The sequence below is a fragment of the Trachurus trachurus genome (assembly GCF_905171665.1).
Source record: "Trachurus trachurus genome assembly, chromosome: 10".
NCBI classification, from domain to species: Eukaryota; Metazoa; Chordata; class Actinopteri; order Carangiformes; family Carangidae; genus Trachurus; species Trachurus trachurus.
In genome coordinates, this window is record NC_139894.1 from 11,967,606 (window position 1) to 12,090,560 (window position 122,955).

Here is a 122,955-nt window from a genome sequence, read left to right on the forward strand (position 1 = left end):
AGCAAGGTTAAAATGAATGTAGAAAGTGAGTGTAATTATAAACATGGATAAATTATGGTTACATAAGGGAGCTGAAGTGTGCAGTCTCCTCTTTCTATTTTCTGTCTACATTTATGTTTGAGGCCAGCACCTTTTTAAACTGGATGTGCGCGACCTTCCTACTAAATTACGGTTTATAACATGAATACATACTTGTCTCTACTTTGGTTCCTTGACCGAACAGGATTTTTCCGCATGTGACCACAGCACAATAGTAAGTCCCGTCATCAGAGGGGTCCTCCATAGTTTTGGATAAACTGTAGTCACAGCTCTGTTCTTCTTGTTTATCACTCCTGTTGCTGTGAGTGTAAATGATTCCTGGATGAAATCCTCCTGATCCGGCTCTGAACCAGTGCACCCTGTGTTCACCTGGACACTGGACTCTGGTTTCTTTGTGCGTGGAGAGAAGTGAACACTGGAGATTCACTGACTCTTCCCTCTTGACTGATGCTTTCTCTGGACTTTGTTTTACGGAGAAAGATGTCATTTGATCTTTGGGATCTGTGTGATTCACAAAAGGACATGAGAAAAAAAGATCTGCAATTGTTTGGATATTGATTAATCAATTATCATACTTTACCATTCACAGCCAAAATTGTGCCATTAATGAATTTCATTAAGTATGCCCCTCCTGATTGACACAAGTACGTTGCTTCATCTTCTTTGCTCACGTTTCTTATGATAAGAGAATAACGATCGCCCACTTTTGTGACATTGAATCTTGAGCTGTTAAATTGTCCTTCTAGATTCATTGTATCGTACGTTCCTGAGACAACTGTTTCAATCATGTATCCAAAATTCAGCTTGTACCAGTAAAACAACCCGATGTCTTTCCCAATGATTGTACATATCAGAGTCACATTATCACCAGGTTCAGCCACAGTCAAAGAGATCTGTTGAGAAAACTCTGTTTGAACCAGAGCTGAAGGGAAGAGACAAATAAAAACTAATTACAACATGACACAATAAAAAAAACGCTTAAAATTACAAACATTATCTAACATTAAATACAACCTAACGTGTCACACAATAATTCACATAAGAAGTGCACTCACACAGTCCTGATAGCAGAATCAAAGCAGCCAGTCCTCCAATCATTGTGTTTGACTGCCCCTTGCACAACTGGTGTCATCTCACTCAAATGACAAATTTAGTCACAAGGTGATAATGGTTGACAAAGTGGAAATCATAGTCATTGGCTGAACCACGGCAAATACACTTCCTGTGATATTTTGCATACTTGCTGTCACACACAAGTATAAATAAATACAATTGAAGCAGTATTTTTTTTAACTGGGCATTCTGTTTTCTTTATGAAGCCTTGTTTGTGATGACCAAAGTGAAGACTTGAATGGTAAACCTTGTATAGTTTAACTGGATCAAGCACAGAGGTGATAACTGGGCAATGGACACATGGCTGGAGTTGTAGCTTCTTTCATTCCTGTGTTATCAAAGTATAATAATAATGACAAATCAGGCATTAGTCATAGCCTTAAGTGAAGGTATACATGTAAATTTAAATGTAGTTTCACATTAAAGTAGTGTGGGCTGTTCTGTGTGGTAAGGTTTTGTTTTGAGTCAGTTTAAACAGGCATGATAAAGCTTTGACAACAATGTTAGGTGTAATCTTGAGGTACTTTACACTATAACTCCACTCCAATATTGTTTTCACCTGTAGTTACTTGTTACTTTTCTTATAAAGATTTGATAACTGGATGAATTTCCATGCATGATTGCATTAATTCTAATTCAGCACTCAACAGAGTACTTTTCAGTGTGTTATTGTTACTGTATTTTTTCTTCAACTGATTATCATCCATTGTTATACTAAATTCCTCAAGACACTGCAATAAATTAGAAAGTGCAGTGGGTTTTTTCTCACTGGTCCTCCTGCAGTTTGTGTCACAGGAACCATCAACAGTGAAAAAGACATTAAGGGTTCGTGTTCGTGGAAACTTCGAGCAGGACGGCAAGCGTGAACAGCTGCCACCTGCAGCAACATAAACCTTTGATCTCTGACATGAAGAGAAATGGAGATGCCTAATTCATTTGATTCATGAACAACATGTAACGTGTTTTTTTTTTCTCTGAAGTGACTTTCAGGCTCAAGCACTTATAATAAAAGTCTGTGTGCCAAGAAAGCCACAACTTTTTAGCAACTCCCTGAAAGGTGAGAAGTGATTATGAAATAGAAAAAAGAACAGTCCACCGCAAAACTGCACAGATTGCATGAAGTGTTGCAGACCTAAGCTTTTATGTCTCTATGTGGATCACAGCTTGGTAATGCTGATGAAAACGTTGTGCTATACATTTCATAACACATAACGGCCTGAGATAGAGTATTTAAGTTCAATCAGATAAAGTCTGGAGAAGAGCAACTGCTTTCATGTCCCAAATACGGAGTTAGTGGACTGTCGGTCAGTCCACCGCTAACAACTGAGATGGTGCTTTTTGTCTACATACCAGCTATGTCAATATGAGCATGTTAGCGTGTTATTATCTATTTAATTTTTATTTAACCTGGAGGTCCCATTGAGATCAGAAAACAGCAGCAGACAAGAAAGCTCTTCAGAGGGTCATCAACACAGCCCAAAAGACCCTCTCTGGAAAGCATCTCCAACTCCCGCTGCCTCAGCAGGACCAGATCCATCCTCAAGGACTCCGCCCACCCAGCTCTTCACCTGTTCAACCAGCTGCCCTCGGGAAGGCGCTACAGGTCAATTAAATCCCGCACCACCAGACTGACAGACAGTTTCTTTCCCTGGGCAATACGCACCCCTTACAACCAATAACCTGGAAAAACCTTGGCTGCCACCCCCCATGTGTGATACCCCACCCTGCACACCCTCTACTCCCTCGGTCCACCCTCTAAGCTTTTATTTATATTGTGTGGTACATGTGTCCTAATTTTATTCTTTTATATGTAATTTATTTTTATAGAAGTGTTTCTTTTATTGCAATGACTGGAGTAGCACCTTGAATTCTGTCATGTTGATGCACTGTGTCAATATGATGACAATAAAGCTTCTAATCTTAATCTAATCTTGGCCAAGGTAGCAGGGTTGTCATTGGCATTTAGTTAAAAATGCCATTGTTTTACAGAGCTGCTGGAAAGACTGTAGACTCATACTCTTGTTTTAGTTGGCAGTCTAGAATAAAAAAAACTTCCACTTCCATTCAGGGTGTACTAAAAGCATGTATTGAAGAACAAATGTAAAATTCTGTACCAGAGTCAGCTGCCCTTTCTCTTTTTGTATGTATGTGAGGTTTTGAGCTGACACCGATTGCCTGTGCAGTGACATGGCCATGAACTGCCTAGCTTGCCTAATTTCACCACATGCGCTTGCTAACCAGGTCAACGTGCACAAGCATCAACTGTTCGACCATTTAGTACGTGACATCTGTGGCATTCACACCACTCAGCTATTAAACGTATGTGCTGAGGAAATATGAAAGACAGAAATACAAGTCTGACAAATTTGATGTCAATCCTTTATTCAAAAAAAAAAAAAAGAGTTTGGTTTCAACTGAACCATCGCTGATTTGGAAAAATCTGTAACAGAAACAGAAACCAAAACTATCAGTGTGACTTTTAAAAAAGCCTAATTTCAACGATTGTGTTATTTAAGATGAGCTGATTTCCTGTTTTCCACCTTTTTAAGCCGTCATCTTGTTTTCGGCATCCTCGGTTATGGTTACTAAAACCACTACTATACCAGGAAGTGTGTTACCCGCAAAAACAAAAAGAAATGCTAAAAGCTGTTGAATTCTTAAATATGTGTCCTTGTTCGACTCAATCACTCAATGAAACATAGGACAACAAATAAAATGAAATAGAGAGTAAGAAATGAATGCATAGGTCTATGAAGCTCCTTCCTCCTTGAAAGCAGTAGTAGCCAACAATGTGCTTTGATGATAAAAGTTTGCTGTACACAAGTCAACCGGTGTACCTTTACCACTTCAGAGCAAACACGTCATCTTCTCATCTCAGAAACTAGGAGAGCAGCCACAGTCTGCACCTACGTGTTACATAAATAGAGCTCTGCCAAACTATCAGATTTTAGTCTGTCTTCTCTCTGAAACTACAATCAACAGCCAACACCGATTTATATGGAGACAAAGAAAGATCAAAGTGTGTTTATCCTTCAGTTTCAAATTGCACTGCAATGATTGTGTTATATACACTTAGATAAATGTAAAATAAATGAGGAAGAATCTTAAATACGTTGCCACTTGAGTGAAATGTGTCAGTCGGCCTGAGTGGGCGTGGAGCAGTGGTCTGCACTTCACTGTGTGTACTAGCAACAAAGCGTCACTGGGTATGAACATGACATTTGTTACAGTGCTACAAAGAGCAACTGTTTATTGACAAACAAAAGACCCATGGACTTTGTTTCTGTCCATTAAGGCTAACAATAGACAAATGTGCAACTGCTGACATTAAAATTGTTTGTTTGAGTCAGCAAAGGTTTTTTCCTTTTTATTCAGTTTCACTGCTCTGTGGTATGTGCAAGTCCATGCATGTGAAGCAACCAGCGAAACCACACGCAGTAGCTGAGCTGTGATACGCAGGCTGTGGCTGGCTATTTTCTCAGCCTCCGACAGACCACCATGCATGTTTACTCAAAACGTACAAGACTCTGGGCATCAACAGGAAATGGAGCTAGTTACAAGAAACCCCTGTGAGCTAAATTTAGCGAAACCACTTAGTTTTGAATGCTGCCTTCCTGGATGAGCACCTGTTTATCGCAAATCAATATAGCCTACAACAATACCTATTCCTTACCTGCTTTCAGACACAGTCATTGTAGCTGCCTCCCACTGCTTCTAATCATTGTGCTAAACTAAGATAACTAACGGCAATAGAGAGATTATTTGATATTGTCCTGTTTAATTTATTTCTTTAACTTCCTAAGATCATCACTGATACTTTAATTCAATGCAAGAGCAGTAATGTAATTACATACTGCATGTTGCATTCAAACTTTATTTAAAACGATTAAAACTAAAAACACCATAATATTAGTTTTAACATACACATATAACCTGCAGTTTGCAAGTGTGATGTCTGCGGACAGAAAGATGAAAGTGGTGCATGACTATCAACCCCGGTGTCGTAAAAACAGGCATGTTAGCGGAAATCAGTCCCTCACACCTTTTTACAGAGACGTACGTGAGACCGGTGACTTGAGAAACTCTCCCACTGTCTCAACCTGTGAAGGTCAGAACCACTCCCCTGACGCCGCTGTGCAAACACTGTAAATAACTGCTCATACATGTTGCATCATAGTGCAGCTGTGTGTGTGTGTGTGTGTGTGTGTGTGTGTGTGTGTGTGTGTGTGTGTGTGTGTGTGTGTGTGTGTGTGTGTGTGTGTGTGTGTGTGTGTGTGTGTGTGTGTGTGTGTGTGTGTGTGTGTGTGTGTGTGTGTGTGTGTGTGTGTGTGTGTGTGTGTGTGTGTGTGTGTGTACTGTCGGCAGGTGAAAGCATTGGCCAAACAATCTCATATAGATTACGTTATTGTAACATAAGTAAAGACAGGGTGCTCTCTCTATTTTCACACATCCATCTCTGAGACAGGAAGTCATACAGTGAGTGGTTGTGATGCTGTAGAGCGTGTGAGCCAAACTCAAACCATTATCTTTGTATGTGTCATAAAGTTTAGTCCACCAGTTCCTCTGAGGGTCAGTGGTGTCAGTGGATTCTCACAGTCCTCGTACCAGATCCCCCCCCAACAACCAAATGTGAGACAAAGACTGTTTTTATGTGCAACAATGTGGGACAATCATTACCAATGCGAGGAGTCAACAATGATGATATTTTCTAAAATAAAAACAAAGACGGTAGGTTTCGATTATACTGCTGGGGCTTTTCATCCTGCAAATGCAAGACTGCATCACAAAGTAGGGCAGTTCACTCACAGGGATTTTGAGAGTGCAGAGAAAGCAGAGTGACCGAGAAGACAAACAAAAAACTCTCTGTGACTATCCTCTGGTATTTCGATGTAGCTGTAGCACCTATTTTAGTTCGTCGTGGCCTCCATCAATTTGTCAGGTTTCCAAAAACAGCAAGGAAGCACAGATGAAGAGAGTGACAGGCTAACCTGCATTTCACCTGCATGCCCTGACTGACTGATTTAGAGTGATATTTTACAACAACAACAAAAACGTCAGTCTTGCAGTGCAGTGTCTTGAAAACTAGAGCAGGTTTTAAAAATGCAAACAAACTTAGAGCTAATCAAAATGCAGGACATTGTCTCAATGTGTGATGTGGGGACAAGGGATGAAATTGCTGTGCAGTCCTGCACAAAGTGGGACACCTGGTCACAACTGGTGTTTGATACTTTTTACAGCTACTCTCTGAGTTTTAGTGACAAAATAACCATGATACTACAATTGCAATTGTTACAGTGATTGGTTAGCTCAGTGAGGCCAAATAGGCGTGATTGAGCAACACTTATTTTGGAGGTGTTGCACTGAGAGCAGCAGGTTTGTAGATCTGTATGTGCAAGGCCCTCATGACATACACGCATGATTGGCTTCGTATATCCTTTTAGCTAAACTGTAATGTCCGAGTGCAGGATTAGCTGATCCACTTTAACACCAGATCACCATGAGTATACCTGTAGAGCTTTTGTGTGAAAGAAAATTACATTAGATTACAACATCATAAAAAGACATGTTTCTATGTCTTTTATGTGTATGCTGTGGAGTGCTTTGATTGTTTAATGCTTTGTTGTCTTGGAGAGGCAGAAGACAAATTTCCACTACGGTGGACAATAAAGTCTTTCTATTCTATTCTATTCTATTCTAAAAGAATAATGATTCACAATTAAATAGTAAACACAGTTTCTCTACAGAGAGGAGGGTGTGAGTGAATGAGCAGCAGGTTGTTTCAGAACAGGTAATCACGAGTGCTCAGTATATTACCGTCAAAGAAGTTCCCATGATGTTCAGTCACGTGCATGTTTACTCATCTTCATTGCTTTTTGCAGAGACAATAACAAGCAGTATTGTGTAATTTTTCTAAATATCCAGCTATGATTAATGCTCAATCAGTGCTCACTCAGCAGAGAGGGCTGTTGCTCATGGGTGTGCACCTCTGTTTGACTTCCATCAAAGCAGGATTGGTTAATATTAACTACACTTATCAGCTCATAAAGCTGAACTGCCCAGCGTTGTCACTGTCGCGATACATTTCTCACCACCACACCTTACTTGTGTGTGTCTACAATGAGCCAGTTAGCACCTGTCAGCATTCCCTGTTTGATAAGTGTCTACATCCCCTCTGTGAAATAGCTTATTACATATTTTAATCATGGCGAAGCTCTGGTTCTTGGTCTACCTGTGGAGTGTTTGCTACTTTAAAGTTTCAGCTTTTAACCTAGACACTGGGAATGTGCTGCGGAGGAGTGGGGATCCAGGAAGCTTGTTTGGTTTTTCTGTTGCCTTTCACCGGCAGCTGAGTCCAACCAGAAAGACACTGTGAGTAGAAATGAGCTATACTCGATTTAAATGTAAGTAAATTCAGTAGGATTCTGTATCTGTCTCACTGTTTGAGGTATTTGCCTTCAGATTACTGGTTGGAGCTCCACGATCGAAACACCTCAACCAGGTGAATGTTACAGGTGTCGTTTACCGGTGTGATCTGACCACAACATCCGAGCGCTGTCAGCCCATTGAGTTTGATAATGAAGGTTTGTTTGCTTATTCTAACTGAAATCACATGCGTTATCTTGGTATGTTTAAAGCCATACATTCATATCATGAGTAAATTACATACTCCACTACTGAAACTTCAAGGTACTTTATTTGTTTTCAGTCATTTAATGCTCTTGTACCATTTTACTCAACTACAATTCAGAGGAAAATATCACCCTTTAGGCTATTTTATTTTGATATTTATCTGTTTCTTGTCAAATTAAGACTTTACCTATAACACAATTTGTGGTAAAATTGTCATCATAGATTAAATCACCGGCTCCCATACTTTTGGTTTTATTTTCTCTTCTAGTTTATAATGTCTGAGCCACAGAGGTTCAAACAATTAATCCACATTTCATGCTGCATAATTTAGTCATTTTTATTTTTTCGTCGCATTCATCACCCTTCAGATTTATTTTGTGACACATCGACTGGGACCCTCTGGATCAAACTTTAGGCTATATAAAGTAGGCTACTTAAAACTGGTTGACATGCTGCTTATAGACTAATGTATCAGTATTAACTATGTTATAACCTACATATATAATGACACCAAGCAAAAGGTGCATTTTACAGCTGTACTTTGATACTTTAAAGACGTTTGTCCAAATATGTGCATTTTTCTCAAGTAGTTGTTTGAAAGCAGGTTTATTTTAATTATTGTAATTTTACTATAATTACATATTGGAGACACACAGTGAACTCAGCTTGTTTATTTCACTAGCGTTCCTCGACAGTAAAGGCGTAGACGGCCAGTGGATGGGAATCAGTGTGACGAGCCAAGGCCCTGGTCAAAATGTGATGGTAAGTGAAACACTCCACATTGAAAGGACAAATGCAGATTAGAATGAAATGATTGACAGATTTTGTGATTTTTTTTTGTGTTTCATCCCCTTCCCCTGAAGACTTGCGCTCATCGGTACAAGCGGTGGAGCCCGCGTCCGAGCAGCAGTGACCCTCAACTGGTGCTGACGGGTCAGTGCTACCTCCTAGGAGATGACCTGAAGGTGGGGAATGAACAAAGGTCGTGGAGAAGGGTAGTTTGTGATTCTGACCACCTCGGCAGACGTCACAATGACCACGAGTGGTTTGGATACTGCCAACAAGGCCACGGAGCGTCTTTTGCAAAGGACAACAGATCCCTGGTGTTCGGAGCACCTGGGGCTTACCAGTGGAAAGGTAGAAATAACACTTACAGCGATATAGATCGGGTGTTTTCTGCAGAACTTTTTTAAATTTCACCATCTTGTATTTCATTTTGCGATGTGCTTACAGGGATTGTGCGACTGGAGGACTTGGACAACCAGGACATCGACAACTTGGATGAAGACCCACGTGAAACTGGGGACATCGACCTGTTCAACCCAAAGCTCATTCCTCTCAAGGACAACAGCTACCTGGGTCAGTTTCTAGTCTAGTCAGAGTTGATTATGGTATTTAAAGTTGCACTTTTCTTCATAAATCTAATGATTAATGAATCATTGTAAAGTTGATGAGCTTTATTGTGATTTCAGCCAAATTCAGAAGAAGAACATAAAACTAACTTAATTTCTTTGCTGTCCAGGTTTCTCCACTGACTCTGGCATGGCCCTGGTCAGGAAGGGTGAGCTGACGATCGTATCAGGAGCGCCTCGAGGGAACTACAGCGGCCAGGTGGCGTTTCTGAAGAAGGATCCTGTGGCAAAGAGAAGTTTGTCTGTGGAGGTTGTACTCTCCGGTCCAGGCCTGGCCTCCTCCTTCGGCTACGACGTGGCAGTGGTAGATTTAAATGGTGATGGGTAGGTTTTACATAAGAACTGTCTACATAAGTTCAGGTAGCCTATTTTATGGCACTCTGTAGACTGTCAAAGAAAATCTTGTTTCTTGAATAATATCTTCATATTTGACATCATGGCCTTTAATTAGCACCAATATGACCATCGTAGGATTTTTTTTGGGAGATCCTTTGTAAATAGTAAAGGTAAATGGACCTGCACTTATTAGCTTAAATGGACTTGCACTTTTCTAGTCCCTCAAAGCACTTTGCACTGTTTTTGTCGCATCCACCCTTTCGTAAACACATTCATACACCTCTGTTTGCAGACAGGCTTTTTGGGGGCTAATCAATCACACACATTCATACATCCGGTGATACATCGGAGGGCAAGTGTGGGTTCAGTGTCTTGCCCAGGGACACTCTGACAAGGTTATATATATATTGAAAATATATACTATATAACACTGACATCTTTAGGTTAGTGAAATTTAGCTCAGATCCAGATGATAATCCAGATGTGTCAGTGAAAATGTTCAGCTTCGGTGGAAGTATGTGCTCAACTAAGTGCCATTCCGGTTTCTATACACAGTAACACAATCTACAAGACAAAACCTTTAGTAAATAGTTTAATAGCTCATTACTCAAGTGCTGTGCCAAAACAAACATAGCTCCCTGTTTCTGTCATGTTACTGCAGGTGGGAGGACCTTGCTGTAGGAGCACCACAGTTCTTTGACCAAAATGGTACGGTTGGAGGAGCCGTCTACGTCTACATCAACAACAAGGGAAAAAACTGGAAGGATGTTGTCCCAACGCAGCTTCTTGGACACAGAGACTCGATGTTCGGCCTTGCAGTGGAAAATATAGGAGATATCAATCAAGACGGCTATGGAGGTTGTGTCATTTTAATGTTAAATATATGAGGGGCTTATTCGAAAGTAATGTAAATTCTTTGTGTCTGGTAATTACACAACAACAAAATCATAAGTGTTGCCAAGTAGGAAAACTTGACTGTTTATAATTTGATTGATAAGAGAAAGAAAGCTCTTAGCAATGATGCAAGTTCATACCACACAAATGCTACATATTCTACATTTGTAATGCAGTTATATGTGACAGTTGAGGTTCTTGTCTCTTTGCCTCCAATTGATCATGCGCCCTGGCTACTTGGCCAAGGGGATGTCCTATGGGTGACTGGCAAGCGTGCATGACTATTACCCAGGAGGTGTGGGTTCAATCCCCACCTGGGCCCTCTTCACCTTGCCACATATAGTTAAATCCAAACTTCTGCATCCAAAAGAGACTCAACTGCAAACAAACTTTTAGCATTTTGGGACCAGTGATTAAGTGCTAAACTGCAATTTTTGTTGTCATCACACTAAATGTTGTTCTTTGCTGACAGACATTGCTGTGGGGGCGCCATACGATGGTGATGGCCGGGTATATATCTACTGTGGCTCATCAAATGGTATCCACCAAAAGCCAGCACAGGTGAGGTTTGTCGGGTTCGTCTGTCACAATTTAAATTTTGTTTAAAATATGTGAAAGAACAGATCTGATATTCTGTCTTCTTTATAGGTACTAACATCTGGATCTGACAAAATGAAACTGTTTGGATATTCTCTGTCCGGCAACTTGGATGTGGACGATAATCAGTATCCTGATTTGGCTGTGGGATCCCTCTCCGATTCAGTTTTTGTTTACAGGTAATTTCACAAAATGAAATGCTCTCATATTAAGTGTTCAAGTTAAACATTGCCCAGAAGAGACTCACAGATGTTTATTGTTTATTTGCTTTGTTTTATCATTTTGCTCACCGTTTACATGTTTTGGTTTGTTTTTCATGTCTTTTCCTAGGCGTTTTTTCACAATTTGTACTTGCTTATTGAGTTTTGAAATAATATACAGCTTTTTTAATTAAATCTTAAGTCTAAGTTTCATGGTGCTTTATCAGACCTAGAAGATGATTAAATGTTTTTTTTTTTCAAGTTTCATTGAGTTTCAGTTCCTTTGTTGCTTTTTACAACTGTTTTACTATCTCAGATCCCAAACCAAGTCATTTATGAAGCCCTGTCCTTCCTTTGTTGCCTCTCTTGCAGAGCAAGGCCAGTGGTCAGTGTCAGCATCTCTCTGGTGACACCGAAAGAAATAGACATCACAAAGGAAGAGTGTGATAAAAGCACATGGTAGGGTCAACTCTAACACTATGACATTGTGTAATTGCAGGCTTTTTGGCTTCTGACCCTGACGTCCATTTGCACACATTTCTGTCAAGTGTTTTTGCAGCTCAGGCATGTTTCACCTATACAGCACATCGAGCATCATTCAACCCCAAACTGAGTAAGTTTCCTAATTGTCAGTTCACGTCTCTTTTTGCTATACTGTAGGCCTAGTCTACGTTTTTTTGCATTTTGAAGCTTTCTGTATATGCATATGATATATGGTATGCTTTAGATCCTTGGAGAGTTATATTGGCAGTAACAGTAGTAGCAACTGCTGCACAAGTTAGTAGCAGCAGTAGGAATGGTGTTTGGGAACGTAACTTGTTTATAACAGCAGTTGTGGTAATAATCAGTCTTTCATGTTTCCTCTGTAGTGCTCAACTACACCTTTGAGGCTGACGCTGACAAGAGGAAAGCCGGGCTTCCTCCCAGAATCGACTTTCGTGGTTTGACTCATGGGAAACTGGAGCTGTCAGGACAAGGAAGGAAAATCTGCACTGACGCTGAGCTCCGACTTCTGGTACTGTCTCAATAATAATGAGTAAAAGTAATGAATCCTGGTGCTGCGTATGTTGTGTCACTGTTATTGGGACACCCGAGAAAAAAGTGTCCATTAAGTGAACCCATTAAACATCAAGCAGCACATATTAAACCAAAATAAATCTCTTCTGTTCCAGCGTGATATCATAGATAAGCTGTCCAGAATCCCAATCTCTGTCTCAATGTCTCTGTCGGGTGCGACAAGTGGGGCAGGTCCTGTCCTCAACCTCTACCAAAACGACACCAGTGTCTCAGAGGTACACCAATGTGTGTGTGTCCATTTGTTAGTGTTTGTCAATTTAACTCTTTTAGAAATATGTCTGTTTGTGTTGGAGACCAGACCAAGCTATGTTTGTTTTTTTTAAGTTATAATCCACATAGTCTAAATAGATAATTCCTGCTCTGTTGTGTTTCACAGATCATCCTAATAAACAAGGGCTGTGGCAGTGACAACATTTGCCAAAGTAATCTAGAGTTACAGCACAAGTTCTGCTCCAGAAAAACACAAAGTGATGTTTGCACATCACTGGCCAGGTAAGGCAAACAAGGTAAACCAACAGTAACCAGACAAACAGAGCAACATAAATGACAGTTACCTCAGCATCCGCTCTCATCCTGGGTTTTGTCTCTAGAGAAGATGGTGTAGCAGTCATCACTCCCTCTACGGAAGACGTCGCCTTAGAGATCACGGTGACCAACAGAAACGGAGACGATGCTCACCAGAGTCACATAATCATCACGCTCCCTGAAACTCTTCATTACTCCTCTATGGTCCACAACACAGCAGCAGTGAGTATATAAAAATGACAAATGTGTAACAAGGGCTGTCTATCAAAAAATTAGATGACTGTCTATAATAATCACAATTAATCACAATTTTTTGTTTATTAAAAATGTACCTTAAAATATATTTTCAAGTATTTGATAATTGGAAAATATGTCTTTTTTTTTTAGTATGATACATTCACCAAAACAATGATAAATACTGACAGATTCCCTGAAAGACCAAAATAACTTCGACAGATCTAGTGAAAACTTTTTTATTTTGTGTGGTTGCTGTCAGCCTACATGAGTTTTCTTTTTTTTTTCTTTGTCCATTAAAGAATAAATTCATTATTTAATATATATATATATTCAAAATAATAATAATTGGGGATGACCAAGCTATTACAAAATAAAAACTACAATGAGGGGGAATGGTGGTTTACGTACAGGGGGTGTATGGAGTGCATCAGGTAATGTATCAAAAATACAGGACTTTTTTTTTTTGACACAATTCCCTAAACATTTTCTCTATTTTTTTCCAGTACAGTTAAATTATTTTGTTAATTCTTTGTTTATATTTCTTTCTTTATTTGTATATTGATACATGTGCATGCACCATATGTTTATTTGTATCCACAGGAAACACAATTGACTTGTACAAGCAATAAAAATGGAACATTTATAGACTGTGAACTGGGAAATCCCTTAAAAAGAGATGCTGAAGTGAGTATCAGACATCACTTTACCTCATGTTTATATCATCACCTGAACACTCTGTTATGAGACTTTTTCGTTCCCTTTAGGTTACGTTTTATGTGATGCTCACAACGTCCAGAATCTCGCTGAGTACAAAAAACGTCAATGTGACCATGCAACTTCAAACGTGAGTGGAGTGTGGAGATTGGTGGATAAAACTGGCACAAGTTATTGCTGACTGCACATGATTATGAATAATCACAATTTGTTATTTGATTTATGTAGGACAAGTGTGCAGACCATACAACCAGTTGAGGCATTAGCCAGAGTGGTTTTTGAGCTGGAGATGCAAATATATGGGTAGGTACTGACTGTAAGTAATGCTTCTGATCGATAGATGAGAATGTCAAATATAGTACAGTATATAATAAATTGTTTGTTGGGTTGCTTCTTAGACAAGCCAAACCTTCCCAAGTGTCACTTGGTGAAACCTTGATTGGTGAAAGTGCCATAAAATCAGTGGATGAAATCGGAACGCCGGTTCAATATGAATTCAGGGTGAGAGGCACCACGACAGCTAAAAAAAAACAACTAAAATTTCTTTTCCACACAAGACAATTGATGAAAACTAATCAATTAATATTTTTTAAGATTATGAGTCTGGGCAGATCATTGAAATCTTTCGCCAACGCCTCACTGAACATCTACTGGCCAAAGGAGAATTCAGTGGGAAAATGGCTCCTGTACCTGACTCAGATCACCAGTGAAGGTGAACAGTCGGTCTCCTGCTCGCCTGTACATGAAATCAATCCACTTAAACACATGAAGGTAATAAAACACGTCTGCACCTTTAGTTTTATTGTTGTAATTAGACATAACGCCCTGTAACATGATAATGTTTTATGTGAAGGGTTGGCATGGCTCCTCGAGGAAAAGGCGTGAAGCTGAATATGAACCCCTTTCCACTGACGGATTTCTGTCATTTCTCCCATCGAGACGAAAATACAAAACATTGGTAAGGTTTTAATCAATCAGAGACCCACAGGTGACAAAAGCTGAAGTGAATATGTTAGAAGTTGAATGTGACCCTCTGCCTGTTGCTCTCTCCTCCTCAGACCTGTTCAGATGGACTGAAGTGCGTGGAGATACGCTGCCCTCTGCTGGGCTTGGACAGTACTGCTAGGGTGGTTCTGCACACACGACTGTGGAACACCACTTTTACTGAGGTTACACAATTTGGATTTATGTGTGTGTGTGTGTGTTTTGTTGTTGGCTGCAACCTGTTCATCATTATTACTCAGAGCTACAAAACATGAGACCACTCACTCATTTATTTTGTTTCTCCCGTTTAGGATTACAGCTCTTTAAATTATCTTAACATTGTTGTGGATGCTGCCCTCAGTTTAGACAACTCTCCAGAGAATATTGGACTTAAACCAGAGAGGCCTGTGACCAAGGTAAAGCATGAGCATTGCAGACTTTTTATCTATTTATTTTACATTTTTCCTCCCAATTGGGTTCAGACAATGCATGAAATTAAATGACTTCACATTTAACCAAAAGAAGATGTTGTTAAAGGGATAGTTCACCCTAGAATGATATTTCGCTCATTATCTACTCACCCTCATGTTGACTAAGGGCTGGAAGAATTATCAGAGTCCACCGTCCCTTCTCTGAGTTACAGGGGGTCTCGGCGTAGCAGTGCATTTCAATGCAACGGTTGCAAAGGGACACCAGAGCTCTTCGTAAAAAAACACACACAAAAAAACATCCAAATACCTCCATGATGCTCGTATGTAATGTCCGTCTTGTGCTGAAGCCCCAAATTGCGTAATTGTCCCGAAAAAATTAAATAAGTCCACATTCCAAGCATGTTTGTAGCATTAGCTCCTAGTGTTTGTTGTCCGGTCTTCCGCTGCCAGCGCGCATGCGCAAGGTTCGCACTGATACTGACCGACTGAGACTCGAGTCGGTCTCAGTATCAGTGCGAACCTTGCGCAACCGTTGCATTGAAATGCACTGCTACGCCAAGACCCCCTGTAACTCAGAGAAGGGACGGTGGATTCTGATAATTCTTCCAGCCCTTAGTCAACATGAGGGTGAGTAGATATTGAGCGAAATATCATTCTAGGGTGAACTATCCCTTTAATGTGCTTTAAAATATCCGCAGGTAAGACTGACAGTGTTTTTTGAGAAAAAGACCAAAACCCTCAACAAAGTGGCCTGGTGGATCATCCTCTTAACAGTCATAGCTTTGCTCCTGATATTGGCAGTCTTCGGCTACTTCATGTGGAAGGTAACAAATTCACTTATCTGACACAGCTCTGTTTCTTTCTTTTTTTTTGTTTTTAAGTACCGTATTTTTTTGGGCATCTTTTACCTTTATTTGACAGTATAGTTGAGAGAAACAGGAAGGGCTGCCTGATGCGGGATTCCAACCAGGGCCGACTGCAGTGAGGACTGTAGCCTCTGCATATGGAGGGCCTGCTCAACCCACTGCTCCACTCTGCGCCCCCGTAGCTCTGTTTCTTTGTTGACTGTGCAAAAGTAACTGGTAAAATAGTTCTGCTATATTCCACATATGCAAAGATTTAATAGAGCCTGATAATGCTACATAGCCAGCATTGACATTAAGAGCTCAGTCTGTCTAAATGTTATGAAATCAGCATCAAACGTCTGAGCCAAACGTTCAGTGGCAAAGAAAACTTGCAAATACCCCCTTTAATTATTGTCGTTTTTTGTTTTTGTTTTTATGTAACAATGGGTTTTCTTCAAAGAGATAATTTGTAGATGTGATTTTTATCTGAGACTTTTCATTATGAATTTCTTTACATGCCACAGCATGAACTGATCATCCTTTATTTTCTATCCTTGCCAGCATGAATATCTCAACTGTCTCCCACACAAGAAGCTTTCAGATGATAAAGATCCAGAAAGTTCTGCTCTAAAAGGCTAAAAGAAGAAACCAAGGGCGCCCTGATACTTCAGTGGTTTGACACAGCTGAGATCACAAGATGTGGAGGGTCTGATTCTGGCTACTATTAAAACTGCTACATTATGGTGATAATTGATGATATGTAGACGCATACTTAATACAGAACTGTTTGTTAGGTTTGTTTGTTTTTTACTATTGTGCATTTTAACTCATTGCAAAGGTAATACTTGAAATATGGATCCTTTTTTTACTGATAGCTTTTGGAAGAACGACAAAATAAAGAGCTGAAAAAGAAACAAGAGACATGTTCTTTCAATTTTTTTAATGAAGCAGAAAATATCACTCGTTTGATTCCAAAAAAAAATTGTTACGACAACATGAAAAAAAGTCGTGTTATACTTTCACAATGAAAGAATGAATGTGCGAGTAGTGGCTAATGGATGAGAGGTAAAAACAAAAAAATGATTTTCCTGAAATTCAATGGAAATATTGCAGCCACCACATCCTCATCTGACTGCTGATCATCGAAAGCACATACAATTACAATACTGTTGCCTTTGAAATACAGTGAAACACTTTTTTTTTCATTTGTTGTTGTGCAACATAATACTGTGTTTGTGGTGAAGTCTTGAACGTGGTCCCTACTGTCTTGAAAGAGTTTCATTCCAAAATAAGACATTAACTTTTGATTGCTGGTCAGTAATATTTCATTGATTATTTACAAAGGAGTGCCTTTTTTGATCATGGTATCCTCATAATGAGTAATAAAATACTCCTTTTTCTGACAGAAATGGACATGATTCAGAATGAAACCCTTCTCTTGCTATGTTTTGTATTTGTACAGGTGCAATAGCCCATTTGACTGTAAGTGAACGTCTGTTACAACCAACTGGATTCCTCAGTTTCCTCATTCAAAGGAAAAGTGTCCTTTTACAGCATCAATACATTCTTCTTTCTCCATCTGCTTTTCATTTGGGATCCTATCAATTGTATTTCAATTTTAAAAAATGTTTTACATTTTACGAAAAAGGCTTAATTTAAAAAATATTGGAATCCTCCAATATTGGAACTGCAGCCAACTCGCTTAGCTAAGAGTGAAGACTCAAAACAGGGAGGAAGCTGCTCATCTATCCACAGGTAAGATCATTAACTAACACATTCTACCTTATTTTAGATATTTAGAAATGTCTTTGTTTGAAATGCACAAAAAAAGTGTAAAAACTGATTTTCAAGTTTTTGCACAGATTAAAAAAAACTAAAAAGTTAATTTAGTTTGTTAATTTAAAAAAGGTGCTGGTAGGAATTTCCCCCCATTTTGAGCCTTTATACTAAGCTAACCAGTTGTTGGCAGTGGCTTCGTTTTTAGCATACATCATACTTTTCGCCAATTTGCCAAAATGTCAAATTATTACTTCATCCTCGTTTTCCTTGCTGTACATGGATGACCGACTCCCCATAACCTTATTTTATCATCCCTATGAAAAATCTTTGATTTTATCTTTGTTAAAACACATTCAGCATAAGAAAATTAGGAACCACTGTCCACTCTCACTTCTTGACGGCATTTGTCTCCGAGTCCACATTCAGTCTAATTTCGCGTCACATCAAGAGCTCACTCACTGCGTCATCTGTTGTTGCTTTTAGGAAAAATAAGTAGAAAATCACACTATGAAACATCCCAACATCTCAGCATAATCTCAGAATCATCAATTGTAACCAGGACACATAACAAACAATACAACCACCATACAAACAGACACACGCACACATTCATACATGTTGCTCCTAAACAATCTCTGGTTAGGACCAAAACAAAAAAAAGGATAAATTTCACATAATTTAAGTCGTAACTGATCAAATAAAAGATGACTTTTTGTTGTTTTTTTCCTTTACCAGAAAAGGTTAGGTACAAACAATTCTTTTAAAAGAAAAAACAAAACTCATAATAAGAAAAATGAAATATAATATTACAAATAAATTAAAAACATCAATATATTACATTAATTAACCTCTTGTCATCACAAGCAACCCAAATTAAAGTGAGCTTTTAGGTACATTCAAAATAAGCCCCATTTGGTTTCAAGAGTCATCCTGACTTTTTAAGTTCCCAAATCCCCAAATTATGGAGGTTCAATCAAAAAAAAAAAATTTAATCAAATCTGACTACTTCCATGAGATGGAAAAAACCCTAAATGAACCACACCCAGACTGAAATCAAATCAATTACATTAATCGGCTTAATTTCATGAGAATGGCAGCACATTAACGCACTCAGATCGTATCAGCTGCTCACTGAAACAACACAGTAATTAACTGGCACAGCTAATCTCCATCTCACAGAGCACCAAACCATGAGACCATCGGCTCCCTCGCCCAAACACGTGGCTGGTTCATTTTCTGCTGCAATTACTTCTCTCTTTCTCAAAGATGCTCCAGCATCAAGAATCCAATACAAAAAAGGGCAGTAGCTATTAATTAAGTTGTGTTGGTCGTCATCAATGCCTGATAATACCTCCTTTGAGGCTTGTGCAGTAGGAAAAATATTCACTTACTTTATTTTGTGCTGTAAACAGGTTCCTGATTATTGCTAAATTAGCCTGTTTTTTTTTGTTTTTTTTCTGCTGGTGTAACCAAATGGAATGATATTTCTTCTTTTCTTCATAATGTGCTTAAGACTTGAGCAAGACAGAAACCCTCCACCTCCAGACTGTAATAACCAGCTATCTCCACATGGGGGCAACAGTAACCATGAAAGGCAAAGACAACAAAGACACCAGGGAGAAGCTGAGCCCGGTGGAGGCTGATCGATCCCGTCCGTGGCCGTTGTTTCTGTTCCACTTGGACCCGTTTCTGTCTCGGGCTCGTGGTGGCTTTGCGGGGTTGGAGACGGGGTTACGGGGGGGTTTGTAGGGGGGAGAGTAAGGCCCATAGCCCGGCCAATCATCATTGTACCTCTCACCGTGATCTCCACCCCCTGAGCCACTGCCTTCCTCACCTGGAACAAGGGAGAAGGGGTTTGATTGATTGATTTATTCGGATCCCCATTAGCTATGGCAATGCCAAGGCTATACAACATATTTACAATGTATCAATGCAATTTATGTCCCATACAATACAATCCATGTTCAAATACAACATAAAACACAAAAAATATACACAGACAATACAAGATAGCTCCCTAGGTCAGTAGTGGTACATAGTTACAAATCATAATGTCAATACATGTCTACATATATTATATATATTGGTCACACAATTAGAACTCAAGTTTCAATAACCCCACTGATGTTACATCCAGTGCCATCGAAACTCAGTCTCAAAATCAGATTTGACAGAATTAAAGCAGATTTGACAGTATCCCATTTTGGTTGAGACTGACTTATGAAAATGCTACGATTACATCCAACTATAGGATTTAAATTCTACTGACATTGCTCCAAATCCTAATAATCGAAATCATGTACTAATAAATGATCATATACTATCCACAGATACAGCTATATTGACCATCAGGAACACTCACTGTCCATGAAGTCCATGTCTTGTCCGCTCTGAGCGTGTCTCAGCTTGTTGGTCACCACCCTCAGCTCCATGATCAGCTGTCTGGTCCGAACATCGGGCCGGGCGATGTCCACCTCGACCTCGGGGTTGTTGATCTGGCTGACCAGCCCGTCGCCCGTCACGTCCGGCAGGTACCTGAGCGAGGGACACAAACAGGTATTCATGTATGAAAACAACACACAAAGCTGGCTGAGCAGTGGTCTGGATTAAAAACCAAATTAATGAGTATCCACAAGTGCACATAGTATGTTTGTGCAGTAACCATCTTCACTGCAATAATTGGCCGTGTTGTTCATGAGGGGGAACGACTCACCATCTGCCATTCAACTGCAGTGATGTGAACATCCTTGACAAATTTATGTGTTTTTGTGAATCAACACAGAGTTCTTGAATTGCAGGTGCATGTTCGTGTCAAACTGCTGATTTGTCCAACAATTTCTTTGTGACCAATTTCTTACAAAGTAATAATTACTCACTGCTGCACAATAAACTGAGGCAGGGATCATGGTGCACATTTGCTCCTGCTAAACAGAGGCATGTTAACACTGTCACAGTATCTACTGTAGTATCTATTATCATGCACTGGATGTTTATGCATACACACAAAAACAGAAATGTGATTATATCTGAGCAACCACTACTATGAGAGTTGAATTTCAGTAATTGTAACCTGGTTGGTACCTGATAAACTGCACCGGATTTTCTGAAAACAATATGAAGGGAATGAAAAAACTATATCTTTACTACTAATTTATACAATCATATGTACTCTAAACCCTTAATAATAGTAGTAAAACCCTTAATAGCAGCGGCTCCAGCTCTACCAGTCTGGCTGCAGTCCCAGTTTGTGACTGAAGCTGCCGAGGTGGGTGTACTTCTACATAAAACCGCTGCCTAATGCAGCCTGAACATCTTAGACACAAAGTCATCCATTATGCAGACTTGTTTTTCCTACCTGTGAACCTGTTTCAAAACACACACACACACACACACACACACACACAAGCACACACTCTCTCTCTCTCTAAATCAGCCTGGATACACGCTGTTCAACTGCATCCGTGGACATAAAAGTAAGCAGACCCACACAGTGAGCATGTGGGTGACTGGTGGTGGCAAAATTAAAACAAACTCACTTCCATCTGTTGCATCCTGCCACCTCTGTACCATCACTCACTCACTCACTCCTCCGCCTCTGTCGGACCCCTCCCTCCCTCCCTACCTCCCTCCCTCGCTCCACTCCTCCCCTCTGATCTTGCTCACCTCCCCCGGGTCTGCCCATTCCAGCAGCGGTCCTCATTAGTGACGTCGGCAGCCATCTTCTCATCGTTGCAGATGGTGTGTGGGAGGGACACCCAGAAGCCCCGCATGGGCCGCAGTCGCTCCTTCAGCTCGGTAACCTGCGCGGAGGAGGCGGAAAGAAAACTGCTTATGAGTCAGACCTGGTTTTAAAAGTCTCCTTGTTTGGTATGGCTGGCCGAGGGAAGCATATGGAAGCCGCAGTGCTGACGTTGGACAAAGTCAGAAAACTTGACCTGACACTGCCTCTGGGTCAGCTCTTAAACCAAATGTCTTTTATGTTGTATAAATTGATGTACAGTAAATAACTGCTGCCCCTGCCCTCTCTCCTCTGCACTTGGTTTTATTTATATTCTCGTGCTTCTGTCTTGCCCAGATCACTGTGTGGTCACATCGATGCTGTCTGGGCTCTCTCTATTATTAGCTGCTTGTATCAGGCTTATTTTACTCTCGGTGCACTGACTGAATACTAATGCAGGCACAATACAAATACATCTCGTATTATTATTTACAGGTTCGACATTAATATAGTTAATCACACTCAACCCAGAAATTTGACCTGAACAAAATCAAAACATTTCTACTCTCTAGAAAATTTGAACTTCAACGGCCCTTTTTTCTTTTCTTGTAAAGTTGCTGAAGACAAATTCACAGATAATCGTGTGTGCAGGAACAAACCACCAGATAATTATCACCTGACTACAGATGTAGTACAGTAGTACTACAGATCTTGCCCACGCTTTAATTTTGTGGTTCTGCTCTAATCTGCCTTGTTTCCAGACACATCAGCTGTGATAAACTTGCTGTAGCTCATTTACATCAGAAAGTATCCTGACACAAGCACTGTGTTGCAGAGTTAATTATAAACGGATAAAAACGACCTTGCACATCAATCAATTCTCAATAACCCACTCAATCTTTTATTTTATATAACTTATTTGTCTCATTTACAAAAGTACTCAGACGTCTGCTGTGAACTGTAATTGCTGCTGAGGGAGCCTTTAGAAAAGAAAAAGTCTGAATACTTTCTGAACCCACTGTAGCTGCTGAAGAGCCAGATATTTCCCTTCGGAGTTAAATTGGAGAGGAGGAAAAGTGCATATTGAACTTAACTTTGCCACAGGGCCAGAAAGCTTTGGATCAATGCTAACATTGGTCTGTATTAAATGGATGTACAAATAGACACATACAAAGTCAACACAACAACTTTAAAAAGCAATTATATTCCAGTGTTGTGTTGGTTTTCTGTCTTTTTTAGGGTAGTTACTCAATCTTGCTAAGTCTGTGCATGCGTCTTCCTCACCAGACGATCCAGGTTGGTTCCTGCAGCAGTGGTGGGTTTCTCCTCGGGGCTGTAGGTGCGGAAAGGCCTCCTGTTTCCTCCCGACTCTTTCGGAGAGCGTTTAGACCGACCTGGAGTAGGCCTGGGATTCCCACAGCCCTGGAACACCTGAGGTAAACAAAAGAGCAAAAGCAACACCAGTGTGAACAGCGGTGTTAACACAAGCATTTTTACAATCCTGTGTATCCTGACTTTAATAATGAATTCTTCCCTGTTATGTAACAATATAATGAAATATCCAGCTTCAGATGATCCTGACATCTTCTCAGAGCGAGTCGGCAAAGAAGTTGTTGCTCAAGGGGCCTGACTTTAATTTAACGTTACTATGATGGTGGTAAATGAAAGCTGGGAGAGGAGCTTTATGAGTCAGTGTCTACCCTAAGAAATAAACTGATGTGAACTGAAACTAGCAACATATATAAAAGGATTCTCTACAGGCTTCAAGAATCACGCTCCGTTAATAAAAAAACAGCAAACACAGAACACACACTGAGCTGTAAAAGAGAGAGATCCCGTTTATTACAGCACAACCGCCACAAAACCAGAGCTTCTCTGTTTCCATTGAGATGTTGTATGTGTGTCTCTCTGGTGGATTAGCTCCTGGGATGGCTGCCATGTTTTAATCATATCGTCAGGCTGTCGTGCTCTTCGTGTATAATTCCTGACTTTTTTTTGGTTTTTTACACTGCGTGTTATCTCATTAAGAAGATTAAAATCAGAATTATAAATAATCAATATAGCTTTGATTTGCAAGAGTGGTATTTTGAAAATGCTGGATGATGATTTTCAGGCAGGCACAAAAGGTTCAGTAAATAAAGACTTTCTATTGAAGGACAGCCAAATTGAAAATTCAAGGAAAGCAATTTTTCCCTTCTGCTTGTGCCCTGGTTCTTACCTTAGTGGAAATGGTGACACTGTTTTCCTGCATGTGCATGATGGCCTCTGACACTTTCACAGAGATGGAGTCGGCTGCAAGCTCCATATTGAATGGGCCCTCCAACTTCTCTGAAACCTGGTACAGCGCATCTGAAAGAGGCGCGAGGAGGAGACAGAAATAGAGACGGCAGGGTGATGAACTCTGCTACGACCACATTCATCCAACTCCTCACTGTCAGGGTTATACAAGCGAAAGAAAACTCTGTTGGTGGCGCTCTGTAGAACCTGATAAACATCGAGACAATGGTTCCCTGTGTCTGGAATCACTCACTGGTTCACCAGCTGAAGAGATTTGATTAACATCTGTTTATGGGGCGTTCAGGGAGATCAGGAAGCAAGCCAACATTTTATGCAGAGAGAGGGAGAAAGGGATGGTGGTTGGAGAAAGGAGTGCATGAGGGTAAAATGGGTTGGAGTGCAGGAGACATGGATGGAGCGATGAAAGGTGTGCGGAAGAAGTGCACATGAAAAGAAAGAAAATGCAGGGAATGTGTGGGTTTGATGAAAGGGGAAAGGAAACACAGGAAGACAGATCAAGTGAGAAGGAGCGGAGAAGCATGAATGATTAATGGAGGAGGAATTCATTAGGGGAAAAGGAAGTGGAAAGTAAATGAGTGACAGAGGGGCAATAAAAGGATTCTACTTTTAGGTATGCTCAATTTAATAATGATAATAATTCAGAGTGCAGTTAAATGTCATTTAGGTCATAACATATTTTCTCTTAAGGATCTAAAAATCAATGAAAGCAAAAGCACTGGAGCACTTTGAAGAACATAATATACCTGATACCAAAAGAAATGTCATCCACCTGACTCTAAATCTAAATTAAAAACATACTATTGTATATTCATGCTACTCTCACCCACCAATGAAATTGTTCCATTCGGTGTCCAGGTCGGCCTGATTGGCTAAGCAGCCCTTCATCACGTTAAGGCACAGGGAGTGGCAGGGCCGCAGGGAGGGCATGCCCCGACACAGCGGGCAGTACCACTGACGCATCAGGCCACGCACACACTCCGAGTCTGCAGTCAGCTGAAACACAAAGCAGTGGGCGTTACAGCACAGGGAATAAATAACAGAGCACAACATTATACATATAAATATTACCGTACTGCAGAAGGGAACTTCATTTAGAAGTAAACTGCTGTTTGACAACCTTGGTTGAAAATTTTATAAATTGTGCAGCTTTCTCTTTTTTTTGCTTTCAAGGTTCAATTTGAGATTTTAGGCACCAAAAATTACCCTTAACCTCTTTTATAAGTGCTCTCTAATTAAAAATGAACATTATTACACGCTATTGCAGCAGCAGAAAAACAGAATTTATACATTTCATTTACACAGAAATGTCATTCTGGATTGAACCTATTAATATGAGTACAATGTAGCTCTGATGAAGTGCAGAAAAAAACATACACACTGAATAGAACCAGTTACCTTTGTTGCTTTGTTAACAATATCCCGACCAGTAGCCAAACCTTGCGACAGTGCTCTGGCAGCAATGAAAGCCCTGGACACCTGAATGTGAAACCACAGAGAACAGAGTAAAGATCAACGTCAATGGAAGTCCAGCTCTACTGGAAGGTATATACTGAGGTAATGTGTTTTTTTGATGGTGTCTACATCAACACTGTTGTTATCTCATCAGATGAATACGAACTTGTACGCGCAGTTTGCGGGGCACATCTCCGAACGGCTGCAGCTGTTCAGCGTGTTTGCTGACACACTCCAGGTAGTCCTCGCTGAACTGATACTGGGGGTTGACCAGAGAGAAGACCCGCTCCACCAGTCTGGACCAGAAGTCTGACAGAACCTCCGCCAGACTTACGCTGCCCCCTGTGGACAAAAGAGCGACTGTGAGCAACAATAACTATAAAATCTTATTAGGGGGGCATTTCAGCAGAGTGGGTGTACAGGACTTTTCATCTAAACCACATATGCATATACAAAAACACCAAGTTAAAGCTGAAACTAAAAAGTCAGTCCTTATCTAGTCACTGCTTTGTCAGTTTATGCTATTTTGATTAAAAACGACACAATATTACAATGATAACAATAATAAGTCTTTATAGTTGCATTATTTTTTTTTCCTCTTGTAAATGTGGTTTGTTGTTTGTCCGTCTGTACATTTAACAACTGGTAGACAGATCCTGAATATGCGATTCTCCAATCTGTAGTCTACTATACAGCCTCAAATTAGCCGTCCATGCTGTTTGGCAGACAAAGACAGGTTGACTAAGCAGCAACAGCCTGCACATAAGACTTGCCAGCGAGCGGCTGTCATTGCCAAAACAGAGCGATCCGGAGCAGAAATAGAAACAGTCTGGCGTCCGTGGGATTCCAGCTCTCCCTCTTTTTTTCTTTTTTTTTTTGGTTTCTCCAGTTTGGCATTTCAGCATTTCAGTTCTCTTATACTGACAATGCAACAAGGAATCATCACAGCTGTATCTGTGACTGCACTATCAGATCTTTAAAAATGTGTGTCTACATTTATTCATTCAGATTCATGTAGTGCAGCAGTAAAAAAAAAAAAAAAAAAAAAAAAAAGAAGAAGTTGGTTGATGCAATATAGAGGATGTTTATTCCATCATAATAATTCAGAGTGTGTTTGGTGAGAGTTGAGGTAAACATATTTGTCCATTATTTAACTTAAATGTCCTTGTTTCGTTGTTTTCACATTTTGCCTTTATTTGACATTTCAGAGTGAAGATGGATGGAAAATACGGCGAGAGAGCAGAAGAGAGAAGTGAATTGAGGACATGTATAAAAAAAAAAGAAAAAAAGAAAAGAAAAAACATTTAAATAAAAGAGGGACCACTTCTGGTAATGTGGACACTAGAAATTGCACAGTATAGACCACAAAACAACCAGGATGCCCCTAATTTTATGACTTATGCAGCAAATCCAACCCAAAACCCAAACCTAATAATTTAAGGCTCTTCTGGCCCCAAGGTGGATTAGGCCAGTGAACTAACCAGAATAATATCTGCGCAGCTCCACAAACAGCTCCTGGAAGACATGTGCGTTCTGGGTGAAGAGACGACCGTAGGTCTTTGTGAACATCTGGTTCATGGACTTCTCTGACAGGTCTATGAGCTCTCTGAAGAATTCTGTAGAGAAAAGAGACAGAAAAGGCAGATTTCAAATGAGTCTTTCACCCACCTTCTCATCTTATCTCAGCCAGGTTTCTATGTAAGCACTCAGTCACCCTCTATCCCCCTCCCCTCTCAGATTAACAGCTCACAGGGACAGTTACATCAGATTGCACACTCCGGTAAATGAGTATAACAACATGTACTTTATTTAAATCCATCTTATAGGCTCATATGCAGTCTCCCACTCCTTCGGCGCTTTTAAATGATTCATCACATGCATTATATAAAAGGAGGGATGAGGAGGGAAAAAAAGGTCTTAGCAGTCCACAGCAGGTAGGAGGAGGAAGTGTACATTCAGCTCTGTGCTGTGGCTGCTACAGACCTGCAGCCATACATACACAAAGTGAGACAATGTGGATTAAATTAGTGCTCGAAGCATCCACTCCGAGAATTGCTTAAAAGAGCTCTCTGCTTATTTTACACATTAAGGTGAGTTCACCGTCCAAGGAGATTCATACTGTGATGGCTAGTCAAAAAAAACCTGATTGTGTCATAGTGAGGTCATCAGGATTATCTCAGCTTCGGGGCTTTTTTAACAAAGCCTGTGATTACAAAAAACTGGAGGTGTGGAGAATATAAAATGTAGGGAGTTAAGGTCTAAATAAAGACGTAATTAAGTGGCATGGGAAATGTAGGATGCAGTGCTTCAGCAGTTTAGGAGACTAGTGTTAGGATATCTCAGCCTCTGCTGCTTTCACTGTGACCCTAATTTTTGTTATCCGTCCCTTGTGAGTCCCCACACTGCATGAAACTATAAAAAAAAAAAGCTGTTGCAGTCTGGAATATTCCTTTAATGTCAGCAGTTCTCATGCAATTGATTAAACATAGATATGAATCATACTAGGGTCTCTGCAATATGTATGCAGTGCAGCGCTTTTAGCTGCCAAAGTCAATTTTGTTGCACAGATATCTGACCATCTGAGAGAAACTGTGCAGTGCGAGATCTTAAATAAGTTTTTTAATCAGCTGTCACTCATGGCTGCAGAAACTTGGGAGATAGAGGGAGGGAGAGCTGCAGACAAGCTGAGTGCAGTTTCCTTTCCATCATGTGGCTTCAAGGGGAAGAGGAGAGGAGGTTGTGATCCCATTAAATATAATAACTGGACACAATTCTCACCGTCAAATCTGCGGTGTCTCTGGGTGAAAGTGGTCAAGAGGAACTGGCTGTTGTCTTCAACGGCTCTGAGGAAGTCCCGATCGCTCTGCAGGGCCAGCGTCTCCTCCATCTGACTGGAGCAGCAGGTGTAGTCCTGAGGACAGAGCCGCAGGTGCTCACCTGGAAAAATAAAACCAGGCCAGCAGAGAAAGAAAGGTCAGGGCTGAACACAAACTTGGATTTATTACGTGGATACATTTGGTTATTTTGGTTTAACCATATACTATATAATGATATTGTTTAATGTTGAATCTGCATGAAAACACTTTGTGCTGTTTCCACATTAAATGGTGCTGTAGGGCAACACATAAGTTCATTATTGATACCTGAACAATTAACAGAGATCTGCTCTCCATTATGTCAGTGGGTTCATTCCCAGATCTAAACAGATGTTTCTAGTGAAAGAGTCAATTCCTCCACTTATCAGTCTTTTTTGTGACCATAGGGAAATCTCACCAAAGATAAGCTTTTGATAGAAAATTGTAATTTCCCTGCATGAATTATTCAGCTTCAATCTGTCTTTCTTTGTCTGCTCAGGTTGGGTCTTTGATATGTCAGAGGTAATGAAATGCAAATGACAACCAGGAGGGGGAAATAGCACAGAGCATTCAAAATTTGGTACAGGTTTAAAATTCTTTGTCTCTAAAATTTTTTACATCCAACACGAATATTATGGCAATTAATGCAGTGGAAAGTCTCAGTCCCAACTCCACCCTCGCTGATGTTCCTCACTGTCTCTTTTGTTCTCTCTGTGTGTCTCACTATTAGCCCTCTCTCATCCCTCTATTTCCATTTCTAAACTGCCTCGCTTCATCCTTTGCTCTCCCAGCCATCTGCTCCCCTGGCCCACGGGACAGTGAGCCAAGACTCAGGCAGTGATAGCCCAACACACACACACACAGACACACACACGCACACACACACACACACACACACACACACACACAGAAAATCAATCAATATTGCAGTTTTCTCACACACACACACACACACACACACACACACACACACACACACACACACACACACACACACACACACACACACACACACACACACACACACACACACACACACACACACACACACACACACACACACACACACACACACACACACACACACACACACACACAGCTGAATTGCCTCAGAGTAAATTATCTGAATTAACATACATTTGACTCATAAATATTACTCTTTATAGTGAAAGTGCCAGGCCTGAACACACACACACACACACGTGCACACACATACGTGCACACACATAGACACACACAGCACCATTGCTTTTTACATGCTAAACCTCCCAGAAGTAGGTTACAGCCACTCAAGTGACTCCATCATTTGCTCACATGGTCAGACATTCATATTTTAACAAATTTTCCGCCTACAGTGTACTCTACTGTCTCCTCCTCTCCTCTCCTCTCCTCCATCCCACCCCCACATCCCCTCATCACCACAACTTCAAAATATCCCAAATCCAACTGTTTGTAATCCACATTATATCTTTTCATTCGGCAGATAAGATTATCACCAGTGAGCAGAGCCTATGGGTATATACAGGGATTTAGCAGTGGGCCAGTAGGCAAAGACTAATTAGGGGCGAGGTTCTTTGTTGCACCGGTGTTGGCAATTTGCTCATCCCCTTAATCATCCTATTTAAACAGCACAGAGGGGAGGAGGGGGCGGGTGTAATTTGTTTTAAACCACCCTGCATCGTTTCTCTGGAGGAAAACTCACCATGATATTCCTACAGCGTGTCTCTGGTGCTTATTAGCGAGTTTTGAGCTAACCTGCACTTTCTAAAATCACTTTGGTGGAGTGTCTGAGGCTTTTTTTTTCTGCTTAAATATAGTTATAATATCACTATAATGCTTTGTGGTGCTGGCCAGAGGATGTATGGTGACCTTAGTGAGCATAATTATGTATGAGTCCAAGCCCAGACAAACTAGAGCATGCATGTGCCCACACCTCTGCTGCGACATGCATAGTAGCCTATATTTTGATGTAAACTTGACTTAAATTGACATTTTTTTTTTAGAAAAACAAAGTCACAAAAACCGTCTGGTGTGTTTTTGTCCCAACCGCAGACCGGGGTGCAAGAGTCTTACCGGAGATTTGAGTCAGCGGAGCGGTGTCTGTGCCGTACCCCTTCTCCGCGTACACCTGCCGGCTGTCGGCGCAGCTCCTCCCCGCAGCAGCCACGGGGCTCCGGATCCCCGACAGCGCAGCCACCGCGCAGAGCAGCACCAGCAGCGGGCACCTGGGGAAAGATATCCGGGTATCCATCCTCCTCACCGCAGGACTCAGAGACGCACACACCAAGAGGATGGGATGGGGTTTATACAGTCTACAAACAGGGTGCAGCAGCTTATAAATGATTGAATGAATGAATGGCTGGTTTGGATTGGACGCAAAAGTAAAAGACAGTAGGTGTCCCAGATCCGTCAGTCTTTAAAAACAGTCATTATTTCCTCGGTAAGTGCAATGAACGGACGCATCCGGACTGGGTTTTGTACATCACACAACACCCACACCCGTTTCCATCCACCGAGTCCAGTTAATTTGTGCGTCCGGCTGGGAGATCCGCTGTTGTGCGTAAAGTGAAACGGGTGAGTGTGAGTGGGGCACTCCCGATCCTCCTCAGCATCTTCAACAAACTCGTCAAACTCCCAGGAGTTAGACCGGAAACACCGGAAATTCAGTTCGTTTCAAAATAAAAACCAGAGACAGTTTGGGAAAAGCCAAGTTGAAGCCATATCTGTCAGGGTAGAATATTGTCCAGAATGAATTTTAAAAGGTGTGTGCTCAATTTGTTGTTAATACAATATACAGTGTATTTTAAAAAAAAAAAAGTAAATTGGCCTTAATCCTGTGTGTTTTCCAAGTTTTCCCCTACTGTTATAGTTTTATAAAAATAACATTTAAGGTAATCCCCAGTCATTGTATTTTCTAGAAGAGCAACTTTCAGATAAAGCCGTCCCCATTACAGTTAGTTTGCATCATTCTCATACTGTATATGAAATGCATAAAATGGACAGATTTATTTACATAAATCAGGTTTAATCCTATTGAGGGATTATCCTGTGCATTGATGGGTTACTGAATGGCCTACAGGCCTGCAGAGGGTCAATGGGTAGCTAGCTATAGAGGGGCTCCAGTTTGAAATAACTCATTTTTTCTTGTTTTGTTTAATAAGTCAATCAGATGAAGCATGACATCAAAAGAGAGCCAGAAATCGACAATAAGGCACAAAATGACTACAGATGGATGGGAACTACCCAAATAATAACCATCAATACATAACTACGGATTATTTGGCTACCCAAATAATAACCATAGGCTATATACAGTAGTTGTTCTGCATGTCTTTCATTGCTAATGTGGGTATTGTGAAGAAAGGGCAATAGCTGTTTTATTTTGAAGTATCGGACCAGAAGTAGTGTGTTTCACCCTGGCTGGTTTGACTCCGGTCAGAGCCCATCAAACACAGAACAATGGACCGTGCCGAGGGCCGACGGAGGAGAGAGAGGAGAGGAGCCTGCTGTGGCGGGGCGGGGAGCAGCTGAGCCAAACACCTCAGGGTCCTAAACACTGGACAGACAGACACAGAGCAGACAGACAGAGAGATTACACACGGATACAGTATTATATATATGACAGTAGATACAGAAATTTATAGAAGAAATGTCCATACCGTGGCCCTGGCAATTACATGCCGGTACCTCACACTTGTGCCCTATTTCTGAGTAGTTTAAATATGTATCGTAAAGCACCAATGATAATCGAGTGATTCTCTGGATGGACCAATCAGCTTCTGACTTGATGAGGGGGCCGGCCAATCAGCATCCAAGAAAACTGCGCAATACTTTCCCGCGCCGTAACGCCGACCCGTCGTCGACAATGACAAGGGAGAAAAAAATAAAATAACGCTAAACCGACAAAACTTATCAAGAAAGGAACAATACCGACCAGTAACTGTGCTATCAGGTGGTAAAATTATGTAAATACGTGACCGGACACGGTTAACGTTATCTTAAAAGTAGTTTTGTTGTAGCGATCGTATGCTAATGCTATGCTAATTTGGTCATGTTTGAATTTTTTTTTATATCTGTCAAACCTGTCCGGTGATCAAATCCATATGTAATATTTCTGCTCGTCGAGTATGTCCGTGAATTACAGTTTTAAATAGAGTAGCAGAAGCTGTGTACGTAGCTAATAATAACCAGTTGGATTTATTTGAGGTGCTAGCTACATTAACGTTAGCTCTTGTAGCCAACTAACTACGTTTCCTCCCTCTGTTTCTGCTGAACATGAATTAGCGAAGAGCAGATAATCGATTATAAGCAGCTGTCACTGGAGCCTCCTTCGTCCAGAAAATGGCTACTGGAGACTTTATCGACAGGTAACGTTAAAGTTAGTCAAATCCTGCAAAATTAATCCTATAACTTTAAGAGGCCATCTTGATTTATATTTTTTAAATTTATTTTAGCATGACTCTTCAGACTTCAGTGTTAGATTAAAATGTTAATTCACGGTGGTTGAACATATTGAACATGGCATTTATTATTGATAATTCAAAATTGTGTGCATAAATGAACTGCATTAAAATAATGTGTTTCTAAAGTTCAACAAGGAAATGCCATAGATTGCACATTTTTGGATTGCAGGTGTTCATACAACATTAGCAGCATGTACCCATCTACAGTGGTCAAAAGTAAAGCTGTGCTGAACAAATTCATATCTGGACGCCTCCATTTTTAAATGATTCTCTTCTGTCAATAAAACTGGTTCTCTCCCTAACTACCTGAACCTCAGAGACTGGATGTTTGACTGATTTAGTGATGCTTGGACTTTTATTGATTTGGTCTTCTTCCTTGTCAATTAGTCTTGAGGAACTGGAAGATTTCCAGGACTCTGGCAGCGATTATGAGGCCACAGTAAAACCCACGAAGCGGAGGAAACAGCCTCTTCCTAGACCCCAGGTGAATTATCCTATTTAGTTTCACGAGTTCCTTCTTCTTTTTTATTTTATTTTTTAGATCAGAGTAACTTATGGTTTTGTCAAACCTTTTGTATTTTTATGGTAATTAAATAACGATCAAAAACACTTAACTGGACTCATGCAACACTGAGATAGACGTTTGCGTAAAGCTCACATCTTATATTGCTACTGCTACCGCTAATTCAGTTGACTACATCAATTCACTTTAAATCCCCCGCTGAGCCGCCCCTCCAACTCTCTTTCATCTCAAGCCACCCAAGAGACCCAGGCGTAAAGCTGCATTGAGGGCGACATCCAACCCCAGCAGCAGCCCCATCCCCTCTCCTCCAGACCCCTCCCAGCAGCAGCAGCAGCAGCAGCCGTCCCGGGGGACATCCAAGCAGGTCTCTCCCCGATCTGTCAGAAGAGTGGATGAGGGGAACCAGGCCATCAGTGCAGAGGATTTATATGATGCAGTCCGCTCTGGAAAGAGTGTCATGGCGGTGAGCAGTGTCTCTGCTGAAGACATGGAGGGAAGGGGGAAATGGTTTGTAGAGATAAACACATGAAGGGAGGGAGGTACCGAAGGAGGTTTGTGTAATGAATAGGGGAAAACAAGCTGGCCACGAGAGAGATTATCACGTGCTGTCAGTGTGGCTGACTGATGTGACCCTACAGAATTGCCTTTGATACGCAAAAAAGGAAGGAGTAGTGTAGTCAATGATTGACAGCATGCGTCCATCCCAGCTATTGTTGTCCTATGCCCCAGTCTCTACTGGGTTAAGACCAGGAAAAAAGGAACCATGTAACAATAGAAAGACAAAAAACTGTGGTGATTGGTAATAAAAAGAGTCTGTCACACCAGAATACAGCAGCCACACCATGCAGGTGGCGATTCTAGGAGAAGGCCTGAACTCATACAGCATGTTGAATAAGTCTGCTCATAGCAAAATAAATTGAACCGCTTCTTAAAGGATTGTCAGCTTGTGGCTTCACCTTCACCAGCCACGTTTTCTACATTGCATTTTCTGGATTTCCATTTTACGCTGTTATTATTATCAACACAACAGATGCTCTGAAGGAGGGTCTTTGTGTGTATAATGGTGCTACGCTTGACAAAAATGATTATGCAAAGGAGTTGGTGACTAAAAATGGAGCGGACAGAAAATATAAGGGGGAAGAAAAAGATGGGGAATACACGCCCCACATGTCACAAATTAAAACAGAAAACACCACCGGTAGAAATGAAGGTGAAAGCCGAACTCAATATGTTATTGAAATGATATATTATCATATTGATGAGTGTGACATTTTCTTCTCTCTGTCGGTCATAAGGTGGTGGTGGACGAGTGGCTGGACAGCTACAAGCAAAACCGAGAGGTGGGGCTGCTGGCGCTCATCAACTTCATTGTTCAGTCCTGCGGATGCAAAGGTCAGAGGTCAAGAAGGGGGGCCAGGAGATGAGAGGTTGGGGGTGTGGGTCAAAGTTGAACAGATTATCTTTTCAATTTCAGCCCAGGCAATGATCAGCAGTCTGCTATTGATTCCTGGTGTTCTAACGATGCAGTGTGTAGTGCTAATCCTCCGTCTATTGACACAACATCAATATTTTCTGAAGGTGCAATGAAAATAAAACCATATCATGTATTTAATTTCAAGTAAAAGAAGAAGCATTAACCCGATACTGCTCTTTTTTCATTATAAGTCCTAATGTGGATCATGGTGTTAACCTTTTATTTTTTTCTGTGCAGGTGTGGTCACGAGAGAAATGTTGCACAGCATGCAGAACGCTGAGATCATCAGCACTTTAACTAAAGAGTTCAGTGAGGTGAGACAAGAAAGGCATCGGTTCAGATATATAAATCCTAAAATTTAAGACTTTTCTTATGGATCAGCAATTGAATTTAGTCCAAAGTCTTTGCCATCCCTTCTCAGCATGGATAATCCTGCTGGAATTAGTTGCGAAATCCAAATGACCTCCATATCCCGTGAGATTATGATCTGAAGGATGCAGTACAGTATGATGGAACACACTAATTAAACTCTTAATACTGATAAATGGACACATTAATGAGTTAATCACTTTTGCAGCCGACACAATCGTCATTAGCAGAGCAGATGCCTGCCTCAAATAACTACAGTATACCAAGCACGGTGTCAGTTTCTGCTATTTCCTTTGTTTCCTTTTCTTCCTCCAGGATTCAGTGAACTACCCTCTGTCGGCCCCCGGCCCCCAGCAGAGGCGTTTCAGAGCCGGCCTGGGCGAGTTTGCTAAGATTCTGGTGCGCTCCTGTCAGAACAGCCTCGTTTATGATGAGTACCTCTTCCCCTCCCTGCTGGCCATGCTCACCGGCCTGTCCGACTCCCAGGTCCGAGCCTTCAGACACACCAGCACCCTGCTTGGTAAGCATATACTGTAGGAGGCAGGCAGCATATAGGTACAATACAGGTGTATAAAAATAGAAAAGGTATTCTGCAGGCAAATTGCTCCATTCAGCTGACATCTATTTGACAAGTTCTTTTGTGTTTCCAGAATATAAACCTCTCCTGTTCAGCTTGCTTCTTACTGTAGAAAACTGATTCTTACTGTTTTCTTTTGCACCCCTGCTTAACCATGTAACTTACTGACTCCTACTTTTTTTCTACAACTAAATCACACAAAAAAATCAACCGCTTATCCATGAAAGATATATACCTGACTTTACTGTCAAACATGTTTTTCCTATGTTGGTGAAAAGACTTCAGTCATATGCAGTATGGAAATTAAACTGTATGACTCACAGTACACAACACATACTGAATAACCTACTCCATAAACATGGACTTTGATTTTACCTCTTTGATGCTACACGCTTCTAAATTGAAAATAATTTTGGATGTGACTTCAAAGGGCAGGAGATGAAGGTTTTCATTGTTGTTTTAGGATTCATTTAGTTTTTTATCTACTTCAATAAAGTAGGAATAGTTACCCCGTTTCAGTCAAACCTCTCAGACTGACCTTGTTAACCTCTGTTTTCTTTTTCCATCTAGCCATGAAGCTGATGACTGGTCTGGTGGCGGTAGCTGTGACCGTGTCTGTTCAGCTGGCGACCACCAAGCGGTTATACGACGTGGAGAACAGCAAGAGGGCGCATGACAGAGCCTCTGACAGACTGGAGGAGCTGCAGGCCACTATCAGTGAGGTGACACATACACACACCAACACGCTGGCATGTTTGCAGACACAGTCGCTCTTTTGTAAACAAGCAGGTCAGGACATTAATTTGACTTTGACCCTTAGAGGAAAATCTTAGAAGTTTATTTTCATTGGACAGGGATAAAACAGATATACGTACACACATCTAAACTGGTCCTTGGCAACGTGCACATTGGACTAACATTTCTCACTAGCTGTTGGATTTAAAATGTCATTTTTTTTAGCCACTAACATAAGCCCAGGTGTTTTTATATATCAACAAGTATTATTATTGAAACTGATAAGGCAGCATTACATCTGTCCACAGTGTTATCTGTGACAGTCACAATAGTATCTCTATGGACTGATGATTGGTCCTCAAAGCAGTAAAAGGTGATTACCTGCTGGATCACAGACTTTATTTACAGTAAAAAAAACAAAAAAAAACACTTAGACAGGTGCCTGAGTGACTAGGCTCCTGTTTTATTCACCAGTCTTGCTTGTACACGTCTATATGCATTTGTTTCATGCGTCTTGTCTGTCTCTAGCTGCAAGAGAAAAGAGAGGAGCTCAACTCCATGATGAACGGTACCTTCCGTGGCGTGTTTGTGCACCGCTACCGGGATCAGCTGCCTGACATCAGGGTGGCGTGCATTGAGGAGTTGGGCATGTGGCTGAAAACCGACCCTGAAGGCTTCCTGAATGATGGATGTCTCAAATACCTCGGCTGGACCCTGCATGATAAGGTTTTACACACACACACACACACACACACTGGACCAGACAATTAAACGCACATTACAAAATGAAGTGTGAAGGCATTCGTTTATTTTGCGGTAATAAAATGTCTGACAGTGGTAGTACCAGTTTGTCTACAGCTGTCTTTAGGCCTGCACTGAAAATAACACAGTGACAAGGATTGGAGCGCACGGGGAATTGGGCAGCACAGACTGCGCCTCTTCCTATTTTATTTTCATTCGTAACAAGCTTTGACAGCCTCTCATCCCAGACACAGTTGAAGAGCGTCTGCACATGGACACGAGAAGAAGGATCACAGACACACACACACACAACACACGCACTTGCACAAAGAAAAGTGTTCGCCATGAGCAGACTTGGGAATCAGTCTGTATGCAGGTCAGAGAAAGTGTGTTACTGTTCTCTACTTCTTTCCCCTCAGCAAAGTCCAGTGCGCATGCAGTGTGTGCGTGCCCTGCAGGGTCTGTACCAGGAGAAGGAATTCATTGGCCGCCTGGAGCTTTTCACCAGCAGATTTAAAGTGAGGCATCCCTCTGGATTGGGCTCACACCTCATTTAATTCCTTTTCTCTCCCTCCTTTTTCACTCTGTCTGTCTTTCTTTCTGTCTGTCTCAGCACCTCTCTTTAATCTATTGTTTCAGTTTATTGTATTGTTTTTGTTTTGTTGCCTGCCTATGTCTCCCTTGCCAGTATTTTGTGCCGCCTCCCCCTTATTTCCTTTCCTTTTTTTTTTCCCTCCACCATTCCTGTTTGTTGTGTTGTTTCTGCTCCCCTCCTTTGTCTGGTTGTGTTAATTACTGCTGGTTACTGATGGTTAATAAGCTCCTCTCAAACACACAAAAAAACCCTCCTAAGCCGCATGTGCTGCAGCAGATAAATGGTTTTTCATGCCACGGCTTTGTGTCTAATCATTGGGTTTGTGCACGTGCACATATGTCTGTGGTGGTGGGTATATTTATGCAAGTCTGAGAATGTCCTATTTGTGCCTGTTTGTCTGCTTGCATGGTTTTACATTTGTGTGTGTGTGTGTGTTTGTGGGTTTGTGTGTGTTTGTTTAGGAGAGGATGCTCAGCATGGTGTTGGACAAGGACTCAGACGTGGCAGTGGAAGTGGTCAATCTGTTGCTGCTGATCCAACAGTGAGGGGTTTCTCTGTCTCTGGTGGCTTCTCAGTGCCACTATCTGCTTTGTACAGTGCAGGCATTTCAGTCTAGAGATCAAGACGTGCCAAATATGAATGTGAATTTAACTAATGCAATGTTCAAGTGCCGTTTCATCTTTCCTGCATAGATATTTTTAAGCGTTATTTACAGAACAGATATATTCGGCTGTAGTGCAGAGTAGCAGATATGAAGCTTAACTAAATATTTCACTGCATTCAGTTGGTCTTTAGCCTATGAATGCATTTTTTCATATGAGCAGTGCTTGTTTAAAGGTCTGAAGCTTTTGCTCTTAAAAGCACCGGAGTAAAACTTCTCACTCAGCCAAACAAATTTCTCCTAAAATGACAAATATAGTATATATACGTTTGGTTGTCCACATTTGAGTTGCGCACCAGTCGTTCACTTGCTAAACAACACAGGTGAAATTATTACTCATAACTGTGGTAAAAGTCATTGTCGTGATTGTTAATAATTCATAAGCTGTGATTTCTCACATTGGCCGAAATCTCACACGACTGACTCAAGATCGTGAAACAAGAGAGATGATAGAGTGGTAATGAAATTCAAGAACTGCAACTGCTGGTTATTTAAGCTCTCTGTTTAATTATATGAAAAAATATTCATATTGGGTTTTTTTTTTTTTTAATCATACGATGCCAGAAATTTTCAGTCAAATACCAATACAAATCACTAGAATAGAACCAGTGCTTGTAATAGAAACGTTTCCACATTGTGTATTTAATGTGACACTACATATCTTGGCTGTTTGTGTTCACGATGCAGGGGAACGGAGGAAGGCCTGTCCGAACAAGAGTGCGCCCACATCTATCCTCTGGTTTACGCATCTCACCGCGGTCTATCGTCTGCAGCCGGCGGTTTCCTCTACAACAAGTATTCTTTCACCCTCCCTCCCCTACACTACAGACTAATGTGCAGAGTAGTAACGTTTCTCTCTCATGTTGTCCAGGTGCTTTTTTGTTTGTGTGACACCTAATGTATTTGATGCTTTCCACTGCGATCTGTGGTGTGATAATATTGTAAATAAAACAAACCAATACAAGTACCAGAACTTTAGCTTTTGCATTTACAGGTAGTGTAAATTGTGTGTATGTGGTTGTTTTTGTCTTTTCTGTCAATTCAGCAGTTTGAGTTCTTTTCTGTCTATTGGCTCATGTGTGTGTGTGTGTGTATATGTGTGTGTCAGGCTGAAAAGTGTGATTGCCAGTGATGACCAGGAGAAAGAACAAAGTGGAAATGCAGCCTTCCTTCAAATCCTCATCTCCTTCTACATCCAGAGTGAGGTAGTCTGTCTTTCCCTCCTCTCTGTCTCCCCCTCTGTTTGAAATTAGAATAGTATGACAAATTTGTGTATCAAGATAATTTGCTCCAACTCCTTAAATTTTGTCTTTCATTTCTATATTTTTGCATGGAACTAAAATTCAGTAATGTTAGAAAATGTATAGAAAACACTGACTGACTGACCAACACAACTAAAATGTTGGGATCTGAAGTAAATTCTCACCAATGTTTCCTGCAGGTAATTTTCCATCATGTTTTCATGAGGAATAGTAGTAGTAAACTATCCGTGACAGTATATTATCAGTGATTTTCAACCTTGGGGTTGGGACCCCACAAAGGGGTGCATGGAATTCAAATGGGGTCGCCTGAAATGTCTAGTAATTGATTTGATATTACTGATAAAAATGTTTTTTTTTTAAACTAATTATTCACCACACACAATCTTAAACAACATTATTCTATACTTTAACTTTCTCGAATATAAATCGAGTTCAAATAAAATGCAGCATAAAAAAATATCTGAGCTGGTGCATCTTGATCGACAGCCGCAATCACGTGCAGTGCAAAAAAGGTTGGGAACCACTGGTATAGGTTTTTACTCTTCAAACTATGGTTTTCTCGTGGGTTCGCTATTAAATGCCTCAAAACACAGCAAAAGCCAAAGGAAGTTAAGCATTAGTATAGTTAAACCCATACTTAATTCATTATATTAAGGAGTAAATAAATAGTGCTAATAATAATGCTGCACACCTGAGGTGAAACAACTTGTCCACTCCTGACAGTTTCATGAGCACGGGGCGTACCTGGTGGACAGTCTGTGGGGCGCTGCAGAATCCGAGCTGAGAGACTGGGAGACTATGACCGGGTTCTTGCTGCAGGATTCTGGTGAGAAAAATAAAAACGTGGACCGTGCGTGCAGACACGATGATGAGCCGTCTCAGTAGCATTCACAGCTCAGTTCGGAGTCTGGACTCGGATAATACAGTAGATGTAAATCTCATGTTTCATCACAGAGACAAATAAAACCATCAAGTCTTCTCCATCTTCCAACTCCAACTCGTCTTGCTCCGTCTCTGCTCGCTGCTTTTTGTTGTCTCAACTATCTCCCACTCAGCTCTGCTCCCTGTTGTCAGGTCTGATGTATGAGGAGGAGGGGGCTCTCATAGAGCTGATGATGTGTGCCATCAGACGGGCGGCACAGGCAACCCCACCTGTTGGGAGAACTCAGGGCAAGAAGGTGATGACACACACAGACACAAATACATAACCCTCTGTAGTTTTGTGGTTTATGCAACAGAGGAGCTCGGGGGCGAGGGAAGTATCATTCTTTGTTTCTACCTGACTACTCACCTGTCACAGCAAAACTCATTCTTCTAAAGCTGCAATATGAAACTTTCTGGCCAGGTTTATATGTGTTTTCACTGATTAATTGTTGTTTAAATTTTGTTTTATTTGATGAAGCGTTGTTTTATTACAGAGAATGTTTGGGTTACTCAAAATGACAAACCAAGTTTTCCAATATCTTTGACCAACAACATCTATTAGTGCGGTATATTGAGCTCTTTGAAATAGTACATATACGATTCCCTGAAAATATCCAAACACATAATTCATAAAAAAAAACATATATGGTTTCCCTGTGCAGCTGTGTTAAAGGGATAGTTCAACATTTTGGCAAATTGGCCCATTGCCATAATCCCTATAGTCTTAGGAGTAGGTTCGTTACTTTTAATTGTCGGTGCAAGCTATTTTTAGAACGGCGGAGCAGAGCCGCGAGCTGCTCAGAGCTACGCTATGGAGGCTAAAGGAATTTCTTGGTTTCCCTCATCAAATTCATCAAATACACAATCCAACAACTCCAAAATGTGGACAAGTTGTGACCTGCACATTCACCACGCTATGGGATAATAACAGAACGTTGTGAGACAGAGTTGTTTTCGAGGTAAATACAGAGACTGCTTGATGAAAAACTGCCCCCGATGGTTTTGCATGAATTTACCTCAAAAACAACTCTGTCTCGTAACGTTCCCTTATCATCTCATTGCGTGGTGAATGTGCAGGTCACAACTTGTCCACCAGAGCGTTTTGGAGTTGTTGGATTGTGTATTTGATGAGTTTGATGAGGGAAACCAAGAAATCCCATGAGCCTCCGTAGTGTAGCTCTGAGCAGCTCGCGGCTCTGCTCCGACGTTCTAAAAACAGCTTGCACCAACAATTAAAGGTAACGAACCTACTGCTATGACTATAGGGATTATGGCAATGGGCCAGTTGGCCAATGTGTTGAACTATCCCTTTAACTGTCATGAACCTTACATATTTGACTGTTTGATTGTGATTAGCTTTTGAGTATGAAGGACAAGAAGCTCCAGATGCAAGACAAGAGACGTATCACCACTCATTTCATCCCTTTACTGCCTCAGATACTGTCCAAGGTACAGAGCTGAAGTTCTTCTATCATCCTTGATATCACATTGTTTAATCCAGTATAGTGTACACAAAAGGGGTAAAAATGTTTAAAAGTCATACTGTGTTAATTCAGTGATGTACCGTATATTCCGCTAAGAATCACACTCACATTACTCTGTCATGTATCTATGTCATTTTTTGTTTTATTTTGAAATACTGAGCTTGTGCCCTTCGTCCTCTTGCCCTCGCTGACCTGCAGTACTCGGCAGATGTGGGGAAGGTGAGTCTCCTGCTCAAAGCTCCCCTCTACTTCAACCTGGAGATGTACGGCAGCGCCCAGTGGCTGGAGAAGGTAGGAGGACGTGAGATGTGGAAGAGCAACAACATTTTACTTGAATAGATTATTGAAATTCCTTCCTTCTGAGGCTTCATGCCCTTTTCATAATGTGATCTTATACACACTTTAATATGCTCTCTTTCTGAAGTATATTGGCGAGACAATAATCTAATATGTCGAGGGAGAAAAATGAGAACAAGAGGGGAAAAAATAGAAGCTGGTGCTCAGACATTTTCTGTCCTATTTAGGGTTTCAGAGTAAATCTGGTCTGATGACTTGGCATCATTGTATTGTGTAATAACAAAAGGGAACAATAAATGAGGAATGGTTATTGAAAACACATTTTGGGGGAAATAAACAGAACACAAACACACAATTTGAAAACCTGCCGGGTCAGACAGAACAAATCAGAACCAAAACTAACCTGGTGGTCAGCGACTGTGGGGATTTTGAGGTAATGAGTTTGCCTGCTGCTGATTGCCTCAGCCCACAGAGAGCAAACCGGGGGGCAATAGACAACAGCAGGCGTGTAAATAAAATAAAGGTGGGCACTTCATTGTGCAATCAGGAGATTTTAGGACACAATATAAGAGAGTCAGTGGTGTTTCAGTGAAGTGTCTTTCTTGAACACCTGAATAAAACCTCCTTTTCTTTTTTTTTGTTGCTGCTTTGTGACTGAATTGGAAACCTCAAAAAAAAAGAAAAAAAACATTCTACTTTTTGCTTTCTTCTTTTTGCTTTCATCTCCTTCTTTCAGCATCTGGACCTGCTGCTGTCCCAGGTGTGTGGCATTGTGGAGAAGCACACCGAGGCCACCGTGTTGGACGCCTGCACCCACCTGGCCTGCGCTCTCTGTTCTGACTCTTACACCTTCTCCTCCCGCGCACACCTGGCGTTCAGCCAGCTGTTGGACGGCCTGACCGAGTGCTTCAGCACATACTTAAATGACCTGCTGCAGGTGGGTGAGCATGGCAGTGAAGTCTTCATACAAGAAAATGTGGCACGAATTTAAGTCCATATATACACAGAGACAGTTAGCTGCTGAAGACAGCTCATGCATCAATGCTCCATCAACAGTATGAATTATTGTTTCTGTGATTTTGCATGACTCCAAACTGTTTGTCTCAAAACTATTTACCATGTTGATGTCAGTTGTTCATAAAGTATCAAGTAAGCAGTTTGATAATCTTTCTACACATGCACTGCACTCTTAACTATATATTAAAAAACCTTGAAAAAAATGAATGAACTGGACAGATGTTTGAAACCAACATGTCTTTTTCTAAGGAATATGTTGTTTCTTATGTTAAAACATTAAAAAAAATAGATAGATAGATGTACTGGGTGAGGTTACGGTGTGTGACGTGTGTTTGTGTAACAGGGTACTGCAGATGAGGATGAGACATACTCTGCAGCCACTGCTTTGAAAAGGATTTCTGCTCTGAGCAAGTAAGTGTGTGTTCCTGTGATAGACACAGTCTTTGTACAGATTCAATATATTTCTATGCAGAAAGGTTAAGTAGTTTGTGTCTGTTTGTTGTCCAGTGCCAAAGACCCGACAAGCTGGAAGCTGTTTGATTGCTGTCTTGAACTGCTGAAGAACAGGATGGAGTCCAGAGAGCTCGACAAGGAGGTTTATGATGATCACTGATATTTGAGTGGTGCATTGTGAAAACGGAGGCTTCAGCCTTAAGTGGCTCTAACCCCTGAGAGCTCTGAGATTTATCTGTGATAATCAAGAATGCAAGTGTGACAAGCCACTGGGTCACACAGTTGATCACAAAATTGTACAATATCCAGGAGCTACATCTTTTTTTTTTTTTTTTTTGATAAAGTTTAAATGTGTCACAGCCGTGTTGAGACACCTTGGCAAACTCATTTTCTCAAGACACAGGGACATGTTTGTTTGGTTTGGTTTGGTTCAAGACCTGACAAAAATAATCAATCAATTTGAGATTTTTTAAGTGTGCAATTGCAATATCTGCCCATATATACTTTTGTATCTAGTGCAGCTCTAGTCCATGTCGTATAACTGAAGGAATTTTAGCTATAGAAATCGTATGTTTCTGTATGATTTCAGCTGATGGTGTCGGCTCTGAGGTGTGCAGCCTTCCACCTGATGTGGGCCAAAGTGAATGTGGTGAACTCCAAACCTGCCGAGGTGCTCGTCATTACAACTCTGCTCAAGTTTTGTCTCCATGCGCTGTTTGAATCTGCTTTGACCTTCTCTCAGTCTTTCACACATTATCACTCGGGCTACCTGCGTGAGTCACCAACCTACATGAGTAATGCTTTCATGATTGCTGTCACAGTACCACAGCCAGCTCATGGCAGCTATGTCGGTGTCCTTCCTGCTTGTTTGTGAAACTCTTGTTGTCTGTGTTGTTCAACAATACACCAGCTGAGCAGACAGCAGGCAATTAACACAGCAATCTGTTAGTGTGTATCCAAACCTGCAGTGACACCCAGATATGCATTTCCTGCTGGTTCCCACCATTTCTTATTCTTTCTCTTCGTGATTTGTTGTGTCTGATTCTGACTCTTTTATATCTTTAACTTTCTTCAGTCTTTCGATCTGTTGAACAGTGGTGAAAGTAGTATTTCATGCGGCTTGCTACTGTTTACTGCAGTGATTCTCAAACTGTGGTACGCGTACCACTAGTGGTACGTGGGCTCCCTCTAGGTGGTACGCAAAAGACTCACCGAAATAAACATAAATAAAATGAAATACATTTCAGATGCATCAAAAAATCAGGCAACCGCATATTTTCGGCCGAAAATGACCAAAAATGCATTTGCAGGATGTTGTGATGATACCATATAATAGAGACTGTATAAATACAAGCAAAAACCTGCCGAAAATGCCGACATCATTATCAGCAAACAAGTCCAGGCACCGCTCCGACCACACGTGTATCTGTTTACCTGTTAGCTCCGTAGCTCCGTAGCTCCGTTAGCTCTGTTAGCTCCGTAGCTCCGTTAGCTCTGTTAGCTCCGTTAGCTCTGTTAGCTCCGCTAGCTCCGTTAGCTCGGCTACAGTACAACTGGAGCGGCTCGTTGAGCAGCGCTTCAAATAACCTGCGTACTTGTGCACTGCGTACGTGTGTCTTTGATGTTAAAGTTTAGTGTTACTTCTCAGAGTTTTATTTTTACGATCGGGGGTCATATGAGGCACTGCTAATCTTTTCCGGCCAGTCGTCATGGAAACATGACGCTCTGTCAGTGCTGTGGCTTTTGGACCCACCCGACTGAAAACAAACGTGTATGAGCCATAGACTGTAAAAGGTATGAGCTGAAAAATGAAACGACGTATCATTGTATACCGCCATTATAATTAGTAATTAGTAGGCTAATTATTATTATTATTAGGGAAGACTGGGGATGGTTGTAACAGCATCACTTTCACCAATAAGGGATAACAGTGTGTAAATGTGCTCAATACCCACTCCCTCCCTGACATTGCATGTGAATTTACATGGCTGTGTCAGTGTGTAGGTTTTACAGCTCAAAAACTTTTTTTTTTAGGTCAGAAACTAATATATTTTTCAAGCCTAAATTTTGACTAGTATTGATACCGTTTAAGTTTAAATTAAGTAACTTGTATAAGATGAAAGAGCAGGTTTTTGGGTGAAATATGAGTCATTTTACATATGAATATATGAATAGCCTATGATCTTTAAGACAGCTTTCTAATGTTAGGATACACACCACTGCCCCCCCCCCCCCCCGACTTGGTGGTACTTGGAGGGGCAAGTATTTTCTGGGGTGGTACTCGGTGTAAAAAGTTTGAGAACCACTGGTTTACTGTTCATGTGTTTGTAAGGAGGAGCTGAATTTAGATTGATACTGCCTGTTGGATGAATGTAACCTACACTGCGCCTCATCTTTACCCTACACATATAAAATGTACACATTGACAGAATGACAAGGTGTCTCTATACCTCCGTCACCTTCTGTTCCAGGCAGAACTGAAGCGACTGAAGAAGGAGGTGCGTTCGTTCTGCAGAGTCTGTCAGGCATGTCTGTCTCTGAACCAGACTGAGATCAGAGATCAGGTAAGAGCCTGGTTGCAATAGTAACGCTGCTATCACTCCACCATTGTGTCATTTATTATCACGTGTTCATACAGCAGCTCTCTCCCCATAGGAGCACATATAGTTTAATGTTCAAGATGGTGGTGTTACACATCTGTATTTTGATATTGAGGGCCGCTAAGGTCTCATAAAATGTGTGTGTCCTTGCGTTCACAGGCATTTGAGCTGCTGTGTGACTTGCTGCTGTTGTACGGTGTCGGCTCCGTCCGCTCTCAGCCCGACCTCCAGACACTGGTCTACCTCCCCTCCGACTCCCTGCGCTCTGAGTTGGCTGCGTTCCTCCTGGACTACATCTTCTCCGAGTCTGAAGATGCCGAGCTCGATGGTAGGGCCAGAAATACTGTCGCAGTCTTTTTCATATTGACTGAAATAGTCATCTATATACTGTATATTAATTTAATACCACTGATGAGTCAGGGAAATGTATTGAACATGTTATAAAGATGCATCTCAGAAATTCAAGTCAAATAGCCCCAACCAAGTAGTGAATGCATATCCATTGACATACTTTTCAGAAGGCCAACATTTCCATATTAAAAATGTTTTTTTTAAATTGGCCTTTTGTAATCAAATTATTTGAGATGCTGAATTTTAGGTCTTCACTAAATGTATTATTTTCACTTTTTGAATTGAATTACTGACAAACTTTTCCATGAAATTCTAATTTACAGAGGTGCACCTTTAATATCATCAGTTCATCATCATTTTAATGGAGGTCTGTTTCATGATCATTTTCATCATCCAGTCTTACTCAATGTTACCCCGACACCAACTGAAAAACTAACGCCCACTCCAGTCAATGTTTGCCTGGGTTATGGTAGTTTTCCAGAAGCACTTTGAGTCAGTGTTGACAAAGTGACAACTTGGTTACAGATGTCATTTTCAGTAGTGACGTTCAGACAAGGTTTTTATTTCCCTTCCTTCCACAAAATAGTGTCAGTTTCAACACTACAGGAGTTCTCCTGGGGGGCTCTGCTCCAGTTTATGCCCATGGATGTAGTGTTTCATGTCTTTTATCTTTTTTTCCCCAGTATTTCACACTGTACTGCAGATTCCTAAGCAGCAAAACACGAGTCTGTCCATCACATGTTCTGTTTTTATGTGTTTGGTCTTCACTGGCTCCCCTGCCTTCATTTCTCTTGGTCTGTTCTCCTCTTACCTCCTCCACCTTCCCATTTTTCCACTCATGTTTAGTCGAAGGTGAGGAGAGGAAGATCACTCTTCTTCGCAAGCGCAACCAGCTGGCTGGCTACTGTAAGCTGGTCATCTACGGCGTGCTGGACCTCACAGCCGCCACCGACGTCCTCAAGCACTACAGCAAGGTGGGATGGAGATGAAGGCGTACATATACATTATGAGCACACATTGATTTTCATTCACTTTCCATGTGTCAACAGTTGTGTGCACGTATAAGCAAAACGGTCAAATGAGCGAGTTTAGAAATGGTAATACTGATAATAGCAGTGACACTGAATTAATGCGTTGTTAATCAAAGTTTGTTATACAGAGAAAATGAATAATGGAGATGATGTTGAAGAGAGTGGAGGAGGGTGAGAGAATCTGTTTTACAACCAGCGAGGTGCTAAGAATGAGTCAGAGGAGCGGCGGCTAAAAGCAGCACAGACGACAGCGCAGACGGGAATTATTTTTACATTTTTAGACATTTAGCCTGTGATGTTAATTAAATAGACTAATGATCTTAACTCCGTTTTTTTTTCTCTTTTCCTTTCCGGTTTTGCTTCAGTACTTGAAAGACTTTGGTGACATCATAAAAGAGACTCTGAGCAAGACCAAGCTCATCAGTCCTGTGCAGAGCGCCAAGATGGTGTGTCTGAGCCTGCAGCAGGTGCGCACTTGTTAACACCTAAATAACAATTTCACTGTTAATAAATAGGCTGTGTGAGAATCTTTTTAATGAAATGGGATGGTTTAATTCATACATGACATTTTACAGGGGAGTTGTTGTTTGAAAGTTGCCATAAATTGTAATAATAATACTAATTCTGCATTATACTAGACGTTTTTTCACCAACTGTTTCCCTTTTGACAGTTTTATTTTGTTTTATATCTTTTGATGATCAAACATGTGACAGCTGACAGTGTTTTTTTTTCTCTTCACCATCTGAGAAATACCGTCACGGTGGTATGATGTCGATTGTGTGCCATTTACATATAAGGGAACATTTTTGCATGTTGATGTTTACATGAAGTTGTGTTGATGTGTACTCAGCTGTTCTCGGAGATGCTGACGGAACTCCACAGCAGGGAGGATCTCGATGAGATTAGAGACTTGGCCAAGAGGCTCGCCATGAGCTTTGGCATCGATCTTCATCGTGTCCGTAAACCAGTGGTGGCCCTGCACACGTCAGTGAAACGCATGTCAATGACAAACACACGCAGACCAGATGTGTCAGGTCGTCAGTTTTGAATTTATTATACTTTTGTTAAACTGAGTGTAGTTTCTTGGCTCATTGAAGCAGCAGTAACTCATTAAAAGAGACAGATGGGACTCCTCCAACACACACTTCCTCTTACAGTTTATAATGAAATGCCACACTCATAGGTTGTTTTTTACTCTTGAAGTTGGTCGTGTATTATAAATGAGTTTTTTTGTGATTTTTACGTTAGATTCATCGTTTGTGTTGTGTTTGCTCTCAGGGACGGTATGCATTTTGCATTTTTGGAGTCACAGGAGGGAAATGAGCAGCTCCCGAATGTCACCTTCCTGGAGATCCTCAGCGAGTTCAGTTTTAAGCTGCTGAAACCGGACAGTACCAAACTGTGAGGAACTAAAACGGTCAAATATGTTTATTGTTGAAGGGGGGGGGGGGTTCATTGGCTGATTCTAGTACCAATGTTTTAGTAGAGATCTTATTCATTAAATGTTTAAGTTATTCCTACACTAGTGATTTCCACCCTTTCGATAACATGTAGGAAAATCACTTAACTGATTTAAGGACTTTTATTTTATAGTCTTATTTATGCAAATATATTTACATACACACCAAAATAAATGTATTTGAAAATGTAGCTTAGTATCACATGTACAAAAGCAGAATTAAAGCATTCGTTTTCTAAACTGTGATATAAAGCTGTTGAATAAAAATGTTGATGTAGTGTGAATTCGTTAAACACAGGCCGTAATAGTCAGTTTATATGAATGCATTAATTATTTAAATGCCACAACAGTTTGTGTGTTGATGGTTGAAATGGATTAAATCTACCGGTGTTTACGGTTATTTCAGGAAACCTGTAAAAACTGAACCACTGAACATGAACAAAGGTTTCCTTGGTCTTTGTCCTCAATCCCTCTGTGGTGGTGTCGGTCGTCTCCTCCCAGGGCTGCTGTGCTGAAGTCAGAGTGTCCCAGTGCTGCCCTCTCCAGGCCGTCGGTGAGAATGTATCAGCGCTCCCTGGAGTCTCGCAGCTCCACCAGAGCCAGAGAGCAGGAGCAGGGAGGAGAATCACACGAGACTCCTGTAGCTAAACGCAGGAAGGCCACTACTGCTCTCGGTGAGATGGACACACATGCTACACAAAAGCCCTGTGGCTATGGATGAGATAAGATATTCCTTTGGTAATCCTTTTGTGGGGAAATTTACGTGTGGAAACACTTTACAACACACACGACTACCAGTCACGTTTAAAAAAGGTGCAACATGAGTAATTATATCTTATTTATCAATTTGTGTTGAGTTTGTAGAAGCCGTACAGTGAATAAGATGCCACAGTTCTGCAGTGACTTCTATCTCCTCCAGGTTCAGTAACCAGCACTGCACACACAGGATCCTTGTTGGACAGCAGCATTTTCCAGAGCAGCCTTGACACCCCAGCCCTCACCTCCACTGCCCAGAGACAGCCAGCCAAACAGATGGCCTCAAGGAAACCCACAGAAACAGCGCCTGATACTGGCAGCGACTTAACTGAGCCGGAGTCTGGGGATGAGTTCTCCTCCGGGTAAATTGAGTTTTATCATCAACACGTCTGCAGTATCTACCATCTCTATTTCAGGGGATGGAAATTACAACCAGGCACCTGCCAAATACGGGAAATTGCCAACGGTCAATTACCTTCTGTCAGTGTTATCAGCCAGAAGCCAGCCACTCTCTGTTCTGTCCTAAATGAACGACTTGTGCAGTGTTACTGGGCAAAAACAGGTCACTCTGGCCACTAGAGGCGAAGGATAATCTCATGGGGCATGTTGCTCCTGCAGAAACTTTTTGGATTTGGAGTTTTTTGTCTATTGAATTAAAGTTTTATACAGTAAATTTTTCCTCAACTACAGTTTTAACACGCAGGGTTTTTCCTGGCCAAAATTTCGGCTGAGGCGGCAGCGGGGGGGGGGGGGGGGGGGGGGGTAGTAGAATATTTGCTACTACCACCAAAATCTATATATATATATATATATATAGACGTGATATATTGCTTAAATATTGCGGAGAGTTGTGCGTACGCACAGCTTGATCAGTGTTTCCCACTGACAGAAGAAAAAAAAAAAGTGTGTTTACGTGCGGTGCGCCCACACGCGAGAGAGGCGGCAGGTTGAGAGGCTGACTGGCGGAGATGAGAGTTGGTGAAACGCTAGCATGATTATTAAAAATTTGGGACCGGCAGTAAATTGGGAGTCGGCTTTTACGGGTACCCGAAGTCCTGTCACCAAGCTGCAAAGGACACCACCGCGTCTCCTTCTCTCTCTCTTCACGCTCTGCGCTGGTGAGGTGCGTTCACGCTCAGCACAACGTCTGAACGGAGCGGAGCCCCGATGAGCCCCGCCCCCGCGGGCACACAAGCAGCGCGTCAACGTCACCTTGCGGCCCGGCCCGGAGTTTAAATCAAACGCACCCCTTCTGCTGCGGTCGAGTTGAGAACGTCTCTGGTTGAAAACAGCGCCACTGAGCTTTCATTGATTTTCAATCAAGATTCAGGCGCGCGGCCGCCTCAAAATTTATAATGCAGAAAAAACCCTGCATATCGCTGGGGGCGGCACAAAATAAGGTGGAGGCGGCCGCCACGCAATTTTGAACGCAGGAAAAACCCTGAACACGTGCTCGAATAGATGCAGACACATAAGGTAGATAGAAACGAGGGGGGGGGGGGGGGGGCTACACGTGCTTTTGTTGTGGTTTATTAACGCTGCTGTCAGCACTAGCGGACTAGGCAGCACGCATTCGGTTTCATTTTTCGTGCATGTCCGTGGTCCTCTACGAAGAATGCAACCATTGCATCCACCTGTTTTGCCCATGGCTTTGCCCTTTTTGCGGACCCGGACTCGTCATCAACAGCGCACCATCACTAGACTGCAGGGAGCCCGGACAGCAGATCTCTTGACTCTGTTGCCTGTCAGCATGCGTGCACGCTCCCGTCACATGTGAAGTAGAATGAGAGTCAAGTAGCTATCCCATTTAGAAAAAGTGGATTTGTTTTATTTAAAATATTTTATTTCATTAGGGGAAAAGTGGCACTTTCTGCTGTTTATTTGAATAGGAAGACAAAATGCAATTTACACATGGAAATCCCACAAGCCCCGCCCCCTCGACATGTCGACACTCTATTTTCTTTGTCGAGGGGAGCATGTGTCGAATGTCGGTCGTTTTGTCGACAAAAAGTCCCATCCCTACTTAAAACGGGCTTTGAACATTTCACCTGCCAGCTAGCATTTGTATTAGCATGAGGCAGAGGCTCTGTGGTTGCCGACATTTACCTGCTGCTGTTCTCCAGGTCCCAGATGCGAAAGGTGAAGCCCATCAAACGACGCCAGCTGCACTCCAGCCAGAGTGGCTCCGGTGTGGATCACCAAGAACTGAGCTCCCACCTCACCTTGTCAGGCTGATCTAAAAAAAATAGATATAAACAATTACATCACATATATATATTTTTAATATTCAGCAAACGTGAACATGTGTCTCATCTCATGCCAAGAATGTGTGTGTGATCCACAGGTTGTCTCTGATCGAGGATGACATTTCAGAAAGAGAGGAGGAGGCTGAGGTGGAAGACGAGGAGGCTGAGGTGGAGGAATATGAGAGTGACTCTGACCATGAATCACCATATACACTGGTAAAACCAAAACAGCTAATTAACTCATTTACATCAACGCGTTTCATACCAAGGCAGCTCGACAAAACATTTAAAAATAGCATAAAAACAAACATTTTCATGTTAAAAGCAAGAGCAAAGAATAATACCAATGTGCCCCCTTTCAAGCCTATATTTATCTATGTAATTTTAATATACTGTAATATATCACTTGATTGCCTTCTGGTGTTTTTGTGCATTTTCTCAAATCTGTTATCACTGAAACATGCATTACCCTGCTGCGCCACTGTCTTAACCCAGGTCAGCTGTGCTACAACCGAATCAGTACCTAAATACCTTTATATGCTTGTTATTTGTTGTGCCGACTATGGATTCATTAATTGTACATTAGAGCAGCAGCAGCAGCAGCTCTTGAACCACCAGAGTATAATGAATAAAGCATATTCAGAATCTGTCCATTTCTGATGTAAGGTAGGTATATAGTATAGACGTGAAGTTGGCATAGTGCCTCTTGTGGTTTAGTCATATAGTTTGTGTGGGTTTTCTTTGCTTGACATATATTTTTTTATCTATCAAGATTAAAGTCCCTGAAATGTGACACTGGATTCGTCTTCTGAGTTAATCACATCTCAGATATTAACCATCCTGCCAATTTTGGATGCTAGAAAAATTCGCTTAGTAGGTGAAATTAGGTTTTAAAATCATGACTAAATGAGGCAGTTCTCGCAGCTCTGGAAGTCTGCTGCAGGCACAGAAGCCCCGCCAACTATGCTGATGCTACTGCTAACTCACATCGTACCCGAGCAGCTACGGGTTTGAGCTATACGCTTGAGCTGGGGTCTGAGTCCAGCTCTTATCTGAATGTCTCTCGGATACACACTGAGCAGTGAGGGAAATATGCTGGGGCCGCTGCCGTCAGCACACGAATCTCGCCGGCTAACGCGTTAACTCGGCGGCTAGCCCCGTTCATCCCGTTCACCCCGAGCATCGATGGTCCAGAGCCACTGCAGCATCCGACCCACGGCTCACCACCACAGCAACGGGAGCCTTGAAGGCTACACCGCAACAACAACGAGGGCCGCCACCATCAGCACAGTGGCTATCAGGACAAGCGGAGATTAGTCTGCTGATGGCGGCGGCCCTCAGTTTTGTTGCCGGTGTAGCCGTTGCTGTGGCGGTGAGCTGTGGGACGGACGCTGCAGGGGTTCACCTGGACTTAGGCTGTTTTGGCTTTTAGAGTTTTGCCACCGGGCGCCGGCTGGTCCCACTGTGGCAGTCTCATTAGTTTGTTTTTATCAATAAATTTCGAACACTTTTTTTTAATATATTTTGAAACAAAACTCCAATTTCACTTTACAGGGACTTTAAGGACTACATTCCTAGCAAGCTCAGCCTTTCTCACTGTTTTGTTCTCTGCAGCCCTCCACACGATGCACCTCAGTCAGCGTCCTCGATGAACTCTTTGACTGAGGGCACAGAGACCTGGATCATCTTGGGAACAACAGTTCAGTGGTTCTTTTGAGTTAACACATCTTCTCATCTCTACTTGTTTTTTCAGTAGTTTCCTTCCCATTTGAGTGTATTAGGTATTAGGGCCATCTGTTCTTCTGAATGACCCCCTTCTGAGCTCAGTTATCAGATCAATTTTAGGTAATTTCCATTTGTTTTGATGGAGAGAAAAGGCTGAAAATGATGATTATGAAGTCTGGAGATAAAAACTAAAATAATTAATTGTTAGGAGCTTTTGTGTTTTAATTACACAGCGAAACCGCTCTAATGCTGAAGTTTGAGAAATATTTCAAATGGTTGAAGATGCTGAAATGTTTTGTAAAAGTTAAATCTGTTTGCTTGCACCAAGCTGAATGCCTCATCTTCTGTGCTGCACATTTTGAATTCAGTTTCATATCTTGTATGTCTGTTCATGGCACCTTTTATGATTGATCCTTGTTAATTTAAAGTTAATTAAAGCATACTTTACTGAGAAAGCTTAAACTTTTTGTTTTGTTTGCTTTTCAGTTGCATCTTGGGGATGAGGTGAAGCACTACATCACAAAATGGCAGTAAGGGCATAGTACATAGAAATAGACAGATAGCTGGCAAGCTGTGGGGTTGCATATTGGCATGTCTAAACTTAGCAGATCTAAATTAATATTTATTTTGTTTGGTTTTTTTTAATTTATTTTTTTTACTAATTTTAATTAATAGATAAAAAGTAGTACTGTGTTAACATTTTGGTAATGTTTTATTTTACCTCACCTCAAATCAACAACATAGTTAGTTAGTTAGTTTAAGTTTATTTCGGACATGTTAAAAGAAATAAAACATAATACAGAAATGGACAGACATAACATATAAAAACTTTGCAAAAACAACATATGAACAAAAAAAGATATATATATATATATAATAAAAAAATAAAAGAAAATAATTGAAAAATAAAGGTAATTTGATTTTTTTGTTTTGTTTTGTTTGTTTGTTTGTTTCATATCGGAAAGGAGTGGGAAGAAGTAAAACTTATTTACTCCCACCCCTTATTCATAAATTATCTATCAAGTTATCTAGTCATTATTACTTGAATTTATCTATCAAGTTATCTAGTCATTATAATACAGTAAGTTAATTTATGAGTTATTTAACTGGATTTATTCTAATATATTATTATATTTATATACATATAGATGTATTCTAACATATGATTACTAATCTTTATCTCTCTATATAGTCAAATACATATAAAAACATATACAAACACATTCATACATACAAAGACAAACTGAAAGTAACATGAACCGAGCAACAAATAACTAAGTCGGTAAATAATACCCAAATAAATAATAATAAGCACCTTGTGGTTGTCAGACACCCTCATTTCTGTACATACTGAAAATAATTTCTTTGTATTTCTTTTTGAACTGGATGATTAACATACATAATTTGTTGAGGAGTGCACAAAGATTAATAGCAGCATTTTATGTCCGTGATGGTCGGATCACTCCAGCTTTCATCCCGGGTCACTTCATACAGTCAGAGACGTTCACAGTTGTATGAAATCCAATCGTCGCTTTTCGCGCCATTCCTGACAAACGGGGCGGAAGTCTGTTGGATCACGTGACGCGCCATCGCCCGCAACTTTCGCGCCATCCCGAAATCCCGCCTCTCCCCGCGGAAAGGAGCGACCTGATTGGCTGCAGGATACGTCACACTCGCGCCAGTTCTTGCAACCGCGACCGGGGAAGAAACTCAAGCTGCAAAGTGAATGAACACTGGTCTCCGGTTGATAGAGAAGTAAAAATAAAACCGCGAATTTAAACTGAATCGTTGTTCATCGGAGCCTTGAAGGTTTGGGGAATCACGTTATCTCACCGGAGGAGGATCAACATTTACAGCCATGTCTCGTAAGGATTACGCGGCAGAGAAAGGTAATGGGTTAACTTTTTCAATAACGGCATGGCAGCAACTGGCTGGCCTAAATGACTGAACTTTTAACTGAACGTGTTGAGTAAACTGCTCCTGAGGCGGGGATAGTTTAACAACGGGGTGCACTGGTCGGCCAATTTATTGTGTTGGTGCAGTCAATAATTAGTGTTATTCAGCCACTACTATAACATTATCTCCCCCCCCCCTTTTTTTTTTTTTTACTCTGCACTAACTTGTTATCCTCAGACATCTACGTTTACATTTATGCACGTTAGCTTGCATGTGAATTTGTTAACTAAAACCGTGCTTTAGATGAGGGGTTGTTCACCTTTTTGAAGTTGCACAAACTTTCCCGATCGCATGATAACTCGGTAGGAACTAGTTGGGTATTGTCTGTCTGTTCGCCTGTTGACTACACACACACACAGTGACCCGGATGGATCCGCTTAAACAAAGGGAGCAGGCGCCAGTGTGCAAGCACATGTCCAACAATAACTTGCACCACTCCAGCTAGTAAGTTGATGGAAGCGGATGGGAGAGATTTTTGAGTTATTATGCTGTATTAACGATAGAAAGTGGACATCGGATGCTCGTTTTTTATCTCATTGAAGCCTGTAACATCTTCATCCGTGAAACAAAACTGTAAGATAAAGCGAAACCGTAGAAAAGTCGGGAGTTTTGTAACGTCAAACACGTTTTACGTCACAGAGAACGTTACGACTTACTTCGAACCGCCATTCTGTTTAAATTGTTTACATGGAGCTGCGTTGTGTAACTATACCTTTAAATGCTTGTAAAGAATCCATTGTTTCCAAAAAAGAAAACCTGTACAACATTAATAAGTTAGACCTTGTTTTAAAAGCGTATTTAAACGTACCTGGCATGCCCGGTTTCATTCACTTGTTTCAGGTCTTTAAATCGTCTCCAATCCAAGATAGTAAGTGCTCCACTAATCATCAACCACCAACAAGTTAGCTGCTCCCAGTCAACGGTAGTGCTGCCTTAGCACGTTAGCATGTTAGCTCATCTGGCTGTCACACAGGTTAACGTGCCATTTTGCATTTGGATGTTAGGACGGCAATCGGTTGGTGACTCACCACCACTTCTTGACACTTTAAATCGTTGCTTAGTGTTAAGTTTAATAACGTAAACTAATACAAACTAATAAAAGCAATACAGGGCTCCAGACTAACTTTTTGTTACGAGGAGCACAGTGGCCCCCCACTTAAAATTTTAGGAGCACAGTGCACACACACCGAAAGTCGACTTGCAAAGCAAATATTCAAATTGTCTTTAATTTATGATCCTCACACACTTTGGCCTGTCACCTGTAATAAGTTTTATATTATTTGAGTCGCCATTTCCTCGTTTCACCAGTGTTAAATAATAATACTTGCACATATTGAAACTATATGTGTAAAATGCTGCCATTTCAATCACAACAACAATCAATGGCTAAAATCGATGGAGCTGTCAGCGTTCCACACAACAACCTCAGGGTAACGTTCGAAGATGGCTGGCCACGCTTCGAAAACAACAGCCCGGGACTATTTCCAAGAGCGGATGGGGTCGCGGAGGGATATCGGCGGAGTGACTAGTGACGAGGCACAAAAGCCATGTGCTGCTTTGTTTACAATAACATCCTCGAACAGCGAAATTTATAAACCAGCAAGCTTCAGATTTTACCGCTACGGCGTCAAAGTAAGTGGGGGCATTTTAATGAGCCGTCGTGGTCGTACTAGTTAATCGTTTCTCGCGGCGTAGAATTAAATATTGTTAGTAGTTGTGGTTCTTTCGAGAAGTGAGGGATATTTTTCCCTTTAAAAAAAAAATGGACACTGAACTGAGCGGGTGCCTGTTGTTGTTGTTTTTGTTGTATTTACATTCTCAACCTGCAGCGATGTGTCGCCTTGCGTCACTTATTTCACTCCAGAACTACGTTAGTAAGATACACTCGAGGGGGGGATTTGGTTCATGCCGCACATCAGTGGCAGTTTGTGCTTTTACTGTAGGCAATAGTGACTCATCGAGATTACAGGATGCCATGTTACTCAACAAAGGGGGTCGTCGCAGGACAGCAAATTAGCTCCCAGTGCATAGGCCCACTGGTGGTGGTGGTGTTGCTCATTCCCTGCAGCTTTTAAACTCAGAAAGCTTCTTTAATGCTATCAATAACAATCAATACACAATGATGTCTTTGTGTGCACATATAGCTAACAATCTCCACCTAATTTCTGCTGGATGTGGCCTGTGTGTGTTTTTTTTTGTGTTTTTTTCTTTCTTCCTGCTGTGAAATGAAATAAAGCTAAAGGTGTTTTTTGTTTTTTTGCAGACAAATGCAAAAGGTTCCTGCAGGAGTTTTACTCTGAGGATGACAATGGGAAGAAGGTGTTCAAATATGGAGCTCAGCTTGTAAGTACAGTAAACATATGATTAAAAATGGGCGTAGCTTTCAGAGCCTCACCAAACAGGTTTACAATATCATGCTAAAAAGTAATAAATATGCTTGGAATAACATGCTGATGTAGTAGGTGTAGAGTTTTCTTTTGTCCTTTTTTTTTCAAATTGTATTGTTGGCTACTAATTGTCTTACCCTAGAGTTAAACAGTACAGTGAACAGCTATTGTTTTCAATTAAAGAGGCTGCAATTTTTATTTTAGGGAAATTACTTTTGGCTTTAAAATCTCCGTTTTAAAAAAAAATCAGGGTTCACACAATATCGACTGGTGCAACTATAAGCTAAATATTACTTAATATAAATTCTGTATTTAAGCTAAAATCCCAAATGTATCTGACTGTACAGCATGCAAACCAGCATTATCAGGTTGGGCTGTACAGTTGTATCTGGATGCAATATGGACGCCTGCCCAAGTCTGAAGTGTAGAGGTGTCATTGTTTTATTGAGCAGTATCTGTATCTGCAGACGAGGTCATGTAATTGTTAAGTGGCTCATCTAATTGCTCGTCTGTGTGTACAGGTGGCGCTGGCCCACAGGGAGCAGGTGTCTCTCTTTGTGGATCTGGACGATGTGGCAGAGGAAGACCCCGAGCTGGTCGAGAGCGCCTGCGAGAACGCCAAACGCTACACGGGCCTGTTCGCCGATGCCATCCATGAGCTGTTACCAGAGTACAAAGAAAGAGATGTACGTTCATTTACGCATTTGGTCCTGTGCACGGTTTAAACACAATCAAAATGTTTTTATTTTTCCACGAATGTGTGATATGGGTGACCTAAAAAGTATTCATGCACCCATTACACATGTTTTTTTTTCTTTTTCTATCTATTAAAATAAAAATGCATTTGCTTTTGAATCCAGATTGTGGCCAAAGATTCCCTGGATGTGTACATTGAGCACAGGCTGATGATGGAGCAGAGAGGCCGCGACCCTGCAGACACGCGAGATCCACGCAACCAGTACCCGCCTGAACTCATGAGGCGATTGTGAGTTGAATCATTCTGGATTTGTGTTATTATGCTAGAATCTGACATGTTTCTTGATAATGTGTATGAATACGTCTCTTATGAACATTATCCTCTATCCACAGTGAGATGTACTTCAAGCCTTCCACCGCTGCCAAACCTAAAGTTGTGCGTGACGTACGAGCCGAAAGCATCGGGCACCTGGTGACGGTCCGAGGCATCGTGACCCGTGCCACCGAGGTCAAACCAATGATGGCTGTAGCTACTTACACATGTGACCAGTGCGGCGCTGAGACCTATCAGCCAGTAAGATTTGTTTTTGATGTGTTGTAATCGATTCTATCCTACGATGAGTGGTGAAATAATCAGGAATCCATCATAATGTCCTTCTCCTTGTCCTTCAGATTCAGTCTCCCTCCTTCATGCCGCTCATCATGTGTCCCAGCCAAGAGTGCGTCACCAACAAATCTGGCGGCCGTCTCTACCTGCAGACCAGAGGCTCCAAGTTTGTCAAATTCCAGGAGCTGCGCATTCAGGAACATGTGAGGAACCAATCACAATGAAATCCTCACTTGTTGCCATGAATTGTTGCAAGTTTTGTTTTCTCATCAGTTTATTTTGTTGTCTTTTTTTTACAGAGCGATCAGGTGCCTGTTGGAAATATTCCAAGGAGCATGTCGGTGTACGCCCGTGGAGAAAACACACGTCTTGCCCAGCCTGGAGACCACGTCGCCATCACCGGAGTTTTCCTCCCTCTTCTCCGCACAGGTTTCAGACAAGCTGTTCAGGTGAGTTTGATTGGGTTTTATATTTTTGTTTTCAATCCAGGCTGCAATACATAGCCATAAAAGGAATAATACAGTTTCCGTGAAGTATAATGGGCTAAAACTGTACAAATGTATCAATCTCCCTGTCTCCATTAAAATATTTTGTTTTGGTCATTTCAGGGTCTTCTGTCAGAAACGTACCTGGAGGCCCACTGCATCACACTCATGAACAAGACAGAGGATGATGAGCTCGGTAACGAGGATTTGACTGACGAGGAGCTGCGCAGCATCACAGGTAGGGAGGGAGGGGTCTGTGTGGGCAACAGAACAGAAGCCTGGCAACGCAGACGCTAAAACCTCATCATTAAGTCACTGAAGTGACTTCGTATTCTCTGTTGCAGATGAAGGATTTTATGAGAAACTTGCCGGCTCGATCGCACCAGAGATCTACGGACACGAGGACGTGAAAAAAGCTCTGCTGCTGCTGCTGGTTGGAGGAGTGCAGCAGGCACCTAAAGGCATGAAGATCAGAGGTGAGCACGTTAACCAGTTCTTTTAAGCGATCAACGGTCAATTGCAGACTTTGTCTTGAAAGAAAATAAAAGTTGTCGGAGTTGCAAATCATTACCTATCAAAACCAGGTAACACTGTTGATTGCTCCCAGGCATATTCCATTACTCTGCTGCAGTAATGATTGTCAGTCCCTCTCCACTTAATTGTATCATGGAAACAATTTGTGTGTCTTAACAGTAGGTTGTTCTAGTGAGCCAAGTTTTAAAGCTTTCAACAAAATCTGTCAAGAGTGAATTATCTTAATGCCTAAAAAAAATAAATGGGTTAATTGACAAAACATATATTATATAAATATTAAATGGGATAAACAAACAGACTTTCCACTTAATGCTTTCAAGCTGTTTACCAAATATTGTACAGATAACGAGGAGAGGGCTCAGACAAGTATTTGCCCTGATGAAATTTTGTAATAACTGCAACTCTGTTTTGGCCTCTTCTTTCAGGCAACATAAACATCTGCCTGATGGGAGACCCAGGAGTCGCCAAGTCCCAGCTGCTGTCCTACATTGACCGTCTGGCTCCTCGAAGTGAGTACAGTCCTGTTTGTTGGAGGAAAAGGCCTTTTTTTATCTGGTTTAATATTTTATCTGGTGAGGCATTTTTTCCCCATTAGGGCTTGGATGGTAAAATATTAACTTTTAGATGTGATGGTCTGACTGGAGAAGAGCAGTATGGGGGCTTTTTTCTTTCTTTTTTGGACACTTGAATGATCAGGAAAACCACAAAGTCGGCACAAGTGTCGACGACATTATAAATGGAGACGAGTTTGATAAAAACATAATAGCTTTGTGTGCACTTTTTGAAAATAGAATATATTTGATTTCATCCAGGTTTCATTGAATTAACTTTCTCCCCTGTCCTCTTTCAGGCCAGTACACAACAGGCCGTGGATCATCAGGCGTCGGTCTGACTGCAGCAGTGATGCGTGACCCCGTGACCGGAGAAATGACCCTGGAGGGAGGAGCCCTGGTGCTCGCCGACCAGGGAATCTGCTGCATTGATGAGTTTGACAAGATGGCCGACGCTGACCGCACAGCCATCCACGAGGTGATGGAGCAGCAGACCATCTCCATCGCAAAGGTGAAGAGAAGCACAACCACAACTAGTGGTTTAATAAGACTTGACTGTTGATACATTGAATTGCATTGTGTATAGTATATTTTTGCATTAGAATATTTTAATTTATTCTATTTTATTTTGTCTTATATTATTTAATTTTTTATTTTATTGCTACTTTTTACTATATTATTGGACCTTTATGTCTCTACCTGTGTAAACTGACCTTTACTGCTCTAAAAATATTACGATTCTTAAATGTCTCTGTGAAACACACGTTGACCGTCCGTCTCTCTCTCCTCCGCAGGCCGGCATCATGACCTCCCTCAACGCCCGATGCTCCATTCTGGCCGCCGCCAACCCCGCCTACGGCCGCTACAACCCCAAGAAGAGCATCGAGCAGAACATCCAGCTGCCCGCCGCTCTGCTCTCCCGTTTCGACCTCCTCTGGCTGATCCAGGACAAGCCGGACGCCGAAGCCGACCTGCGCCTGGCCCAGCACATCACCTACGTCCACCAGCACTGCCGCCAGCCCCCTACTCACTTCACCCCCATCGACATGAAGCTGATGAGGTGACGATCTGCGTTGTGTTTTCATTCACTGCTACATTTAAAAAGGTCAGTGTCGGTGTGATAAATAACGTAACAACTGACTTATAAATAATTCCCCTTCAGACGTTACATCGCTTTCTGTAAGAAGCGGCAGCCTGTGGTGCCCGAGACGCTGGCCGATTACATCACCGCCGCCTACGTGGAGATGAGGAAAGAGGCCCGAGTCAGCAAAGACACCACCTTCACTTCGGCCCGTACCCTCCTCTCCATCCTGCGTCTGTCCACTGCCCTGGTGAGAATCACACCGCCACAAGTCAGCTGGAGCTCAAACGGCTCCATTTTGTCTGATTTTATATTTGTTTGATTCAAGATTTAGAGCCTCCGCTTATACGACGACATTTGAAAAAGTAAAAAAAAAAATACATTGGTTTTTGTAGCGAGGTTGATTCTGTCCTCCTCTGTGCCTCCATCTACAGTCCAGTGTGAGATAAAGTGCTTACAGTGCAGGTAGTGATGTTAACCTGGCCTACTGCAGTGTGAGCACTTCTTTCCCACGCTGGACAAAAAGCTCTCCATCACTGAAGAGCCGCTTGTATTTATTTATTTATTTTTTTCCAAATGACTCTTCATTATCAAATCAGATGCATCATTGTGTACATGGATTGCAAACTGGATTAGAGCGTCAGACCTCATTGCAGAATTGAACATGATAACCTGATACTTCCTGAGGGAGGGAGGGAGGGAGGGAGGGAGGGAGGGAGGGGGGTCTGCTATCTGGTGTCTCGGGCCTCTGGTTGCCAAAAGTGCTGTTTGTGCAGGTAGCAGTCATCCACCTACTGCAAAACCAGCACTTCATGCAGACAGGTCGGCAATGTGCTCCACGCTGATTTCCACCAGGGGGCAAACCACTGCTGCTGCCGCCGCAACCCCCCACCCCCACCCCGAGTGAAAGAAACTGTTCGAACTGTAGATTTGAGAGTATCACCGCTAAGTGAGATGCTACAGGAGGGTTTTGTCTGATCCTGGTCAGCTTTGCAGGGTGGGCAGTCAGCCTGTGTGCGTTTGGTGCAGCTGTGCAAACCCATGCAAAACTGACCATGGCCAGAGTCGATCATCTGTATGTTCTGTATTAAAACCTTTTTTTTTTTTTATAGCGTTTCTGTCTGAGGTTCAAATTTCCATCTGTAGAGAGACTAGCTGGTGTTGAGAGGCGGAGACTTGGGCAATTGCCGACCATCCCAGAGGGCATTGCACTTGTCTCGGTCTGACAGTGCCGGCACAGCGCAGCCTTACGTCATCAAGATGGATCTGCTGTCGAGCTAAATTCTTCTGTGGATGAGTTTTCTTCATATTGTCAATAACAAACCGCTCTCCTCCTCCTTCAGGCTCGTCTTCGCATGATGGACACAGTGGAGAAGGAGGACGTCAACGAGGCGATGAGACTGATGGAGATGTCAAAGGACTCGCTGCAGGCAGACAAATCCGGCAGCACGAGGTTGGTGTTAACACCGTGACCTCTGCACACAGTCGGCACCAGCTCCTCATAATCAGTGACCGGATGTCGTTGCGTCTAAAAAATCCTCTTTATGAGCCTCTCGTATGCCCATAACAGTAGCTGCATATCCTGGAGGAAGCTGTAAAACTTCAGGGTTTTTATGGAGCTCTGTTCACACGGCAGCATGTTCACCGAAGCAGGCGTCAAGGCCAGTGACGCGTTCACACCCCTTCGCTACAAACTGTTCTCCAGGCAGCGCTAGAAAACCTCCAGGAGGCTTCTTTTTTTTTTTTATAACAATAGGAGGAGAAAAGAGCCTTGAGTTTACTTGAAATGTGGCATCAGATACTCAAACATCTGTAACTGTTCAACCACACAACTTGTTGGATGTGTGGCGGTCTTTGTCCAACTCTTTCTTCCAAATCCAACATTTATTTACGCCATGAGTGAAATCTGAAGAGATGGAGGAACTACTTTGAGGTTGAACTTCTCTTTTGCTCTTTAATTATGTAACAACTATTTGCAGCATGATCATGAACGACAAAGTAAACGTTGATCTATCTCACCTTCGCCAGCTCCTCAAAATTTCACTAATTAACATGCATCTTGCTACATTTGTCTTGTCCAATTCTGCAAACTATAATATAAGATTTAAAAAACAAAATAAAAGAATATTCACATTGTACAGATTTCATTTTAAGCAAACGAACAATTAAGTTTTGTGTTTCTTGGCTCTAAATGTCTGAACTCTCTCCCTCTCTCTGTGTACAGGGCTCAGCGTCCAGCCGACGTCATCTTCTCTCTGGTTCGCGAGCTCGCCACGGAGGGCGTGGCCGGCCGCGGTGGAGCCGGCGGCGTCGTTCGCATGGCCGAGGCGGAGCAGCGCTGCGTCTCCCGCGGCTTCACCCCCGCCCAGTTCCAGGAGGCCTTGGAGGAGTACGAGGAGCTGAACGTCTGGCAGGTCAACCAGGCCCGAACCCGCGTCACCTTCGTCTGAAGAACCGGGGGACACGTTTCGGCCGCCTGAGGGGGGGAAAACTCTTTATCGTGGGTTTTCTAAAGACTTGTATCGGGGCTCTTCATTTTTCTTCCTCCAGCATTTTCCACAAGAGTCGAGCAGAACCTGGACGTTTTTTTGAGCATGACTATTTTTGCAAGACTTCCTGCTGTTGGAGATCCATAGAGTTTTATGCTTAAGATTCCTATTCACCAATAAATCGCTTGTAAATATGTCAGAACTGGTGTTGTTGTTGTGCTATCTGCAGTTTATGCTTCCAGCTGGAATTGAACATTTCTGTACATTTTATACTTGTAATCAGGCAGGATAAATTAACATTGAGCCTTGTATTGTTACTATAGTTATAATAAATTGATGGTTCAATACTGTGCTGTATTTGGTTCGTTTTGTTTCCACATGAAAAAGTGTCGCAGTCGCCTCTGAACACCTGGTTTGTTGCTGGATCAGCTTTGACGTAATTGCTGCCTTCAGTGGCACCCATTACATGACGTGCTCGTAAAACATGCTAACGTGTAGGGTTGCAACGCACTATTATTTTCATTGTCGTTTTAGTCTGTAAAAAATGATGAATAATACCCTTCGCAGCTGCTTTTAGCCCAAAGTCGCATCTTTAAGTCATTTGTTTGACGTTCAGTTTTTACAGCCTAACATTTCCTCTCCTTGGTATGAACACGTCTTCTGTTCTGGTCTTGTGTTAAACTAAAAAGGTTCAGTGAAAGTATGAAGGTTTAATCTGCAGTATATGAAGCATCAAAGCCAATGAGAAGAAGCACCAGTCACTTATTGCTAATGCATTAATAGGTGAAGCAGTTCACTGTTGCAGACTATCAACAAGGGCTCAACTGATTTAATTGTCTGATCAGAGCCTTTCTCCGATATTTATATCTGTGTGTGTTTGTTGGCCGCAAAAAAAAGATGGGAACGCTTCACTGTGCCTTAAACTGAAACTGTATTCAAGTTGGAATTTTGAAATTGCTGGGCATTATTTGTCCACAAGGAAAACATGTTTCATGTGTTGGTCTTGTAGGTCTGACAGACTTTTGAAAAGAAACGGTGTATTTATGCATTGTAGGCTTCTGCCCTTTTATATATTTTATTTGCATTAACTGCAGTGCTGCTCTGATGCCATTTTGAATATGTTTTTTATTGTTAAACAGAACATTGATGTAGCTCTGATTCACATCTATCCCAAGTGTTTGAACCATATTTGATGGATTATTGCAAAAGATGTGTTTGTATATATTTAAATATCAAATAACTGGTCAATTATTGGAATTTCTTTACTCCCTAATAGTGGTATTGACTCATTGACTTAATTTTGTGATCATCACAGTCAACATTGTGATTTTGCACGGGTGAGAAAACATTTTTGTTTTCAAGTTGGATGAGCTCCAAGAGTTCGATGTGCAGCGACTCACAAACATGTTGATGTTGTGTTTCATATGTCTGCATCCTGTAAGAATGTAGACTTCATGTATCACTTAAAGATTTGATAACATGCCAAGAAAAAAAAAACAGCAGCTTCCCTTTTCTCTGCTGTGATGATAGCAGTTAGAAAAGCAGGTGTTCACTGGGTAAAAAAAAAAACAAATGACCACCTTCAGGAGCTGAGAGCATTTTAGAAATCTTGTAACAACTCATTATAAAGGCACATTTGAGGCCGTGCAGGTTGTCATCTTTGATTTTTTACAGATTTTTTTTTTGGCTGAGATATTGTGTTAGTCGGCAGCATTTTCCCCCACCGTTGCAGTCGTCCCAGCAGGTGATGCTTTCCTCCCAGACTTAATGGGCAGTTTCCATTTGAAGTCTGTTCTCTTTATGGCTTCACTGCTGAAGTCCGGGGGCTTTTTTATTCCTAATTGGCGCCAACGGCCTCATATTAAACGGTATTAAAGGGAGAGGAGTAGACAAGGTTTTTGGTGTCAGAGCTGCTGAGATCCTATTGGACAGGAGATCATGTTTCACCGTGACCCACCCAGAGTTCAGTATTTAACCCACTCAGCCCTGTTGGTCCAGTGAAGACGGCCTCCTGAGCCAGGTGAGTGGCGTGTTGGATCATTTCACTGTGGTACAACTCCATCATGTGTTGTTGCTGCTTTTTATTGTATGTAGTAGAAATGTACACTCATGTGAAAATGTATTTGAAGTTAACTGAGAATTTGGCTTTTAAGCCCTTTTAAAATGTTATTTTTTTAATCTTGGTGTATGGATATTGTAAAATTAGTTGTAAAATTAGCCAAAGCTGAACATCTTATATTTCAATTTAAAAACAAAACATAACTTTGAGTTGTTTTCTTTGCATGTTGCAGGGGTTCAAGATGATTTCTACATTATGGCTGGGGGCGGCTCTCTGCTTTCTCACTTTGCTCCCAGGTCGGTTCTGTTTTTTTTTACATGTTTGATCAACTGCTGAAACACCAACGTCTCAAACTTTTGGGAAATTAACAATCTGTAATCAATTTGTTTTTTTCCCCCTCCAGGGCTGCTGGAGGCCAAATCATTACTGAGCTCCATCCAGCAGGACGGTAACTGCAGACCTCTCCCTTCTTTAACTCAGTCCAGTTGTTGTAGCCACTGTAAAGAAATTTAAACTTTAAATCTCTTTTTAAATACTCACCTTTATAAAAAAAAAAAAAAAAGGCCTTTTTACCCCCTCAGGTCACCAGTGATGCAACTATTTTACATTTTATTTTGTTCTCTGTTGGGCTTTTTACACCAACTTATTGTTTTATATAGTAGGATTTTATTCTTTCTGTGCTTTTGTTGATTGATTTCTGTTTTCTCCTCTGGTTTTAATGCATTTTTTATTAGAGTTTATCTTTACAAGCACCTTGTAACTTTGTTAGGGAAGTTGCTATATAGATTAAGTCTATTATTTAAGTTATTGACTCTTGTTTCAACAGAGATGGTTCCTCTCAGTCACCTCAACATCAACTCAGAGACAGCAAACGACTTCCTGACTCACTCCAGACCAAAGCGTAACGTGGACCCTCGGTGGTACAGAGGAAACCCAGACTTCCAGTCGTACTACAGATACTACAGCAGCATCGGACACACTGAGGGGGTGAGACACCAGCACACACAGTAAATAAGAGACATGGTTCCCAACATTTTTGGGCTCGTGACCCCATTTCGACATCACAAATTTCTAGCGACCCCCATCAATCAAGATGCGCCAGCTCAGATATTTCTATATGCTGCATTTTATTTGAACTCGATTTATATTCGAAAAAGTGAAAGTAGAGAATACAGTTGTTTAAGATTGTGTGTGGTGTTATTAATCAGAATTGAAAAAAGAATAATAATTAGTTTAAAAAATATTTTTTAATAGAAATTTTCTTTTTAATCAATTACTAGACATTTCAGGCGACCCCATTTGAATTTCAGGCGGCCCCACATAGGGTCCCGACCCCAAGGTTGAAAAACACTGCCTTAAACTCTACACCTCTTATTCTGGTCATCTGACATTTGTAATGAGCAGAAAAGGAGAAACTTCCTACAAAAATAAACATTTTTACTTTATTAATGGACATAAAAGTCAATATTCACACCTGTGAAAGTTTCTTTGTGTCACCGTGAATTGAAAAACAGTCAGAAGCAACTGATGTGACTTTTGTGGCTCAAATCCCCTGTTAAAGAAGAAAAGGTTTTCTTCTTTATAATTATTTAATTTTGCCAAAAATGTGAATATTGTCTAAGAATATAAAGGAGGTGCATTGATTGTTGTGTGTTGTTTAGAAATCAATATTCTTTTCCTTTAGTTTCACTTGAATTGAATTGAATTCCTTTATTGTCATTCATACCAAGGTATAAACGGAATTCAAATGCAAACCTCCATGTGGTTAAAAACATCAATGAAGATAAAAAGAAAGACACACAATCAACAACAATAAGACAATAAAATTCAAAATTCACACTTCTCTCTCTCTCTCTCTGTTTATTCTTCGTCTCAGCTCTATGAGATCGACAAGCTGCGGATGCTCTACCAGCAGATGAGGTACCTGGAGCACGCCTACGGCCCCGACGCCTCCTACTACCAGAACAAACTCGGCGTGCCCATGATCATGTGCGACCCGCTTACGGACAAGAAGTGCAAACCCGTCCCGCCTCCGCCCCCGATGAAGGGGGTCCCGAAGTCCACGGACCCCCCGGCGACTCCTCCTCCTCTTCTTCTCCCTGCAGCCCCGTCCATCTCCCAGGCCGACCTGCTCTACCTGTGCAACAAGAAGGACCCCCTCTGCAAGCCGCACATCGTCTACATGCCCACCGGCGCCGTGCCCGTGCTGTGCGACCCCCGCTACCACCCCCACTGCGCCCCCCAGAAGGCCGCGCCGGCCCCCAAGGCCATGCCACAGCCTTTTCCTCCTCCTCCACCCAAGAAGTCGTTCCTTCCTCCACCTCCGCCCATCCTCGTCAAGAAGTCTCCGCCCCCGGCCCCCATCCGCACCTTCAAGGGCATGGAGTACGACTGCGACCCCTACTGGGACCCCGACTGCCTGATCGACCACCCACCCCGGCCCATGAAAGGGAAGGTCGTGGCTCTCCCGCCGCCGCCGCCTCCGCCTCCTGTGGTGGAGGAGAAGGAGGAGGAGGAGCCCGTGGAGGAGCCGGCGCCTCCTCCTGCCCCCGTCAAGAAGATAACCTACCCTTACCCCTACCCATACTACTACCCCATGCCCTACGACCCCAGGGATGATCTGTACGACCCCGCCCGCTTCAAGTACCCTGAGCCCGCCGATGCTGCTGCTGATGAGCCTGCAGAGGAGGGGCAGTAAAAAAAAAAAACATCCAGGACAAATATTGTTTCTCTCTGAACACACGAGACTTTTAATTGACAACATCTAAGTTGCACAATTTCCATTTTGACCTTGTAGCTTCCTCCCTGCACGTCTCCTACCCCAGAGAGCAGCAGCCTGTGCCAAAGCATTGATAAGTTTTGTAGTGTGTATTATTATTTACCTTCACTGTCAGCATGTACAAAAGCAGTCAACACTAGTATGTAATGCAGATGATGATTTTTGAGGCTAATAAAATGTGACAAACCAGTTTTCTCATCACTTTCACTTTCTATACTTTACACAAAGGAGAAAAAAAAAACATGCTCCTTCCGGTGCCACATGGCAGGTAGCAGCAGACTAGTAAAGCCAAGCTTCAGGCTGGAGGAGGAGGGGTGGGTCATTATGTCTCGTTCATATAAATGCTGACTATCAGACCTCCAGCTCTGCAGCCATAATAACTCTCACCCTGCCCCCTTTTCCTGCCGCGTACCCCCTTCTCTCCAAAACCTCCAAAGGCAACTGAAACAGCAGGAACACAACTTCAAAAGACGAGCTGACTGCAAACACAATAAACCTGACTATAAACCTGCTGCTAAACCACCTCTCCACGTAGCCCACTCTCATAATAAGGCTCATTTAAAAAAGGAAAAGAAAAGTGCACCGCTGACGTTTTTATGAGCTTGTGTGCTCTGTGTAGTTACTGTAACATCTACACTATTACAGAATAAACATAAAGCTTTAGGAAGAAGAAGAGTCAAAGTCCCATGAAAAAAAAAATCAGCAGATCATTTATTACATACAGAAACATGAAACAATAAAACAAACAGGGTAAAATAATATAATGTCCATGTACAGTGGATTCTTTTATGTGCATACCCGAGAGAGTGGAGCCGTTTTGTACATTTCTCTTACTGATTGGTGTAGTTAAGTGCTTTTAGATACACTTGTGGTTGTAAATGGTCAACTGGTTTGAAAAGCTACTGTGTGTTTAAGAATTTGTCTTAGCTAATCCAAACTCAAACAAACTGAAAAAAGAAAAAAAAACAAAACAAAGACAAAACAGAGAAAAAAAAACTGCAGTGCTTTGTTTGTCTCTGCCTCGGCTAACGGCCAGCTCAAAAGAAGAGTCCTCTCATCCTCCGGCCGATGCCCTGTCTGTCGTACAGGACGTTGAACTTGTTGATGAACTGGTTCATACTGTTGCAGGTCTTGGTGATGGTGCCTAAATAGGCCATGAGGCCCACGTCGTTACATTGCTGCAGGGGGAAAAAAAAACAAAAACAGACGCAGAGTCACAGGAAGCATTTGTTTGACGACACAAACAGCGATCGTGACACAACAATGTCTCTATGAATAGCAAACGAATATAAACACAACAGATTAAGGAGAGAGTTGGCTTTGTTCAGTCTGGTTTCCTGTTAACAGCTGTAGAGGCTCTGATGATGTTCTGTAATTTTTCTCATTATAATTTTGATAAAAACTCTTCAGTATATTGAAGACCTCAAGTCGGAACATTTTAAAAACTCCCTCTTGTTACTGTAAATACACACTAAGGTCATAAAATATGTGAAAATAGTCCCCAACATGTAAGAGAGAACTTTTGTTTGAGTGGTGTTTCCTGAAAACTACAGAGCCTTGTTAGTTTAAGGATTTGGATTTTACTTTTTGGTATTTCGGATATGCTTGTATGTTTCAAACATTTTGTGTTTTGTCTTGTCCTCAAATGTTTTGTGTTTTGTCTCGGGCCTCTCGGCTATATTGTAAATGAGGTTGCTCGTCAATATATTTCTGAGTTTAAATAAAGGTTATAACAACAATAATAATTTACCGAGCCACTTCCAAAAAATGTTTAACTATATGTAGAAGTTGAAGGATGTGATTTTCTTTTTTTTGCTTCCCTGAATATTCAGAAAAGAAGAATTAAACATTTTTTGAAACTGTCCAGTGAAAGATAAGAATCGTTATTCATTTCATCTCTTGTAAACCCATCATACTGTAAGTACTCTGATTTCAGAGGCGTCAGTGAACGCACCAGCGCCACCCTTTGTAGTGTTGCATTGATGGTTTTGGTGTTTTTGTTTTTTGATAAGAAAAACATAGAATAACAAAATCTTGATTCTTTGGCATCAAGTATCATGATGAAAACATTTCCATTCATTAATGCTATGTTTTAAATTTGTAAGTGGGATTTAAAAGAAGTTCCCTTACATCGTAGAAGTCAGTTTTGAATTTGATGGTGCTGAGGACCGGCAGTCTGTGGCACAGGGCGTTCGCTTCTCGAAGGATCTCGTGGTTAAATGGGACCTCTCCTGTAAAACGTGGAAACAGACAGACGAGAGTTAGGAGAAAAAAAAACAAAACTCATAAAGTAGTGTCAGATAATGCTGTCAAGATGCTATCAAACCGGCCCTTGTAATTATGGGGGGCCTGTTTTGAGGGGCCTCCCCCTTAATGGTGTAAAAGTGAGTAAAGGAAACATCCCATTTAAAAAAAACAGCTGTTTTCCAGACTTATTTCCACATTCTTTGCTCTCGCTGCCTCATCAAGAGGCCCCGTCCGTCCGTCCGTCCTCTCACCTGCTTCCACGGCTTTGACGTACTCTAGGATGATCTTCACCCGGCTGTGGAGCATCTTTATCGCACTGTGCTGCGCTATGAGATGTTCAGCAACTAACACAGACACAAAATATCAGAGTCAGAAAAAGGGTTCATTTCTTCATACAAGTTCTGATATGAGTCAGACCCCAGGAGAGCTGCTTCAATCACATTTCAACGGTTCATTCATTTGTTTATCTTGCACTGATTTATGGAGGTTGAATTGATTTAAGACCAGACTGCTGTAAATGTGGCAGTAATCACATCTCTGTAATTCCAACGACTAATTTACATAGAGTAAAGTGAGTGTGTAATATGCTTCAAAATGATAAAATTCAAATGACGCATTCCCTTGTTACACATTAACTCAAGAGATTTGGGTATTTTGTTGCCTATTATTAATGTAAATTGGGGCGTTTTTACATAATATCCTAATTTCATTAAAGGGACATTTTGGCAAATTGGTCCATTGCCATAATCCCTAAAACAACTCCGCCTCGCAACGTCCCGTTATTATCTCATAGCGTGGTGAATGTGCAGGTCACAACTTGTCCACAAGAGCGTTTTAGAGTTGTTGGATTGTGCATTTGATGAGAGAAACCAAGAAATCCCATGAGCCTTCGTAGCGTAGCTCTGAACATCTCGCGGCTCGGCTCCCTCGTTCTAAAAATAGCTTGCACTGACAATTAAAGGTAACGAACCTAATTTGCCAAAATGTTGAACTACCCCTTTAAGAACTGATCCTGGTTTATGACAGAAAATCCAGTGAATATGCACAGAAAGAATCAGACCTCATATATAAGAGATGTCAGAATCTCCCACTCTGTCTGTCCAGAAAGAAATTCATTTAAAGTTGTTGTTACAAAACAGCCTGCAGCAAAGAGTCCTCTGGGTGCAGCAGCTTATGTAACTGAATGCATCATATTAGAGCTCAGAGTCTGGACTAATGCACTGCTGCTTGACCAAAACATGGGTTTTTGTCTTTAATTTGAAGACAGAGACTATATAACATGTTCAATTCAACCGTATTCAGAGCACGACTTCTGAAATGTAATGAATCATAGCTTCAAGAAACTCCACCAGAATCTAAGCTAAGATGAGCTTTTATTGATGACTTTCACATAAAGCGTGTTTATTAAATTGACAACTAAAAGCAGTAAAGCAGTGGTGAGAGTTCAGATAACAAACCTGTTGAGTTTTCTCCCGTGCCGGTGGCCGTCATTCGAGCTACATGGTCGACGCCGATTCTCTCTGCTTCCTCTGTGGCCAGGGTGTAGGTCAGCTCAGCAAACAACATGGTGGCCTGGAGAACAACGCAACAAAAAACGACACATCACGTAAAACTGTTCCATCAGGGAAAGTGGGGAATGTGAAGGAATAAAGTATGTAGATAGATGATATTACGTACAGACATTACCTCGCCATTGATGATGTCGATCACAGATTCATAAACACTAACGGGAAGCTGAAAGAAGAGAGGACGTGTTGTTAGGAGCAGCAGCGTCTAACACAGGTCTGTGATACTGTCTCATTGTTGAAGAGGGGGGAAATAAAATCTGATTAACTCACGTCGGTGTGTTTGGTCATCGGGTTGAGCTTGAGAAAGAGAGGACTCTCAATGATCTCACACACCTGGAGGAGGAGGAGGAGGAGAGGGACACGAAGGTGAGAACAGATTGTGAGCACAACTTTAAATAACTATCAGAAGAGACCAGATGATGTTTCTATTATTATTCACAATAAAAAGGCCATAAATGATCTCTTTTAGATATGATTCTGCCACCGCATGCTGTTTTTAACTCAATATTGCATTGAAATTAAACTAAAATAAACATACATATTAGCTAGAAATACATGATTAACAACAAACGTCTAAAGCCACTGCTTTTATTTTCATGTTATATGACCAGGCAAGATCTCAGCTGCACCAGGACACCCTGGTCTGAGTGATATCCATCCTCTGCTCTCATTCAGATTTATTTTACGTTTTGCACCTTTAACTTTTGCTTACCTGTTTGTGAATGTGGATGTCTGATTGGTCGGGGGGGCCGCCAGTGGTGTACCAACCCAAGAACTCCATGTCTTTGAAAACCTGTTTGACTGAGAGATAAGATAAAATAAAAAACAAAAACAACTTTAGCTATTACTTATTTAACTAATTGGCTCAATCAATAACATTTCTTGGTGAAGCAAAGTGACGCAGATGTTGCTTAAAAGGTGATTTCACTTCAAATCACACTTTATATTTATTTCAGTAACCTTCGAAACCTTTATAGTAAACAAATCAGAGGGAAAAATACTTCTGTGCACCTGGCTTCATACAGTCCCTTTTATAACACAAAACTAATTCAGGAACGCAAATCTGTGAAAATATATCTTATTGCCCAAAATTAAGTCTGTTCTTGAAACACACATAACGTGAAGAAGACGAGTAACTTTTCTGACAACAATTGACAACACACTAGATAAACTGTCATTCATAAAAGTCTGTCCTAAAATGAGGTAAACACACATGCTAAAAATACAACTTACATTGTTCTTCCTTGGTGTAATAATACTCCTTGTCAATATGCACTCGTTCATCGATGGTGTGAGACAGTAGCTCAAAGGAGTTCATCACCTCAATGTTTCTACCCTCCTGCTTCCCGATCAGGGCTCCGATCACTGAGCAGAGAGAAAAAACAAACAAACAGTTTCTGCTGTAAATATCTGTTCGGTGATGACACTCAACAACAACAACAATATAATATAATAATAAAATAACAAAAGATGTATCTCAGGCAGAGAGGTTCTCTTACGTACCCTGCATCGGTCGTCCTTCCTGTGAGCGGATGCGAATCCAGTGGTCAGATATGTTGAGGATGACCAGAGGGTGTAAGGCCACAGAGACGCTGCCGGTGACCCCTGAGGCCATAACACTGGGGCTGGCTGCAGTCACACACACACACACACACACACACACACAAACATAAACAGGAAAGGCGTTAACACCACAGGATTTGCAGCTTTTTCTTTCTGCAACTTGATTAATGTTGGATTCTGGTGCAGACAGGTGAGGAGGAACCCACCACATCTTACTACAACATCCAATTTTATAGACAAATAATGAACTAGTTACTTGAAAAAAATAATCAGATTCCTTAGCAACAACAATAAATTAACAGTCAAATCAATGAACCAGTGAACTTTTGCCATGTGCATCAGCAGATCAGTGGTTAAAAAAAAAAAGAAAAAAAAAGGTAATGATGGGGAACTGCTGATGTTATGTTGAAGGTTTTTGGAAACAATGTTTCGCTGCATGAAACAGGTTAAATTGTTACTGATTAAGTCACAGTTCTTTAACAATCATAAATGAAAAAAAGTTATTGTTATTCAAATCCAAATACACAAATACAGACTGATATAATATCAACATCAACATCATTAATACAGGTTTCATAAATCCTGGGTGGAGCCATCTAAGAGCTTATAATTATAACATGATAACAAATAATGATAAAACTAATGATTTTCCTTTAATCTGCTGCTATGTGACATGCTGCTGGAAAAGGTTACACCAAGAATAATAAGCATTATAATCCCAGATAACAAGATCTATTTTAATTCTAATTTAAACACCCCCCTCCAGTCAGAAATGTGTTTTCCTTCTTGTTCATTCAGTCGTGATGTTTGACTCTCACTGTGGATAACGATGACACCAGAAAACTGTTTTCACGTTCAGTTGCTGAGGGAGGAATGTTTCTCTGTGCTCCATCTAAATCCCCTCTTTCTTCTTCCTGTCCTCGTTTCTTTCTTTGTATTGGCCCATCAGCCGTTCAGGGACCTGCCTCTCTCTCTCTCTCTCCCTCTCGTCCTCTGGCAGTCGGCGCCTCGTTGCAGATGTTTTGGATCTGAATTTTCATCCTCCTGGAGATTCAGCCACTTCCTTTGTCTCCCTCTCCCTGACTCTCTTGATTTGAATATGTACAAATATTGTTTTGATTTTGCCTCTTGTGTATCTGCGCTGGCTTTCCGAGTCACAGGGCTATACTGTATATGAGGGAGTTTGGCTCAGGTCTGTCTGTCTGTCCTCCAAGATCATATCCCTTGTGAATATTTGGAGTATTTTTGTAATTGTTTTATCCATTTGTTCCCCAAGCTATGGGTTTACTTCATTCAATTCAAGGACCTACGGATGTGGTATACTGATACAGATAAATAACTTCATTTAATGTCATTCATCAGGTTTCAATAAAGACTGAACACCCATGAAGGAGTATTTATTGCAGAGCCTTGTATTGATTTTAACTAGGTACACAACTGGGTGTCATTTGACTCATTGGCTGACATCCCAGATTAATGCAGTATGTTTCTACCACCTGAGGCCCTTGTGCATACATACACAAACACACTCAGAAAAAGGGTATTCAGTTGAAGAAGATGTTTTTTGTCTATTAGATGTAACTATTCAAATTATTATTATTATTTGAATAGATGGTAGCCTATATTTTTTTAATGTAGAGGATGGACATGTGCAAATGTAAATATTTTATATAGGATGGTCAGACTTTGTGGTTATTATCCATGGCAGTGTATTGCATGTGTCTGGAGGATCTTTAATCAGGATGAATGCTGCGGATAGGCCGGTGTGTCGGTCCATCTCATGGGCAGAGGGCGTCCAAGACCTGCCCTGTTTTGAGACTGGGGTTGTTGTTATAGCTACGTAATGAGAGTTTTTAACCAAGGCTGCATGTGCTGGTGGATTTAACTGTGGATCAGCAATGCAAACTACACAAAGAGCCGCGACGAGAAGTGGCCAACCATCCAAAGTGATGGATTTGTTGACAGCTTTTTACAGCAGATGTACTTTCCATTAACCCGCTTATATCGGCGAGCCCGCTGCCTGCCGCCTTTAGAGAAACACGAGGCTACCTCTATCGGTCTCCTGTGGCACATATATACAACATAGACCACAATCTGCACAAAGTTCAATGCTGATATCGGGCAGAAATTGTGAAATAAGTGAGAAATACTCGCCTGCCCCATCCACTTCCATTCCTCCACCATTGCTGGTCGCCATCTTGTCCGGTAGACCGCGCATGCGCAGTGGAGCGTCCACCTAACGAACGTTGAGGTGGACGCTCCACAATACGCGGCAATGTCGCGGAACGCCGCGTCGCTCACATTGGGATTACATTGGGCCGCGCGGAAATGTATCCCAGCATGCTTAGCGCTGCGAAGTTATCGCCTTCGCGCCGCGGCGGCCCAATGTAATCTCAATGTGAGCGGCGCGGCATTCGGCGATATCGTCGCGCATTAGTGTGGCTTCAGCTTTACAGGCGGCAACGTCGCCACATTTCGATTTTTAATAAGCGCTACAACATAATTATCCTCGTAAATTTAACCAAGTTTGTATATTTTGTACGATCACTTCTGTTCTGTCCCTAAATTATCGTATTTGCTTTAACCAGGAAATATCTGCTCGGTCCTACAGTCGACGAGCAGCTGTTTCCTGGGGATCGCTGACTGGGGCGCAACCTGTGTGCGCCGGGATATCAGTCCGTGTCCAAGGTTTTAAAGAGTTTTGTTTACAAAATGGAAGAATTTAAATGCTGTAATCTGGACTACTTCCCCGAAAACATTTTAATTGATATCCTGTCGTTTCTGAACGTGCGGGAGCTCGTGAGAGCCGGAAGGTAAGAGACATGTAACTTTACGGACCAGTGTTTTGACCAGTTATTCGTTTTTGTGTAACAAACAAACAAAAAGAGCCTGCTTTGCCTTTGTTCCCACTCCCGTCACATGATTAAGTTGTTTTGTTGTGTGTGATGGTGTTTATTCAGGGTGTGTAAGAGATGGAAACGTCTTGTCAAAGATCAGAGACTGTGGAGACACGTCGATCTGACTACATGGAAAGGGGTAAGTTATTTACACTGGGGCTTTACCCTGCTCCTTGTCATTTCTGCCTTCACACAGTGTGGTCAACAAAGCCACACATCACGTCCACAATAACGAATACAATAGTAATAATTCAAACAAAACAAAACAAAACATACAGATCGGACGTGAGGTCAAATGTCTTAGTGGTAACTTAACAACTTCACCACTTTCTTTATAAAGATGAAATATGAGGCTTTGGAAACCAAAAGTCAAGGATCTTTGACTGTCACATCAAGTAAGTGACAAAGCCCGTATGCTAATATCTTAAAAATACACAGAAAAATCAAAGGACTTGTGTTGAACCATTATTTAGATGTCCATGCTTTCATTTCCATCAGGTTTATGTCTCAGCTCTGGTTTTCACTAAACAAAGGAAACTTTACTCTTCCTGAAAGCTGCCTACTAAAATAATCAATCTGGTTGTTGTTGTTTTTTCGGTAGACAACCCCAAATGCAAATGTATTTAATAATATGTTTGTACACACAACATCTGTTTTGTTTTGCTGTGTGAGTCTCATGATATTATGAGGAACCTGAAATGAAAGGCAGGGAATATTACTCCAGTTCTCAGATCTCTGTGTGGATTTGAGTGGGTTGTAGTTTAAAAGGATGAATGCATCACAGAGTTAAACATCCAGAGGAAAAATATTCAACACTCATCTTTATGCACTTGTATGAATTATTTTAAAGGTATACTTTTCAATGTTTTTATATGGAGTGTTGTGTATTGTACCATATTTTCTCTTTGATGGATTATGTTAAGCACTTTGAAATGCCTTTGTTTGTGTCCTCCCATTAACTTCTGTTGAAGTCGATTACATATTGGTTATGTGATTTTCTGCAATCATTGACCGAAACTCTCTTTTGCTTCCTATCCCCCACTCTCAACGCACACACATGTTCATGGATTGTCCACGGTGTGTAAGGTGACATCCCGGATACTTTGGGTCCTGCTGCGTCAGTTCCTAGGCTGTGGACTCAGGTGTCTGCGGCTGCGTGGTTTGCTGCTCTCTGCCCGAGGTGGCAGCTTTCTCTCTGAGTCTTGGCTCAAAGCTTTGGCCACTAAGTGCCCTCGCCTGACTAAGCTCTATCTGCTGCATGCAGACCTGAGAAGCCTTCCCAGTTGCCAGCTTCTACCTCTGTCGTTACACGTGCTGGAGCTGCGCGGTTGTGAGCTGCCTCGCGGCTTTTTCAACCAGACTCTGCCCACTTCATCTGTCCAAGAAGGAGCAGAAGCCACATCCAGTGGTGCTGCTCAACAGCAGGGGAAAGATAAGAAAGGAAAGCAGCGAGGCGCTCCATCAGGGATCACTATAGAAACGTTAGTTCTTAACAATGTGCCCTCTTTCACGGACCAGCACCTTCAGAGTCTGACGTCATGGGAGAGACTCGGTCGACTGGAGCTGCGCGACACCTTTCGAGTAACAGCCAACGGACTCAGGAGCTGTGCTGCCAAGGACGGCATCTGTGGCGTGGAAGGGCTTTCCAGGCTCAAGTTCCTGGAAATAGGAATCACCGGGCGGCAGGGCTACCAATCACAGATGGCCTCCCTGGGGCTCGGGGCAGGATGGCTCGGTCTGGAGGAGCTGAGCCTGGGCGGTAAAGAGGTGGGGCCCGGTCTGCTCTGCGCCAGCCGCCTGAAGGACCTGAAGCGTCTGCGCTTGTGGGCCTGCACGCTCAGCGAGATGCAGATCGTCCGGAGCTGCCGTATGCTCCGTGGACTCAGGCGGCTGGAGTTTTTGGACGTGAGCTTCCAGCCTCGGCAGTGTCCCCCGGTGTTAGAGGGGGAGGGTGGAGGTGGAGGTGGTGGTGGTGAAGAAGAGCAGGGCAACGAGGAGGCTGCAGCTGGTGATGGCGGCAATGATGAGAACAAGACGGCGGATGTGAACGACCCTATTCCGAGTGTGCGCCGCTCACTGGCCGTCCTGCTGCCATCCTGCACACTAGTTTTCACCAACTGCTCCGTTCAGGTTAATGTAGACTAAATAAAGTCGCCACTACTGCTGAATACAAATGGCCAAAATGGTTTTAAAAAAAAAATTTCCATGCCGGCATGTGTCATCTTTTATAATATAGCATTATGGATAAATTGATTGACGTTATTTTTTTGATGTGTCATGCTTGTAAGTATGACATTGTTTTACAAAAATATCATAATCTTAATAGCCAGCGTCTGCATATCTGTTTTCTGATAAACAGATTTTCTGACCACCGTGTTAAAATAAAAACATCAGAGAAGGATCAACTAATTTGTAATACTGGGAGAAATCAGAGCAAACGGTAATCAATAGTCGAACCTGTCTTCCTGACGAGGATTTTGAGACTGTTTATTCCTGAATATTTGTGAATCTGCCAACCTCCACAGCCAGACGAGGAATATCAGGTGTCAACTTTGCAACCTAAAGGTTAGAGTTAGAGTTAGGGCCTAGAGTTAGGATGATGGGATATCTTTGGATTGAATACAAGCTAAAGATAAACACTGATCTCCATAAGTGTAGGGGCTGGAATGTAAGAGACTTCTTTCACTTGAATATAAACTTACTTTTGTTGTAGCTATATGTTGTGATAAAGCAATTTAACAGAAAATCAAATGACACAGTTTCTAGGGATAAAGTAACTAAAAGGTACTACATTGCCTTGATGAAGCAGCCTTGTTCTTTGCCTCAGACACCCTAAAGTTAAAAATGCTTTGGAAAAATCTCTGATGATGACAAGTTAATATGTATTGTATTGTTTGTATTGTCTGTGTTGTCAGCATTGTCACTCACTGTCCTCAAGGTGAATTAGTAGACAGTCTCACTTCCAAACTGGTTGGTCTGGTCACATGTCAAAAACAAGCATGTGAGCAAAACTGAACAAGTTTAAGCATAATGTTTTAAACCTAGTCACAATATGACCCAGAATATGGCGCTGTCAGTCTGTAAAGATTAAGCAGGTGTTGGCTACAAAGGCTGAGAACTGAAACATGCTGCTGGCAATCCACCTGTTTCCTGTTTAAGTCCTGTTAAGAAATGTATACATTCAGACAAAATGTCTGTTACAAACAGGTGTCTGGTTCTGGTGTTATAGAGAGCATACCATAATTAAATTCATCATAGTCAAACTCCAATGTTCATTTTCCCATTTTCTCTACCTATATCCTTTTTTTTAATAGATATTTTAAAATAAGAATGTTTGTTGTAAATGTCTGTTGATTGTGTAACAGGGAAAACATGGAAGATGTGCATCCTTGATATAAATGGTCATTTAAAGCACAGAGATAGATGTTTGAAAATTTAAATGAGAAACTGTTTTGAATAAATCTATTTTGAACAAATACATTTTGTGGTGTCATTTGTCTTCGTATGATGGCATTTCATTCAATAAAATAATTATCTTAAAACATAATTTTTATGTTTTTGAATGACAGAACAACTTTTTTCTAAAATCCAGGGGCTGATCATGATGTACCGTACATCAACTTGACAAATAAAAAAGAACAAAGGAGTATTTATTCTAAATGGGGAAATGTTATAGTTAACAATTTTTAAATGTTGTAAAGCTGTAGTTGAGTTTAGCTTGTTCACACGTCTGTGGTCTGAAGCGACTAATTGATTAATCTAATAACAGATGGGCAGAAAAAAAAATCATAGGATGTCAATCATTCCATTGATTTGAAACAATAACATATTGGTAAAGATTATCCACTCTCTCTGCTACTGTAAAAAAAAAAAAAAGTCGAGAGGAAACGTGGGCGGGTCCATATCTGAGTAGCATTGGTATTGTCCAATCACACACGTCCTTGTGCTGCACTGCTGGCCAATGGGAGCCGCCGGTGTGGAGCGTCTCGACCAATCGCGTGCATGAACGGCTGCTTTTTGAAAACGTTGGCGGCGGAGGAAGAGGTTCGAAAATATTAACACTGGACTCTACACGTTGGGAAGTAGCAACTCCGTATTCTCATTACGATGCAGGTAATTAAGTTATTATTTATTTATTTTTACTATTTTAGTAGCGATATCGGACCGGGAACTGATCGAGCAGCTTCTCTCTGTTGTCGTAGACTTTAGCTGGGCAGCTAACGTCAGCTACCTTGTCCGGCTAGATTAGGCTACATGTAGCATAGTTACAGCCTCGTTAACCGCAGCGAAAATTATAACAAACCGTTTATAAAGTATATACATGATAAAAGATGAACGCGAGTGGCTTTATTTTAAGTAAACCAAACTGTTATGTCAATGTTTCCGTCGCTATCCTACAACAGAGACACAGTTTTGTTGTTGTTTTTTCCACTGTGGCCTAACTGATTTCCGTTTCATTGTCTAACTTAACTACAGAAACGTGTCAACTCAAACATATTCATTGTGTTTATGGGAACCAAAATCTAATTATGTAGTGATATATAATGTTTTATAATACACGTAAATTGGGTTGTGTTGTCTTATTGTAATGCGGTTGAACCTTTAACATTGGATAAATGTTCGATTTACCGTAATACACACAAATCTGATGCGACAACTAATACAGTAAATAAATGTACACTGAAATGCCAGATAAAGGGCCCATCTGTATAGTCAAATGTAGTGCAATGCTGAGGGGAGTTTGTCTAAAGTGTGAAACTTATGAGAGGGAAATCCTAATTCCTAAAGACCAAAATGTCCTCCCTCCCTCTTCCTGACACCAGAAGTCTAAAATCACTAGTGAACAGGTTAAATATTTGAGCTTATCAGCCAGCCTCAGTCTATGCAGGAAAAGCCATGAGAAAGTGTCAACAGTGAGTGAACACCCTACTTAATGTAAACACACTGGGTATTGTCCAAATTACCAAATTAAAAGTAAATCGGACTGAAAAGAGACACACAGTTGCTCCAGTGTACTGTAGGTTAATGTGAGCTGTGTGTATGTATTTCTTTACAGAATAAGGAAAATTATGAGCCCAGGGGCTTCACAAGACCGGTAAGTAGTAGGCTAATAGTTATTTTAAAAAAAGATGTCTAGATTTACCCTTTTGTTAATGAGTATTCCATATTAAATTCTCTAGCTGCTAATGTATTGTGAAAATATTAATAATCATAATTGTTTGCTAGCTAACGGAGGATTAATGTCTGCATGCTTACTGTCTGACTTTTTGTGTTTTGCCTCTGATTATCAGTTTGCAACCCCAAACATGGTGTCAGGGCCGCAGCGAGTTCAGGTGAAACAGCGGGCAGAGGCAGACAAAAGTGCCATCACAGGTAACCTGTACTTCCTCACATACAGACTAGGGATGCAAATTATCGAGTAATTCATTAATCGATAGTTGATAGACCTTATCGATCGATGATCGATTAATTGATAAGCGGCGATTTTCCTGAGAACCTAAATTTAAGGGGAAAATTTAAGATCAACATTCCTTATGGACTTTACACTAGTATTTGTTAATTTATTTTAAGAGCACAGCACAATGAAAATGTTTAAGTAGCACTTCATTTGGGACATAGAGCTCTGAGGTTGAAGTCCTATCATAATGAGATGAGATGAGAGACACCGCTGCGTTTCCATTACAGATTTTCGCAAAATAAAAGCGATATTTCTGAAACTTCGAAAAAGTGCAATTGCCATTTGCGGGTGTTTCCATTGAAAGGTATTTTGCGAATGAGCCGTAATGTGTCTTGCGTTTCTATGGTGACGGCACAGCGATCTCAGCTGCCGACAGCTGTTGCCGTTATTGTGACAAAAACAGCGCTTGATTGCTGAAAGGCAAAGCCCGTGTGGCACTGGCAGCGGCCACAGATAAGGACGCACTCACACTAGGGCCAGTTGTTCCGCACCGTGCTGAAGCCCGAATGCCCCCCCCCCCCCCCCCTCTCTCCCCCGCTGGCCCGCACTCACACCACCTCCAACCCAAGCTGCTCAAGCACGGTTGCCTCCGTTGATACAGAGGGATTATTTGTTTACCAACACGGCGGATGTGCGCTTTAACCTGACTGCAGAAAGAACGGAGCCTTTTAACACCAGCGGTGATGAGGCGCTGACAACAATATAGCTGGTTGTGTCCACACCCGTACTGGTTTATGTGACTTAAGGGGACATTTCGGCGCAGGAGGGAGTGGGAGTGTGGATGCGAGCCAAATTTCCTTCAACCATGCACGGAAAAGGGGATAGGAAAGGGTTTTCTAATTTATTGAGAAACAATGCCCAGGTCAGCAATGCATGACAATAAACATGTGGTTCATTTGTCCCCTCAAGTTACATAAACCAACACAGCTTGGACACACGCGCTGTTCTCCGCGGCACCGCAACGAGCGCTTTTTTTTTCTTTTCTTTAAAAAAAAAATTAAGCTCCGGCAGCGACCGGCTAAACTACGGAGGATAGGCCTACTGTAAACCAGTGCGGATCCGGTGTGTTTATCAAAGCTTGGTTGCCGTGCTGAGGCACCGGGTCGGTTTGAGCTGCGGTCAGGCTGCATTACAACTCCTCAGGCAGCTCCGTGTCGGCGGCTTTTTGACTCATTACTCACTGGTCGTCTGTGTGTTAGCGATGGTACAGCCTGAGTCCCGTAAAGCTACAACAGGTAACAGTGTTGTCTCTTTTCACCTCCTCTCCCTCTCTCCCTTGTGAGCTGCAGTGTGCAGCGCTGCACACGTTTACACAGAGATCCGCTACATATGTCGGCTTTGCTTGTTTACATTTCACAGTAAAACTCCCATTGAAAAGGAACGATTAATTGCAAGTAATTTAATTTAATCGATTAAATTCTTATCGACAATTAATCGATAGTCGATTAATTGTTTGCATCCCTAATACAGACATAATTAAAACCTTGAGAAAATATGCCTGTTCTGATCGTATTGTCATTTTAGGACCCGGGAGAGAGTGTGTTGCCTCATCCTCCTTAGCTCCAAAGTAAGTATACTCACTGGTACCTCTTTAGTTTTGGACAGCTGTCCTTTTCTGCTTTTAAAGCTTGATGGTATGGTATCTATTTATTCAACAATCAACACTATATTGTCTCTGCACTTGTCTATAGGAAAATCACCATCGATGACTTCGACATTGGTCGACCGCTAGGGAAGGGCAAGTTTGGTAACGTTTACCTGGCAAGAGTGAAGAAGCTGGAGGCCATTGTTGCACTGAAAGTGTTGTTCAAGTCACAGATAGAGAAGGAGGGCGTGGAGCATCAACTCAGGAGGGAGATTGAGATCCAGTCCCATCTCAAGTTAGTATCCTGAAATGGCATTTTTTTATCATCTGTTGTGTTTTGGTGTTGAACTATATGTAGCACACACACACTTTGTAAGCTCATGTATCTTGAACAGTTTCTCCATGAATTACTGATTCTATGATCACATTAACTGACACAAGTTAAACCCAACTCCAAATTATTTTTGATACTTTGCACTTTCTTCAGTTAGAATTACTAAGGTTTTTTTTTTCTTTGTATGTTTTTAATGGCAGGTTAACCTGTTAGATGCATGTAAAACTTTGAAACAACATTCATGTTCCTTTTCGTGTAACATGATTGTTATCTGTGCTCTCTTTAAATATACATTAGTATTGGCGTTTAATAAGCAGTTTATCAAAAAAAGGACTAGAAAAATACTGTCAGCACTGCTTCCTCGGAGTAACACATAGTTCGCTTCTGAAATGTGGGAAGAGCACATCCTCAAAATATACTCTGTTTTCTCCTCAGACACCCCAATATTCTGCGCTTCTACAACTACTTCCATGACCGCAAAAGGGTGTTCTTAGTGCTCGAGTATGCACCACGTGGTGAAATGTACAAAGAGTTACAGAGATGTGGAAGATTTGATGACCAGCGCACTGCCACAGTAAGAGATTAATCTGTTCATTGTTGGAGAGTAATTTACATGTCCTTTTTCTGAGGCAATTTATCTTTTATTGCTTGCAGTGTAGTGTGTGTGTTGAATGTTTTGTAATTCATTGTTAAATCTTTATATTTACAGTACATGGAAGAGATATCTGATGCCTTATTGTACTGCCACGAGAAGAAAGTGATTCATCGTGACATCAAGCCAGAGAATCTGCTCCTCGGTTATCGCGGAGAGCTGAAAATCGCTGACTTCGGTTGGTCTGTTCATGCACCTTCTCTCAGGTGAGGAACCATGGAGTCAACTCCCTACTATGTGTTGCTCTCTGCTGCTGCAAGCTGGGACATGAGTCTGTTCATTGCTGCCTCTCTGCCTTCCCTACTCACCTCTTTGTTTTTAAACCTACCCAGACGTCGCACCATGTGCGGGACACTGGATTACCTCCCTCCAGAGATGATTGAGGGCCACACCCACAGTGAGAAGGTGGACCTGTGGTGCATCGGTGTCCTCTGCTTTGAATGCCTCGTTGGCAACCCACCTTTTGAAACGGCCAGCCATTCTGAGACGTACAAAAGAATTATGAAGGTTGGTGTTTTTATTTGGGGCAAATCTGAAGAAATTACTTTATAGGATTTTGTAAAATGAAGTCTGGAAGTACCGAGTCAGCCATAAGTAATCTAGTGTTGTTTTTTCTGAGTAGTCAGTTGAAATTTTAATAAACATTTCAATATTTTGACTGCAACAGTCAGTCGTTGATCCGATTAGTAAATACTGTCTTGTTATTTGCAGGTGGATCTGAAGTTCCCCAAGGTCGTCTCAGATGGTGCACGGGACCTGATATCCAAGCTGCTTCGCCACAACCCCGTAGATCGCCTGTCACTACAACATGTTATCGATCACCCATGGGTGCGGAGTAACTCTCACCGGCTTCTGCCCCCATCCTACCCTACCAGTAATCCTGAGTCCACCTAGTTGGAAGGGTTGAAGGGTTTTTTATTTCCTCCACAAGAGACTCTGGACCAGCATGTTTTGGTTTCACTGCCATTGGCATCAATGTGCCATTATTCTGGCACATTTAATGATGGTATACTTGCAAACCCACTTTTATGTACTGTACAGTGTGGTGTCATTATCTATGTCTAGTCATTTACCTTAGAGGTGTTTGTTGTGACTGTTATTTCTTTTCTGAAACATTTTTTAAATGGACAGAACTCCGTATTTCTGTACCTGATGGTGTTGATTCCAAAGTACTACTATTAGATTTTCTCAAGCTGAATATATTTTCAAATAGTTTAAGATGATGTGTTTGAGGGATGGGGTTGAAACGCAACGTTTCATTTTCCCTCAAGCTGTACTTAAAATTTCTAATAAAATTTATAAAAGCAACAGTGGGCATCTAATGATTAATTTATAATGAAAAAGAAAAACATTGCAGACCAAAATGGAAACCTGAAATTTATCCTTATTTTATGAAGGTTATATTAATTTTTTTTTGGAGAAGTTTAAAAAAGGTGTTTGTTCACATATATAGTCATTTTGGAGGCTGCAGTTCAGTTTGTAAAGTTTAAATATAATTATGTTTTTATCAGTTTATCCAACTTGCTCATTAAAGCTGTATTGCCTACATGTCTATTACATAAAAGTCATTGCTAGATGAGATAAACAGATTAAACTGATCAGCTCCACAAATCTATAAGCAAGCAGGAGTTGTCTAAAACAGGCTATGTACTAATCTGCACAAGGTAGCTGTGCCCACACCTCTATGCTAAAAAAAAAAGTCTGCTCCCTCGTCAACGAAGTGTGTTACATCTGTTGAGAAGCTACATAACAAGAACAAAGTTGGTTCTGGCCTGGACATTTCATTCAGTCAAAAATAATTTGACATATTTGAGCATTTTATTTTAAACGTAACGCAATAGTTACTTTTATAATGTAGTAATTTATTTATTTACTCCGTTATTGTGGGGGGAAAGTAACTAATAACTATAACTAATTGCTTTTTATAAGTAACGTGCCCAACATTGGACGCCATACAAGAAAAACGTTTTGTCCAGGTGATGTGTCAAGAACAAGCTGGAAGAAGCAGCCCTGGGAGAGAGGAACACATTTCAAAAAAAAAAGAAGAGAGGAACACATTTCTCTGTTCTGGCGGCATATGTAAGTTACAGGCCTTTTTTAAATGCTACATGAATATGGATGTATTATATTATTACATGAGCCGACAGAGTAACTTCATACACCGGTAAGCTAAGAGGAGGCTGTGTACACCTGGACGCTGTGGTCGTGTCCGCTGCTCACTACACGTCCTCGATCTAATGAATTGTGAAGTAAGAATGTTTTATCCACCTATTTGCTGTAGTTATAAGATAGACAGAACAAATGACATACTTCCATCATACTTTAGTTCAGTATCGTATTTGTTAGACGGACGCCCATGTGGTAGCGTGGCCGAGCGGTCTAAGGCGCTGGATTAAGGCTCCAGTCTCTTCGGGGGCGTGGGTTCGAATCCCACCGCTGCCAGAGTCCTTTTGGTCTGAGGTTTTTTTGTTTGTTTATCTGTCTCTATGTGCCACCTTCATTTGTCAGTGAAAAAACATTAACATTACATACCGGACCGGTACATTTCCTTTGCATGCGGGACGCAAATGTGGTCGTAAATTGAAACAACACTAGAGGTCGCTTAATAATCATCTCTTCACACCGAGTTTAGGATTGAATCTATGTTTCACCAGCAAAAATGTGACAATACCACCACCATGTGTTTCATGTTGTTTCAATGAACAAAACTTAACTCAACTAAAAGTTGATGACATTTTACTGTCAGAGTTGATTGAGAAGCTAAATAAAATTATCACAATTAGTATAAAAATAGCTGGTAAATATTAGTGTACATAGGATATTTTGAATACCGTGAGTTTATAAATCTTAATCCCTTGTAAAAACCTGGTAAAAAAAAAAAAAAACTCGTTTCATTTCCCCCTCGTGTACTAAACTTTTATTTTGGTAGGGAAAAAACCCGCTTCCAAAGTTCTTCCGGTTTACGTGACGACGTTTCATTTTACTTCCGTTACAAATCTGCTTCGAACTTCACGAACCACAACAGAGAGAGAGAGAGAGAAAGCTGTGGCCGTTCATGTCCGATAAATATCCTGATGTGTGAGCAGTATTATCACTTTTAACCACTAAAAAAACCCTTTACAAACCACGTCGTCGGGACATGGCTGGATTGCCGCCGGGAGACCCGCAGCTGGTCTCAATGATCGTGAATCATTTAAAAACACAGGGGCTCTTCGACCAGTTCAGGAGGGACTGCCTGGCAGACGTTGACACAAAGGTAACGGCTCAAAACGTCTCATTACGTAGAGTTATTTACTATCCAACAGCTGTGTGAAAGCTTAGTGTGACAGCTGGATCTGTTCTATGGGAGCATGTTAGACACAATAGCCCCGTGTCGGCTAACTAAAGCTACATTGCTCGAGTGTAAACACATAGCCTACTTCATTATAAAAGAGCAGCGGCAACATTAAACGATTTAATGTCAACTAATATTGAGCAGGAAGATTAGAGTTAGCTTTTAATAGTTTCTCCTCTCTTGGCTTTCATTCATTCTCATGGTGTTGTTGTCAAGACCGCCTAACCCATGACTGACACAAGACCACTGTGGATACATGTTGTCGAAACATCTGCAGTCCAAATTGTGCAGTCTATGACATTGCCTTGTTGAATTTGACATAACACATTATTGAATTCTGGTCGTTTGTGCACACAAATTTTGAATTACCAATGATAAATGCCATGTTCAATATATATTCAACTACTGTACAATAACATTTTAATCTAACATCCAAGTCTGTAGAGGCAAGCTAAAAAAAAAGTCAAGATGGCCCTTTTTTTAAAGAAAAAAAGATGTTACTGCAGGCAGCTGCTGTGGTCTTGACTGATCTTGAGAAAAAATCCTGAGTCCAGCTCAACCGAGACCAAGACAAGTTGAAGACCTTGAAAATGTGGTCTCAGGTCCTACAACACAACGCCATTAGTCCATGTTTTTATTCCATGACAGCTTTAGTTTGGGTATTTTGCATGGGTATTTTTTATAAAACAGTTGTTTTATAATAACTTTTGAACAGTGATGATGACCTCAATGCCATTTTCTCTTGCAGCCAGCATACTTGAACCTGAAACAAAGAGTGGACAACTTTGTCTCCAATCACCTCTCTAATCACACATGGAGTCCCCACTTGAACAAGAACCAGCTGAGAAACAACATCAGACAGCTCGTGCTCCAGTAAGTGAGAGTGAAGCTATAACAGAGATGCGCTGTCGTCTTTTTGATGTTACCTAGAGTTAAATGAGGCTTGTTCCCCTTAGATCCGGGATGCTGGAGCAGGGAGTGGACAGGATCGTGGCCCAGGTGGTGGATCCCAAAATCAACCACATCTTCAGACCGCAGGTTGAGAGGGTGGTCCGTGAATTTCTGTCGCCTGGCAGCTGCTCTGAGGAGCCGCTGGCCCCGCTGCCGACAGCAGAGATCAAACCAGACAGCTGTATTCCTGAGCAGGGTACATAGCAGTTTTATATTGTCTTTATAAGCCGTGCATGTTATGTTTGACTGCTTACTTGTTGTCACACCCGGAGAAGAATTATTTTCCCAGACAGTCATGTCCTTGTTTGAATTTCTCCACTTTTACTCCTCTGTATATTACATGGAGGCTGCCTCTTACAGTAAAGTTGATATTCAGTCATTACACAACCATGAAATGAGGTTTAAAAAAAACAAGAGTAAACAGAGCCTGATTTACATTCAGACTTTTAAAGGGATACTTCACCCAAAATAGACAATTCACCAATTTTCTACTCACCGTCCTGCCAAGGAAGGGTTTGGAGAACCTTTGGAGTCATCAAAACGCTTTTGGAGTTCCAGCGGGTTTCCGGCTAGAAATGGATTTTCATATAATGGCGGCGGATTGCACTCACTTTTGAATCGTCCAAAATACACACTATGAAACATCCAAATACCTCCATACTGCCCGTCCATTACTGACCCAGGTGTCCTGAAGCCGCGACATGAAAGAGTTGTTCGAAAAAAATGAATTTGATCTCTGTTTTTAGCCTTGTTGTAGTAGTAGCTCCCAGTGGCTGCACGAGATTTTCTGCGAGATGTTCTTCCGTGTTTACATCATACATCCAATGGTTTACAACGGCGAACCAACATCTCGCAGCAAATCTCGCGCATGCGCACAAACATCAACAGAGCCACTGGGAGCCACTACTACAACAAGGCTAAATATTTTTTTTTTCCAAACAACTTTTTCATGTTGCGGCTTCCGGACACTTGGGTCAGTACAGATGAGCAGTAGGGAGGTATTTGGATGTTTCATAGTGTGTGTTTTGGACGATTCAAAAGTGAGCCCTATCCGCCACCATTATATGAAAATCTGTTGCCAGCCGGACCCCCCCTGGAACTCCAAAAGTGTTTTAATAACTCTGAAAGTTCTCCAAACGGTACCCTTCCTTGGCATGACGATGAGTAGAAAATTAGTGAATTATTAATTTTGGGTGAAGTATCCCTTTAACACCTGTAATTATTACACATTCACATTCACAGCCTCCTCGTCTGCACCGACCACCACTGCGGCCAGCGACGCCATGTCTATCCTGGACACAATAACTTCTCTGAACCAGGAGGCCAGCGTCAGGGCCAGCACGGGCACAGAGCGAGGACGTAAAGGCCAAGCGTCGGACGAGCCCATGCAGCTGTCGGAGGAGGGCGAGCAGGACATGTGCATTGTGGAGGAAGGAGACGAAGGGAGGACGCTGGAAGAGGCCGAGGAGGCGAGGGTGACATCGGAGATCCAGGCGCTCGAAGTGAAGACGGAGGACACCCAGGAATCAATGGATGTGGGAAAGGAAAGTTTTATAGAGGAGGTGAAGATGGAGGATGAGGAGTCAGCGGGTCAGGAGCAGACAGAGGAGGAGAAGGATAACGCCACCGGCCGAACCACTGGAAAACCTTCAGAAGAGAAACAGGAGGATGAGCAAGTGAAATCTACAAGTCAGGCCAAGCAGAAGGCCAGAGAGAGGATTAAGGAAGGTGAGCAGCTGCAACATCTGTATGTGTGTTTAGTTTTAGAGTATGGTTACATATGTCAACATTTATAAATAATTTATCCAGCAAACTAGTGGCTTCTTAGCCATTTCTAGCTTATTAAACGTGAGGATTTGCTTCTTGTCTTTCTTTACATACTTTTAAAATGTATAACTATTGGGTTTTGGAGAAAACTGATGTTATTCAGATAGAATAAATATTCAGCTAATAAAGTTCCTTGATTTCTGAACGCAGGGTATTAATTTCAATCGCCACATTTTGAGTATCTCATCCACCATTTACAGTATATGTTGCCTTTTTTTCTGTATCACAGTGTGTCTTAGTGATTTAAAATGCTAAACGAATATAGCAAAACATTGTTCCTTAGAGACCAATGTAATGTTTATCGACTGACATGTTTTTGCCGTGCAGAATACTCTTTGGAGGACTCTGACCTGGACGGCCTGAGCGACATCACGGTGAGCTCCGTCCACACTAGTGACCTGTCGTCATTCGAGGAGGAAAGTGAAGACGAGGCCCTGATGACCGACTCTTCTGAAGAGGGGGAGCTGCCACCCGATGGTCTGAACTAATTACTTCAGAGCCTTTTTTAACACATTTTGAATAGAAACTTTGAAATATGGCCTCTACTATAGATGTTAAAGGTCAAAAACTATATTGTTGTGTGTTTTCTGTAACCAGATCAAAGTGAGAGCGCAGAAAAGAAAAATGATGCAGGAGAAGAAGAGCGCAAGCCTCGTCGCAAGGCCTACGTCCACAAGCCCTTCCTCTACTCCCGTTACTATAGCGACTCGGATGATGAAATCACTGTGGAGGAGCGTCGCAGATCTGCAGTAAGTTGATGTCAACGTCAGGCCAGCATTATGAATCCTAATCCTATAATTACATCCTTCATCATTCAGTCATTCTTAGCCTCTGTAATTCTGTCATTGCTGTGTCTCTGTATCAAATGTGATCAAACAGGCGAAGGACAAAGAGGAGAGGCTGCTCAAGAGACAGCAGAACAGAGAACGAATGGAAGAGAAGCGCAAACAGAAAGCAGTGCAGGCCGAAGAACAAGGTATTTCTGTCTCACGTGTGTTTACTGTCTGCTGTCGAGTGCTTTCACAGCTGTGGGTTCGTATTTGGCTTCAGTTTCTTGGCATCTCGTGCTCTTTATCATCTGGCCTTTTTGGAATGTGGTGCCAATAAAGAGGTGTTTGCAAGCGAAGGGAAAAGATTGTTTGTAATATGTTCCAGCTGTTTTCATTTCATGTTGGAATTGCACAACAGCTGGTAGTTGCTTGTTGTTTGTTACATTATTGTGTCTAAACATTTTTCTTCAAATGTGCTTCCACTTTATGTCACGTTATCTATAAATTGCAGCGTGATGTTCAGTTTGTTTCGTCATGCTGAGTCTTCCCATCGTCTCCATCTTTGATACTCAAACAAATCTCCAGAATATTTTTGTGTACTCACACATAGGCTTAATTTCTCATACAGACAAGAAACAAAAGAGTGGAGACACGGTGGAGCGCCCCAGAGCTAAAGAGGCTCGCAAAGAGAAGAAAGTTCTGGAGAAAAAAATGGCCCTCAACAGGAAGAGGAAACTAGACTCAAGGTACACTGTTAAAAGTCGAAATACATATAGCTGCTCCTAAACACAATCACATGTTTAAAGGGATACTTCACCCAAAATCGACAATTCACCAATTTTCTACCAACTGTCATGCCAAGGAAGGGTTTGGAGAACTTTCGGAGTCATCAAAACGCTTTTGGAGTTCCAGGGGGGTTCCGGCTGGCAACGGATTTTCATATAATGACGGCGGATAGAGTTCACTTTTGAATCGAAAACACACACTATGAAACATCCAGATACCTCCATACTGCTCGTCCGTACTGACCCAAGTGTCCTGAAGCCGCGACAATCAATTAGATCTCTGTTTTTAGCCTTGTTGTAGCAGTAGCTCTCAGTGGCTCTGTTGATGTTTGTACGCAAGGACAAGATTTGGTGCGAGATGTTCCTCCGTGTTTACATCATACATCCAATGTTTTACAATGACGAACGAACATCTTGCAGCAAATCTTGTCCTTGCGTACAAACATCAACAGAGCCACTGAGAGCTACTGCATGTGCACAAACATCAACAGAGCTACTGGGAGCTACTACTATATCAAGGTTCATCTGGAGAGCAAGTACCTGATTAGGGTGAAGTATCCCTTTAAATTGTTTTTTGCCATACACTCTGTAAATGAATGAATTTAATGTTTTTAGGAAAGACCCAGATGCTTCAACCAAGAGGAAAGGAGACACAGGAGGAGAGGCATCCAAGAAAGTGGTGTGTAAAAGCTGCATGGACTAAAGCACATTCACCGGTAACTATAGGCAACATGTTTGTCCAAGAACTGTAATGACATTGTCTTTTATTGTATTAAAATTAGGAAGTGAAATCTGCCACCTCGAAGCCCCCACAACCAAAATTGATAAGACATTTGTCAGAGTCTGCATCGTCCGACGAGAGGCTGAGGAGGACGAGCGGCAGCGTCTCGGAGGATTCAAATGAAAACAAGAAGCTGTCCGACAAAAACCGAACCCACTCCTTCATCCTGGAGTTGGAGCAGGGTTCCCAGGAGGCTCTCAAACAACGCTCAGTGGGAAAATTTGACCGTCTGTCTCGTAAAGAGCTTCACTCTAAAGAACGCAAGGAGAAAGAACGCAGCCTGTCGGATGAACGTGCTAAACTCAAACAAAAGCAGGAGAAGAAATCCGACCATCAGGGAGATGAAGCTCAGCATAAGGAAGGTGTTAAAGTGTCGTCTGAGGAGAAGGGCGACAAGAAGCCGAAGATTAAAAGTGAGAAGAAAACGACAGGAAACGCAAGAGAAGGAAAGACGTCCGTGTCCGAAGGTGTTACTGATGAGGGTCCAAAAGATGCTAAGAAGGTGAAAGCTCCATCCACGGAGGCTGTCAAGGTCGAGAAGGACAAGGACAAGCAGAAGGACAAAATTAGAGAAAAGGACAAAGATAAAGACAAGAGCAAAGACAAGGAAAAGGCCAAAGGAGACAAAGCTTCAGTGAAAAGTGATTCCAAGCAGCTGCTCCGTCCCGACTCTGCCGGGTCGTCTGAGGATCGGACTGACATGGAGCCTGCGCCGGACGGCAGCAAGAAGAAAGATAAACACTCCAAGGAGGTTTTGAAAAGGTCAAAGAGCCACTCCGAGGACAGACAAGGAGAAAAAGCCAAATCTACTACAGACAGTAAAGACAGTGAGAAGGAGAAGACTAAACCAGATCAAGACGGCCAGAAACCCAACAGGTCCAGCTCTGAAACAGACAAAGATCCAAAAAGAGTCAAGACAACAGACAAAGGAAAAATCCTTGAAAAACCAAAGTCAAAATCAAAAGAGGAAACAAAGACTCCATTGTTGTCAAAGACTGATAAGAAAGTTCAGAGCTCAGAAGTCAAAAGTGCAGCTGTCGGCAAACCTGAGGCGACAAAGGAGAAGAAAAAAGAGGGAAATACAAAGGAACAGTGTAAAGTCTCTGAAGAGCCTTCGCACGAGAAAACAGAAATTAAGAGCGCAAAGAAAAAACTAGAGAAGAAGGACAAAGCTCCAGAAAAGACAGACGACGGTCAAGAAGAGAGGAAAACAGCAGGAGAAGAGAAACTGGAAAAGTCAGATAAATCTTCAAAATCTTCAGTTTCCTCTGTGAGCCTCGAAACGGACGAGTCATCGAAGAAACCGTCTATTTTCCAAGACACGAGCACGGACTCTGACCACATCACCACCACCACCGTCACCACCTCCTTCTCGGACGACACCTGCGACGCTTTAAGTGACATCACCCCCGAGCCGCCCGAAGGAGAAACCGAGTCACGGCTCAGCGAGGTGCCCGCCGTGCCGGCCGAGGCCGACGCTCTGCTGACTCTGATGGACGTGTGCACCTCGGCGGAGGCCAGACTCCCACCCGAGAGCATCAGAGAGGACGTGACTGCGGAGTTGGATGCCGATATGAAAATGAAAGAGGCGGCTCTGACTCTGCTCTCCATGGATCCCGACAGCACCGTGTCCTCCAGCTTAATAAGTCACAAGACGAGCGAAGAGCCAGAGCCGGAGGTGAAGCCGCCGGCTGAACAACAACAACAACCCATGGAGACGACTGCCGCTGAAGAGGAAGAGCAGCAGCCTCCTCCCATGGAGGTGCAAACTGCTGCTGAGACCGAGTTCACAGCCACTGAGGTGTCACCAGCTCCGTCTCAACAAACTTCTGAGCCTGTTGATGAAAAACCAAAAGCTGCAGGTACATGAAAAATAATCAAAATCATAAATGGTTGTTGTTTGTTTCCATAAAGAATAACCTCAGAATGAATCTCTTTTTATAGATGAGCCTGAAAACACAGAGAGAGGAATGGATGCGCCAAAGGACGAAACTGTAGAAACGGCTGCTCCACAGGTAAAAACAAAAAATCTCTTTAAGGAAATTATGTCACTACACTGGCTTTTATTTTGACATTTTACTAACCTCACGTAACGCACATTTGCCTCTGCACAGGAGGATGATGCTACCTCAAGTGAACCTCAGGCCTCGTTGAATGTGGAAGAAGCCAAGGAGGCAGAAATGACTCTTGAAACACAGACGGATGAGAAAACAGCATCACCAGCAGCTGACGAAGAAGGTAAACCGTCTCGTTTCCTACTTTAGGTTAAATTCGAATTCACTTCTTCTGTTTTTACGCCTCTTTCCCTTTTTCTTTCTAACATTTCAGCGGTCGATGCTGCTGTGGGTGAAACCGAGGAGGAGGTCAGAGGAAGCACAGAGGAAAACACGGCGGCTGTTGTTTCTAATGCGTCAGAGCAAATCTCAGAAACGTCCAGTAAACAAGGTAAGTGCTTGGAGAGCTGTTGTTGATGTTGTTGTGCTTTCTTTGTCTGACTATTAATTTAACATGCTGTCTTCACTTAAGAGCAAAGCGAGCCAGATGTTGCAGACACAAAGACGAGCCCCGAGGTGAGGGACTATTCATGCTGCACTCATTTCAATTGTTTGACCTCTTTGGTGTTCAACTGAGACTGAGTCATCTCTCTCCATCAACAGGCTGAGGAAGTGTTGGTTGAGGAGAGCCCAGCTGTGATGGACACAGATAACAGTAAATCTTTTATTTTATTTTTTTTTTTTTTTACAAATCCAGACATTAAATGTATTAAATTGTATCCAGAATTGATCAAAAGCTGTTACCTTGGGCAGCGTTTTCAACCTACTTGTTTTCACCACTAGGTGAGGCTGAGAGTAAGACACAGGAGGAGGAAACTGTCGCAGCAGAGCAGAGTGATCCACAAACTGTTAGTGTTCAACCTTTTTGCTCACACTCACTAACACAAATCACTGCTCCGTCATGTTTTTGTCTGTTTTTTATCTTTGTTGTTTGACCTGTGGCTCTTGTGCTTTTTGTTCAGATGGAAACCAGCGTCCCAGAGACGACAGAGGAGGTCAGAGAGAGTGAACCAGAGTGTCAGTCCAAGCTCGTCAAACAAATCAGTGAGGCTTTTTTTTTTTTTTTTAATCTACATCTTTTATTTTCTTCATCTACATTTTTTATTCAAAGTGTTAGAAGAGTGAAGGCTTTCTGATCCATATTTAATTCATATAGATATATGTAATAAAATTAGATATTTACAGTTGGAAAAATGTTGCTGCTCTTTATCCCATTCCTCCTCTATAAAAACTGTTTAATCTCAGTTTCTGCTTTTTGTTTGTTTTTTATCAGGTAATGTCTCCAGTACAGACAGCCAGGAAGATGAGAAGGAATCAGACCTGTCGGAGAAGGTAATCATTTCTTTTTCTTAGAACAGTTGGTATAAAACTCAGCTCTTTGTATATGCAGCAAATGTAGGTATTGATACAAAACCATCTGTGCTACCACTTTTTTTTTTGTAGGATCAGAAGACAGAAGGAAGAGGAAGACGTAAACGGAAACTATCCAGCCAGAAAATCGCAGCAGTGAAAGAATCTGGTAAAGTAGCTGAGATTCAAAGATTATAAGAAACAATAAGAATTTGTTTTATCCAGGTTTGTGACACCTTCATTTTGACGATTTGACATTGTCATTAAAGTTGAAAATTAATGAACCTTTTCTTTACGGTTGATAAACAACATATTAATTATTTATGAATGAACTGATCCAGCTGAAAAGCTCTCCACCTCCTTCAGCAGCTGCCTACAGTTTGAACACATTCTGAATAATTATTTATATTTTTGTCACTGATCAGGTGATGAGAGGGATGAAAAGGAAGGAAAGGAGCAACTTTCTGATCAGGTACATAAAACAGAGCAGTGGTGTGACTGTAACAGTGGTGCTTTGTGTGTTCTTTGTGTGAAACCAGTTAAAATACACACACAACAGTATTATGGCAAACACTCTTGCAGAAAATCACCTTTTGCATGTTTTTGCTCTTTGACTTCAGGATCCGGAGCAGGAGAAGGTTGTCGAAGTCAGGACACCTCGCAGGGGTCGATCATCCAGATCAGCTGAGGAAACGGAGAAGGACCAAACTAAAGAACCAGAAAAGTCGGAGGAGACCCCCACCCGCAGAGGAAAACGCTCAGGAGCTGCACCCAAAGACGCCACAGCTGGTAAAGTGGTCTCTGTAAATGAACAGTATAAAAAAGAAAAGACAGTTTTGATTAAGATCTACTCACTGAACACGCTGCTGAACAGACTGACAAAGTGCCACGGACGATAAAACCATGTATCACAAGTGTCAAAATCTGAGAGTCTAAAGTTTTTAATGTTTTTAACGTCAGATGATCAAAAGAAAGATGAGAATAAAGACGAGGGGAGCGCCGGTAAAACCTCACCAGAGGAACCAGCAGAGCAGCAGGAGGAGGAGGTATGTTAAGAAAACTGCACCAAGTATGAAATTGTTTCTGTCCAGGTGAGTGAGTAATATCTTTCCTCTTGTTTTAGAAAACTGAGCACGAAGCTGCACCGAAGGAAAGTCCGGTCGATCTGCTGCCGACTCCTGGTCCTGAGGAATCTGAAGCTGCAGGGACCACGGACTCACAAGAGATCACTGACACAGGTACATTTTGTTTTTCACATAACATGAAGCAATACATTTCATTTTAAATCAGTTTTTGATCATCGCTCATACTTTATTTTATTTTTTATTTAACCTTTATTTAACCAGGTACTTGCTCTCCAGATGAACCAGAAATAAAGAGAAAGAGGTCAGAAGAGATGGACGAATCTGTGCAGGTGAGATTTGTTGTTACTATGGAATCAAGTATTCTCTGAATCCTCGTTTGAACTTCCTTCATCTTGTCTGTATTCACTTCCTTTACCCTCTTTATGAAAGATGTGCTTACCTTTTTTTAAAGCTACTATTTGAGTGTCCTCTTGTTTGTTCAAATACTCCACAGGAAACCCAGGCTGATGAGGAGAAGGAGGACAACAGTCAGCAGGAGCAAAGCAAGCCTGAACAGCCTGAAAATGACACTGGTGAGAGGACGGACAAACAAACACTCAAATAAAAAAAATGTGAACTCAGAGCTGAGTTGGGAGGAGAATGACACCGATTGTTACAGTCTCTATTGTACTGTTTATCTTTTTCCAGCTGGATCCCCCTCAGTGAGTCAGTCAGAGGGACAAGAGGAGCTGAACGAGGAGAGCTGCAGTGAGAAGAAGCCAGACGATGTATGTTGGTGTAAAACATATTTAAATGTCATGCATCCATTGATTTGGCTCTTTTATTGTCAAAAGACTATTAATATTAATTTTAGGCATTTCCTTTTAAAACTTCGGTAAGGCATTGTACTCATATATCATAATAAAACCATGTTTTTTAATGTTCCCAGGCTGAGGAGGAGCAACAGCAAGAGGATCAAGAAATGACTCCAAAGAAAAATGCTCGGAGAGGACGGCCCCCAAAGGCGGCAGCAGCAGCAACAACAGCAGCCACAGAGGATTCAGGTAGGGAAACTTGCAGCTTGTAATATTACAGCTAAAGTAATATTTTAAAAAGGTTGTGTCAAATCTAAAAAATGTTTTCAGATTCAGATTCAGAATAGTTTATCTATCCCCGGAGAGCAATTCAGTTTCCACAGGCCAACTAACACATGACATCTCATTCACATAGTTACCGTGCTCAGGGCATATTTTGCAGAGCTCTTTGCGTGGTGCACTGGATATATAATCATATACTCAAGTTAGAAAGAAGTGGAATACAAGTTAAAGAAAAAAAAAGATTAAAAATAGGTATTGCACAAGTAACTTTAAAATCCACAGTAAGAATACATTTTTACTTCTGTTGTAGGGAAACAAATTGAGCAGAATAAAACCCCAGTGTTTCACAACATTTTTTCATCTTCCACACAGATAAAAAGGAGAACATGGCAGAAGAAAAAGAAACTGAACAGAACGATGAAGAGGAGGAGGAAGAAGAGGAGGGTGAGGACGGAAAAGGGACTGCAACCAGAGCAACCACACGGTCGGCCGCTCGTCTGGAGGCTGAAAGGTAATTTAACAGCTCATGGACAAATGAGCAATGAACAATGTTCACAACAATAATAGTAGTGACTGGCGTGCACCAGTCTCTTCACAGTATCAGGTCCCTGAACAATATTTCAACAGGATCCACAGTAAAAACCTCCAATATAGAGAAACCTTTATTGTTCGTGGTTGTTGTTGTTGTTGTTGTTGTTGTTTTTTATATACTTATACTTTCACCTAAGTGTTGCTCTATGTTATCTCAAATACCTGACTTGCGGGGCGGTGCGTGGCGCAGTGGGTAGAGCGGCCGTCCCATGTAGAGGCTACAGTCCTCGCCGCAGGCGTCCCCGGTTCGAATCCCGCGTCGGGCAGACCTTTCCTGCGTGTCATTCCCCCTCTCTCTGCCTCCCCATTTCCTGTCTATCTCTACTGTCATCACTATCAAATAAAAGCAAAAAGCCGAAAAAATATACTTAAAAAAAAAAAATACCTGACTTGCAAGGAAGGACAATTTGAATGCTGGACAATAATTTTGTGACGTCTTACTTGATGTGAGAGCACTCTTATTTCTGTATATTTATGTATTTTGGAAATATTGTGAAAACTCAATAAAGATAATGTTGGGAAAAAAAAAAAAAAAAACCTCCAATAAAGGGAGAGAGTCAGAAAATGATGCAGCACAACAAACTGTCAGAGCACCTGCTGAAAGCACCAGACGACAACTCTCTATGTTGTATTGTGTCACAGATCATCTCAGTCCGCGGTGTAAAAACAGCGCTGTGTCGTCCTCTAAAGTCAGTGAGGGTGAATGAGCCTCTAATTGTTTAGCGCTGAGTGTTTACATGCTGAAGCACCCAGAGGGCATCATCACTGTCTCTTCCTATTAAGGGAAAGCTGGTGAGATTTAGTACTAAAGTAACAACTGTTGTTTCATATTTGTTTTTATTGCTTCTCAGAAACAAGCCAAGTAAACCATCCACCCGGGCAAGTCGACAGAGTGGTAAAGAGGAGACCGCAGCTGGCACACGGTGAGTTTGTTTCACTGAGGTTGAGCAGAACGAACGAGCTTAAAGGGGAATCCGACCAAATCTGACTGCTGGGTCTCTGACCAAAGGTTTTCCCGGAATTTCAAAATGTTTATGAGTTATTAGCACCCAAAGTGAAAATAAGAAATCATTTTATATGGCCCGAGCTATGAAAGGAAGGGACTTTAAATACCTTGACATGCACTACAAGTACAGGATCAACAAAATTAAAATGTGATTCATTGCATTTTCATGTCTTTATTATTTATTATTATATCTTAGGCGGAATACAATGCATTTGTCTCTAATTTCATTACATATCCAGGGACTTCAGAAGACTTGACAGACTCCAAATTAATTCATCTTACAATAAATAATAATAAATTACCATAATTTGCTACATTAAAAGTGGTGGGGGGGGGGTTTTCATCCTGGTTTAAATGCACCGCTCTGTCAACTCGTGAATTTACACAAAGCAGGTTTAATACTGCAGCAGGTCCCAGTACAACATGTATAATACTCCATCTTGTCTTGTTCAAATTTGCCGACACCAAATGTGCAAATACATTTTCATAATTATTATAATTGATACTACCTATATCCAATATTGATAACACTTTATAATAAGTACACACTATTAAGCATTAATAAATACTGAATTCTTCATTCATAACGCATGAATACTCATTAGTACTGTAACGCTGCCTTGTTAGCGTCACCTCGATCTGAGAGATTCGTGGGTCGTAGATGAGGAACAGCACGGAAGCTCCAGATTAGTTTAAGGACGATGGTTTGTTTACACAACCAGACCAAAACGACAACTGCCAGTCACTCGTCTCCTCTACTCCTCCACTGACATAAAACACCCCCAACATTCGATCTCATTCCGCCCTATAACATTCTAACATAACAGTTTTAATTACACAACATAAAATAGTCCCTTATAACAAAATAAAATTAATCTTACATTCTTCCCCCTCTTCAAATGAAATGTCCTCATTTCAAAAATAAAATTCATCTTGAAGTACCTATAGTTTATTAATACAGTTAGTGCTTATCAATGATGAGTAAAACATTTTAAACTGTTTATAAACTACATGCTAATGAGCATTCATGTGATATAAATGATGAATTCAGTATTTAATCCTTAACTAATGCTTAGTGTGTACTTATTGTAAAGTGTTACCCCAATATATACTCTCAGGTGAGTAAAATGTGCTATTAAAACATATTATTTCTAATATTGACTAGTGTGACAATTATTCTATTTATGAATTGATCACTGCGCTTCAAGTTTATTGTTGTTAGTCTTATTTAACCCTCTCAGTTTTTATCCAGCTTCCTTCTACTGTCTGAGCGTCTCCCTAAACAAACGTACGTCCTCCTCGGGAGACTGCATTGTTCATTTTCATGAGTTCTGTTTATTTTAAATCTGTTTCAGAGCAGATTAAATCTGAAATGTTCACCTCTTTTGAACTCTGAATTAAACTTCACGTCACAAAAGTCCTTTTGAAATCTGTCTCCCGCACAGTTTTTCCTCAGCAGGGGTTGTGCGGACACGCCAGGCTCTGGTCTTTGTGCACGTAGCTGTTATTGCAACACTGTAATACCGAATAACTTATGAATTCACAAAGACAAACTTTTACAGCACTTAATATGACACTGTAGACAAACGCGCTGACTTGCTCCTTGTTTCCCTCCTGCAGCGGAACGAGGGGCCAGGCAGCAGCGGCGGCGGCAGCGGCAGCAGCAGCGAAGGGGGGCCGTAAACGGGAGGCCAGCCCTCCTGCGGTGCGAACGCGGGGAGGACAGAAATCAGAGGAGCCCCCTTCCAAGAGAGCCAAACGCTGAAACCTCTGACAGCGGTGGACCCGTTTGCCCCAGCAGTGTTTTCTCTGCACTCCACACTCAAGTCAGTTTTACTGTTGGGGGTCAGAGAGCCTCTACACTCAGTTAGCACGTAAAGCTGTTTCTGCTTCATTGACTGTAGATATTGAAAAGCTCTGGATAGTATTATACACTCTTCTTCTGATGGTCGAGTGTAAACCTGAGGATCTGTGTAGGAATCCCTTAGAATACTTTCTACCGCACTACGCCCATATGGTTTGGATCAGACTTCATCATTCCTGCGTTTATTCAGTAATGCCCAGTAAACCAGAGTATTTCAGGCCAATCAAAGGCCTTAATGTGCAGCTGAACCGCGCTTTGAGATAAAGAGGGTGAAGTGAAAGTAGCCGCCAGTCAGAGACTTCGACAGGCATCACCGTTACACATTCATGTTGTTTCTGATTTGTTCATCCAAACACCTGTAGAGATGGAAACCACAGTGAAGCGTCTAGTATTCCCTGTGAATTTTATTATTTTATATTCATTCTGTGAATGAAAGGAGAAGATTTTCTCCATCTTTTTTTTATTTTATTTTTTTTAAGTTTTTGTATTTACACATACAATTTAGCAGGTAAGGTGAGTTTTTCTTTCTTTCTTTTTGAATGTGTATTTCACTGTGGAAATAACAGCAGTATTAGTCACGGACAGAAAGAACATGACAGAACATGAACTGTTACTCTTCATGACATATTTGTAACAACACCCACTGCAAAGTACTGTATCTTATAGAGGTTATCTAGATGTTTCTACTGCTTCAGACTTCAATGAATATCAACGTTAACAGCATTAGAGATCTGGCCGACCTGTCAGTTGTTTCATGAATGTAAATATACAGAAAACTGCTTCCTTTTTTTTTTCATTGGTTCAAGTATAAATCACTTGAGATTCTTACTTGTGCTCGACAGTCATGATCTCTAATTTTGCCTTTCACCCTCTATTTTTATAAGTTTTTATTTTTTATACTAAACACTCATAATGGAAGTTTTTTGTGCATCTCTTGTGATTGAAATATAATCTTTTCTTTATAACAAACGTAGACTAGTTTTAAGCTTTTCTTTGACATAACCTGCTGCTGGTGCTGCTTCTGTTTTTCAAAAAAAATTAGCACTTTTGGAAAGAGGAGATCTGTGTTTATGAAAAGATAAAACAGTGCACAGAGCAGAATATACAGATTTGTGTTAATTCACCCATATTATGTCTCAAACGTTATCTCCTCTGTTTCCTGAATGGATGTGCTGTCTGTAACGTGTAAATAGCCAAAGACATTAACCAATCGCCTCCGTGTGGAGAAGAGGAGAGGACATTCCTGCCTGCTAATGGGGGATAAAACTGACAAACTGAGAATGAAATATTCCCCCATCATTAACACGTTAGGAGGCTTTAATCGCTGCACCTGAACGTTGCGGGATTCAGAGAGCATGGGGAGAGGTTACGGAAAGCCTGACTTCTCCGGCTCAAGTTTTCCAACCATTCCTGCGGATTGCTAAATTTGATTCCTTCAAGGTGTACCTCTCTCAGGTATTTCCTGGTGCTGCAATCCAAGCCTTAAAATATTAGCCCAGCACGTCTCATTTAAAGGTTTGGATTAGCTTACATTTAGCCACCAGGCCTGGCAGACAAACAGCGCTCCTTTCACTCGCCGATGCCACTGGAGCGACTCGAGACGTCATTTTTATTATAGTCGTTTGCATTGTAGTCGAAAATGATTCCTCAATTTGCCGAGCAGGACTCCACCTCTGAGCATCAGTGGTTTGAGTCACGTTAGACGGATTTACAGGCAGCAGGTTTTATTATATATGAGAGGGAGGGGTGCTGAGTTCAGCTCAGCAGGGACCTCACATCAAGATTTTTTGAAAAGGTGATGAAAGCAGCAAACAAAATGACAAAAATATAAATCTGCTTATTTAACTCCTGCTCCACAAAACCTCAAGGTGTTTTCAAACAACTGCACCTGGACTTATTTCACCGAGTAAACTCAGTAACTCGCATATATACAGTATGACGAGTGGAGTGTGAACTTCCCTCAGTCCCATTAATCCATATTTATAGATCACCATAGATACCAGTTTAACAAAATATCATTACTGTCAAAAGAAAAATAAGTTACTATCCTCAGTTTTCAATAAAAAAGCTCAGAAATTACTTCAGGTTATCCATAAAAAAATAAGAAATGCAAAACACAACACACAAAATACTGTTTTAACAAAAACGTAACATTGAGGTTTGTTGCCTTTGAACGATCCTGGGACCCAAAATGAGCTTTTAAAGTCATTCAAATATAAATCTACATCAAATATATTTTTCTAATAAAGATTTCCCTCTCCCTCTGGGTTTATGTTACGCTCCAGCCAGGCCTGTGTCAGGACACTGTGTCAGCTGTTACTAATAACTAGATGCAGACGTGTACATTACAGCTTCCCTCATCAGTTACAGAACCCCCCACCTGGATTATAAGAGATGTGGTTCACATGTGGCACCGTCGACAAACTGATCTTGGTTGTGTGTTTAAAAAGTCAGTGGTGGGGGAAGTATTCAGCGCCTGTACTTCAGTACTAATACCACACTGTTAGTACACAGTGGCTCCTGTAACTGTGACGCTTAAATATACATTATTACTGTCGACATTATGATCATTTATAGATGTATTCATCCTAGATCTGAAAGACCAAGGACTTATTGAACCCTTTAGTATATATTCATATTAATCAAGCACTATCAATAAATAAATTGATTGTTTTATTTTCTAACATTCAGAAAATTAAGAAAACAATGTCTGTTATGTTGGATTACACACATTTTTTTTTTTTTTTTAAGAAAAAGTGTTACAATTAAAAAAAACAACTAGAGGAAAACTTGAACATTTGAGTTAGATTTTGTTCTTTTTACATTAAAAAATGACTGAAATTATTATCACAGTTAAAGACATAGTTAAGATGAAAAAAGAAAAAACTCTAAATGTACATGAACTTACCTCCTTCCACCACTGATGAAAGTCCAGACTCTGACATGGGAATATCTGCAACACACAACAAGGACAAAAGCCACAGTAATTGACAGTATTTTACATTTTGCTATAAAGTGTATAGTCATGACGAGGAAACCCAAAACCCTCTCCACATCTACATGGTTCTCTGAAACGATCAGCTCTGTCATACCACCTTAACACAAACCTTAAATATTAGTCAGCTCTACTGGCAGTGGAATAGTTTTTATCAATATAACCATGTTTATCTGACTTTAACCTCCATATCTTTGTACTTGTTTGTGTCTCTTCCTATGTATGTGACCTGAAGCAGGTAACTCATATTGACGATGTATTTCAGGGCATTCAGGGGTTGATTATTATTGAGTATTTGCTGCAGGTCTGATGAATCCTCACAGAAGAAAAGTGCAGAATCCACTTCTGCAACAATCCCACATGTTGTGTTATCATGTGCCATCGTATACAGCCTGTTATCAGATACAAGAAACATGTTGTAAGCAACACAAGAAGTTTATTTGACGCCATCTCAGGCTTTTTTTTGTTTCAGGAAAAGTGGATTCAAATCTTTTTAACACTTCTCAGACCTCCAGAAACCCTCACGACGGACGGGCGGGTCTGCTTATTTGGCTTCTGGCACTGCACCACTTTAACTTCGACAGCTCTGGCATCTTTTTGACTGTGATACAAGACACCGGCAAGTTAACATCTAGACGAGAGCCCTACAGCTCCTTCTTTGGGTTGCGAGCTGGTCGGGTCGGGTCGTGCGGTGCCGTTTATCCGGCAGAGAGCTGAGGAAAGATGGTGGTTTCACGCAGCTGTCAACTGGAATAGAGGTAACTGTTGGTTGTGAGCGGAGGGGATCCTCGTGGGCTGCTGCAGGGATAAGGGGGCTCACTCACTCACTCACTCCTGCTGCTGCCTCCCTGCACTGGGAGTGGTCTTTCCTCTACTGGGGATTTGGCCAGGCCGACTGGCACTGAATATAATGCTCTCCCATTCAGCCACTCCTCTCTCAAGCCATAAAAGTTAACAGGTGTTTAACGTCAGAAGTGCTTCATATGAGAGTCATAGAAATAACCAGTGACAGGCAGCAGGGAGGGGCGGAGGCTTACAGTCTTAAAGATTTTTTTTTTTCATTCTTCTGCAGTATTGAAATAGTTCTGCAGTTGAGTCAAGATTTGCATCAATTCCTGGCATCCGACGCTGCAACAAATACACACCAGAGTGGAGAAATATTCCTCAATTATAAAAACAGTATACCATATGTTTGGACTTTTAAAGAAGAAGCTTTCTAAACTGATTCTCAGAGTCATTTTTTATCAGTTGTAGGCGTTTAACACTGTCTCTCTGCTGCCTGAGCTTCTGTCAAGTTCTCAAAAACTCACTCTTTATCCAGACTGTCAGTATAAAGCTGCAGCTATTTGTCAATTAATCAGTTAGTTTGACTGACAGAGGTTACAGAGAATTCAAACATTATCTAAATGTAAAGACATGATGTGTAAAGCTGAATAAACTAAACATTTAAAAGATATGAAAACGTCACCTGTTACTGCCGAACAGACAATTTTCACTGTTATGACATTACATAAAAAATCTTAAAAAAAAAAAAAAAAAGATAATTAATGATAAATGGTTAATAATGGTTAGTTTCAGTTCTAAGTGTGTTTGTGGTTTGGTCACATTTGATTGACAACAATGACCAAAGTCAGACATGAGACATCAGCGTTTTACCAATGACTTCAAATGAGTGAGAAAGCAACAAACAAAAATTTAAGATTCAAAGACTTGTAAAGAAAGACTGTATTTTTTTTTCTTTTAAATGCTCATGTTGGACCTTGTTTCAGCAAATTTCTATTTACGTTTATTTTTGTCATTTGTCATTTAATTTTTCCTTGTCTTTAAGCACAATTGTACAAAACGTATTAGAAACATATTAATTAGTCACTATACCACTAAGTCACATGTTCCTGAACTGGGATAAATAAATACTGTCTCTGTAGCTCATTTGTTCAAAGTTACTGCCCTGCTGCTACAGAGCCAAGTCTCCTATTAACCCACCAATTAGAATATAGTCCCAAACTAATTTATACATCACTTTTTTAGTGGCATTTGGTAAAAATTACAGTTGTCACCTGTTTAAGGAAATGACACTGGTTTATATTGGATGTAGACAGAATGAGTGGTTGGTTAATTTGGTTGTGACAAAAGAATATCATAATGGCAGCCTTATACTGTGTCGATTAATCGATTAGTCTATTAAAGCACTGTATCAACTAAAAAAGTTGGTTCCAGTTTCTCAAACCTGAGGATTCGAAAACTTTAACGATTCACCTAAAAACTGATCAACAGATTAATAGTTGACAAAGACCTGCTTCTCCTCTCTCAACTTAAAACACCTGTCACAGAGGCCGGTCTGTTATCTCCACATACCCAAAGTGCAGAGCTTGTCTCCAGCAGCCAGAGTCTGCAGCTGCAGCAGCCTGACACCCACTTCACTGTCTGAAAAGAAAAGGCCCCATAATATCTCAAGAATTTCTCAATGGTCCTTAAAGTTTTCATAACTAGATCAACTGGTATTTTTACATGTGACACGAAACCAGTGAAAGGCCCTGTGCTGCTTTTTTTTTGAAGGACGTCTTTATTTAGGCGTGAGCTGGAGGAGAAAGGAGCCGGTCACAGCCCCCTTTAGACCTGAGAAGCCTTTCATGATGTGCTTGAGCTGATGCATTATCTGTTGCGTGCCAGAAGCGGATGGAAGCTCGTTTGTCAGCACAGCAGAGCCCGAAAATAAACTATAAATCACGTCTGCACTATCTACACACATTAATTGGACTGTAACAGCGGGCTGCCCCCACCCCTGTCTCTACTTCTGCTCCTGTGTCTGCAGTAATGTAGCCGCCGCCGCTGCTGAGATGTTTTGAATTTCTTCCAAGAGACGGAGGAACTTCTCTCTGCTCGTCTCTTGGTTCCATTTACTGTATTAAGTATTGTGTCCCAAGGGCTCTTCCATTTAGTGCTCCATCGCATGCAAGGATAATTTTTCTTAGGGAAAGAGGGTTCAGTTGTAACTGAGGCGACTAAAAGCATACTTAAAGCTGGCAGTAAAGCCCCCCGTCACGTCCCTCTCCTTCCACTTTCCAGTGTTGAGGTTGATTAAGGCTGCTATCATGGTGGATCTGATATTTGGTGAGAAATCTACAGGGCGTTTTGGGAGCATTTACTGCAAATGACTCTTGGCAGTGCCCTCTCATGTGTTGCTCCACCTGAACACAATTTGGCAGCTATTCTCACATAAGGAGGAGGAAGACGGCTAGAGAGGGGAGGGGGTGGAGGGGTGGCATGGCGTGCTGTGAGCCTCCTTCTTCATACCAGCACGCAAGAAGAAGGAAAGTTAAAAAAAAAAAAAAAAAAAAAAAAAATCCAAGACCTGTCATAAACACACCCTGGAGAGGAGGGGAAACAGAGATGTTGCCCTGGTTACTGGTGTGTTGCTGCATCAAGCGAGATTTCTGTGTAAAGCACCAGATTAAAGTCACAAGAAGAGGCAGTGAGGGGGGGGGGGGGTCAGGGGGCTGCAGGGTGGAGGCAAATGTAGTAACAGCCTAATGTGCCATTAAAGTTTATTTCTTTACTGGAAAGGTGGTGTTACAGTGGAGGAGAGCAGACAAAGAGTCTGGGCACATTAAGGAATCATGTCAGACTAAATAGAAAAAGAGGCCCAACACGCAGGCCGACCTCTTCCCGGCACCACGATTACACACTGAACATCTCATCTTTCCATATCAGCTCTGCTCTGCTCTCTCTCCGTCCGGGAGCAGCAGCAGCGCGTCTGCACCAGCAGAGGGAGCCGTCCTGTTCTCACACACACACACACACACACACACACACACACACACACACACACACACACACACACACACACACACACACACACACACACACACACACACACACACACACACACACACACACACACACACACACACACACATCCAGCCTCAGGTTGAATTTAAACAGACAGGTAGGTAAAGTGTCTTTTTTTTTTACGTCAACTTCTCACTTATTTTATTTAGATATTCCCAAGACATATGAGTTGTTTTCATAACTGATTGATGAGTTTGAAACATTTATTGATACAAATATGACCATAAAACTGATTTCAGCTTCTTCACTGTCAAGATTTGAGGCTTTTTCTTTGTTGTTGTTTTTCTTTGTAAACTTAGCAAATCTTTGGTTGTCAGACTGTTGGTTGGACAGAAGAGGAAACAGGACGATGTCACCGGAGCTCGAGGTATAAACAGATTATTTTTTTTATAATATTATAAACTCAGATCCACTGTTGATGTGTTTTCATTGTAGGAGATAGGGGACAGCATCCACAGTCTGTGTAAAAACATCTTCCAAAATGTCAAACTGAGCATCTTCTCTTTATCCTTCCATGTTCTGTAATCAAAGTTTTCCATTTGACTTTTTCCCCCATTAATATGCAGCATAGTACTGTTATGTTTTTGGCAGATATGATTTGACACAGACGCAAAAAATCAAGAAAAAACATGGCGATAAAATTATTTTTCTTCTTTTGGACACTGCCCTTCCTCATGTTACTCCTCCCCCTCCACCTATTACTAATACCTTGCTAATAATAATCATATTAATAATTCAATTGATAATGAAAACAATACATCATGTGTAGCACTCGACGCCTCACTCAGTTGAGCTGTGCTGCTGTTCACTGCACTTTTTGTTTTTGCTTTTTTAGGAGTTTGTACTTTTTGATATTTTAACATTTACCTATTATGCTTCTGTTACACTGCATTAAAAAACACCTGTAGCTCCTAGTTACATTTCAGATGAAGATTTTGCATCTCATGATTAGATTAAAATAAATAAATCTCTTTAGGAATAACTGAATATCATAGACTAGGGTGTATCAACATGATGAGGGATACATTCATCACAGTTAATTTAAAATGCAGGATTTATTCATTCTGTATCTTTCTAGTACTTTCATGATGTGGTGCTGTTACATTTACATTCACCAAATTATTCCTCGTGTTCTTCATCCACAACTTGTCTCCAGTGCATGTTTATAATGTCACCTGTCTGATCTTTGTTACTAATATCTGATCTTTGTTATAAATTGAACAGACCACAGCCTGTTAATGTGCCACATTAGTCTCATTTTTGAATTTACATTCAGTCCAATTCATTCAGTGATTCCTGTTCAAACCTGTTCTTCATTTATTTATTTACAATGATGGAAAGTAACTTAATACACTGACTCAAGTGCTGCTCTTAAGCACAGTACTTTTACTTGAGTGTTTCCATTCTATACTACCTTATATCTCATGTCTGCTGACACGATTTCAGTCAAATAACCAACAGTATTAAGAAACAGGTAAAACCGATATCAAATAAAACAACATTTAAGTACTGCATGTTAATTATAATAGCCAAATTGTGGTTCTTAATAATTAAATAATATAAAGCCCAATGGAATTTGGATAAGACTAATTTGGCTTAATTGAAAACCATTTTACAGAAGTTGAATTTAGATATATATATATATATTTTTTTTCAATACAGTAGGCCTACATCTTCCATCACGGCTCGTCTTTAGTTTTTGTGAGTTGTTCTTTCGTGCCACTAATGCAGCTTCAGTCGCTCCCATGCTCATCTGTGAATCACAACAAAGCAGCTGCAGCATCTTCTGCAGATCGTCCTGAATGAAAAACCGTGACGCTGCTGCTGCTGTTTACATTTCCTGCCACTTACAGCTACTTACTGCTTATTACTGCTGCTCGCAGCGTGGTTACCAAAGCGCAGTGTAACCCACGGAGCTCTGCTGGACATCACACTGATAGGCACACACTGGCTCTCTCTGTTGGAGAATTGGCAGACGCTTCTATTTATTTTCCATTTTCCCAGGGTAAAGCCCTGTGTACGGGTCAGCGGGGCTGGTTTTAGGAGAAACGCCAACAAAAATGCGCGAAGGACACTGAGGCAGAAAAAAACCCCCATCTTGTTCTACTATACAATAAAAACTATGTGATGCAGCCTGCACCACTTGTGTACTACTGGCCTTGGGTGAAATGAGCAGTTTCTAAAAGAACAAGGGCAGGGTGTGTGAAAATATCCAGACGGTGTCAGCGGTTTGTGCCTTTCTCCCCTTTTCCAGTTGTGTTTTCATTGCTTGCGGTGATACGGACTTTTATCCTCAAGGTCACATCCAGCCCACGAGACAATGCCGCGTATTTTCACTCTGCAGCATTAGGCTCGTTACCACGCAGCGGGACACGACACGGTCACATGTTGCAGCAGAAGCACTGGACTGTGTTGTTGGAGGAAAAATGAATTAAATCTAAGTTTTCTGAATATTATCATTATCATTATTATTTTTATTTTTTCTTTAATTTAATTTTTTACAATGAAATATCCTGACAGAATAAGAGTTGAAGCGGAAACAGAAGCTCCGCTGCGCAGGGTGAAGTTCAACGCGCCTCTCACTGATCTGACCCCTGAGGCAGCAGATGTCAAAAAGTCAAGATGAAGAGTATTTCCAGCGGCCACTAGATGGTATAATATATGCACGCAAAGGCTTTTTCACAAGGTGACAGCAGCAGCAGCAGCACTGATCCACTCTCCTCCTGAACCAGCCTGCTGAGGAGTAAAGACTGGACTTACAGCCTGTTTTATCCTTTTCATTATTCACACCACGCTGCAGAGCTGCGCGCGGTTTTTTTTTTTTAATCTATTGATCTACATAAGGTGTTTTCAGCACATTTCAAAATAAAGATGGAGAGCCACTGCAGAATATCTAAAACGCACAGTGATTTAATTCGCTTTAAATAAACAAAACAAAAAACAAGCAGTTCACCAAAAGATGTGCAAAGAGAGAAAAAAGACGAATTTATTTGATCTTTTCCAAACTAATTTAATGTGAAGGTCAGTCAAGACATTTCCATCACGTCTCTAAAAAGTCATCAACTGTGCGCGAAAACATAAAACAAGTAAACACACCTATATAGCCTACACCAGGACGCAAAGGAGTTGTAATAAACAATTTACAAATATCCCTCAGAAACAAAAGGAAAGTATGTGCTGTCTGCGCCATCACTAGTTTTAAATTCTGAAAATCATAAATAAGTACAGATTAATTTTTAATGTCCGTTTTTTGATATCTATATAATAACAATAATATTAATAATAATAACTAGCTAATTTGTTTCCTTATCTTATTCGAGAACATAAATATAATAGCTTTGATGAAGCAATAGATTCATTCATTCATTAGCAGCCTGTTCTGTTTAACTAAGCTTTGTGTTTCAGGTCTGTTTGTTATGGCTGATGAAATTAATAAGGTCAATAGAGCACAGACAGAGACATTGCTAAATTCAATCAATCAAAAAATGAAAACTTTATTAGTCTGTTATATAACGCGAAGCCGCGCGTGCTTCACTCCACTCCCTGTTTAAACACAGGGGGGGAAATCAGATCAGTTGTTGTTGTGCAGTGTACAGAAATGTGACTGACTGACTGACAGGAGCCTGTGAGGTTTGTTTTGTTTGTGGACAGGAGACGTGAAGAAGGACAGAGGTCATGATCCGGATCTGCAGCGACAGATGTTTGTCCACTTAACCGCCTGAGACGGAGCAGAGAGACGCTGCTTCACGTTCAATACAGCTGCTGAACAACGGCCGTGATAACGATGGAGTCTGGAGCTGCATCAGCAGAGGGAAGGAAAAACAAACCAGATTCACCCAAAACAATGTCGGTCTGAGAATTTATTCGGATTTATTTCTGCTTGTAACGAGATTCATTCAAGTTTTCTTTTGTCAGTTGTTTCAGGATTTTCCATGTCAGTGTTCATTTGACGTTGCACGAGCTGCTGCCACTGAAAAACGAACATTTATGTAAATATCCCTTAATCTAGTATAACAAACATTTGTCCCCGTTTAATTGAACACTGTTTTACTCTAAATGTAATGAATGGTTCATTATTTTTTGTCTGATATTTATGGCCAGACAGGACGTTTACGCACGAGCTGAGGCCTACCTGGTCCTGGCGACCCGTGGTGCAGGCTGGCTGCCCGGGAAGCGACAGGCACGAGCACTTGGGACGAGTTTATTAAAGATTTAATAAAACACAACAAGCTGGATGAACCGGTGACAGTGTGACACGCGCTGATCAAGAGTGCAAAAGTTACAGAAGAAAAACAAACAACAACACACTCACGTTACGCGTCTAGCGCCGGACTCCAACAGACATGTTTGGATGATTAAGGGTTAAGTTTGAAAAAAAAAAAAGAAAGAAAGGTTGACACACTTATCCTGCAAATTTATTGTCCTGATGCTGCATTTGGGTGATGCAGAGGAAATGGGAGAATCGGCTTTTCTCTGTTTTGTTTTCAACGGATGTGATTTGCTGCTTCACTGTGATCTCTGACTTTTACGCACAGGACGTTGCTTTTTCTGGCTGCTGGAGTTTCCAACTTTACAACCAGAGACAAATCTGCACTTCATCGAAATTAGTCCCGGAATCCTTCAAGGTTAATTAAACAAAATTAACAAACATTTTTACCCCCCACAATCCACGCATCAATAAAGTTTTCTCTCGTGTTTTGGGTGAAGTTTCAGGTGAAACAAGAGTGTTTCTTAAACATTCATGTCAAATTTTAGCTCCTGTGCAAAAGCGTCGACCAAACTGTCTGCAACTTTTTTTCCCACCCCGGTTGAAAGCAGCATGACGTCGTTTACAGTGGCCAATCGTGGAGCAGCTTTCCTGCTCTCCGGACCAATGGGAGGCGACGAGGAGTGCCTGTCAGTCACAGGTGAGGGTGGATGGTAAAAAAGTTGGGTGAAAAGAGCCAGAGACTGGAGGCAGCCCGGGCTGATGGCAGAGCTATACGGAGGAGCAGCATCGTGCCTGCGGATGTAGCAGAAACGTTTCCACGGCTTCTCCCGCGGGGATGCGACCAGGAACCAACACCGGAGGGAAAACCGTTCAGCGACAGCACAGCTCCGCGGAGGAAGCAGCCTAAAATGTGGATGAACTGATATTTACGACACTTTCCGGTCCGGTTAATTATCCAACTTGAAGACCGAGCAAACTTTTTCTTTTCTTTTTTTTTTGGTGTGCTTTTGTGAAAATGGCCGTTCGAGGCAACTCACTGATGCCTTTCTCAATCCAAGCCATCCTGAACAAAAAGGACGACAGTCGACACTTGCCAGATTTAGACATGTGCTTCTCCAAGACGGCGTGCTGGAAAATATTTGGGGAGATGAACGGCGGCTCGAGGAGAGATGAGGATGGGGAGACTTGTGAGCCGACGGACCAGAAAGGCTACGACTCGGACTCGGGACTGAGCGACGACAACGACAGCAAAACTCCGGCCGTGTGCAAGTCGGAGAAGGACGTAGACCCCGCGTCGGATGTGCCGGAGGAAAGCCTGCAGGAGGAGACGGACCACGAGTCTGCAGCTGCGGAAAACGCAAAGAGTGACAGCGAGCCCAATAACGCCACGGGTGAGTAAGGACACAAAGAGCAAAATATAACTGTATAAACAACTGTGCACAGAACAAAAATGAAGTGTTTACCTCTGACGGACCAAAACCAGTCAAAGATTATTTATAAAGAGCCTCTTATTCTTTAATAGCGATGTTTGTACGGGTGTTACACTTGTGTGGACTCACAACGAGCGCTGTGATTGTGTTATTGTAGGATATCAGGCCTGTTTGCAAAACGTCTCCTCATCCTCACAACTTTTACGCACAAACTGTCCAACTTTTACGCACAATTATAAGTGGACACTGTGGCCCATCTTCACGTTTTGTCACTATATCATCAGTGTTTCTGGGCCTTTACTATAGCCATTGTTAATCCGTGCTATTTTGGCACAATTTAACTGTGCACATATGTGCAAAATATCATAAACACTGGAAGGTTTCACAGAGTAAACTTTGTTAAAAACGTTATCATACTCGGGCCTGAGCCAACAGCAGATCAGACATTGTTTACATCTGAAAACAGCATCCTGCGACCTGGGAAAAATTAAACACAGTTTATTTGTGACAACGGAAGTAAAGTGAAATTTTAAATCCCCCTCCTGCATGTGTGCACACTCGTTTCAATTTAGCTTTTCTGCGTAATAAACGAGTCACAACCCAAAGCTTCTTCTCACCATCTAATCACCAGATGCGTTCAATCAGTTGTAGCTATCACAATAACAGACAGGTCCCCCCCTCCTCCTCCTTCTCCTTCTCCCAGACTCCAGCACCCTGGACGAGAAGAGTTTGGACCAGCCCAAGCAGAGGAAGAAGCGCTCCAGGGCCGCCTTTTCCCACGCGCAGGTCTTCGAGCTGGAGCGGCGCTTCAACCACCAGCGGTACCTGTCCGGGCCGGAGCGCGCGGACCTGGCGGCCTCCCTGAAGCTCACAGAGACTCAGGTCAAGATCTGGTTTCAGAACCGCCGCTACAAGACGAAACGCCGCCAGATGGCCGCCGACCTGATGGCGTCGACCCCGGCGGCCAAGAAGGTGGCGGTGAAGGTTTTGGTGCGGGACGACCAGAGACAGTACAGCCCGGGGGAGATCCTGCGGCCGCCGCTGCTCTCGCTGCAGCCGTCCTACTACTACCCCTACGCCTACTGCCTCCCCGCCTGGACACTCTCTGCGTGTGCGGGGAACCAGTGAGAGCTCAGTGACTGTATTTATTCCTTTTTTTTGTTTTTGTTATTTTTGCTCCCAGGAAATCAAACTATCTAAACTTTTTTTTTTAATTTTTCCTGACAAGAGGAGGAGAGCTGAGGGGGAGTCAGCTCAGCGTCTCTGACCGAACTGCCTCATCGCCTCACCAGGGGGGTTCCCAGACCTTTGTCCACGTCCTTTCCCCCCGCCACTTCCTCAAAAAAAACTTTAAAACGACTCCATCTTATTTGTAAGATTATGTCCCGAGGAACGAAGACATTTCCAATGATTTAGGGTAAAACCAGAAGTGTCTGAAGTGTGTGTGGGGGGAGAGCGGGGAGACTGGACCTCCTCATAAAATGTCACTATATTAACCTCTGAGGACTGACTGTAATGACATTAAAGTATTCCTCTCTTCGCTCGGGAGCCCCTCAAGGACCTCTGAAGCCCCCCCCCCCCCCCCCCCCCCACCCCAGTTTGGGACCCGGAGGCCTGAACAGACTGAACATGTCACCTTATGTTGGTTTTCTATTTTACATGCGCCTTCCTACCTCTGCAGTGATTGGAAAAATAGGCATATTCCATAGACTTTTCAAATAACTGTCTCTGTTACAGGTTGTTTTTTTGTTTTTGTTTTTTTTTCTCTTGCTGTGTTTGTAAAGGTAAGATATTTCAGCACTTTTGAGCATATACGTTACATTATTTCAATGTAAGAAAAAAAAAAAGGATGCATTATAGTGTGGACATGTACAGAAAAAGGAGGCGGTTTGTTGTGTCCCCATGGCCTGAGAGTGATGGTGTGGCAGGAAGCATGCAGGGCTAAAACACACCGACTTCCAAATGAAATGTACATGTGTTATTTGTGTTAAATGACTGTTTAGATCGAAAAAAAAAAACATTAAAACATATCAGGCATTACTTTCACTTTGGATGCAATTTTATTTTAAGTTTTTTTTAGGAAGTGTAGTATTAATTTGGGACAGAGAGGAATATTTTTAATAATCAGAATAAAACACTCAGAATTGATCGATGATTATAACAAATTTAACGCAGATATTTTCTCAGGCAGCGCTGGTTTATAAATTAACTTTTATTTGACTACTTAATGTCCACAAATACACACACCAGGCAGTTACCAATAATACTAACTTATTCTCGACATTACAGCCTATAGCCCGGATGGTTACAGGCTGAAATTGATAATAAATCCTGTATATTGCGTAATTTCTCAGATTAAAAATCTTCTTATTTTAAAATATATTCAAACTGAAGTGTCGTTTTATCGTCATCAGGACAGTTTCCATTATTTTTGAAAGCACACGCGCACCTTTTTAAACAGGAATAACAGACTATTACCGCTTTATTGGCTCTCAAGCAATAAACAGGAAACTGGTTTATCCACTGAATTATTCTACATTTTAATCTTTTCCTGCGCGGTGTAAACGTCTCATTTTGGCTGAAAGACTGTGTTTAATTTTACTCTTCCAATCTTCTTCACCATGGGACCTTGAACCTATAGATGTCAATGTGGGCCACCATGACTTTCTTCCCAAACACACCTGCCAAACAATGATGAATAGCTCTGTGATTCCCGGACAGGGCGAACTGACAGCTACCTTTAGGGCTGCATGTCAACACATGGAGAGGAGTATTTCGGGGTTAAGAAGGCCCGTGTCACTGCGTCTAAATTTAAGTCAAAGAAGGAGGAGAGAGAGAGAGAGAGAGAGAAAAAAAAGTGGAGGTTCATTTTAGGTTGTTTGCAGAGAGCAGGGATCTTTATTCAAACGTGAAAAATATTTAAACCCTGTCTTTATGATTTCCGGCCTCACACTGGAGATCTGGAGATGGAGATGAGGTATGATACGGGAGGAGGTTTAAGTTCTTGTCTCCAGTAGCAGCCTGGGTGTTAAGTCGGGGTCAGTAGGGAGCTGCCGCACATCAGCCATCCATCTGGCCTTAAAGGATAAAACACCTACATCCCTCACACACACTTACATAATGTGTGTGTGTAAGAGAGAGATGATGTGTGTGTGTGTGTGTGAGAGAGATGATACTGTGCAACATGGACAAAAAGCTGTGTGGGTTTATTCTCTAACTGATGGTCAGGCCAAACAAATCTAGATTTCCTGATTTCTTGAACACACCCACGGATTATTAAGTGATTTATGTGACACTTCAATAAGATGACACAAGACCATGAGTCACACAAGTGTCACTTATTGGGACACGAACAGGAAAATCTCTCTGTCTCAAAGCTGACAGCAATGCGTAACCCCTCTGTGCTTTTTACGCACGGACAGTTTTACGCACGTACCAACACCGGGGTAAACGCACGGTTTTGGTTGATCAGTGCCTCATCGTCTTTAACCCTATATGGTAAAAAAAAAAAAAAAAAAATCAAGAAAAGAAGAAGAAGAGAAAAAAAACAGTCACGGCGCCTGTATGTCCTAAAATCTGATCTCCTTGATGCAGGTACATTCGCCACCCGAGGCCATCTCATCTCCAGCGGCAATGATGCTCCTCATTGGCTGCTCCGGAGCTTAAAGGACAGAGAGGGATACTGAGGAGTGGACCGTCCCACATGGCTTCCTTTCATACCTGCATGTGAAGATATCTGATATAGAGGGACATATCGCGGCTGTTCTTCCTTTCAACCTGCGATCGTTGAAATGCAAACACCCCCATCGGTGTACATTAACCCCCCCCCCCCCCCCCCCCAGTGTCTCCCCGTTATTTCCTCATAGTTTACGTGTATTGCGTGGGAAACGTATAGGCAACATGTGTTTCTTAATTGGGATTTTATAAAGGCTCTGTTCACTGGAAAAATTAATGGGGACCAGTATCACCAGTATGTTGCCTGTTTTATTTCTACTGGCTTAATAACTAAAACTTAAATTAATTTTTCAGTGTGAGGATGAAAAGATGCAATTTTGGACTTTAAAAAATCGGTTCTGGAAAAAGGAAAATCTGGAATTTCAATAGCTAAAATCTGGACTTTGACCTAACTGGACAAAAATCCAAAAAAGCCATTTTGCCATTTTAGAATTATGTCATTTGCTTTTTTTTTCTTGTAAATATTTATAAATTTATTTTGCTGTGTAAACGAGGTGTGGTCTAAACTGAGCTTCGACACGTCGCCGGTCAGGGACAGATGAGCCGCGCGCTCTTGACTTTTGGACCGAGGTCTACTTTTCTTTTCTTTTGCAGAGACTCTGCAGCTGCTGCTTTATATCGAGTTACAACAGCTACTGGTGATAGAAAATTGATTCTAATACATTTTAATAGGCATTATTTGACACGTTGCACACGTTGCGCTTCATTTGGCTCGACTGAAATGAACTGAGGACTATTTAGGATTAAAGGTCTGGATGTGAGGCAGCACTGCTCCCTGCCCAGCTCCTCTTTTATCACATAATAGGTCGGATTTTAGTCTTTTTTGTGGCAAAGAAACCACAAAAAAGACACAACTGCGAGAGAGTGAATGGAGTTATAAAATGCCCTGATGTTTCCTTTAAATGCCACAATAGAGAGGGAGTTGACGGTTTACCACCAAATTACATGCGAATAAATATCCACTTAACACAAGTCTTAAATCTCTTCCCCTCTAGGAAACAGTCTGTTTTTAACAAGCTGCGAATCAACTTGTGGATGAAGCTGCACTTTGTTAAACAAGTCAAACTGTAAACAGGTGACACAACAGGCTCCACAGAGGCTTTTTGTTAGTGAGCCTCCAACAATGTCCATAATCAAACAATCAGGAAACAACTAACAGGACCATTAAGTTAAAAATAATTGTATATGGAAGTAGTGGCCTGAGAATATTTAAGGTCCAGTCACGTGACGTTTTATCCACTTGGTTGTATGTTATAATAATAATACATACGTTTTAAGTTATATCTCCAAGTTATATCTATCTGACTTGTGTCTTATCTATTTTGCATAACTGTCATTACGTATTTACATGTTCTGTTTTTATGCGCATGAGTGTTAACTCTTCAAGTAGCCTACGTCGCTCTTCAAACTGAAAAACCACTGGGTCTCGGTTGATGACTTTATTGTCTCTAGATTAAAGCAATCACGGACATTATAAATCACACTTGGATTTTTCGCCTAATTTTCTCCCTCTCGGTGCATGTCCGTGAAGCAAATGTAGCGGAACGCATGTATTTATCACAGGGTATAACCTAATTGACCGACACGTCCTTCTCTCTGTGCTTGTGAGTTCATTCATTTGTATTTTATCCATTTGGCCTTGTATGTTACAGACTCGTTGCTGATATAGCTCAAACACACTCCACACTCACGCATTCAGGCGACAAGGCTCCAGGATAAATTGATCACTGGCTTCACTGATCACAGCTCAAAAATTAATTAAACTCCACAAATTTCTTTCAGGCTACCTGTGCAAAGGTCTTCTCCCCTCTCCCAAACCCTAACCCACCTGTCTTCATAACAACATTTTTTTTTAAACAATTAGGCTTCCGGTTGGGAAGCTGTCAATCACACCCTCATAAGCAATTTTTTTTTTTTTTGCAGTCGCTATACAACGACCTGACAGTCGCTGCCACCTGCTTCAAAGTGGCCCAGGTGCAAATTCCTCTTCGTCCCCCATGTTAGTGCGCCATCGTTCCCCCGCAGTGAAAAGCAAGTGTGAAAGACGAGCAGCGTGATTCAGCCTCTGGTTTATAAAACACCACAGGTCATTTTCTGTGGAAATATGACAACAAATAGAAAATGAAGACTTAAATTAGTGCCAAAGGTCTGAAACCAAACTTTATCTGCATGGGCATCAATGGACTTGAAATATATATTTATATATATATTTTTTTATTTTTTTTGTCTGCACACAGCATGTGAGTGGACAACATATCATACTGTGTTCATAAGCTGCCAATAACATGACACTGAAGTTATACACCACAAAGCTGAGAATACTCTCCTTGGAAATATCTTTCCAGATCCACATGGTTGCAGCTTTTTAATGGTAAATTAAATATTTAAAATCCTGTGTCCATTTTGACCAAATACACGTTTAATTAGACTATAACTTACTGACACAGGGTTAGCTTTCTTGTTAATCATTTTATTTACATTTTTATTTCTGGTGCAATTTACATTTAGCCTCATGAACACATGCTCAATCATTTAAAAAGTTAAGACTAAAATACATTTTGCTGATGTCAACCAATTTGGTGGTAATTTACAAATATACTGGACAAATGTCACAAAATAATTGTATTAAAATGTTCTATTTTGTCACTTTATCCAAGTCTGGTGTTAAATTAGCCAATAATAGTCATACTTCATTTGGTAAATACATCAGTGTGTCATCCAGAGCAATCACATTACACAGCTGGAAAGGTATTTCTCTAAACTGTGGTGGACTGAGAGACTGTTCAGCTGTGAACAAAGTGGTGGAAAAAAAGAGAAAGAAATAAGTCTTTGAACAGGAAGCCTCTGGAATAACGCTAGCATTTGAATAATTCTCTACATCTGATGGTTTACAGTCATTAATGCACAACATTTTTTAGCAGTGTCTATTCATGCTTGATGCTTCATGCTGAGATTTGTGTTTCATTTAGGTGAAGCAAAGTCATATAGTCATCATTGTCAAAGAATAACCTTTTCAGTTATGTGTAGCCTACATGTGCATGTGTGTGGATTGAAAGGGCAACATTACAACATTATTTCTATCATTGATATGATAATTGTCAAAATGAGTTTCCTAAAAATAAGAATAATCAATATTAATACAAAATTAACACACACATAGGCTACTAATATTAAATATGTATACTTAGTTATATTAGTCTCTTCATGGCAACTCGAAGAGGATTCCTTGCAATGGGCAGACAGTGCACATGCACACACATAGCCTATATGTAGCCTATATTTAGGTTAAAATGAAAAGATGTTCTGTGCAAGTGTGTGTCTGTGTGTGGATGGGAGACAGAGAGAGCGAGAGGAAAAACAGACAGAGAGAAGGATGATAGTTTAATAGCTCAAATAATGTTCCTTTAAATTTTAAACAGGACATTTGTAGAAGCGGTACTCTGACCAATGTAGT

The 122,955-nt window shown here is 41.5% G+C and overlaps 10 protein-coding genes across 12 annotated transcripts; 8 read left to right on the top strand and 2 right to left on the bottom strand.

Moving 5' to 3' along the window:
* Nucleotides 1-7,354: 7,354 nt before the first annotated feature.
* Nucleotides 7,355-17,505, top strand: LOC310992974 (integrin alpha-6-like; the record flags this gene model as incomplete). Its single annotated transcript, XM_083981201.1, has 24 exons — nt 7,355-7,521; nt 7,612-7,733; nt 8,465-8,544; nt 8,646-8,919; nt 9,016-9,141; nt 9,305-9,518; nt 10,192-10,388; nt 10,897-10,985; nt 11,073-11,200; nt 11,594-11,680; nt 11,770-11,834; nt 12,091-12,236; nt 12,394-12,513; nt 12,675-12,790; nt 12,889-13,045; nt 13,661-13,744; nt 13,825-13,904; nt 14,173-14,275; nt 14,369-14,545; nt 14,628-14,732; nt 14,833-14,943; nt 15,070-15,174; nt 15,888-16,013; nt 17,497-17,505. The coding sequence occupies 24 exons, from the start codon at nt 7,355-7,357 to the stop codon at nt 17,503-17,505; spliced, it is 2,988 nt and encodes a 995-aa protein (XP_083837327.1).
* A 1,867-nt stretch (nt 17,506-19,372) lies between these two features.
* gpc2 (glypican 2) lies at nt 19,373-30,387 on the bottom strand (the record flags this gene model as incomplete). Its single annotated transcript, XM_083980875.1, has 11 exons — nt 19,373-19,647; nt 20,176-20,348; nt 21,477-21,613; nt 22,816-22,962; nt 23,750-23,880; nt 24,657-24,822; nt 25,225-25,305; nt 25,448-25,623; nt 26,763-26,897; nt 28,060-28,218; nt 30,210-30,387. The coding sequence occupies 11 exons, from the start codon at nt 30,385-30,387 to the stop codon at nt 19,373-19,375; spliced, it is 1,758 nt and encodes a 585-aa protein (XP_083837001.1).
* A 2,090-nt stretch (nt 30,388-32,477) lies between these two features.
* Nucleotides 32,478-53,820, top strand: stag3 (STAG3 cohesin complex component; the record flags this gene model as incomplete). The annotated part of the gene is made up of 31 exons (XM_083981202.1): nt 32,478-32,503; nt 32,987-33,083; nt 33,355-33,585; nt 34,418-34,514; nt 34,834-34,910; nt 35,281-35,485; nt 36,113-36,264; nt 36,806-37,003; nt 37,438-37,536; nt 38,075-38,154; nt 38,962-39,069; nt 39,383-39,479; nt 40,260-40,362; nt 40,611-40,714; nt 41,817-41,909; nt 42,143-42,235; nt 42,978-43,178; nt 43,602-43,669; nt 43,766-43,853; nt 44,301-44,381; nt 46,183-46,275; nt 46,471-46,639; nt 47,509-47,636; nt 48,059-48,160; nt 48,545-48,678; nt 48,973-49,095; nt 49,655-49,827; nt 50,073-50,271; nt 52,033-52,134; nt 52,254-52,371; nt 53,770-53,820. 31 exons carry the CDS (start codon nt 32,478-32,480, stop codon nt 53,818-53,820), a joined length of 3,690 nt encoding a protein of 1,229 aa, XP_083837328.1.
* A 1,751-nt stretch (nt 53,821-55,571) lies between these two features.
* Nucleotides 55,572-64,962, top strand: mcm7 (minichromosome maintenance complex component 7). The gene is made up of 15 exons (XM_083980210.1): nt 55,572-55,769; nt 58,100-58,179; nt 58,745-58,909; nt 59,084-59,208; nt 59,313-59,493; nt 59,592-59,729; nt 59,826-59,975; nt 60,135-60,249; nt 60,356-60,487; nt 60,971-61,054; nt 61,396-61,607; nt 61,891-62,156; nt 62,259-62,427; nt 63,521-63,630; nt 64,402-64,962. Exons 1-15 carry the CDS (start codon nt 55,739-55,741, stop codon nt 64,625-64,627), a joined length of 2,184 nt encoding a protein of 727 aa, XP_083836336.1. The 5' UTR covers nt 55,572-55,738; the 3' UTR covers nt 64,628-64,962.
* A 2,591-nt stretch (nt 64,963-67,553) lies between these two features.
* On the top strand, nt 67,554-69,423 carry and4 (actinodin4; the record flags this gene model as incomplete). The annotated part of the gene is made up of 2 exons (XM_083981203.1): nt 67,554-67,712; nt 68,602-69,423. The coding sequence occupies 2 exons, from the start codon at nt 67,554-67,556 to the stop codon at nt 69,421-69,423; spliced, it is 981 nt and encodes a 326-aa protein (XP_083837329.1).
* A 776-nt stretch (nt 69,424-70,199) lies between these two features.
* cops6 (COP9 signalosome subunit 6) lies at nt 70,200-77,103 on the bottom strand (the record flags this gene model as incomplete). Of its 2 annotated transcripts, none has more annotated exons than XM_083981048.1 (10): nt 70,200-70,682; nt 71,635-71,735; nt 72,003-72,095; nt 73,209-73,323; nt 73,429-73,485; nt 73,590-73,652; nt 74,032-74,120; nt 74,553-74,684; nt 74,823-74,948; nt 77,037-77,103. In XM_083981048.1, the coding sequence occupies 10 exons, from the start codon at nt 77,098-77,100 to the stop codon at nt 70,542-70,544; spliced, it is 981 nt and encodes a 326-aa protein (XP_083837174.1). In that variant the 3' UTR covers nt 70,200-70,541. The 2 variants fall into 2 exon arrangements, with proteins under 2 accessions (XP_083837174.1, XP_083837173.1); XM_083981047.1 differs by having other exon boundaries at nt 73,438-73,485; nt 77,037-77,100.
* Nucleotides 77,104-77,552: 449 nt separating this feature from the next.
* LOC310993063 (uncharacterized protein) lies at nt 77,553-81,219 on the top strand. The gene is made up of 3 exons (XM_083981330.1): nt 77,553-77,695; nt 77,843-77,918; nt 78,866-81,219. Exons 1-3 carry the CDS (start codon nt 77,595-77,597, stop codon nt 79,922-79,924), a joined length of 1,236 nt encoding a protein of 411 aa, XP_083837456.1. The 5' UTR covers nt 77,553-77,594; the 3' UTR covers nt 79,925-81,219.
* A 608-nt stretch (nt 81,220-81,827) lies between these two features.
* On the top strand, nt 81,828-86,702 carry aurkb (aurora kinase B; the record flags this gene model as incomplete). Its single annotated transcript, XM_083980093.1, has 9 exons — nt 81,828-81,892; nt 82,836-82,874; nt 83,071-83,152; nt 84,762-84,804; nt 84,929-85,117; nt 85,592-85,730; nt 85,866-86,014; nt 86,141-86,315; nt 86,520-86,702. Exons 1-9 carry the CDS (start codon nt 81,887-81,889, stop codon nt 86,700-86,702), a joined length of 1,005 nt encoding a protein of 334 aa, XP_083836219.1. The 5' UTR covers nt 81,828-81,886.
* Nucleotides 86,703-88,854: 2,152 nt separating this feature from the next.
* Nucleotides 88,855-104,223, top strand: bod1l1 (biorientation of chromosomes in cell division 1-like 1). 2 transcript variants are annotated; one of them, XM_083981418.1, is made up of 30 exons: nt 88,855-89,064; nt 89,891-90,015; nt 90,099-90,289; nt 91,336-91,821; nt 92,248-92,397; nt 92,518-92,669; nt 92,800-92,896; nt 93,319-93,436; nt 94,091-94,154; nt 94,258-96,118; nt 96,201-96,271; nt 96,371-96,494; nt 96,585-96,701; nt 96,783-96,826; nt 96,914-96,965; nt 97,094-97,158; nt 97,273-97,354; nt 97,584-97,642; nt 97,754-97,829; nt 98,086-98,132; nt 98,281-98,449; nt 98,621-98,706; nt 98,784-98,898; nt 99,007-99,074; nt 99,239-99,317; nt 99,433-99,512; nt 99,674-99,788; nt 100,194-100,332; nt 101,264-101,335; nt 103,039-104,223. In XM_083981418.1, the coding sequence occupies exons 1-30, from the start codon at nt 88,948-88,950 to the stop codon at nt 103,181-103,183; spliced, it is 5,166 nt and encodes a 1,721-aa protein (XP_083837544.1). In that variant the 5' UTR covers nt 88,855-88,947; the 3' UTR covers nt 103,184-104,223. The 2 variants fall into 2 exon arrangements, with proteins under 2 accessions (XP_083837544.1, XP_083837545.1); XM_083981419.1 differs by having other exon boundaries at nt 99,022-99,074.
* Nucleotides 104,224-115,351: 11,128 nt separating this feature from the next.
* On the top strand, nt 115,352-116,894 carry nkx3-2 (NK3 homeobox 2; the record flags this gene model as incomplete). The annotated part of the gene is made up of 2 exons (XM_083980392.1): nt 115,352-115,727; nt 116,470-116,894. The coding sequence occupies 2 exons, from the start codon at nt 115,352-115,354 to the stop codon at nt 116,892-116,894; spliced, it is 801 nt and encodes a 266-aa protein (XP_083836518.1).
* Between the last annotated feature and the right edge of the window lie 6,061 nt (nt 116,895-122,955).

Bases quoted from the DNA above. Each gene is read 5' to 3' on its own strand.
- mcm7 (XM_083980210.1), top strand. From the start codon at position 55,739: ATGTCTCGTAAGGATTACGCGGCAGAGAAAG. The intron at 58,180-58,744 runs GTAAGTACAGTA...CTGTGTGTACAG, and splicing joins TCAAATATGGAGCTCAGCTT to GTGGCGCTGGCCCACAGGGA. The intron at 60,488-60,970 runs GTGAGCACGTTA...CTCTTCTTTCAG, and splicing joins TAAAGGCATGAAGATCAGAG to GCAACATAAACATCTGCCTG.
- LOC310993063 (XM_083981330.1), top strand. From the start codon at position 77,595: ATGGAAGAATTTAAATGCTGTAATCTGGACTACTTCCCCGAAAACATT. The intron at 77,696-77,842 runs GTAAGAGACATG...GTGTTTATTCAG, and splicing joins GAGCTCGTGAGAGCCGGAAG to GGTGTGTAAGAGATGGAAAC. The intron at 77,919-78,865 runs GTAAGTTATTTA...ACGGTGTGTAAG, and splicing joins ATCTGACTACATGGAAAGGG to GTGACATCCCGGATACTTTG.
- bod1l1 (XM_083981418.1), top strand. From the start codon at position 88,948: ATGGCTGGATTGCCGCCGGGAGACCCGCAGCTGGTCTCAATGATCGTG. The intron at 92,897-93,318 runs GTATTTCTGTCT...TTTCTCATACAG, and splicing joins AGTGCAGGCCGAAGAACAAG to ACAAGAAACAAAAGAGTGGA. The intron at 96,272-96,370 runs GTAAAAACAAAA...GCCTCTGCACAG, and splicing joins TAGAAACGGCTGCTCCACAG to GAGGATGATGCTACCTCAAG.